General features: G+C 46.7%; 1 protein-coding gene across 1 annotated transcript; it reads left to right on the forward strand.

The window, feature by feature from the left end:
• Nucleotides 1-31,635: 31,635 nt before the first annotated feature.
• Nucleotides 31,636-113,119, forward strand: chrnb3a (cholinergic receptor nicotinic beta 3 subunit a). The gene is made up of 5 exons (XM_067982284.1): nucleotides 31,636-31,779; nucleotides 39,180-39,224; nucleotides 44,950-45,059; nucleotides 56,087-56,972; nucleotides 112,961-113,119. Exons 1-5 carry the CDS (start codon nucleotides 31,639-31,641, stop codon nucleotides 113,117-113,119), a joined length of 1,341 nt encoding a protein of 446 aa, XP_067838385.1. The 5' UTR covers nucleotides 31,636-31,638.
• Nucleotides 113,120-144,179: the final 31,060 nt, after the last annotated feature.

A 144,179-nucleotide genomic window follows, 5' to 3' on the forward strand; every position in this document is an offset into this window, starting at 1 on the left:
TGAGTGCACTCAACTCCACAAACCACAAATTCCATTCCCTAGCCATCGACTCCATCCCTCTCCCTGGCCACTGTCTGAGACTGAACCAGACCGTTTGCAACCTTGGCATCCTATTTGACCCTGAGATGAGCTTCCGACCACATATCTGTTCCATCACCAAGACCACCTACTTCCACCTCTGTAACATTGCCCGTCTCTGCCCCTGCCTCGGCTCATCTGCTGCTGAAACCCTCATCCATGCCTTCACTATTTCAATGGTCTCCTAGCCAGCCTCCCTTCTTCTACCCTCCATAAACTTGAGCTCATCCAAAGCTCTGTTGCCTGTATCCTAACTCGCACCAATTCCTGTTCTCCCATCACCCATGTACTCACTGACCTACATTGGCTGCCGGTCTGATTTTAAAATTCCCATCCTTGTTTTGAAATCCCTCCATGGTCTCACCCCTCCCTACCTCTGAAACCTCCTTCAGCCCTAAACCCTCCGAGATCTCTGCGCTCCTCCAATTCTTGCCTTTTGCGCATTCCCGATTTTAATCGCTTCACTATTGGCGTCCGTTCCTTCAGCCATCTAGGCCCTAAACTTTGGAATTCCCTCCTTAAACCTCTCCTCCTCTATACCTCTCTCTCTTCCTTTAAGACGCTCCTTAAAATCTACCTCTTTGACCAAGCTTATGGTCACTTGTCCTAATATCTCCTTACGTGGCTCGGTGTAAAATTTTGCTTGATAATCGCTACTGAGATGCATCTTGGGACGTTTTACTACATTAATGGCACAATATAAATGCAAGTTGTTGTTGTTTTTGCACTCGGACGCAGTTCACTTGGCTGTTTTTCAGCCAGCTGACAGAAGAAGCAATTATCTTATCAGTTTGGGTTACATTCAACACAAGGTAGCAGAGATAAGAGGGCAGTGTTTTGACTCAGTGCAACACTCAGCCTGATCTCTCTTGTTTCTTTTGGAACACATACCATCCGCGGTATGCTTTAATTCACCAAGTTCATTACATTTTTGTAATTAAACCAGTATGTGATTACTTCCCACCATCCAATTTTTGCAAATGTGTTAATGATCAGCAGTCTGTTTTGCTCTGGAGGCAGCCTGGATTTTATTCCCCACCTGCAGCCAGTTGTAACTCACTGCAGTAAGTTTTATCAGTGCAGGAAATATATCGAACAGCATACACACATCAATCCCTTTTCAATGTGACTCCTTAGACTATACCATAATAATGTATTACTCAATGTAACAATTTCAGATCATAGTTTCCTATTCACTCAGCACTTTCTTTCGACTCATTCAAGCTTACACATACGTGAACGCCTGGTTAAGCAGACTGAGAGATATCTGACTGAACTCACTGGCACCACATATAATTGCAATGAAATGACTGTAAGTTCTGCTCTGGTACAGCAAAGGTCAGTAAACATGTATCAATCAAGCTGACTTAAAAAGCAGTTTATTACAAAACTTGCCAGCTCGTTTGCTAACAGCTATAGGTAGCTGCGAGTTCACGGCATAAAATCCGTTCACCGTAAATCACAAATTGTCTTTAAACTGTCGATCTTGCTCTGTTAACCACAGGGGTGGCTAATGTGGGGAGTGAAAATGTCACACTGGAGAGAGAGAGCCCTTCGGAGCTTGGGATTAAGGAAAATTGTTGATGCAATGGCGTAAGTTTTACATAATACAAACTCAATCAGCAGCATGGAGCATCATTATGATGGGTGCGGATTGCAAAAAGTAGGCAGCCATTGAGCACACAGTTCATGGTGCATGGAGTTTCGCAATGCACAATTTTACAGGACCAAAAAAGACAGCACTGCTGGCATTTATATTGTCTAAATTGCTGGTGGCCTCCATTGTTTTAAGCAGTGAGCACATATCTACGATTATACCTAACATCTTGCGCAGTTTTTTTTTGGCCTGTGCATTCCTGCATTTTTGCTAAAGCCTTCAGTTTGCTAGGCAACCCTTTCCTGTAGAGTTTGCAATTGCAGGTTGCAGCTAAAAATGTGGGGAGGATGAGAATCCTTTTGGGTGTTTGTGTTGTGGTGCACGAATTAGATGAGTGAACAAAAATCTCCAGGTTCAACAAAGTCTTAGGTTGTTCACTCCCATTAATACCCAAGGACCAGTATTGATAGATCACAACATCCTTACTTGGGTATGACGGAGGACACCTGTCTTTGCAACCTCTGCTTCACTACAGGCACAGTGCTCAAGCTATGCCACAAGGTGACTTACAGCCAACTTCAAGGACCAAGTCCATTCTACCCATAGCTGTGAGGGTCCCAATGGAATAAGCTTCTATGCAACAGGATACTTGGAGGCTGTAAAAAGTCGAATAGCCAGGTGGTGAAGGATAGAATACTAGAGCCTGGTCTTCAATTGCTTCCAAACCTTTATTCACAGAGATCCCATTACACACTGTGCACCCCCTAGATAAGCTCCCTCCTGCAAATGGATACAAGAGAGTCCCCAATTGATACCCACTACCTGAATACAATTAACACTAATTGATATAAATCACTTAGATACAATTAACTCAGGCCACTGCAGGAGATATCTACCAAAGAACCAAGTCTGCAGTTCATACTTCTGTAAAGCAAGTAATTGATGACAAGCTTGTTAGGAAACAACTTCATTGTTTTTCCAATGGAAGGAAGGGACCAACTGGAAAGGGCACAGAACTTTTATTGGGATGGCAGGCTTACCAGGAGTCCAGGACATTATGAATGGAACCCATCAGGACTCCACATGTCAACCTGAATGCATATGTGAGCAGAACGAGATACCAGTCTATAAATATTGAGGTGGTTTCTAACCAGAGAAATGTTGCTCTGCCCATTAACACCTATTATCCAAGGAATACCCATGATGTACTTATGATGCAACAGTCCATGCTGCCTACATTATTTGATGGTCTGAAGAGAAACAACTGATAACAGTTGTGATACCAGGGCTATTCTTTGCATTCATGGCTCATGAACCCAATTAGAAACCCCCACAGAGTAACAAAGCCCAAATATAATAAGGACCATGCCACCATCTGAGGTGCTCTCCGCATGTGCTGCTGGGTCCATCAGACCTGGGAGATTGCACTGACTCGCCCTGCAACCTCCACTCATGCAGCTTGGACATCTGATTCAATTGGAGGATGGCCTTTGACTGCACCTTTTGCAGCAGAACCTCCAATGTCTGGTCTGAAAAGGAGGGAATCTTCCCCGCTTCCCTCCTGACAAGATGCACACCTCCTCACAGCAATCAAACCAATCCTGCAGCTAAAAAAGCTGTCCACTCCCTTTAAATGGCAAGTGCAGCTCTTGAAAAATGTTGCTTCTTTGCAAAATTTTGCACCTCCCCATAAAATTGCAGCACCAGCCTATCCATTTTCTGCATGCTTTCTTTCAGCAAAGAGCAAATGGAAATTAAAGCAAGGAGCCTGCCATACCAATTTGACAATCAGTACCACCACCCAGCCAAATCATAAAAGGAATGAGCCCACACCACCTGCAAGCATGGCTCTGATTTTGCTGGACTTGCAAAATTGAGGCTAATGAGGCTAAAAAATAATTTTGTATGCCAACGAACTTCCAATGTGGTTCATTGTGTATTACATTGTGCTAACTTTCTTCTCAACACCCCAGGATAAAGTTTAACAAACAATGTGTGTCAGCAATGGCTCAGTTGGTAGCACTCTTACTTCAAATTAAGATAGTCGTGGGTTCAAGTCCCACTCAAGAAACTTGAGCTGTGTGCAAATTATCTGCTGTGTTTTCTATGTTACAACACTAACTTCACTTCTAAAAGTACTACATTGACTATAAAGTGTTTTAGGATGTTGTGAAAGGTGCTATATATTTCTTTCTTCAACAGGGCTATAAATATCATACTGTAACAGGAAATAAGTCTTTAAACTCCTATAAAAGATAAATCTTCATAAATGCAGATGTTTTGACCCCCAAACTTCAGAGCTATGATGGATAAATCAACCAGAAAGGTGCATTCTCAGTGATGCAGACGAAAATTTAATTTTGCAGGAGATACTGACCAGGAGGAAGCTATATTGCTGCTCTCTACCACAGCTATGTGTAAGAGAGCAAGCCTGGGGATATATCATCAACTGGGTCAATGCCTTGTCCAACACCTGTGGAAGATGGCAGGAGATCAGGAAATGTTTCCAAGATATCAAGTAGGAGCTAGCTTTTAATCACATGGTACAAAAGGTTATGGTGGTGGCTTACAGGAGATGGAAGTGTTGACACCACCAATGAAGCTGTTGTGGAATTGTTCAGACTAGAAAGTCTGGAACGGTGAAAAAAGCAGAAATGGGTACATCAGGTAAGTATTTACACATCAACACGTGTAATGTTTCCCTTGGAAGTTAGGTTTTTTGATGGGTGAGTATTTATTGCTTGGTATCAGCCAGGCCTCCACTGTAGAAAGTTGCTGGTAAAACAGGAAAATTTAAAATAAGACTTCAAATTCAGGCATTATGATGAAAGAAACCTTATGTGACCATTGATACACTGTAGCCCTCAGAAGCTGTCAACATTTCTCTATTATGGCCTAAAGGCGAAACAGCAGTTTTCACTATTTACCAATTAGCACTGAGGGGCTGTAACTTAATTAGTGACTTCACACAATAATGTAAGATGATTTCTCACTGACACCGCAAAACAAAGACTATTGTCCACTCTTCATTATAGATAAAACATGTTCTTAGTGATAAGGTATAATAATAGCAATACTCATTAAACTTCAGAGATTATAAATGGTAAAATATTATTCCCTAAATGTAACAATTTTGGCATGGGCCAGTAGACAATAAGGCACCGTTAGTCATGTCTGTATCTCTTGGGCAATATTTTACCTCCACAGCCCTTAAATGCAGCAAGAAATACTTGTATATTACATTATCGTTCCCTCATGGTTTACATTATGGGAGCAGATGGTACTCAGTGTCATCGTGCCAACTCCATGTGAACTTTTACCAACCCAATGAGAAAGGGTGGTTTATACCTTATGCAGAAGTTGTTTGTGGAATATTCTGCCGGCAAGTCAGCTGTCAGTTCTTTTCTGATCAATTTGCTTAGTTCAAAAAAATAATTAGCCCTCAACTTGCCGCAGACTAACCAACCTGGATCTTCTCCCATTGACAGTTAGCGGCAAAATTCACCAACGTGAAACCACCATTAACGCAGTGCAATTTCCTTCCTGATCCTCATTGGCCATGTACGGTGGTTTGCAAACTCGAAAAATGCCCTTCATTGGCTTACCACTGCTGAGAACAGAGCTGAGTAAAAGAAGCAGTAAAAATCCTGACTCAAATCCCAAAGTAATAAAACTATCACTATGGAGATAAAGAAACACCTACTTTCAATAATAGTACACAAAATGGTCTCCTCCATGTGGTATTTGCCAAAGGAATACCCTGTAGCACACCTTCCACGATATACTCAAATAATTACTACCATCTGCTTCTCTCACGTCACGTATCTTTGGGCTGTAACCTAAAATCTGATTATCTTACCCTGTACTTTACCACACTTTATACAGTGACAGTAATTATTTGAGGCAGGTTTGGTGCAATAATAGATGGGAATGGGTGGGAGAGCTAGCTGTGCCCATTTGGCCCCATTTAAAAGTGGCATAACAAGCTTGTGGAAGACCTTAAAGGGAATCAGCAATTTTTTTGGGAGGAGGAATCGAGTGCAGTTTTTTTGTTGTGGATTTGTGGCGATAGCCTTTAAGGATGCATTTTACCGCCCGAAACCTCCCCCAAAATGGTTGGTAATTCAGAGTATCTAGCCCATTATCTCATCTAGGTGTGATCATACTGCCCATTCTGTAGTACGGTAGCATAGTGGTTATGTTACTGGACTAGTAATCCAGAGACCTGGACTAAAATCCAGAGTCATGAGTTCAAATCCCGCCACGGCAGCTGGCGAATTTAAATTCAATTAATTAAATAAAAATCTGGAATTAAAATACTAGTATCAGTAATGATGGCCATGAAACTACCGGATTGTCGTAAAAACCCATCTGGTTCACTAATGTCCTTTAGGGAAGGAAACCTGCCGTCCTTGCCCGGTCTGGCCTATATGTGACTCCAGACCCACAGCAATGTGGTTGATTCTTAATTGCCCTCTGAAATGGCCTAGCAAGCCACTCAGTTGTAAAATCTCGCTACGAAAAGTCATAATAAGAATAAAACCAGACGGACCACTAGGCACCGGACACGACAACGGCAAAACACCAAGCCCAGTCGACCCTGCAAGGTCCTCCTTACTAACATCTGGGGACTTGTGCCAAAATTGGGAGAGCTGTCCCACAGACTAGTCAAGCAACAGCCTGACATAGCCATACTTACAGAATCATACCTTTCAGCCAACGTCCCAGACTCTTCCATCACCATCCCTGGGTATGTCCTGTCCCACCGGCAGGACAGACCCACCAGTGGTGGCGGTACAGTGATATACAGTCAGGAGGGAATGGGCCTGGGAGTCCTCAACATTGACTCTGGACCCTGTGAAATCTCATGGCATCAGGTCAAACATGGGCAAGGAAACCTCCTGCTGATTACCACCTACCGTCCTCCCTCAGCTGATGAATCAGTCCTCCTCCATGTTGAGCACCACTTGGAGGAAGCAGTGAGGGTAGCAAGGGCACAAAATGCACTCTGGGTGGGGGACTTCAATGTCCATCATCAAGAGTGGCTCGGTAGCACCACTACTGACCGAGCTGGCCGAGTCCTGAAGGACATAGCTGATCGACTGGGCCTGCGGCAGGTGGTGAGCGAACCAACACGAGGGAAAAACTTACTTGACCTCGTCCTCACCAATCGACCTGTCGCAAATGCATCTGTCCATGACAGTATTGGTAGGAGTGACCACCGCACAGTCCTCGTGGAGATGAAGTCCCGTCTTCGCACTGAGGACACCATCCAACGTGTTGTGTGGCACTACCACCGTGCTAAATGGGATAGATTCAGAACAGATCGAGCAGCTCAAAACTGGGCATCCATGAGGCGCTGTGGGCCATCAGCAGCAGCAGAATTGTATTCCAGCACAATCTGTAACCTCATGGCCCGGCATATTCCTCACTCTACCATTACCAACAAGTCAGGGGATCAACCCTGGTTCAATGAGGAGTGTGGAAGAGCATGCCAGGAGCAGCACCAGGCGTACCTAAAAATGAGGTGCCAACCTGGTGAAGCTACAACTCAGGACTACATGCATGCTAAACAGCGGAAGCAACATGCTATAGACAGAGCTAAGCGATTCCACAACCAACGGATCAGATCAAAGCTCTGCAGTCCTGCCACATCCAGTCGTGAATGGTGGTGGACAATTAAACAACTAACGGGAGGAGGAGGCTCTGCAAACATCCCCATCCTCAATGATGGCGGAGTCCAGCACGTGAGTGCAAAAGACAAGGCTGAAGCATTTGCAACCATCTTCAGCCAGAAGTGCGGAGTGGATGATCCATCTCGGCCTCCTCCCGATATCCCCACCATCACGGAAGCCAGTCTTCGGCCAATTCGATTCACTCCACGTGATATCAAGAAACGGCTGAGTGCACTGGATACAGCAAAGGCTATGGGCCCCGACAACATCCCAGCTGTCGTGCTGAAGACTTGTGCTCCAGAACTAGCTGCGCCTCTAGCCAAGCTGTTCCAGTACAGCTACAACACTGGCATCTACCCGACAATGTGGAAAATTGCCCAGGTATGTCCTGTCCACAAAAAGCAGGACAAATCCAATCCGGCCAATTACCGCCCCATCAGTCTATTCTCAATCATCAGCAAAGTGATGGAAGGTGTCGTCGACAGTGCTATCAAGCGGCACTTACTCACCAATAACCTGCTCACCGATGCTCAGTTTGGGTTCCGCCAGGACCACTCGGCTCCAGACCTCATTACAGCCCTGGTCCAAACATGGACAAAAGAGCTGAATTCCAGAGGTGAGGTGAGAGTGACTGCCCTTGACATCAAGGCAGCATTTGACCAAGTGTGGCACCAAGGAGCCGTAGTAAAATTGAAGTCAATGGGAATCAGGGGGAAAACTCTCCAGTGGCTGGAGTCATACCTAGCACAAAGGAAGATGGTAGTGGTTGTTGGAGGCCAATCATCTCAGCCCCAGGACATTGCTGCAGGAGTTCCTCAGGGCAGTGTCCTAGGCCCAACCATCTTCAGCTGCTTCATCAATGACCTTCCCTCCATCATAAGGTCAGAAATGGGGATGTTCGCTGATGATTGCACAGTGTTCAGTTCCATTCGCAACCCCTCAAATAATGAAGCAGTCCGAGCCCGCATGCAGCAAGACCTGGACAACATCCAGGCTTGGGCTGATAAGTGGCAAGTAACATTCGCGCCAGGTAAGTGCCAGGCAATGACCATCTCCAACAAGAGAGAGTCTAACCACCTCCCCTTGACATTCAACAGCATTACCATCGCCGAATCCCCCACCATCAACATCCTGGGGGTCACCATTGACCAGAAACTTAACTGGACCAGCCATATAAATACTGTGGCTACGAGAGCAGGTCAGAGGCTGGGTATTCTGCGGTGAGTGACTCACCTCCTGACTCCCCAAAGCCTTTCCACCATCTACAAGGCACAAGTCAGGAGTGTGATGGAATACTCTCCACTTGCCTGGATGAGTGCAGCTCCAACAACACTCAAGAAGCTCGACACCATCCAAGATAAAGCAGCCCGCTTGATTGGCACCCCATCCACCACCCTAAACATTCACTCCCTTCACCACCGGCGCACTGTGGCTGCAGTGTGCACCATCCACAGAATGCACTGCAGCAACTCGCCAAGGCTTCTTCGACAGCACCTCCCAAACCCGCGACCTCTACCACCTAGAAGGACAAGAGCAGCAGGCACATGGGAACAACACCACCTGCACGTTCCCCTCCAAGTCACACACCATCCCGACTTGGAAATATATCGCCGTTCCTTCATTGTCGCTGGGTCAAAATCCTGGAACTCCCTTCCTAACAGCACTGTGGGAGAACCGTCACCACACGGACTGCAGCGGTTCAAGAAGGCGGCTCACCACCACCTTCTCGAGGGCAATTAGGGATGGGCAATAAATGCCGGCCTCGCCAGCGACGCCCACATCCCGTGAACGAATAAAAAAAAAAGTGGGCTCCTGACACAAGGAATTAACATCAAAGATTGCCAAAGCCTTTCCATTTTCCAAAGCTGCCAACAGACCAATGGGTTTCTTGCACTAGGACACTACTTAATTTGTGTTAAATTCCTTTGTGCATATTTTAGCACAATCATTAACCCGCTTATTTTAAACAAGTTAACAACTGCATTTAAATAACATTCAAAGGTATTTTATACAAAGACATTAAACAGTATGCTACCAGAAAAAAATAAAACTTTAAGGGGGTAATTTTGACTTTGTGCGACAGTGTAAAACAGGGTGACAGCGAATCGGCAGCCTGTTTTACATCTCTTCCCATTTTTATTTCCATTGAAGTCAATGCTAAAAACACGTTGAATGTAGAGATTTAATGTTCCATGAATCCTATTGAAACTCAAAGCTTTTTCTCCTCTACACCTCCCGCCTGTCAACAATTTTGTAGCACATCCAACTGGAACACCACAGCAGCTTGAAGTACTCTTCTTTAAAAATGCAAGTCATTCCCTGCAGGAATAGCAAAATATCGCCAAAAAGTTTTGTTCGACAGATGTTCGAAGCAAAAGAAAACATCTCATCTACATATTTAATGAATGTAACTCTTGAGCATCACAGACACGTACGTGGATATGTAAAACCAAAATTATATTTTAATGTATTAATGATGCAGATGATAAAGGTGTCCCACAGTTCCTGAACACCTCGAAAGCTGCAGGTACAGTTTGAGAGTGTACAAATTGACGGTGCTGAATTATACTGCTGGCTCTGCATCACTCCATAGTCAAGAGAAATCAAGACTCTGTGTCTGCATATGTGCACAGAATTCTGTCAACCGGCATCCAAATGCTGGTGAAATTTCTAATGTCAGAAAAAAGAATTCTACTGTTGGAAATGCAAATGTGAGCCAGAGGACCCCAGCTGGAAGATTCTTTTTTAAGTTTAATCTTAAAAAATTGCATTTTCACCAATTGTGATATATGAAGATGAACAAATATGCATAGATGAATCTCAAAAACGTGCCAGTTTGGTTTCAGTGATGCAAAATATGTAGAAATTCTGCCCCATAATTCGATCTGCAATACTCCATGTAAAATGTCACATTATAGAATACGCGTGTAGAAAGTTAAATGTTGTATTTATATTCGGTATTGCTACTTGTCAATTTTTTGAACCAAGTTTAACAAAATGATTAACAAAATTAGATAATAAAAGCACACACCCATTGTGAGGCTCAAGATGTGTGCCATAAGTGATTCAACACTGTCAGAATTGTGCCAGCAGTTCATTTAGGATGTAGCTAGAATTTTCTGAAATTGCCTTCCCCTTCATTTCCTTAGAGCTGTGTCCTAGAACGAAGGCTTTGGAGTGAAGTCTTTGGGGTAAATGGTGGTCTAAAGCGCTGCAGGATCGATTGGCAGATTAACATTGCGTTTAGCTGAAAACTGCTGTGGGATGTGGTTAGGATGTTAGGCTCAATGAAGCATTTGCACACATCAAATTATCTCTCTCTTCAGAGAATACTCAGAAAACATGCCATGTCCAGATGGAAGCTACCAGTTTCTTTCTATTCCCTGGAAACTCTGCAATTGACTCAAGTTTGCTGTATATTCAGACCTGTGCTTCCTAATCTGCCTTCAAAGTAAATTGTATTAAGATAGAAAGGTGGATAGACATTTACAAACACTGTTAAGAAGGAAAAATTCTCAAATGAAATGTTGAGAGCCAGATAAATATTCAATTGTATTTTTTAATCAAACCTTTGTTGCATAACCATGCCCTCTGATAATATAAGGCCAAATAAAGAAACTGGTTTAAAGCACTTGCAGATGTTAGCATGCACCTGCTGCCCTTGTCCTTCTAGGTGGTGGAGGTCTCAGGTTTGGGAGAGGCTGCTGAAGAATCCTTGGCAAGTTGCTACAGTGCATCCTGTAGATAGTAGACATTTGCTGCTTCTTCCTGTCATCATGCACACTATGTTAAGCTGTCTAATACATGTGAAAAATCCTTAAACAAAGCACGTATTAACCCACTTCCACTTATCTTGCAGGAAAAGCTAGCACACAACAGGAGGAAGACTACCAGAACAGGAGGACATCCTGCCAATCTACAGACACTAGCACCAATGGAAGAGGCCGCAACTGACATTATTGGCAGGCGAAGGGCACACAGCATTGGAGATGGCCAAACTGGATGCCAGGCACAGCAGGGTGTTTGGGCAGCTTCCTTTCCTTTTCTCTTTCTACTTAACTCTCTCAGTCATACACTCAACACAGTCAGCATGACAATCTGGTGGTGCAATGTGCTACCACTCCTTTGCTCATCTGCTACACCTACTCTTGTCACTACATGTTAACCCTTGTCCTTGCCTCTTTTTCTAAGCCCATAAAATGACTTGGGTGTTCCAGTCAAACACACTGAGGAGGATAACCCTTCAGAAGATGTACCATCACTTGCTCTTACCCATCCGAGCACCAGTTCAGAAATCGGCATCCCACATGTCATGGATAGTGAGTTAGAGAAGTCTACACTGGGTGATTCACCGAACACAACTGACCAGGAGCAGGTGGAGTGACAAAGAAAGCACAGGAAAGAGTGAACCAGAAGAACAACTCACATCCATCCTAGTTCTACTGAAGAGGACAAAGATGCAGACTTTAGGCACTCAACCTTTAAAAGAAAGATGTCGGGATAGAAATTGGAATGTGTTGCACCCGCTTCTCAGGCATAAAACAGGTGCAAAACATACCAATTTATCAATGGGACAGCCTACGGCCAATCTGAGCAGGCATTTGTCTCACTGTTAAATTTATGTGGCACCATTTTTAGGTGGCTGCTCGGGATGCCTAAAACAGGCATTAGGCCCCCTGGGTATGTAAATTAGGAACCTAACGTCTGTTGCAGGACCCCATCCAGAAATTGGTCGGCGTTGAGCAGATTGGGCGTTGGGTCTGCCCCACTCAGGATTCTTTAGCGATCCCTCTGGCTGCTAATAAAAGGTAAGTTACAAACTTTTATCTTAAAAAAACCATTCCCATGGAGCCAGGAGAACATAAGAACATAAGAACATAAGAAATAGGAGCAGGAGTAGGCCAATCGGCCCCTCGAGCCTGCTCCGCCATTCAATAAGATCATGGCTGATCTGATCCTAACCTCAAATCTAAATTCATGTCCAATTTCCTGCCCGCTCCCCGTAACCCCTAATTCCCTTTACTTCAAGGAAACTGTCTATTTCTGTTTTAAATTTATTTAATGATGTAGCTTCCACAGCTTCCTGGGGCAGCAAATTCCACAGACCTACTACCCTCTGAGTGAAGAAGTTTCTCCTCATCTCAGTTTTGGAAGAGCAGCCCCTTATTCTAAGATTATACCCCCTAGTTCTAGTTTCACCCATCCTTGGGAACATCCTTACCGCAACCACCCGATCAAGCCCCTTCACAATCTTATATGTTTCAATAAGATCGCCTCTCATTCTTCTGAACTCCAATGAGTAGAGTCCCAATCTACTCGACCTCTCCTCATATGTCCACCCTTTCGTCCCCGGGATTAACCGAGTGAACCTTCTTTGTACTGCCTCGAGAGCAAGTATATCTTTTCTTAAGTATGGAGACCAAAATTGTATGCAGTATTCCAGGTGCGGTCTCACCAATACCTTATATAACTGCAGCAATACCTCCCTGTTTTTATATTCTATCCCCTGGAGGAACATGACTGCTCCCCAGATTCTACAGGAATGGTGATGCTCCTCCCCCTTCCCCCTTAATCCAGTCCAAACCCCCCTCCTGGAATTTACCTGAGGCCCATTACTGGCGAGGCAGGTGGCTTGACATTGATTTATTTGCTTGGCCGAGATGCCTATGGAGGTGAGACCAGCACTGTCAGCTCACTCCAAGTATGCTTGCCTCTTGGTTTATGCTGCAGTAGTCGGGTCAAGACCAAAATCTACCGTAATTTTTGTGCACAAGTAATTGCTGAATGCATTGGACTACCTACCAGGGAGCTTCCAGAACACGTCGGATAATGTGGTGGAGACCATTACCAACCTGTGTGGGGTTCTGGCACATGGCATTGACACTCTGCAGTCAAGCGTCTGGTCACCTCAATGGAAGCTGCACTGGGCCTTCCCTGCAGGAGTCTGTGGCAACAGAAATACCATCTTTCAGGGATGGCAGGTCTGTCATATGAGGAGAGATTGGGTCGACTAGGCCTTTATTCACTAGAGTTTAGAAGAATGAGAAGGGATCTCATTGAAATGTATAAAATTCTGACAGGGCTAGACAGACTGGATGCAGGGAGGATGTTTCTCCTGGCTGGGGGGAATCTAGAACAAGGGGTCACAGTCTCAGGATACGGGGTAGGACATTTAGGACCAAAATGAGGAGAAATTTCTTCACTCAGAGGATGGTGAACCTGTGGAATTCTCTACCACAGAAGGCTGTGGAGGCCAAATCACTGAATATATTTAAGAAGGATAGATTTTTAGGCACAGAAGGCATCAAAGAGTATGGGGAGAGAGCGGGAATATGGTATTGAGATAGAGGATCATATTGAATGGCTGAGCAGGCTCGAAGGGCCGACTGGCCTACTCCTGCTCCTATTTTCTATGTTTCTATGCTGATGAGGCCTGAGGGCCAATTTCCATCAATCCTCATACGGTGGAGACCATTACCAATCTATGTGGGGTTCTGGCACATGGCATCGACACTCTGCAGTCAAGCGCGTTGTCACCTCAATGGAAGCTGCAACTGGGCCCTCCCTGCAGGAGTCTGTGGCAACAGAAATACCATCTTTCAGGGATGCTCATACTGGGTCCATGCAGACTCTGGGCTCAACCATCTCCTCTGCCTTACACCGGTTGGGAGACTGAACCAAAAGGAGCTTCAGTCAGAATTGAGAATGGGAGGACTGGGAGACATGCTGGACATGACTGCTAATGCAGAATACCAGGGACTGTTCAGCTGAAGCACTTTTCAATGAGCTGCTGCTAAAGAGCTCTGACTGCAGGCAACTGTTGTTAATTGTATGATTTATATCAATTAGTGTTAATTGTACTCAGGTGGTGGGTATCAATTGGGGACTCCCATATCCTTTTTATAGGAGAGCTTATCTAGGGTGTGTGTGTGTGTGTGTGTGTGTGTGTGTGTGTGTGTGTGTATGTATGTATGTATGTATGTATGTATGTATATATACATACACACACACACACACACACACACACACAGGAATCTCTGTGAATAAAGATTGGAAGCAACTAAAGACCAGGCTCTAGTATTCCATCCTTCACCACATGGCTATCCAATTTTAACAACTGTTGGCCCCTTCCCGCTTCCTCACCATCCTGCATTTCATCGGTGTCATCGCCTCCTTCATGCTGAAGGTCCTCCTCCAGTGGCTCCATGTGTCTTCCCTGTTACAACAACAACTTGCATTTATATAGTGCCTTTAATGTAGTAAATTGTCCCATGGCATTTCACAGCAGCGTTATCAAACAAAATTTGACACCGAGCCACATAGGAGATATTAGGATAGGTGACCAAAAGCTTGGTCAAAGAGATAAGTTTTAAGGAGCATCTTAAAGGAGGTGAGAGAGGTGGAGAGGTTTGGGGATCTTAGGGCCTAGGCAGTTGAAGGCACAGCTGCCAATGGTGGAGCGATGAAAATCGGGGATGCGTAGGAGGCCAGAATTGGAGGAGCGCAGAGATCTCGGAGTATTGTAGGGCTGGAGGAGGTTACAGAGATAGGGAGGGGCGAAGCCATGGAGGAATTTGAAAACAAGGATCAGGATTTTAAAACGCACTAACCAATCCCCAAATCTTTAGAAATATTGTATTCGATTTTCAACTTGTAGACAATATTTCTAAAGGTTTAGGGGATTGGTTAGTGGGTCTTCCAATATTCTCACTGATTTATTTTTTTCCCTGTGGTAAATAGTTCTGCAGTATTAATCCTTGTAATTGATAGCAACACAATGTACCATATTGAAATGCAAAGTGCAATTGTCCGTGTATAATAGAGATCTATTTTTGAAAAGCAAGAAAGAAAATAATAGTTTGTATCAGTAACCTATGATAGAAATGAAAAGCATTAAAATCAATACTTTGGAGCAGAGCTGAGATTTCTGCTGTAATTTAATTCAACAATATTTAATTGGCAGGATTGCCAAGTAGAAATACAGGGTGTTAGTCTCTATAATTTGTAGGGCCCTATGGTGGAATTGCAGAATAAGAACCTTTGTGATATGCAATAGCGCAGGGAACGCTTATAATATTGAGGATTCAAATCTGTGTAATATAATGGTGTGTGTATCTGAAGTATCAATACTGGGTAGAATTGCAAGACATTAGTGTATGTGATGTGTTAAGAGATAAAGGCTATTAATTGAATTATGTTATAATGCAGTTAAATCTAGCAAAAATGTATTGTATTATTATTAGTAATAGGGAATATTGCTGAAATAGCTAGTACAAATTGAGAATATTAGTTTTGGTAATTTATTAATCATACAGTGAACTAAGAAATCGAGACTATTGATCACAATAATGTGTAATGTTTCATAACTCACTAACGTATAATAGTGCATGGACCACCGTGAAAGGATAGGTTATCAGTCATATTAATGGGCAATAATGCATAAATCTCAAGCTGAAATGCGGAATATTAATGTAAGTAATGTGGACAAGTGAATTTCTAGCACAAATGACATACTTTCATTTCACTAATGCAGTGTTTGTAACAGAAATATAGGGCAGTAACTTAGTAATGTGTGGTAGCACAGCAATATCTTGTGATAGTGATAAGCTTTAAAACATAATAGTGCAGGACCTCTAAAAATGATTATGATAGTAGAGTTGGGCTCATAAGCAAAACTATGGTGATGTACAATAGAACAAAAATGATGAGGTGCATTAATTGTAGTTAAGTTCAATAGCATAGGATTCCCAAGTAGTAATATGGGGTATGAACCACTATATATTGTACTAATACTAGCCGCAGTAATTAAAAAAAAATTCAGGTATTACCCTTGTCTTGGATAACAATAGAAGAATTGATGGTAGAAGGTGAAGTAATTAATCACAGTAGCATATAGTAGGGCATGTCTCTCATACAGATGGAGGATATTAATCTCTATTACACAGTAGAAGTACAACCAACTGATCTCAGTAACTTTAGAAGGGCAGCAATTACCATACAGTATACAAGGACAACTTGCATCTATATAGTGCTCCTCGCGTGCAGAAGGCATCTCAGAGTACTTTACAATAAGAAGGGCAAAGGATACGGTGGATGCTGAGCATGGGGAAAATTGAAAGAAATGAAGAGGCCAGGATGGAGAATGGAAGGCACAGTCAAAGAGGAGGCCTTGAGGAGGTTTTTGAAAGCAGGAAGGTGGCAAGATGGAGAAAATTGAGCAAAGAATTCCAGAAAGCAGGAGCCTAGTGCCTGAATGAGTGGGTACTGTTTAAATGAAATTTGGTAGAAATAGAAATTGTTAATCCCAATGATTTATTGTAGTATTGGACCCACTGGTAGATATACAGGTTCTTAATCTTAGTCATTGTAATGCAAGACTCTACAGTAGAAACATAGGATATTAATTCTATCAATGGGTATTAGTGCATAGCTCTGGGTTGCTATTTTGTTCATGGTCCTGATCTTTGTAGAACTTCACCGGCCTAACCTCCAAATGAGTAAGATTCTATGGCTCTTTGTTAGAAATATAGGGTGCTAATATGAGGAATGTACACTAATGCTGGACTCCTGGCTAGAATGTCATGTTAAAAATCCTGTTCATTTTAATACTATAGGACTCTATTAGACCTGCCGATAATAAATCACAGTAATCTATAGTGCTACAGGGCACAGTATTACAGATGCAGGTTATAAATCTAAATAATTTGTAATATTGTGCTAACAAAGGACGTTATCAATCCCAATAATTTGCAAAACTTCTGAGCCATCTGTTAGAAAAGTATGGTATTAATCACAGCACCGTATTGTTTATTAGCCCAGGTGCCTCAATGTAACCAAAATGGAGTGTCTACTAAAATACAGGAATTAAACAGAAGATGCTAATTAAGTAAGTTTTAAAGTGAATAATTCTCCTGTACAAATTAATAATATTTATCTCAGCAATTTATAATTAAGGCTTATAATAGAAATAATGCTTTCTATTGGAAATGCAAGGTACTAATTACTAAGTTTTGTTAGTTCAGGACTTGGATGGAATTTTTTCAATAATAATTACCAAAACCGATTTGAAAGGTAAGGTATTAAGATTTTGTGATAGTATCAGAGTTTGGAGGGCATTAACCTCAGTAAGGTGTGATTGTACAAGGCTATCTGGTAGGTGAAGTTGTAATCTCAGAGGCGCACCAATGATTGTCAATCCATCAAAAACGTGAAACATCAAGAAAGAGTGAAGAACTTGCATTTATGTCACATTAGCCCAAGTAATAGTGCACAGTGCTGAAGTATTGTACTGATCTTAGTAGACGTGCTCTGCATTCAATTCTGGGGTTTGAACGAACATAAAGCTAGCTCTCTGATAGGAGTCATGAGCGGGAGGAGTGAGAGATTTCCTGTGTGTGGTGACTATTAGATTTCGCTGCACTTGGTGCAGAGGGAGTTCTCCCCCCCGCCCCATAAATCATTCTTATTAATAAATTACAATATTATAAGTCTCTATCTAAACTCTAGGTATTGATTCAAGAAATTTGTTTGGCTTTCTAGAAGAGGCAATTATTGTCAGTAGCATATCGGACTATTAATCTGACTATTAATTATGTTATAACAGTAAACGAAGCAGATGGTATTATTTTCAGTAATAGGGATCTCCAGTAAAAATGCAGGGCTATTATCAGTTATACATAATAGTCCAGGACTAGTGTTTATTTCAGCGCAATTTGGTCAGGAACGTCTACAGATCCGGGGACCTTTAAAATAGCCTCCCAGAATCGTTAAATATTTTTGTCCCCACTTTTTAACGATTCCTCGAATCAAGCGGACGCGAAAATATTTACAAGACAGGCTAAGGGATATTCTGACAATCTCAGCGTTGGGTTGAGAGGGATATATGTGCTCATTTGACAATAAACCTCGGAAGAAAAATGTTTTTTCCAATAACTTTGCAGTCAAAATGATTGTTGTTAAATAGAGGGCAGAGTTAATTGCAGCGAAGGGGGGAAAGCAGATCAGAGATCCGTTTAGAAATCTGGCCCCAGGTCTTCCAACGCAGCGGAAGAGGCAGGAAACTAACTCTGATCTGGAGGAGTGCGTTTGTTGGGGATTAAGTCTGAACTAATATGTTGTCTACAATCCAGTCTTCAACAGAGCGCATTAGGGTTTCAATCTGGATTGTTGTACGGTTCACTGATCTCATTTGCTGAGGTTAACTCTGAGCGACTGCCAGTGAATGGGCTAAATCTGAACACTTGCGCTGTCCACGGTGCTGATCTCAGTGGCTGAGATCAAATCGGAATTGCAGTGGTGTGCAGGCTCCAAATTTCAGACGGGTGAGGGCATCTGATCTCACGAGTAGTGCAGAGATAACAGTGGTCACTTGTATCTCAACCACGGGTTGTAGCTAAATTCATCACCTTGCCCAGCAGAGCAGAAACCAAGTTAAGTTTGCAGGCCAAGGGGTGCTTAAGGGTGGATTTGATAGAGACCTTCAAAATCATGAAGGGTTTTGAAAGAGTAAATAAGACGAAACTGTTTCCAGTGGCAGAAGGGTCAGTAACCAGAGGACACAGATTTAAGGTGATTGGTAAAAGAACCAGAGGGAACATGGAAGAAAAACAATTTAGCAGCCAGTTGTTATGATCTGGAATGTACTGCCTGAAAGGGTGGTGGAAACAGATTCAATAGTAACTTTCAAAAGGGAATTGGATAAATACTTGAAGGGGAACATCTGTAGGGCTACAGGGAAAAAGCAGGGGAGTGGAACTAATTGGATAGCTCTTTCAAAGAGCCAGCACATGCATGATGGGCCAAATGGCCTCCCTCTGTGCTGTGTTATTCTATAGGCCAGGGAGACTGCTTAACACCAACCTCGCTAATGGGAAGCTAGATAATTTCCTGAGGAAGAAAGGAACAGAAGGACAAGTCGATTGGGTGAGATTAAATAAATAGAGTGGGAGGAGGCTCCAGTGGAGCATAAACACCGGCATAGACTCATTGTGCAGAATGGTCCGTTTCTGTGCTGTAAACTTTATGTAATTATATGTAACCTGTTGTATGAAGACGTTACATGTGGCTGGGATCTGGACCCCCATGTTGACCTGCTTTTTCCTTCTATCAGGCTCCTTGGCTGCTGGAATCTGTTGCTCTTTGCCAATCACCACCCCCCCCCCTCCCACTTTCCATTTGTACCTGCCTTACCCCCACACCCTTTGCTTGTTACATGATGTCTCTTTAAATGTCCCTCTATTCTTGCTATTACCCCATGTCAATACAATTTCAGCCATTTATCATCTTCTGTTTTCCATGTAAGCACCTTAAAAGTCGTAATACTTCCCCTCCCGTGTGTGTCTTCCCCCCTGTCCATCCCTTTGCTCTGTTCCTTTTTAAATGTTGTTCATCTGTAATATTTCTAATTCTGATGAAGGATGCACACCTGAAACGTTGTCTGCTCTCTCCACAGACACTGACTTGCTGGGTGTTTTTTTCCCCAGCATTTTCTGTTTCTGTTTTACACATTTGCTACACACAGTAACTATTACTACTTCCATTCACACTATTATGTAAAAAAAATCCTTACTAATTATTGTAACACCTCCCCCACATACAGAAACATGCACACACGGTGTTCAATTTTATGACATTAAGGCGTTTATTCTTATATTAACAAGCGCTTATGTGGCATAATTAATTACACATAAATTCTAAGTAAAATGCAGTTCATTGACTAAAGACGATTCGAGCTCGGTAGATGAATGATGCCTTGCAGTGTGCACGGGGGAACCATGAAACATCTTCAGCTTTGAAGTTAAATTTCCATGATCAGAGCACGACGGCAATTAGGACCCAGGGTGTTCCCCTTGTCGTTCAGCGCAGGGGAAAATCGATGAAGTTCAATTTCTCTCTCTCTGAGACTGGAGGATTCTTCAAAAAAAAAGCAAACTGTGCAGTCCGGTCGTGCTAACGCGATCAGTCATTGCACATAACCCCCATGGGGTGCTTTTCGATCTATTTGTTTTCGCTTGTTATTATGATCTGCCTCCTTACCCACATGGGGCTCAGGGAAATTGGAGTCCAGTCACGGGCTGAGGAATGATTCAGTGATTGTATCGCAAGGCTGAGAGTTTGTAGTCGCAGCCCTTGAAGAGGTGACATGCAGCTGCTACTAGCCCAGATTATATGTGTTCTGACCCTGCCTGGTATCACAGGTAAGTGTCTGTATCCCTGCTATTAAATGTCCAGACTGGAATCTGGAATTTGAAATTAAATAAGATTGAAAAAAAATAGGATTTTTATAAGGTGACTTTTAGTCCATGTAATCGCTCGCAGGTTTGTTAACAGTTAAAAGATGAGCTGATTGAATTAGATTCGGACGGGTGGCATATAGATGAGTATATGAGACAGACTTGCCATGTCGGACTGAGCAGGAACCAGCCATAAAAAGATGGAGAATGCTGTCAAAGGTTGTTTGGGAAATATTTACTTGACTCCACAGTCCCAATGACTCCACTCACACAAAGACTGACTTTACTCGCCTATCTTTACTTTGGTGTCCTGTTTACCCCCATCTTTTAACTGCCGGGGTTGAGATTAATATTTAGAATACATGCAGCATCATTTGGAGTTAATGTCCTGCGAGATGTCCCTGGAGAACGCCAGATTCCCGAGGTGGGCGAGTGTAAAGGACATCCTAAAGTGAAATATTATTAATAGGGAACTCTTCACTTCGTTCCAGATGAAGGGAACGCAGTGCATAGGTTATAGAAAAGGATGAATATCAACGAGAAAGAGCTGGTGTTTTTTTTTTAATCAATTGGATTATAAAACGAAACTAGATATTGTCTCAAGGGACAGTGGAGAAACATTGCTTTAACTGACTCCGTGCTCCACCATCTGGACGAGTCTTAATCTGATGACGTATGAATCATATTCGCCAAGAACAACGACTTGCTTTATATGTTTGTATTCAGAGTTATGCCATAAATAATAAATATTTGATGTAGTATATAGCACACAGGCTAGAAAGATAGTGTTGTACCAGCCAAAGCATTATGGAAATATCCAGTACACTAACATTTAAACATCTCAATTAATGAGCAGTAATTGATAGAAATCCTTTACTTGAGGTTGTCAATGGTAACTGAAATAAATAGCAGCACATAATGTTATTTGTAGTGTCTGATATGATTTCTACTCTATATCACAAGACTGATGTTTTTTCAGTTTTGAGATATATTGAAGGGTCCTGACTTGGAGGCAGTGGTGGTGATCTGTACTTAACTCCACTTTGTATTACACAGATCAGATAGTTTTCAAACGGAACTGATATAATAAATGAACTAACACTGCCTAGTAATTAAATAAAATGTTTATTTAAAAATACAATGGAATCCATTGTATATGTAGATCTGATGTAAACAGTTGTTGGAAGATTCATGATGTAAACAATTCAATTAATTTAACAATTTGTCAACACAATTTGTTATTATGGTTATAACCAAACAAGATACTTTTTATTTAGCTCTCTTCATTTAATGCTTGTAACAAATTTCTATCATACAGATATTGTATATTTGTACAGTAATTTGACATGTGCTCAGATGTGGAGGTCTATATGAAATACACTTAATATGAAGACCAAAACAGTTTAAAAAAATTATTTCCTATTCCCCTTTTTCTCTTTGAACTCTCACCACTCATGCAACTTCCTTAGTTTATAGAATGGGCTGAAGCCTTGTTCCTAAACCTTTACCAATGCTACAGGGATGTGGCATCATTCTTCCCAATCTTTTATTACTTCATTGTCAATTAAACCTTGTCCTATCTCGTGCTATTCCCCCACTGGTAGCTCATACATTATTTGGTGCTGCGTGGCTTCACTGGTTCAGCATTTTTCACCGTCTGACTGCACCATCCCTACCAAAGCCAGTGATGGATACATAAAAATATCCAGTCATAATGTACTACTACAAAAGTGTTAATGAAATTTGAAATAGAGCATATGCGATCTGGCATAACATTTTTTTAAAGTGTCAATAAATATTTTGGGATTACTTCTTTGTTTTGAATGTTGCAGTTCCTTTTTGTCCTGAAATTGAAATAACCCTTTTCTTACATAGAATTTACAGCACAGAAACAGGCCATTTGGCCCAACTGGTCTATGCCAGTGTTTATGCTCCACAGAAGGCTCCTCCCACCCTACTTCATCTCACCCTATCAGCATATCCTATTCTTTTCTCCCTCATGTACTTATCTAGCTTCCCCTTAAATGCATCTTTGCTATTCACCTCAACTATTCCTTGTGGTAGCGAGTTTTTCCTAATGCAGACATTGTAATATAATAATGGTAATATATGCTGCTTGATCTGAATTCAGGAAATGTCATGTAATCTCCTCTGGTGTAATCTAATATGAGGTTTTTATTAAGTACGTCAGGCAAGAAACTTAAATGAAGTTAGTATGTTATTAATGGAACCCTAAAATCATGGGTAAAATAACAAATTCTAATTCACCAGCTAACTCTCCGGATGTTTCAGGTCTTTAATACAGTTATGAGGCACTGGCTTTGCAACAGACTGTCAGCAGTTATTCCAACACTATAAACTTTGAAGTTTCTGATCCATAATTGTCAGTAAAACTGAGAATTTATGGAGCAATATGCTGTTCTTTTCTGAGGAAGGACTTTTATGATAATTGCTATGTAGTTGTAATGTTGGTTTGTTAGCTCATCAGAAAGATTAATTGATATTAAGGGTAAAAGTAAACACATGACATTTTTAACAATCTACCAAGCAAGAACAGCTTTATGTAGATTGCAATTATGCAAATCATAGGAAGTCACAAGGTTTCTATTCACTCTTGACATCTCATAAACAGTAATCCTCATTACCACATCTATATCTATGTCTAGGGATGGCGCAAGCACTGTGCCAGAGTTACATTTAAACTTTGCAGGTCTGAAAGCTAAGGCTATTGTACACTGGCTTTCATCATCTATTAAGATGACCTTGGACAGATGTCACTTCAAGAATACTAGATGGAAATAGAAGCATTTCACTTGCTGACCAAATATTTTGATGCTGACTACAGACTACAGTGTTTATGATACTAAATGCTGACTATCATTTCAACACTCTTATGATCCACATCTATATCCCTAGAGTAACTGTTTTGCACTATTACCATAAAAATTGTACATAGTGTTTATTTTATTGGATAAAAACATTTTTCACATCAGAAAGCAATATATCATTTCTACTAAGCTTAGATGCATCTCACTGATGATTATTGATATATTAGTAAGTGATAGTCAAAACATTTTCTGTTAATGTAATATATGTTGTTTTAGGCAATTAAACCTGGATAATTACTGAATAAACTAGCACTACTGTGCCACAGTCCTTAATACTTTAACTAGGACATGCATCAAAAGCATCCTTGGTGTTGATATCCATCATAATAACTGCCATTTCATTAGCGTAATAATATATATTATTAAAAAACAAATACATTGAATGACTGAAATCTGCCTTAGGGTTCAGATGATGATTACAGATTGCTGCCATTTTTCATTTATGTTGATAATTTATGATGTCATCGGAGATTACTGCCTATAGTCATTTAAGCAGCTAAGTTCAAGATATTAGCCAAAAAATTTAACTCCCTGATGATTCTGCTTTAAATCCACGCTGTGATTCCTGTATTGCACACTCTTGTCAATCATATGATTGTGTCAATCTGTATTCATGACATCACAATAGAAGACGGCGACAATAGAAGGTTCAAGAAGGCGGCTCACCACCACCTTCTCAAGGGCACTTAGGGATGGGCAATAAATGCCGCCCTCGCCAGCGACGCCCACATCCCATGAACAAATAAAAAGAAAACCTGTCACAGTCTTTGATCATCGTCACTTCAACTTTGCTTCTCTCATGAGCACTATGGAAAGAATTACAAAAAATTGTAGTTAGCAAAGAGTGATTATAAACCTGCAATTTAATCACTAGGTCAGAAGGTATTTATTAATTAAACAATATTTATTTCTAACATAGTACCCACTTTTGAAAAAAGGTGATAGAACAGACTCAGGCCAATTATATCCCCATTAGTCTTGCATCAAATCAGGTAAAATTATGGAATTGATCATCATGAGTAAACTTGAGGATTACCTCTGTTAATGTCCCAGTAAATAACAGCCAACATGGCTTCAAAAGGGGGAAATCCTGGCTAATGAATCTGATTGACATCCCAAGTAGACTGTTGAAAGTCTTACAATGTGTTGTAGACTGGTGTACCCAGACTTCTAGAAATCCTTTGACAAAGTTCAAGCAGTACCATGCCTATTTTTCCACAGCCAAATCCTCCTATTACTGCAGGGTTATTGTGAAGGAGAAGGACAATCCCACCCTTCTCATCTTTATAATAAACTGTCTCACGAACCCCTTTCCTTCAATTTAACACTAAGTGGGAAGAATTTACAGACTTTTTCATCTCAGAGGCTGAGACTATTAACACATTTGCTTCAGTCATCACCTCTTCTCTCCCTCCAATCCTCACTCCTCACTCCATGATTAATTCCTTAGCAGTTTTGTCACCATCTTCCTCCCTCACTATCACCAGGCTCATCTCCTCCATTGGACCCATTTCCTGCTTCCTTGCTCCTCCTCCCCATCTAACTCCTGACTACACAATTACCTTTCCTTGCCCTGAAGCTCACTAACATCTTAAACGTCTTATATGCTCAGGAACCATTTTCCTCCAATTCAAAAATGCCACCATTACCACCCTCCACAAAATGTGCACCCTAAACCCTCTCCAAGGTTCATACTCATTTCTCCCATGGTTCCTTATTCAAATCTCTTCAATCCAGTTTTTGCCCTGTCCATAATACTGATACTCCATTGGTCAAAATCACCAGTCAATCATTTGTGACTATGACAGTGGTATGGTAAACTTCCTGGTCTTCCTTAACCTCTGCACGGCATTAACATGACTGACCACTCCATCCTCCTCTACCAGATTTCCTCATTGGTCCAGTTTCATGGCTGGATCCACAACTGCCTGTTCTAATGCAGGTCAACAATCTTTAGAAATGGCTTCTCTTCCTGCCCCTGCACAGTCACCTCTAGAGTACCCTAAGGTTTCATTCTTGACTGTCTCTTTTACCTCATTTGCATGTTGTCCCTCATTTACATTATCCATAGTCATGGGATCAGTTTCCATATGTATGCCAACGACACCCAGCTTTATCTCTCGTCCACTACATTCAACTATATGCCACCGTTACCACCTCTGCAAAATGTGCACCCTAACCTCTCTCCAAGGTTCATACTCATTTCTCCCATGGTTCCTTATTCAAATCTCTTCAATCTAGTTTTTGCCTTGTCCAAAATACAACTATGTTGCCAAAGTACATGTCTGACATCATCTTGCAAATTAGCCGGATCTGCCTCCAAGTGAACATTGAGAAGACTCTTACTCAACTCCTGCTAAGAATTAGATACCTTTACAAAACCCATCCTCCTCCCCAGCTGCCTGTCTAACTGAACCAGACAGCAGAGAACCGTGGTATTTTATTCAACTCTGAGCTGAGCTTCAAACCTCATATCCTATCGATAATCAAGACAATTTACATCCATCTCTGCAACATCACCCACCTCCGCTCCTAACTCATCCCCACTGCTTTGCTACCTCTAGATGTGTCTTCTCCAGCATCCTTCTTGCCATCCTCCTGAGCCCCTTTTTGGCAAACTACAACTCATCCAAATCTCTATTGCCCACATCCAGCCCCGCACCAAGTCCCACTCACCTATGACCTCCATCATTGCTGACGTCCACTGGCTCCCTGTCCCCCATTGTGTCAAACTCAAAATGTTTATCCCCATTTAACAAATCCCTACATGGCCTCATCCAATCCTATCTCAGCATCTTCCTCCAGTCCTAGGTCCCAGCCTTATGCCCTTTGGCCTCTGACTCTGCTCTCCTGTGTGTCCCCTCTTCCCTCCACTATCAGTAACAGAGCTTTGAATTGTCTCAACTACTGTCTGGAATTCTCTCCCTAAATCCATCTGCCTTGCCAGTTCTCTCCCCAACTTTAAAAGCTTCCCCAAAATCTATCTTTTGAACCATGCATTCTGTCATCTCTCCTAACACCCCACCACTGATCAGGATCAGTGAAGTGTGTGGAGCCATTTCTATAAATATAAATTCCAATTATTGTAAAAGTGGTGGAAATTCAAGGAGAAACTTCAGAATAAGTAAGAAATTTGCTGAAGAGGTGGGAGCAGCAGGTAGGGAAATTATATCACACAGAGGGAAGAAAAGTAGTGAATAGAATGTCTTAAAGGGTATCAGTGCCCCCGTACTGTTTCAAATTTACATTAATAACTTGGATTCAGAAGCAAATTGACCTGTTTTACAGATGATGCCAAGCTGAGGGAGGGGAAGGGATGTTGGATCTGAAGACGTATCTAAGGACTTACAAAATGAGTTAGATAACATTTTTAAGTGGCTGATGAAAATCAAAATGGCTAAATGTAAAGTATTATAATAGTGGAAGAAAAAATAGGGAACATGCAAAATTCATGAATCAACAACCTAAGATGACACTCCAGTGTGGCATTGTCATCCTTCAAATCAAATGTTAAACTGTGGCCCTGTCTGCCTTTTCTGGGGGTCCAAGTAGACATCAGAGACCTGATAGCAATGTTTGAAGAAAAGCAGGGAGTCCTCCCATTGTTCAGGCCAACAGTCTGCCATCAGCCAACATCGCCAAGAGCAGATTAACTGGTCATTCATCTCATTGCCATTTGTGGGATCATGCCAAAAATAGCTGTGGTGCTTGCCTACACAATAATAGTCATTGCATTTCAAAAAATGTGTGTGAAGCACTTTACGAAGTTTCTTAGAAATCAGATAAAATGCTAGATGAATGCAAGTTCTTTTTTATGAATAAGGATGAAGTTGAAAGAGATCTAGAAGTTTTCGAGACTTTGTCCCCAAAATTCCTCGAGGACTCCAACAGGAGACCAATGGAACCCCCATCACAAAGTTCAACTATTTCTTAAATGATTCTGGGGATTTTTACCTCTATTACTCTATCTGGGAGCCCATTCCATGTGTTCTTCATTTTTTATGTGAGAAACCTTCATAACCTTGGTGCTAAAAATGCCTTTTGCCAGTTTGAACCTAGCTGTCATGGTTCAACTTTAAGTAATGTGCCAGATTTACCCTTTCTATATCATTTATTATTTTTTACAGCGCTTGGAGATCCCCTTTTAGTTCTTTTTTTACAATGCTGAAAAGTGCAAATTTCTTTTGTCTTTCTCAATGTGGGTCATCTCCGCACTGCCTCCGGGGTTTGAATCTCTCTCTTGTATTGATTGCTTAAGACTATTAAATTAGGTTGTTCTAAAATCCAGGTAAACTCTCATCCAAGTGAGCAAAAATCTGCTCTTTGAGTTCCTCCTCCAACAACAACTTGCATTTATGTATCGCCTTCAATGTAGAAAAACGTTCCAAGGTGCTTCGTAGAGGTGCAATCAAAAAAAAAATTCATTGTCGTCACTGCCCTATTTCTTTGGTCCTCATTGCCTTTACTGGTGCACTTCACAATGGCGTAATCATTTTGCCATCATTGTCTTCACAGAAGTATAATCCAAAAAACTCCTTTGGTCCTCATTACCTAAAGGCTACTAACTCTTGAGGTGTACTGCCCATCATTGTAATATCTGCTCTGTTTCATTATACTTAGGAGTTTCTAGTCTCACAATGTAAAAACCCTGACAACGTTGTATCTTTAAAAGAATGTATTAGCATTTCTTTTACTGTATGGAGTTCAGTTTAAATCATCAATGAGTCTGATTTTCAATCAGATTAAATAACAACATCTAATGAGGCAGATTGAATACATTTGCACTGATTTTGAACTGCTCGATCAACGTGATCAAGTCATTATTTGGCCCAAGTGTTGAAAAGCCATTTATATCATCAGCCCCTGAGATCATGGGTTCAATTTTGAAATGGTGATGGGTTGGCAGCAGGGGTCGGGGGGAGGGTAAAGGTGCACGTGGCAAACCCAAGGAAACAAATCTTACTATTTCCGACGCGATTGCATCGTAATTGATGGTGATTAATGTGCTCTCCGGGTTTCGCGCCCGGCATGCCGTCAGGAGCTGCAACGCGAGGGCGGGGGAGGGGGGGAGAGAAAGAGAGAGCAAGACGTCATCCCGCGCTGGGGGGAGAGGGGAAGATCATGGGGGAGAGGGGAAGATCAGGGGGGGAGAGTGGAAAATCGTGGGGGAGAGTGGAAGATGGTGGGGGAGAGGGGAAGATCAGGGGGGAGAGTGGAAGATCGTGGGGGAGAGTGGAAGATCGTGGGGGAGAGGGGAAGATCAGGGGGGAGAGTAGAAGATCGTGGGGGAGAGGGGAAGATCAGGGGGGGAGAGGGGAAGATCGTGGGGGAGAGTGGAAGATCGTGGGGGAGAGGGGAAGATCAGGGGGGAGAGTGGAAGATCATGGGGGAGAGTGGAAGATCAGGGGGGAGAGTGGAAGATCAGGGGGGAGAGGGGAAGATCAGGGGGGGAGAGGGGAAGATCAGGGGGGGAGAGGGGAAGATCAGCGGGGAGAGTGGAAGATCGGGGGGAGAGGGAAAGATCAGAGGGGGAGAGGGAAAGATCAGGGGGTGGAGAAGAGGAGATGGGGGAAGATTGGGGGGTAAAGAAGGAGACATCGGGGGGGGTGAAGAAGGGGAGATCGGAGAGGGAGACATCGGACATCGGAGCAGGGTGGAAAGGTAGGTTGATTTTGTGTTTTAACTTTGTGCAATGGTTTTTTATGTAATTTATTTCATTTCTTTTTGCCTGATCCGGCCCTTCATGCCTGGTTTTACCAGGCGTGAATCAGAAGCTGTGGGAAAGCCGCCCAGTTAAGTTAAAAATCGTTCTAACCACACAGGTGCGTCCGTGGGGAACGCGGACGTCGGCAGGTTGGAGCAAGACCCTCAGCCCGAACAGGATTTCCCCGATTTTCGGAGCCTCCCGCCCCCAACGCACCCACAATTTCCCGGGAAAATCGAGCCCCATGTCACCAGTGAAACTCCATCCATTATTAACAGTTCTACCAAATCATGTGTGAGACTTGTCGATGGAAGAATAGAAAACCAGGCAGCAATTTGCTGTCAGAACTCAAACAGCCAGAGAGATTGATGAATGTGGCACAGACTGAAAACAGAGGCTAGGATTTTCCAATTCTGTACTTGCCAGTCCATAATTTCCTGCTATTCACTTTAATGGGAAGAAACTCGTGGGTTGGTGAACACAGAAGTGAAAAACTCCGACAAGATTACGGAGTGTCTAAGATGAAATGCACTAGTGTCAGGCCTCATTATGGCATTTTTCACTGCATTTCATCTATTCTGTTCCCCAAATTTTCTCTCCTCCTTTCCCGAACGTGCTGATAGGGTTAGATGAAGTAAGGTGGGAGGAGGCTCGTGTGGAGCATTAGCACCAGCGTAGACCAGTTGGGCCAAATGGCCTGATTCTGTGCAGTAAATTCTGTGCAATTCAATTAATTATTGATGGACCTTTCCATTCAGCTCATTTCACTTTCTTCCTTTCTCTGTCGCTCTTTCTCCCCTTTGCAATGCAAAAATGATTTGATTTCTTTATTTTCTTTTACTTTGTATCGCTTGACGCAAGGCCAATAAGCCATAAGGCTTGGATCAGTTCACCAACATAGACCTACGCACATTGTTGCCAATATCATGATGTCATAACAGTTTACTGTTCCCACTGCTGTTTAACTATTAAGCATAAATAAGCCGTGTTGTTTTAGTCCTAGAAAAACTGAGGTACTTCAGTTATGTGGAGATGAGAGAAGCTGGGAATTTTCTCCTTAGAATAGAGAAGATTAAAGGGAGATTTAATAGAGGTGTTCAAAATTCTGAAGGGTTTTGATAGAGTAAGTAAGGAAAAATTGTTTCCACTGCCAGGAGGTTCGGTAACCAGAGGACACAGACTTAAGGTAATTGGCAAAGAACCAGAAGGGAAACGAGGAGAACTTTTTTTTACGTAGCGAGTGGTTATGATCTGGAATGCACTGCCTGAAAGGGAGGTGGAAGCAAATTCAATAATAACCTTCAAAAAGGAATAGGAAATATACTCGAAAAGGAAAAAATTGCAGGGCTGTGGGGAAAGGGCGGGGGAGCGGGATTAATTGGTGGCTTTTTCAAAGAGCCCACATAAGCACGATGGGCCGAATGGCCTCCTTCTGCGCTGTATGATTCTATGAGAAATAACTTCAATTTTGGTTTCATCTCATCATATCAAAGTTTGGTCTTATTTCAGTTATATAAGGGGTAATTGTACCAAATCTCTGGCAGCAAGGAGCCTTGCCCGCTGGGAACACAATTTAATAAAATTATCTATATGGTCTTTATAAATGTAGTCCTAATTTTAAGTCTAGTATTTTGTTCCCAACCATTTGTAATATTTTAGATTAAATTTTAGGGAAAAAATGAGTCATGCTTTCTAGGTTTCAGTTTTAGTCTTCATAGGAATCGTTCAAATTTTAAGGTTACATTTCAGAAATTGTTATAACTTCTCACACAAGTTGCAAGGCAAGAGGAAATGTTGAGAAATAATTGACGTTTGAGTGACACTGAAGGCTAGAAGTTACGTTTAGCAGTAATAGTGGAAAAACCATTAACATGTTACTGTCTCCTATTTCAATAAAGACATAGGGTGTGAAATTCGTCTTGGCGAATCGGCAGCCCGTCTTACACTCTGCTGAATTTTCTTTTGCATTGAATGGTACCAGGAGTGCGTTATGGAAAATAGTAGTGTTTCGAGAGCAACAGCCGAAATGCCCCAAGGCCCTAAGATCATCCTTAGGGAATTAGGAAGGGGGGGGGGTGTTGAAACATTGCACGGTGTTTAATCATCAGGCTGACCCCACGATCCCCACAGACTGGTCCCGACAATAGCCTCAATGCCTGGTTTCTTTGGGCACCGCTGTGCTTGGTCATTTTTGAAGGCCCAGGCCCTGCTCCACCTCACCCTTTCCCCAGAAACCCGGGTACAGTGCAAAGGGGACAGAGACCCAGTAAAACTTGTCTCCACCCCCTTTTTCCTGACCTTTGCACCTGTTTCCATGGGGCACAAGTCACGAAAATTGGCCCATTTTCTTTTTGCAGAGTGCCCCATTTCTGCAGTGATGTTGTTTCCACCGATTATTGCTTTGCCATATGATCATCGTGATTGACGTCATTCTCTAACATGCACTGTTTTAGCAGCCAGAACAATGAAGCTGCTCGCAGAGATAGAGGACACCCTGCTAAGAAACTTGTTTCGAGGATACCAGAAATGGGTGAGACCAGTTAGAAATTGCAACGACACAATAAAAGTAAAGTTTGGACTCGAAATCTCCCAGCTAGTGGATGTGGTAAGTCTTTGGTATTTTCAGAAAATGATGTATTCTCATTTTAACTGACATTGAAAGATATTTTTAAAACATACTTCCATTAGTTGACTTAAGTTGGCAAATTAAGGGCTAGTCCAAATGTGACTTACAAGTTGTAATGGTTCTGAATTTGCAAAATGATCAACGTTAATTGAAATCTACACATTGATACATGAGTCTATCAGTGTAAAACATTTGTTATCATTTGTTAGAGAATATAAATTATATGATACAGAACATATACACTAGCCCCAATTTGGCGATCCAGGAAAAATTGAGGTTGTGCACACCTGTGATGCAGGTGCATTCGCGTCAGAGTGTGGGCTGCGCCAGTTATTTGCAATCTCCGTTTGCCCAGGCTCCCTACACATGGACAACATGCACAGGGAGTCAGGCCTACAAGCTGACTGGCTGCTAGTAACAGACTCCAGCCATTTTAAGGGGTAAGGAACACTCTCATTCTGTCAGGATCAACTGCAGCTGTGAGAAAGTATAGCTGCAAGGTGAAAGCAGGCATTGCAGCAAAGGAGGATGGTTCTTTTTAGGGCATAAAGCCATCCCCCTGCAACGACGGCCAGCTAAATCTGCATGTAAGGAGAAGGCAGAGCAGGTCAACATGGTCTTGAAGGTCTGGAGTTCCCAAGAACAGATATAGAAGATGTTTTCAGGCATCCACTGAAGTGCAAAGGTGAGTGGACTCTACTTTACACACTTGCTGCTCCCTTCTTCATGGAAAATGTGTCAAACAAGATTTTGGTGCGGTTATGAGTTCCCCTAATGTTCTTCACTGTCCTACTACCTAAGGGCCAACAAGAGAAGGCCACAGCAGACAATGGCCCTGCTACCAGGAGCTCACTCCACGTGGAGAAATGGCCCGCAATTTGTTCCTGAAAGAAACGGTGGAAGACACTGGTGAGGTTGAGTTTGGAGATGTGGCGCCACAATCCAGTAATTATCCTCCGTTTTTTGACATCTTTCCCATATTTCCTGCCTTCGTCTTCCTTTTCCCCGGCTAAGCAGCTGTAACACATACAAAATGCCTTATGTTCTTAGCTGTCTTTAAGGCATTGACTTGGAGATACGTTGTAACCGTCTGTCCTTTTCTCTTCCTGTAGGTTCTTCTCAATTTAAGGGCCTAGTCACATCATGGTCTCTGGCACATCACAGCATGTTGCATCAAGCATTCCCCTTGTCCCACCAACAGCCTAGATACTACACCCTGGAGCAGGCAATTAGTGAGTTTGCTAGCATACTTATATTACGGCCAGATTGGAAAGAACAGGAGAACATTTTGGAAAGAGCGGAGATGGCGGGCTTCACTGACACTGGAGACAACCAGCAACTGCTCACTGTGCGCCAAGTTAAAATCGGCTCCGGTATGTCCACAGTGACTTAAGTGGTGATATGGGCCTTACTGCATCTACACTCCACTGCTGTTAGGGAGTTTCCAGCTGGGATCATGAACCATGGTTGCAAAGGCTAGCCCAGTCTCCCAATAGCCATCCAGTCATTGTCTTGGCACCTTCAAGCTGCAGAATAAAATCATCATGGTTGCTTCCTAGATAATGCAGGACATTTGTGTGGTTGGAAACCACCTGCACGTTAATGGAGTGGTATCCCTTCCTGTTCATTTATGTACTGGGGTCATCATGAGGAGCCCTAATGGCTACGTGGGTTCCATTTATAAGTTTCTACATTCTTCAAAGCCTGCCGTTGGTAAAAGATCTGTGCTCTATCCTCCGATTGGTGTCTCCTTCCCACTGAGTAAACGATAAAGGCATTTCCCCTGAAAAACATGGCATCGGTAACTTGCTTTATACAGGAATGAACTTCAGATTGGATTTAATAGTTGTCCCTGATAATGTACCTTGGCCAATGAAAACCAATGAAAGAATATTAAAATATCTTAAAAGATATTTTGAGGAATATATGTTTTATTGATGCCTGCAGTCTAATAATACCTTTGTCTCCATTTCAACAGTTAATTTTTTTTTCGAGGAAAATCTCTGCCCCCATCTGCAGATGTGATACAGGAAAAAATGGCTTTATTTCTGCAAGCTAAGATAAAATCTGTTTGGAAAATTCAAACTGGTGCATGAAAAAAATGAACATCCCAATAAAAGCATATGCAGCAATGTAGCTACATTTTAACAGGCCAAAAGAAATAAGGGATATGTTATACAGCGGGTATCAGGTCGAGAATTGTGCCTGCACAAAGTGATCTCAGCAGACCTGAGCTATACTGCCAAATCCACACTACTGTCTGGTCAGGGAAAAAAAGTTCTACAAGTGCACATTTGTGCGCATGCTCCATTTAACTCCAGGGAATTTTATAAATGTATCAGTTTTTTTCAGCCATCTTACTCTCATAATATTAAAAATTAGCTGGGTGAAGAATGAAGCTTTGTGCACGTGCAGTGTTGCTTTGCCACTGTTCTCAGTGTGACACACAGCGAGATGCCCAGGCCATATTTATTTTTATATTCACTCTTGGGATATGAGCATCACTGGCAAGGCTGGCATTTATTGCCCATCCCTAGTTGCCTTTGAGAAGGTGGTGGTGGGCCTTCTTCTTGAACCGCTGCAGTCCACGTGGTAAAGGTTCTCCCACATTGCTGTTAGGTAGGGAGTTCCAGGATTTTGGCCCAGCGATGATGTCCAAGTCAGGATGGTGCGTGGCTTGGAGGGGAACTTGGAGGGGATGGTGTTCCCGTGCACCTGCTGCCTTTGTCCTTCTAGGTGGTGGAGGTTGTGGGTTTGGGAGGTGCTGTCAAAGAATTCAGGCCTGTCAAGGGAGCATTCTACAGATGCCGATCTGAGATTATTTCTAGAGTATAACTATAGCCTCGCTGTTCAGCTGCTCACCCACCAATTGCTCATCAAAAGGATGGTGGCTGATTTTGAAAGGCAACTGGCTGCAGCTACAGGGGTGGAAGCAGCAACGACAGCAGCATCAGCATCCATAGCAGTACAATAGCAGATGGGGCAGTTAATGCGTACTATACAAAGAGGTCTGCAAGAGCCGCAGCTGGCAAGTAGGCTGTACAACGAATGCCCCTGTTCTGGGATTGCAAGTGAAGAATGGGCACTGGGATAAGGTCGGAGTGGCCCCCTGTATAACTCTATCTCAGCAAGATTCAGCATCTTCAGCAGAGGAGAGGAGAAACATTTCTTTCAAAAATGTAAAATCTGCATTAATAAAAATCTTTTTATTAAAAAACTTTATGGATGTGCAAATGCAGGACTGCAATGTTGTAGAGTCCCTTCAGCCAGATTAGAGAAACAGAGATTACAACCCCATCAGCTAATCGCATCCTAGAATTTTGAGGAATCAGATCCCAGAACACTTTCTGTGTCGCTCTAAGTAGCCTTGAAATCACTCTTTTAATAGATAACTAAAACATTCCACTATTATTTCAATAGAGGAGTTAGCCCATTTTACTTCAAACAGGCTAATGCTTCAGTTGCAATAGCGGATAATGGATTGTAAATGAACATGTTAAATGTTCATGTGATAATTTTGCAAACATTAATCTCATGGCTTCGGTCTTGCTATTTGTCCTCCACATTATCTGACACACTGTAAATAATGATCACCATAGTGCTGCTGCTGTCTAAATGTAACACTGGATCACTCATCACTGTCACACGGCAATTTCACCAAAGCAAAGTATCACTTGACTAAATCTATTCAACACCTTACTGATACTAAAAGATACAAGAGCCTCAAAATTATGTTTGTAATATTATTGACCTACCACTTTACAAAACTTGCTTACGATGCAAATAACGTTGTTCTTCACATTCTCAAGTCTCAGTTTCGATATAAAATGTTTTTCTTTTTGCTTTACCTCCCATATTAGATTTGCAGTATTTATTATTGCAGCGCCACAACAGCAGGTGAAGAATTCTGTTTCCCACAGTGCATTTCCCTCGTGCACGCCAAGGGGTAGATTTTAAACGTGTCGACCAATCATAAAACTGCCGTTATGGATCGATGGCCAAGTACAGATTCTGCCCAATCTTCAATCAAAATGAAAACCGGGCGGTTTCTATAACGGGTGGTCTATCCACAATGTCAGTTTAACGCCCGGGCAGCAAATTGAAAATCTACCCCCAAATTTGTTAATATGAGCTGGAATTCCTCAGCACCCAGGCCGGGGCTCTGGCACTAAGCCAGAAATCAAGCCCCAGGCCCAGGGGGAGGGGGCAGGCCTGTGCAGGGAAACTTTTTAAAAGTAACTGATTTTATTAATGGCCCGGAAATTGCTCAAGAAATAACGGTGAGTCTAACAGCGCACACCGCTATTTCAGGGCAAATGAAAGAGCAAGTTCCGCACACGCGTAGTCAAAGGTGGAAATCCGGAACTTGTTCTTCCTGATTCCCTGCTGATCTGACAGCTTTGTGTTAAAGAGATATCGCAGGCTGGAATTAATGGACCAGTGTGAACTTGCTCTTCTGCCCAGCTGGAAACTCGCCAGAAAAAAAATATATCAGGTCTAATCTAACTTTTAACAGTGTGGTAAGTATTAATGACTGCCAGACAATCTCTGTGGCACTGAAAATTAACTTTTAAAAACTGGAGTCTAGTTACTCCTGATTTTAATAGTTTATGGACATTTTAAAAAAATAAAACATTAAAACATTATTTTTAATATTTTTTTAACTTTGTCTTTCTGTCTCTTTCATCTCAGTCTTTTAATCATACCCTCTCTTTATTTTGCTTTCTCTATCTGATTTTATAGTACATTTACTAATCTTATCTGACGCTTCCTAGTTCTTATGAGTTTCACTTCCTGGTTCTCACAGCTGAATGATGGAGGGGACAGAGTGATCCTTTCCCCACTCTCACAGCTCAGAGAAGCCCGGGATCGACCTCTGCCCTTCTTGCAGCTCTCAATTAAAGCAAGTTAGCGCCCAGAAGCCCGCTAAAAGTTTGTGGGTGAGTTAGTTACTTATGAGCGACGGACGACGTCTGTTCACCACTCAGTGCAATTTCCGTCCCAATAGTTTTGGTGTTTTTTTCAGAAATATGTTTTTAATGTGTTTGTTATGTTATAAATGTTATTTTAACTGTATATACTGACCTGAGTGAAGAGGAAAAATGACAAACCAAAGTAGTTTGAAGAATTTACTTGAGTATTTTGATTGGTCGGTTTTGTGACAGTTGCTTCCTCATTCCTGATTGCAATTATAGCAATTGGATAGTTGAGCAAATCAGAATGATTAACTGAATAGATCCTGGTTATTTAAACCAATCATTGAATTGCGACCGACAGATTTAAAGAATGACGCGCAGCCAATCATTAAATTGTGGTGTGTGATATATGCAAGACTTTGAATTAAACAGATACAGCACACAGCAACAATGTTATTAACAATTAACACAGCCAAAACTACACCCCCTGTCCCCTCCCAACCCAGCTACCAATGTCTGCTTCCCCGCACCCCCCCCCAATCCAGGTTGGTCTCTGGCATCCCTTGTCCAAGATAATACCCCAGCCCCTCCATCTCGCAGAGAGAGATGAGATATACTCTGCAACTGCCAGAGGTTGGGAGCTCCAAATCTTGCTCCAGGTCTTTACATACGTGCAAGATAAAGGAGAAAGTACGAGATATAGGGAAAAAAAAAAGACCGACATATAGAAAGAGTGAAGGCATATGAGAGGCATGCCGAATAAAAGGAAGACAGAACATTTTTGAAAGTAGATGATATGCAGAAGGGAGGCTACAGAAACTAAGTGAGAATTACACAGAAATGGTGAGAAAAACTCAGACAAACTCAGAGATAGAGAAATGATAATGAGAGAAAATGTGTGAGTGGCATAGAGAGAAACAGGGCTCAGTACTAGGTCCCTTACTTTTTGTGGTATATGTTAATGATTTACACTTAAATGTAGGGGGCCATGATCAAGAAGTTTGCAGATGATACAAAAATTGGCTGTGTGGTTGATAGTGAGGAGGAAAGCTGTAGACTGCAGGAAGATATCAATGGACTGGTCAGGTGGGCAGAAAAATGGCAAATGGAATTCAATCCGGAGAAGTGTGAGGTAATGCATTTGGGAAGGGCAAACAAGGCAAGGGAATACACAATAAATGGGAGGATACTGAATGGTGTAGAGGAAGTGAGGGACCTTGGAGTGCATGTCCACAGATCCCTGAAGGTAGCAGGACAGGTAGATAAGGTGGCTAAGAAGGCATATGGAATACTTTCCTTTATTAGCCAAGGCATAGAATATAAAAGCGGGGAAGTTATGCTGGAACTGTATAAAACACTCGTTAGTCCATAGCTTGAGTACTGTGTACAGTTCTGGTCACCACATTACAGGAAGGATGTAATTGCACTAGAGAGGGTACAGAGGAGATTTACGAGGATGTTGCCAGGACTGGAGAATTTTAGCTATGAGGAAAGATTGTTTTCTTTGAAACAGAGGAGGCTGAGGGGGATTTAATTGAGGTGTACAAAATTATGAGGGGCCTAGATAGAGTGGATAGGGAGGACCTATTTCCCTTAGCAGAGAGGTCAATAACCAGAGGGCATAGATTTAAAGTAATTGGTAGAAGGATTAGAGGGGAGCTGAGGAAAAAATCTTTCACCCAGAAGGGGTCTGGAACTCACTGCCTGAAAGGGTGGTGGAGGCAGAAACCCTCAACTCATTTAAAAAGTACCTTGATATGCACCTGAAATGCCATCACCTGCAGGGTTACGGACCAAGTGCTGGAAAGTGGGATTAGGTTGGGTGGCTCATTTCTATGATTCTATGATAGAGAGACAACAAGTGTGTCACAGGAGAGAGAGACAGAGAGAGAGACTGAAAGAGTATCACAGGATAAGTGAGACTGAAAGAGTGTGACAGGATGAGAGAGACCAAAAGTGTGTCACAATATGAGAGATTGAGAGTATCTCACAAAGATAGAGACCAACAGTCACAGGAAGAGAGACTGAAAGAGATTAACAGGAAGATATAGACTGACCGTGTCACAGAAAGAGAGACTGAAAGTGTACCAAAGAAAGCGTTACACTCTTTCAGTCTCTCACCTTGTGACACTCTTTCAGTCTCTCACCTTGTGACACTCTTTCAGTCTCTTTTCCTGTGACTTTTAAAATAAAATGTGTCCATGAGCAACACTACAGGAGACAAATTATTTAAGTTTAAAACGTCCTGATGAACTGTTTAATACATTTTATACTTTGATTCTTTTATTCTGAGACTACCTCCTCACATCCAAATTGTGTTACATAAATTGCATTAAAACAAAGCCAAAAGAGATAATACTCAACTTTAAAGCTTTTACTCAAGTTACATTATACCATTTTAAAAATAGTTTTGGAAAGTGTCAGGTCTGTGCTGCATCAACCAGTGACTCTCTCTTGTTACAGGATGAAAAGAATCAATTGATGACTACGAATGTTTGGTTAAAGCAGGTAAGGATACCCTTTCCTGGCCTCTATAAGCATCATGTTAATACAGACACTAATGGTCAATTAGTTATGATTCAATGACACAGTTCCTATTGTCAAGCTGGAGAAGTAGGAACTTCCATTACATTGCAGTCAATAACATGCAAATCAAATAATCTAGCTTCTGTTCTCAATGCTGTGAAGCAGTGGAAGTAATAATCCTGCCCTGTGGCCACTCACCTGTGGTCTTTGGTGGATTTACTGCACTGCGTGTCTCCGGACCTCCACTTCCAGGCTGCTTGGCTATGAGATGTTGCCAATGTCGGGATTTAATGTTGTCCGTTCCCTTTCTGTTCCTATCCAGTGAAAGAAAGTAAGGATGTGTGATTAGGAGTCAGAGCTATCACGACATCCATAATGCATATGAAAAGTCTTTATTATAACCAAAAGACCTAGGGGGTTATATTGGTTAACCCCTGAAAAAGGGCGCTGGAATCGTGGTGTGCGATTAACCCATGCCCAGTCATAGCGATGCAGGCAGCACATAACGTTCGTGCTGCCTGATGATTTAAGTGATTGCTGCGTGCAGCCAGCGCTATCTGTGCTGTTGATTGGCCCCACGCATCAGCAGGGGGCCCCATTATCGTGAGTGGCTAGCACTACTTAAAGGCAACCTGCACCTCTTAAAGGGGAAGTGCACTGTGGCTGCAAGAAGTGCTGGAAGTCCACTGGGAAATAAATTTGTGCTGGAATTTTGCGAAGAATGACTGGCCCCGCAAGGGAGTGTGCACCAATGTTCTTGGATGATGCACTAGAGGCCTTGGTGCAAGAGGTGGACAGAAGGAGGGGCATCCTATATCCGCAGGAAGCCCTCCAGGCACATGCTGAAGAGGCAGTGGGAGGAAGTAATGCACGAGGTCAATGCCAGGTGCATAGCACCACGAATGTGGATGCAGTGCAGGAAGAAGTTCAATGATTTGACACGAGTGATCAAGGTGAGTTCAACTGTCAAGTGGCATCTCCTACCAACTGCACCACTAGCTGCATCCACTGCTCCACGCACAACACCCCCCATCACCCACCTACCAACAAACTCTTTCAATCAGAATGCAGTCCTTCATCCTCACACATTACCACTGTTGCAAGCTGCACACCCACAACTCACAAACACTGGCAGCTATTCAACCGTGACAGCCACATCACCCAAACTTCTTGCAGGACACTCACCGACACATTTCCCTCTTTCTTGCAGGAGAAGATGGTGCACAACAGTAGGCAGCAGGAAAGAACTGAAGGAGGACAGGCCATGCCTACACGTCCTCACCCCCATGGAGGAAACAGTGCTGTCCATCATTGGAAGGGCCATCGCTGAAGCCGTGGCCACTGGTGGTGCTGGAGGTATCAATGAGGAGGGTCTCTGCATATTGAATCCTCCTTCTTGCTTCTCATGTCTCCCTCATCCCACAATCTTTTCTGAATCACGTGCTGCAGATGTTGTAAGCACGCACATCTTCATTTCTCCTCTCCCCACAGGACAACTCAACCCTTGTCCCTTTGTTATTTCAGATACCCAAGAACTGGAACCTGCACCATCAGAGGAGGCAGACGAAGATGACAGGGATGATGAAGGGACACCGTCACTCGATCTTACACTCGCAGCCACCAGCTCAGAGACTGACATTGCGCATAGTTCAGAGGCTAGGTTAGAGGAGGGATCTGCACGTGGTGAGAGACCGGGCACAAGTACGCAGGAGCCGGGGAGGGGGATTGGATATCGCAGGTGCCAGCTCACCGGAGGCCAAGGTCGTTCACTTGTTCTGCTGCAGAGGAGTCAGATGGTGACTTTGATGGGCCAGGCTACAGAAGACGGCTGATGAGCGTACAACAATCAAATGCTTGGTGCACTGGAAAGCCTGCCAGAAAGCCTGCACACAATGTCAAGGAACACGGAGGAGTCCAGCTCCAACTTGGCGCAGGGCTTTGCACAGAGCTTGAAGCCCATCCTTTCCCACGTGGAACGGGTGGTCACCTCTATCAGCACACCTGTGGAACCTACCGTGATGCAGCATCTGATGACCGATGTCACAGCTTCCATTGCAGCACAAACCAATGTCATCAAAGGTCTGACTGTTGCATTTGGAGCTCACACTGCTACTTTGGAAGTTCAGACTGCTGCTATCGTGGCTCTGGGTACCAGTGTTGAAAGGGGCTTCCAGAGCGTCACAGCAATCCGTTCTACAGCAGATCACCAGGATTGCTGAGGCGCCGCCCAGGAGATTGGCAATGGTGCCGTGGATGACGAACCTGCTGTCCTCTCTCAGGATGACAGCCTTCCTGCTTCCACCCCTGCCACTCCGCCAGTGCCCTGGTTGTTGCCTATCAGCCAGCCAGGCCAGACTGCTGCAGCCCAGGCCGAGATGGTGCAGTCTGAAGCCAGGCGCTCCCGGCCCAGAGCTGCTCGAGGATGTCCTCCACGGCCATCTACACGCTCCTCCATTGAAGGTCAGCAGCCTCCCACCATCCATGCTCCAGCCACTGGAGAAGCACCTCATAGGAGCACTAGGATAGGTAAAGGCACACGAACGACAGGCACTAAGGGAATGCTCAAGGGTGCGGTAGCATAATGGATATGTTATACGGGTACGGTAGCATAGTGGTTATGTTACTGGACAGTAATCCAGGGGCCTGGATTAATAATCCAGAGTCATGAGCTCAAATCCCGCCACAGCAGCTGGGGAATTTAAATTCAATTTAAAAAAAAATCGGGAATTAAAAAAAAACTAGTATCAGTAATGGTGACCATGAAACTACCGGATTGTCGTTAAAAACCCATCTGGTTCACTAATGCCCTTTAGGCAAGGAAATCTGCTGTCCTGACCCGGTCTGGCCATTAAGTGACTCCAGACCCACAGCAACGTGGTTGATTCTTAATTGCCCTCTGAAATGGCCTAGCAAGCCACTCAGTTGTACAATCTCGCTACAAAAAGTCATAATAAGAATAAAACCGGATGGACCACCCGGCATCGGACCACTAGGCACCGGACACAACAAAGGCAAACCAAGCCCAGTCGACCCTGCAAAGTCCTCCTCAATTACATTGTGCCAAAACTGGGAGAGCTGTCCCAAGCAATAGCCTGACATAACCATACTCACAGAATCATACCTTTCAGCCAACGTCCCAGACTCTTCCATCACCATCCCTGGGTATGTCCTGTCCGAGTATGGCACCAAGGAGCCCTAGTAAAATTGAAGTCAATGAGAATCAGGGAGAAAACTCTCCAGTGGCTGGAATCATACCGAGCACAAAAGAAGATGGTAGTGGTTGTTGGAGGCCAATGATCCCAGCCCCAGGACATTGGTGCAGGAGTTCCTCATGGCAGTGCCCTAGGTCTAACAGTCAAAATCCTGGAACTCCCTTCCAATCAGCACAGTGGGAGAACTTTCACCACACAGACTGTAGCAGTTCAAGAAGGCGGCTCACCACCATCTCATCAAGGGCAATTAGGGATGGGCAATAAATGCTGGCCTTGCCAGCGACACCCACATCCTCTCTCTTGTTGGAGATGGTCATTGCCTGGCACTTGTCTGGCGCAAATGCTACTTGCCACTTATCAGCCCAAGCCTGGATGTTGTCCAGGTCTTGCTGCATGTGGGCTCGGACAAGCCTTCATTATCTGAGGGGTTGCGAATGGAACTGAACACTGTGCAATCATCAGCGAACATCCCCATTTCTGACCTTATGATGGAGGGAAGGTCATTGATGAAGCAGTTGAAGATGGTTGGGCCTAGAACACTGTCCTGAGGAATTCCTGCAGCAATGTCATGCAGGAGTTGTGTCCTGTGGCAGCATGGCTCTCATTGTACGCCTGCTGTGCATATGTGCATGAGTTCCTGACCAGAGTTATGAGCCTCTTCATGAGGGGATAACCCTTGTCGCCCAGTAGCCAGCCTTTGACTTGCAGTGCTGGTTGAAATATAGGTGGCACGTTGGACTGCCATAAAATGAAGATAGCGGGCATTGACCTGCATGTGGGGGCACACCAGCTGCTCATTGAGGGAGTGAATCCCTTTCTGTTCATGAATATGGCCAAGTTCTGATGTGGAGCTGCATGGCAATACGTGCGCAGTCAATGGCACCCTGCACCATGGGGAAGCCTGCAATGTGAGCAAACCCTTGTGCTCACTTCTGCTGCTTGTCTCTGGTAAGAGGGAATGAGATGAATCGGTTTCAGAGTGCCCACAGTGCCCTCCCTTAAACAGCAGTGCACTGCAAACTATGTGATGTTGTTTATATCTCCAGCAGCAGTCTGAAAGGAGCCAGAGCCATAAAAAGTAAGCGCCACGGTTACCTTGACAGCCACAGGCAATGCTGTCCTTGCCCTGCTCTGAGGCTGCAGTTGTGACCGCAGCAGTTGATAAATTTCAGTCATGACCTCTTTAGTGACCCGTAGACGTCTGATGCACTGGTCGTCGTCGAAGTTTTGGTATGAGAATTGGTCCCTGAAGACCCTCATTGGATATGGCCTCTTGCTGTGTGCCCTGTGCCTCCTCCTCCTCCCTCTTCTGGCAGCTTGTCCTGCTCTGCGTGGCTCTCTTCATGCTCCCAATCATGTTCAATTCCCAGAGGAAGCCCTAGCAGGCCACCTGTGTCTGGAAGCAACTTTGTTCAGCACACTATTTATATGCCACTAACAGTACTGCTTAACCAGCCAGACCCACTCTCTATAGAATATTGCAACTTTATGCAAGTATAGGGAACATCCAAAAACATGTACAATTGTACCAGCAGCCAGAATAACTATTCCAGCAACTAACCTGTAACTGCAATAGCGCTGGTGGGGGTTCCTAATGCTGTTTACGTCCTGTTCAGCTGTGCAAGGTTAAGACAGTGCGTTGGCTGGAGCGTGGAGGTCCAAAATGTCGCCGGCTGCTTCAAATCAGCGTTGCCGGCTGATTCATGTCGTAATCTCCCTACCCCACATGCTGCTGGCGTTCGTTAGGTGTGCGTGCGCCAACGCCTTTACCAAGTTAGCATCCTGCGCACTTCACATCGGAAGTGTGCGCACGCATCACAGACGCTATTTTCGGGGCTTAGGTGTCCGCTTAGCGCCTACACGTCAGGCGCTACACGGCCCAGTTTTGCCCCCCTATAGTTTTAATAGAATTATTAGCCCTGTAGCCTTTCCCCATTCCTGTGGGAAAATGCCTGGCCCCTACTTAGCAACCACCACTGGCACATTTGAAATTATAACCCAAAATAAAGTTTAATTTTGTGATTAACATATTCATGTACAATTCCCTTCTGAATTATTTGAAGACAGTCACTGCCCTTTTCAAGTAATAAAGGTTAACAATTATATTAAAATAGCTCATAAAAGGATTTTATGCAAGCGCATTAATCAAGGCATCAAGCAGAATAAATGCTATATGAAAAATCACAGGCGCAGATTCATGTCCAATCATTCTGTGGTGCAATATGTTGGAGCTTCCCTGAGACTAGTCTTTGGGCAAGACACTGCTCAGTATTATTGCCTTTAACAAAAAATGAGTGAATTACACTGCTCTGTCTGCTGATACACTGTAATTCAGTATCTTTGTATATCATCTGGTGTACTGAATGTGTCATTATGTATCTTTCAACATTAATTTGTCATTGTTAATTTCTGACACTCAACGTGTTTAAATTGTTCTGTCCCTATTCTTATATTACTCTGTAATGTAGTAACACGAATTCTCTTTTACATTGTAGGAGTGGAACGACTACAAGCTGAGTTGGAATCCAGACGATTACGGTGGCATTAACACAATCAGAGTTCCATCTGAGTCCATCTGGCTCCCTGATATTGTATTATATGAAAAGTAGGTGTTCATGGTTCTACATTTCCCTATCTGCCAAGAAAAGAAAATATTGATAAATCTATTCCGATATGCTGATAGGGTTAGATGAAGAGGGGCGGAGGAGGCTTGTGTGCAGCATAAACATCGGCATAGACCAGTTGGGCCGAATGGCCTGTTTCTGTGTTGTGAATTCTATGTGATTCTATGTAATTCTATATCACTCTCTTGTGTGGTATATCTCCATAGTTTAGACATCATAGGAAGTGGACATTTTATATCTTCCCATTCCATGTACTGCTTATTTGCTATTAATTTCTCCCTAAATTGTCAATCTCACTTACAGGCAACAAGAATGCGGCTTTAAGATGTGAAAATATCACAGCAGCACGGTCAGGGAGTGAGAGTAGAAGGAGCATTAGTCCATATCTGGCAATGCTAAACCCAATCTGGTAGTGATTGATGGTGACACTGCATGCCTGAAGTGGGAAGTGTTCCAGTCCCCAGCACTAAACCCTCACCTTAATGAGCATAAAACTGAATGCCATTAAAAAAAAAATGAATCCATCAAAGACAGCCACAAACTCATATATAATCTAATAATCAGTTAAGAGATGTGTATTTTGCCAGTTTTAACACACCAGAATTTACTTGAGCACTTGACTTTCCCTTATTCCAAAACAATCCCTGCTACACTAAATAATGATAAATGTTCACTCCTACAGAAAAAATAATATAGGGTGCAGAATAATAATGATTCAAGTGATAACATATTGCATCATTTTGGTAGCATTATTTCTCTCCATCCATCTCTATAAATATTTCTGTAGGAATTTCCCCATGCTTTGCACCGTGGCCCATCTCAGACCTTTCTAGTCCATGTCATTATGAGCTTTTAAACCCTCTGGGCTATTTGTTCTCAAAGTCTATCAGCTTTTCTCTCTTTGCACATCACTTTAGATTCTGTTCAAACAGTGCCTAGATTCATCTGTGCCTTCTTCAATTCAAGTGACACAACCAGTTTCTCTAGTGGAAAAGCCTAAATGTGCCCCAATTACAGACCCAGGTCAAGAAGCATCAGTACACTGTATTTTAAGTATCATTGTTCCTTTAACTCTTCCCTTTCCCCCCAACATGTACACGTGCACACATACGTGCGCATACACACACTATGGAAATTCTGTTCTTTTGTTGAAAACACTTCAACCATACTTCAATATATCAATATCAGCCATATATTGAAGTTTGCTGATGCAGTGGCATGGTAAATAGTGTAGATGAGAGCAGAAAGTTGCAAAGGAACATTGATAGGTTAAGTGAGTGGGCGAAACTGTAGCAGATGGAGTTCAATGTGGGGAAAAGTGAGATTATCCACTTTGGACCCAAGAAAGATAGATCAGAGTATTTTCTAAATGGTGAGAAGATAGGATCTGTGGAGAAGCAGAGAAATTTAGGGGTTCAAATGCAGAAATCATTATAAGTTAGTGGACAGGTCCAAAAAAAAAATTAAAAAGGCTAATGGAATGTTGGCCTTTATCTCAAGAGGGCTGGAATACAAAGATGTGGAAGTTATGTTAGTCTCCATTCAGAGTGTTGCATTCAGTTCTGGGCACCGAACCTTAGGATAGATATATTGGCCTTGGAGGGAGTGCAGCGCAGATTCATCAGACTGATACCGGGGCTAAAAGGGTTAAATTATGAGGATGGGTTGCATAGACTTGGCTTGTATTTTCTTGAGTGTGTAAGATTAAAGGATGATCTAACTGAGGTGTTTAAGATAATTAAAGGAGTTGATAGGCCAAATGGAGAGAAACTATTTCCTCTGTGGGGGAGTCCAGAACAAAGGGGCATAAACTTGAAATTAGAGCTAGGCCATTCAGGGGTGATGTCAGGAAGCACTTCTTCACACAAAGGCTAGTGGAACTCTCTCCTCAAAAAAACTGTTGAGGCTGGGGGTCAATTGAAAATTTCAAAACTGAGATTGATAGATTTTTGTTAATCAAGGGTATTAAGGGTTATGGAACCAAGACGGGTAGATGGAGTTAAGGCCAACCATGATCTAACTGAATGGCAGAACAGGCTTGAGGGGCTGAATGGCCTACTCCTGTTCCTATATAACATTTTAAATTATTATTACATTTTTGGAACATTCCAAACACATAATTAACCATTTGGCAAATTACTGATCCTGACTATCTCTAACATGTAGCGATAATGATAATCTCTGGTTCAAAGCTATATCTTTCTTTGCTTTATCTAATTTTAACATAAGTAGGACATAGTAGACCAGCAGTATTCAAAACATTGCTGTTTATTTTTCAATGAATTTATTATATATATTATATTTCAGTGCATGCCCTGGCTTTAGATGAGGCATGTACAAAGTTAGGACATTTACAGTAGTAACAATAATGCCATAACACTGTCAATATTGGCCACTGGATGGATCAACGTGGCTTTCTGCTGAGTATTTATGTGCGCTGGTCTTTGGAAAATTCTCGGTCATTCTGGCGAAATTACTGTTAATTTGTCAGCATATCCTTCCTAATTTGTCTTCGGACCAGATGGCAACTTGCACGCAGAAGGAAAATTACAATTGACAATGAATCTGTCTGCAGGGCTGCCTTCTCCGCATGAAAACAGATCACCAGCTGAAGGAGACAAGGATTTTCTTTGCTCGCTACTTGCAGCAAAATCATAAATGTATCTTTTACTTACATGTTACAATTTTACTTTAAATGGTGAACGGAAAAAATTCTCACCAGAAAGTCAGGTTTGATCATCCCATCCAGCCTCTGCCTTCGATTTTCCAGCACCGCTACCTTAGGGCCCCAGTCCCTCTGATTCACCCATCCTGACTCTCTCATGCTCTTCAAAGTCCTGATTTATTCTGGACACAAATGTGAACAGACAACTAAAGATGTTTGGTTTCATAGGTACTGCTGTATTATATTGTAAGATTTAAGATTTGGTGCATGTTTATTTAAACGTTTGTAATTACAGTGTCAGCCGTGGCTCAGTGGTAGCACTCTTACCTATGAGTCAGAAGGTTGTGGGTTCAAGTCCCATTTCCATGGATTTGAGCATATAATTTAATCTGACACTTCAGTGCAGTACTGAGGGAGTGCTTCACCTTTGGAGGTGCTGTCTTTTGGATAAGACATTAAGCTGAGGTACCGTCTGCCCTCTCAAGTGGATGTAAAAGATCCCATGGCACTATTCAAAAAAGAGCAGGAGAGTTCTCCCTGGAGTCCTGGCCAATATTTATTTCTCAAATAACTTGCGAATAGATTATCTCATTGCTGTTTTTGGGACCTTGTTCTGCTCAAATTGGCTGCTGCGTTTCCCACATTACAACAGTGACTGCACTCCAAAAAGACTTATTTAGCTGTCAGGCATCTTGTACGTCCTGAGGTCATGAAAGGAGCTATAGAAATGCAAATTTTTTCTTTAATATTTTGGGCCGTTGAAATCACTCTGCGTGATATTAGTAATGAATGCATTAAGCATCTACATGAAAATCCTTTGACTGCTGTTCAAAGAAGGCTATTTAAATGGTTTATTGATTTTATTAAAACAATGGACAGAGGAATTTTATACAAACATGTTAATGTGCTTGTTACTAATATCACACACTGCAGCTTCAACCCATATATTTTTCTCCAGTATAAATACATTTAATATCCAGCATTGTGTTAGCACAACTAAAGGTCATTGATGCAACCTGGTATTTATTAAATATTGGGCAAGATTCTGTGTAACTAGTAGATCTCCTGTGGTGTTGCTCATGAAGAGTCAGGTGATTCGCTGCTTTATAACAACCAGGATGACCTTGTAGATATATGGGATAAAATCAGTAGCTAAGGCAGTCTAAAGAAGGGTTTTATTTTCATTATCCTGAGCACATTACAAAGTTACCTAGATATTGGGACAAGTGTAAACACTTTGAAGGATATAGGCAATGTGGGCTCACCTTCATGATAGTCTGAAACACAGCTGGTGAAAATATATCTTGAGCAAAAATGGTAAAAAGACTCAAAATGTTGTCAACTGGTTTCCCATTTTCAAACTTGCAAGGGTGCACCTGTTTTATGCAAGTACACAGCATTTTATTTAATGCCTGGTGCCCTCTTGTATTGCATTGAGAAAAGGTTGAGGTCCTTAAGTAGCGGTAGTTACACAAATGCCAATCCAAATTTAGAGAATGGGGAGACATCAGCTTATTCAGCCACCTTGATAGTTGAGTTTTTGCTTTAAAATCTCCAGTAGTTTGAAATCTCTTCAATGAACGAGCATTACAGTTATCTTGCTGGCTGAGCGCAGGAGCAGAGATAATGGGAGCAGGGTGCAATGCCAGCCCAGTGTGGGCTTGTTGGTGAGCCTATATCAGTAGCTGCTACCTTATTAATAGAAATCCTATCAAGGTGCCACCTAAAGGTATGACAGAATGGTGTTGATCAAATAAGGAGTGTAAGAGATACCAGGCAAATTTAATATATTGGCCCAGATTTTGCTGGAGCGGAGCATCTCATGACTTGCCCCCATTAGTTAGACGTTTTCCCTCACCCTTCAATTCAAAAATTTTTTGTGCCGCAAATTGCTGGAAGTGCGAGCTGATAATGGCAGGCGAGGGCAAAGGGGCAACTGGGACCTTGGTGAACAATGGGACCAACAGTCTGTCTCCTTAACCAAAGAGGTTTAAGGTTTGAGAAAGAAACAGAGGAACAACGGAGAAGGAAATAGGGTGGATTAGAGTCAAATCAGGTACAGGAAGAGAAATAAAGAGAGGGTAAGAAAGATTGGATTAAGAGAATGAGAAAAAAAGAGACAGATAGGAAAAGTAAGAAAAAAGTTCTTAAATTTTGAATTTAAAAAAATCTCTAACAATAATTAAATACCTGCAGAAATGAGACTCCACAGTTTCAATTGTTCCCTTTCTGATCCAGAGAGATTGAGTGACATTGCAAGAACATAAATCTCATCCTTAAAAGGGTCCTTACACTGTTAAATACCAGCCCTAACTTTCTGCAGCGAGTTTAATTGGCAATTAATGCGCAATGCAGCAATTTCTTGAAACTCATGGGTAGGTTGAGGGTGAGTTGCCGTTTTTGCAAGGCTAACGAAGGAATGGCGCAAATCATCCAGCAACTTGTGGTGATTCGCAAATCACAGGGTATCTCTTCCTCACAACTAGTGGTTGGACAATTTACACATTAATTACTGCATACGCATTAAACTCGCCGTTATTTTGCCAGAAATTTCTGACCCATAATAGATAGGTAATATCACAACGAAACATGTTTGCCCTATAATTAATGGGGTGACCAGAATTGAAATATGTGATTTTTGGTTGCATTCTGCCGTTCTCTTCCAATTTGCCATGGTCCTACCACTATGGTGCGTAACTAAGGAGGCAGTAAAAATGTAATGTCTCAGGCTCAACAAATTTCTGGCACTTTCCAGGTTATGCACTTCCCATGCTATAGAAAGACAAAGTGCTCCTCAGGAGATGTTGAGTAAAAGTGGTGCAATGCAATAGACTTTTATCCGTTGCTATAAATATTTAATTAACAAACGTACGTGTTCTGTTCGATTACATGTTCCAAATAAAGTATTGCTGCTCCGCCACGCTGTTTGGCAAACTACACTTGGAGTACTGTGCTCAGGTCTGGTCTCTATATTACAAAAAGGATATAGAGGCACTAGAGCAGATGCAAAAAAGGTTTACAAGGATGATACCAGAACTGAGAGATTATAAATATCAGGAACAACTGAACAGGCTGGGGTTCTTTTCTCCAGAAAAAGACGGAGGGGTGACCCAATAGAGGTCTTTAAAATTATGAAAGGATTTGATAGGGTAAACATAGAGAAGATGTTTCCACTTGTGGGGGACTCCAAAACTAGGGGCCATAAATATAAGTTAGTCACCAGTAAATCCAATAGGGAATTCAGGAGAAACTTTTTTATCCAGAGAGTGGTGAGAATGTGGAACTTGCTACCACAAGGAGTAGTTGAGGCGAATAGCGTAGATGCATCTCAGGGGAAGCTACATAAGTACATGAGGAAGAAAGAAATAGAAGGATATGCTGATAGAATTAAATGATGAGGGGTGGGAGGAGGATCAAAACACCAGCATGGAACAATTGGGCCAAATGGCCTGTTTCTGTGCTGTAGATTTTATGTAATTCTATGTAAAATTACTTTTCTTAGATATAACATGCCATGTCCACCCCTAATGCCCCAGTGAAAGTCAATCATGAAACTGCAACTTATTATACAATTATAGTTGATATTCATGTTGTGTATATGGGTCTTCAAAAGGTGTTTGATAAAGTACCACATAATAGACTTGTTAGCAAACTGGAAGCCCATGGGATTAAAGGGGCTTTAAAATGGAAGCCCATGGATACAAAATTGGCCAAGGAACAGAAAGCAGAAATTAGTGGTGAACAGTTGTTTTTCAGACTGGAAGGAAGTATACAGTAGCGTTCCCCAGGGGTCGGTATTAGGACCACTGCACTTTCTGATATAAAGTAATGACCTGGACTTAGGTATAAAGGGCATAATTTCAAAGTTTGCAGATGATGAAACTCCGAAATTCGGAAATGTAGTAAACAGTGAGGAGGTTAGTAGCTGACTTCAGGAGGACATAGACAGACCGGTGAAATGGGCAGACGCATGGCAGATAAAATTTAATGGGGGTTTACGTACACAAATCTTTGAAGGTGATAGAACAAGTTGATATGGCTGTTAGAAAAGCATACGGGTTACTTGGCTTTATAAATAGAGGCATAGGGGGTGATTTTAAATCCCAAGAATGGGTTGGGGGCGGGTGAGAGTTGAAAATAGTTGTTTTATGGATCACGACCACAACCCAGCTTTATTTCCGGTTTTAACGTCAGAGCGTAAAAGTAAGGCTTCCCACTGGGAATGCAAAGTCCGAAAATTTTGCAGTTGCGACCCAAAAAAACAACTATTTTCAACTTCCACCCACCCCCAACCCACCCATTCTTGGGGTTTAAAATCACTCCCATAGAGTACAAAAACAAGGGAATTATGCTAAACCTTTATAAATCACTGGTTAGGCCTCAGCTGGAGTATTGTATCCAATTCTGGGCACCACACTTTACGAAAGATGTCAAGGCCTTGGAGAGGAGATTTACCATGGATGAGGGACTTCAGTTATGTGGGGAGACTTGAGAAACTGGGATTGTTCTCCTTAGAGTAGAGAAGGTTAAGGGGAGATTTAATGGAGGTTTTCAAAAATATGAGAGGTTTTGTTAGAGTAAATAGGAAGAAACTGTTTCCACTGGCAGGAGGGTCGTTAACCAGAGGACAGAGATTTAAGGGAACTGGCAAAAGAACCTGAGGGGAGATGAGGAGAATTTATTTTTACGCAGCGAGTTATGATCTGGAATGCACGGCCTGAAAGGACGGTGGAAGCAGATTCAGTAGTAACTTTCAAAAAGGAATTGGATAAATTCTTGAAGGGAAAAAAATTGCAGGGCTATTGGGTAAGAGTAAGGGAGTGAGACTAATTGGATAGCTCTTTTAAAGAGCTGGCACTGACACGATGGGCCAAACAGCCTCCTTCTATGATGTATAATTCTGTGATATAATTAATAGCTACCAATCTATGCAAAAAGTGCTTTGTTGAACGTAAATGATCAGGTTCAGAATATTTGGTGAATGTGTTATTGGCCTAGCAGCTGACTCAATAACAGCATGTGTATACAGACCTTGGAGCTGGTCACGTGTCCATTCTCTGCTTGGTAGTGGGGGGACCGAAGGTGGAGAAGGAGAGGAAAAACAATTTTAAAATGAGGCAAAAGAAAAAAAATTAAAATGAGAATGTTTCTGAATCCTGACTGGAAGTAACATGTCTGGTGAACAGCCAAGAAATCTCAATGTCTTACAGTAGATTTCCTTTCAGTGTTAAGATGTTCCACTCAACACCTTTAGATTTGGACTAAAATATGAAAACTGCAGTAGATTAATTGCATTTTTAAAATCATTTCCCCACTCTGCCATTTTCCTCATAAGTTCTGGCATGGTATTGAAGCTGTTAAGTTCTTACCCTAGTGGTGACAATGGAATATCCAGCAACAGCTTAGAAAGATAGAGATTGACAGAATCAGGAAACTTATTAATCTCTATAAGCAGCAATGACATGACTGATGCTGGAGATGAGAGGGTGAGCTGAATGCTACAACATACATTCAGATTGCTCAGCAGACGACCAAGTGGGGTGACATCACTCAGTGGATATTTGACAGCAGAATATGTTTTTCTGATATATGTTATCACTTTGCTCATACTGAGATGTAACTCCCAGACAGTATCCTAAACAGATAGTGTTAGACTTGGAACGCAACAGAAGAATGAGAGCAGCAGCAGGGCCAACTTGTTATTAGAAATGTAAGGAGTCGCACACCACCAGGTTATAGTCCAACAGCTTTATTTGAAATCACAAGCTTTCGGAGCTTTGCTCCTTCATCAGGTGCAGTTCCTTACATTTGTCCACCCCAGTCCATCACCGGCATCTCCACATCATGTTATTAGAAAAGCTACTAAGCGCAGAACGAGTATATGAAAATGACGGGCAGGGAAAGTCCACCTGGTCCATCAAACCTGCCCCACACAGACATGATGACTGAAGCATCATGATTGGAAATCCCCTACCCACCAGCAGCCACTCCAGTAATCTCCTAGGAGAGGCAAAAGCCAGATAAAAACCCAAGGCCAATTAGGGAAATTCCTCTCCCCCTTAATGGAACGAAAACTAGTCCAGAAGAGCACATTGAGGATGCTTATATTACATGGTATTTCATCCACCTTTTATAAGACGTGATCTCTCCGCCCACACCTCCCGAACCAGCCAGGAACTGGTTCAGCTCTTTTGAAGGTTTGCAGAGAATCAGCACTCACCATATATTTGTTTGAGGCTGGTACCTGCCTAAAGCAGGATGGGACCAGTAGATGTTAGTTACATTGCTGGCTCCACATTACCTTCTGGCTAGAGAGAACAGAGCATCTAATTGCAGGTTAAATTTCAATCTTAACAAAGAGCTGATGGGATAGTTGACTCTTTACTAACATTAAAAAGATGAACAATTGAACTGCCTGGGAATGTTTTAAACTTTGTTTCATATCAGTTACACTTATAGTGCAGCTGGTGAAAATTTGATGTGATACGAACCTACCTCCACAACGTGCTGTCGTACCAGTTGTCTAATTTATTTGTCTGACTCGAAACCCAAGTTACATCGTACTGTAAGCATTGATATGAAGCTAAAACTCCTTTGCATCAGTGATAAATATGTAGTGCAACTATAAGTCAGCCCACTTCAGTCTTCGGTCTATGTCAAATTATTATTTCAGGTAATTGTTAAATCTCACATTACAATTAAATAGACTCAAGGCAATAGACAACCAGCTCACAGAGGCAAATATCAGGTGTACAATAAGGCTCTAACTGTCCATTTTTCTTCTCAAATAATGAAACACCTGAAAAATCCAGTATGCACTCACCTCAAACTGTGCACAATTATATATATATACATATATATATATATATAGTTAAAAATAATGGTAACCTCCTTCATTGTGAACACTACAAGACTGGGCCATTGTTCACAATCAGGAATTTCTGTCCTCCCAAGCGATACTCCTGATGACAGTGCACCTGTAGTCTGTTACATTACCAGAATGTTAAAATCATCAAGAGTTCCTGACCATTAACCAAGGGCCTCTGCTGGAAAGTGTGTAGGAGTGGATGTCAGGTGAGGACAAGAACGGGTTCAGCTGTAATGCCCTCCACAGTTGAATGGCTTGCCAGCATTAATTGTCTAGGTTCGGATGTGAAGGAAAAGCTACCATTGAGAATCAATTGGAAACTACATTCCTGGGCTTCCACTCCACCAGTATGCAACTGATCAGTGATCAGGGACATCACAGCACACAGGGCAATATCATTTCCTGTGCAGCAGTCACAATTATTTAATTTCATAGCCAGGTAATGAAAGCAAAATTCCAGAACATATATCTCAGCAAAAAGCTAGCTTTATACATCGTTCACCTAGGTCAATTGTTTTTCTTGGAATGACAGTTCCATTGTTTCACAATTTAGAAACCAATATATTTTACACAGTATTTAATCATCCCTCTATATACTCATTCTTATAATCCTTAATTCTGTTTCTAACAAGATGTGCATCCTGATCTCTCATGATGTTATCCTCAAGAATGGGGGCAATGGGTTGTGTGCATCTCTCCAACTTTGTAATATCACAGGAATAGAACTTAAAAATTCCCAGCAAGGGAATTTTAGACAAAACCTTTGCTCAGTGGCAGCTTCTAGTCAGCAGTTTTAAAACATCTGTACACACAGATCATTTAACAAAGATGCTGTAAATGTAGTGTTCATTAACGAACAAGGCAACCCATCTCATGTAGCTGCACCTCCACTTACCTCACCATAACACAAGGGGTTCAGTTCCTCATCACTACGTCAACTTCTGGCATTGAATCTACCATTGCTAAGAATCTTCACAGTGGGAAAAGGCATCCAACATAACACGTTAATCCAAGGCTCCATATTCCCTCTCAGATAGGTATAAAAAGATCCCACAGCACCCAGTGAAGAAGAGCAGGGAATTCTCCTGATGTCCTGGCCAACATTTAACCCTCAACCAAAATCATCACAATAGATTATCTGCTCGTTTATCTCACTGGTGTCCGAGGGACCTTCCTGTGTGCAGATTAGCTGCCGCGTTTCCCTACATTACAACAGTGACTACACTTCAAAAGTACTTCATTGGCTGTGATGAACTTCGGGAGGTCTTGAGGTCAGGAAAGGTGCTACATTAATGTTTTTCAAGCCCTTCCTTTAATGCATTTCATAGTACAAACTGGATGATGATGAAAACTGTTCATCCAGACCCAGATAATTTGTATCAGCTGGAGATAGTTTCAGAATTAAGTGGCTAGCAGTATACAAGTTTCTTTTTAACTTTTTGCCCTCTATTCTGTGCCTTTTTTGTTGCTTTCAGTGCAGATGGACGTTTTGAAGGCTCCCTGATGACCAAGGCTATTGTGAAGTATAATGGTACTGTGAGATGGTCACCTCCTGCCAGCTACAAAAGCTCCTGTACAATAGATGTCACATTCTTCCCGTTCGACAAACAAAACTGTTCAATGAAATTCGGATCCTGGACCTATGACGGTGGCCTGGTCGACCTCATTCTGGTGGATGAAGATGTGGACCGAAAGGATTTCTTTGACAACGGGGAGTGGGAAATTTTAAATGCCACGGGAATGAAAGGGACGAGAAGAGATGGCTATTATTCATATCCATTTATCACCTATTCCTTTGTGCTGAGACGTTTGCCTCTTTTCTACACGTTGTTCCTGATTGTCCCCTGCTTTGGTCTATCTTTTCTAACTGTTCTGGTATTCTACTCACCATCAGACGAAGGGGAGAAGCTCTCACTGTCCACCTCAGTTCTGGTTTCCCTGACTGTGTTCCTTCTGCTCATTGAAGAAATAATCCCTTCCTCCTCAAAAGTCATCCCTTTGATTGGCGAGTATTTGCTGTTTATTATGATCTTTGTCACCCTCTCGATCATTGTCACTGTCTTTGTGATAAACATCCATCACCGATCCTCAACCACCTACCACCCCATGGCCCCTTGGGTCAAAAAGCTGTTCCTTCAAACACTCCCCAAACTTCTGTGCATGAGGGGCCACACAGATCGCTACCACTGTGCGGAAAATGCGACAGACAGTCCGAAGGTAAAGCAAAAAACATTCGAGAAACGTCGGCACAATTCGGCAAAGAATGATGAAAATGCGGCTATGGTGGCTATCTTAGAAAGGGCTGCTGAATCGGTGAAATACATCTCCAGCCACATAAAGAAAGAGCATTCCATTCGAGAGGTAAGGCCATTAGGACAGGTACAAGGCTGCAAAGCGCACGTGGGTAGTTCTCAAAACACAATACCGTAAAGATGTATAAGTTGCAGCTTCATTGGTGTTTCTAATGGCTTTGAATACCAGGATGTAACTTACAACCATAACAAGAAAGGAGCATTTAGAAACTGTAAACATTTTTTTTCTACCTAGAATAGTCCTCCTGAATTTCATCTTCATTCCATCATTTTAAAAGAATTCCTCTCTCTTTTCATAGAATCATACAAAGGTTACAGCACCATTTGCCCCATCGAGTCTGTGCTGGCTCTATGCAAGAGCAATCCCAGCTAGTCCCACTCCCCTGCCCTATCCCCATAGCCCTGCAATTTTTTTCCTTTCAAGTACTTATCCAGTTCCCTTTTGAAGGCCATGATTGAATCTGCCTCCACCACCGCCCCTCCCCCCCAAAAAAAAACCCCTCCCCGGCCCCCTGGCAATACATTCCAGATCCTAAGCATTCACTGTGTAAAAAAGTTTTTTTCTCATGTCAGCTTTGGTTCTTTTGCCAATCACCTTAAATCTATATTCTCTGATTCTTGACCCTTCCGCCAATGGGAGCAGTTTCTCTCTATCCACTCTGTCTAGACCCATCATGATTTTGAATACCTCTATCAAATCTGCTCTCAACCTTCTCTGTTCCAAAGAGAACAACCCCAGCTTCTCCAGTCTATCCACGTAACTAAAGTCCCTCATCCCTGGAATCATTCTAGTAAATCTCTTCTGCACCCTCTCTAAGGCCTTCACATCTTTCCTAAAGTGCAAAGCCCAGAACTGGACACAATACTCCAGTTGTGGTCGAACCAGTGTTTTATAAAGGGTCATCATGACTTTCTTGCTTTTGTACTCTATGCCTCTATTTATAAAGCCCAGGATCCCGTATGCTTTCTTAACCTCTTTCTCAACCTGCCCTGCCACCTTCAACAATTTGTGCACATATACCCACAGATCTCTCTGTTCCTGTACCTCTTTTAGAATTGTGCCCTCTAGTTTGTATTGTCCCTCCTCGTTCTTCCTACCAAAATGTATCACTTTGCATTTTTTTGCGTTAAATTTCATCTGCTATGTGTCCACCTATTCCACCAGCATGTCTATATCCTCTTGAAGTCTATCACTAACCTCCTCACTGTTCACTACACTTCCAAGTTTTGTGTCATCTGCAAAATTAGAAATTGTGCCCTGTACACCCAAGTCCAAGTCATTAATATATATCAAAAAAAGCAGTCGTCCCAGTACCGACCCCTGGGGAACACCACTGGACACCTCCCTCCAGTCCAAAAAACAACCGTTCACCACTACTCTCTTTCGTGTTACTTAGCCAATTCTGTATCCATATTGCCACTGCCCCTTTTATTCCATGGGCTTCAATCTTGATGACAAGCCTATTATGCGGCACTTTATCAAACGCCTTTTGAAAGTCCATATACACCACATCAACCGCATTGCCCTCATCTACCCTCTCTGTTTCCTCCTCAAAAAACTCTATCAAGTTAGTTAAACACGATTTGCCTTTAACAAATCCATGCTGGCTTTCCCTAATCAATCCACACTTGTCCAAGTTACTGCTAATTCTGTCCTGGACTATCGTTTCTAAAAGTTGCCCCACCACCAAGGTTAATCTGACTGACCAGCGGTTGCTGGGTTTATCCTTACGCCCTTTTTTGAACAAGAATGTAACATTCGCAATTCTCCAGTCCTCTGGCACCACCCCCATATCTAAGGATGTTTGGAAGTTTATCCAGTACCTCTGCAATTTCCACCCTTCCCTCAGCATCCCATCCGGACCGGGTGACTTATCTACTTTAAGTACAGCTAGCCTTTCCAGTCCCTCCTCTTTATCAATTTTTAGCCCATCCAGTATCTCAACTACATCTTCCTTTTCTGAGACTCTGGCAGCATCTTCTTCCTTGGTAAAGACAAATGCAAAGTATTCATTTAGTACCTCGGCCATGCCCTCTGCCTCCATGAGTAGATCTCCTTTTTGGTCTCTGATCGGCCCCACCTCTCCTCTTACTACCCGTTTACTGTTTACATGCCTAGAGAAGACTTTTGGATTCCCATTTATGTTGGCTGCCAGTCTATTCTCATACTCTCTCTTTGCCCCTCTTATTTCCTTTTTCACTTCTCCTCTGAACTTTCTATATTCAGCCTGGTTCTCACTTGTGTTATCAACCTGACATTTGTCATATGCTCCTTTTTTCTGCTTCATTTTACTCTCTATCTCCTTTGTCATCCAGGCAGCTCTGGCTTTAATTGCCCTCCCTTTCTCCCTCGTGGGAATGTACCTAGACTGTACCTGAACCATCTCCTCCTTAAAGCCCGCCCATTGTTCAATTACAGTTTTGCCTGCCAGTCTTTGATTCCAATTTACCTGGGCCAGATCAGTTCTCATCCCACTCAAATTGACCCTCCTCCAATTGAATATTTTTACTTTAGAGTGGTCCATGTCCTTTTCCATAGCTATTCAAAAACTTATGTTACGATAATCGCTGCTCCCTAAAAGTTCCCCCATTGACACTTGCTCCACTTGGCCCACCTCATTTCCCAGAAACACACTTCAAAAATTCCTCACCCTCTTTGCCCCTCACATAATTACTATCCCAGTCTATATTAGGATAGTTGAAGTCCCCCGTTATCACAACTCTATGGCTTTTGCACCTCTTTAATTTCCCTGAAAATTTGCTCCTCGATCTCCTTCCCACTAGTTGCTGGCCGACAGAATACACCAGAGGTACTGTAATGGCACCTCTATTGTTTCTTATCTCTAACCAAATAGATTCTGTCCTTGACCCCTCCAGGACATCCTCTCTCTCCAGCACTGCAATATTCTCCTTAATAAATACTGCCACCCACCCACCCTCCTTTCTTCCCTTCCCTATCTTTCCTGAACACCTTGTATCCAGGAATATTTAGTACCAATCCTGCCCTTTTTTGAGCTAGTTCTCCATTATTGCCACAACATCGTATTCCCATGTGACTAATTGTGCATGCAGCTCTCCAACCTTGTTTACCACGCTTTGTGCATTTACACACATGCACTGTAAACCTACTTTAGACTTTGTTGTACTCTCTCTTAGTCTGGTCCCTTCTACTACCGTACTATTTCTTACTCTAGTGCTATCTTTCTCTCCCAATCTTTTGTGCACCTTGTTTCTCCTTTCCATTGCTACATCCTGGTGTCCATCCCCCTGCCAAATTAGTTTAACCCCCCCACCAACAGTACGACGAACCTTCCCGCGAGGACATTGGTCGCAGCTCAGTTGAGGTGCAACCCGTCCGGCTTGTACAGGTCCCACCTCCCCCAGAACTGGTCCCAATGCCCCAGGAATCTACAGCCCTCCCTCCTGCACCGTCTCTCCAGCCACGCGGTCATCTGCCCTATTCTCCTATTTCTATACTCACCAGCGCGTGGCACCGGGAGTAATCCGGAGATTACTACTTTGAGGTCCTGCTTCTTAATCTCTTTCCTAACTCCTAAAAATCTGCCTGCAGGATCTCATCCCCCTTTCTACCGATGTCATTAGTACCGATATGAACCACGACCGCTGGCTGTTCACCCTCCCCCTCCAGAATGTTGTGCAGCCGCTCCGTGACATCCTTGACCCTGGCACCAGGGAGGCAACATACCATCCTGGACTCACGTCTGTGGCCGCAGAATCATCTGTCTGTTCCTCTTACTTAGAATCCCCTGTCACTATTGCTCTCCTGACCTTTCTCCTTCCCCCCTGTACAGCTGAGCCACCCATGGTGCTACGGTCTTGGCTTTAGCTGCACTCCCCAGAGGAAGCCTCTCCTTCACCAGTATTCAGATCTGAAAACTGGATCGAGAGTGAGAAGCCCTCAGTGGTCTCCGAAACCTGGAGCTCGAGCTCCTCCAGCTGACGATGCTTCCTGCTCTCGGGACCTCCTCTTACACTGCACTCACCTCTCAGACTCCCATCCCATTCTCGGACTCTCCTCTTACACTGCACTCACCTCTCGGACTCCCATCCCACTCTCGGACTCTCCTTTTACACTGCGCTCAACTCTCAGACTCTTCTGCTCTCAGACTCTCCTGAAACACTGCGCTCACCTCTCAGACTCTCCGCCTGCTCTCAGACTCTCCTTTTACACTGCGCTCACCTCTCAGACTCTTCTGCTCTCAGACTCTCCTTAAACACTGCGCTCACCTCTCAGACTCTCCGCCTGCTCTCAGACTCTCCTTTTACACTGCGCTCACCTCTCGGACTCTCCTTTTACACTGCGCTCACCTCTCGGACTCTCCTCCCACTCTCGGACTCTCCTTTCACACTGCGCTCACCTCTCGGACTCTCCTTTTACACTGCGCTCACCTCTCGGACTCTCCTCCCGCTCTCGGACTCTCCTTTTACACTGTGCTCACCTCTCAGACTCTCCTTTTACACTGCGCTCACCTCTCGGACTCTCCTTTTACACTGCGCTCACCTCTCGGACTCTCCTTTTAGACTGCGCTCACCTCTCGGACTCTCCTTTTACACTGCGCTCACCTCTCTGACTCTCCTTTTACACTGCGCTCACCTCTCGGACTCTCCTTTTACACTGCGCTCACCTCTCGGACTCTCCTTTTACACTGCGCTCACCTCTCGGACTCTCCTCCCACTCTCGGACTCTCCTTTCACACTGCGCTCACCTCTCGGACTCTCCTTTTACACTGCGCTCACCTCTCGGACTCTCCTCCCGCTCTCGGACTCTCCTTTTACACTGTGCTCACCTCTCAGACTCTCCTTTTACACTGCGCTCACCTCTCGGACTCTCCTTTTACACTGCGCTCACCTCTCGGACTCTCCTTTTAGACTGCGCTCACCTCTCGGACTCTCCTTTTACACTGCGCTCACCTCTCGGACTCTCCTTTTACACTGCGCTCACCTCTCTGACTCTCCTTTTACACTGCGCTCACCTCTCGGACTCTCCTTTTACACTGCGCTCACCTCTCGGACTCTCCTTTTACACTGCGCTCACCTCTCTGACTCTCCTTTTACACTGCGCTCACCTCTCGGACTCTCCTTTTACACTGCGCTCACCTCTCGGACTCTCCTTTTACACTGCGCTCACCTCTCGGACTCTCCTTTTACACTGCGCTCACCTCTCGGACTCTCCTTTTACACTGCGCTCACCTCTCGGACTCTCCTTTTACACTGCGCTCACCTCTCGGACTCTCCTTTTACACTGCGCTCACCTCTCTGACTCTCCTTTTACACTGCGCTCACCTCTCGGAATCTCCTTTTACACTACGCTCACCTCTCGGACTCTCCTTTTACACTGCGCTCACCTCTCGGACTCTCCTTTTACACTGCGCTCACCTCTCGGACTCTCCTTTTACACTGCGCTCACCTCTCGGACTCTCCTTTTACACCGCGCTCACCTCTCGGACTCTCCTTTTACACTGCGCTCACCTCTCGGACTCTCCTTTTGCACTGCGCTCACCTCTCGGACTCTCCTTTTAGACTGCGCTCACCTCTCGGACTCTCCTTTTGCACTGCGCTCACCTCTCAGACTCTCCTTTTACACTGCGCTCACCTCTCGGACTCTCCTTTTACACTGCGCTCACCTCTCGGACTCTCCTTTTATACTGCGCTCACCTCTCGGACTCTCCTTTTACACTGCGCTCACCTCTCGGACTCTCCTTTTAGACTGCACTCACCTCTCGGACTCTCCTTTTACATTGCGCTCACCTCTCAGACTCTCCTTTTACACTGCGCTCACCTCTCGTACTCTCCTTTTACACCGCGCTCACCTCTCGGACTCTCCTTTTAGACTGCGCTCACCTCTCGGACTCTCCTTTTACACTGCGCTCACCTCTCAGACTCGTTTCCCGCTCTCGGACTCTCCTTTTACACTGCGCTCACCTCTCAGACTCACCTTTTACACTGCGCTCACCTCTCGGACTCTCCTTTTACACTGCGCTCACCTCTCGGACTCTCCATTTACACTGCGCTCACCTCTCGGACTCTCCGTTTACACTGTGTTCATCTCTCAGACTCTCCTTTTAGACTGCGCTCACCTCTCAGACTCTCGTTTTACACCGCGCTCACCTCTCGGACTCTCCTCCCGCTCTCGGACTCTCCTTTTACACTGCGCTCACCTCTCAGACTCTCCTTTTACACTGCGCTCACCTCTCGGACTCTCCTCCCGCTCTCAGACTCTCCTTTTACACTGCGCTCACCTCTCGGACTCTCCTCCCGCTCTCGGACTCTCCTTTGATAACGTGCTCACCCCTCGGACTCTCCTTTTACACTCCGCTCACCTCTCGGACTCTCCTTTTACACTGCGCTCACCTCTCGGACTCTCCTTTTACACTGCGCTCACACTTCGGACTCTCCTTTTACACTGCGCTCACCTCTCTGACTCTCCTTTTACACCGTGCTCACCTCTCGGACTCTCCTTTTACACCGCACTCACCTCTCGGACTCTCCTCCCGCTCTCGGACTCTCCTTTTACACTGCGCTCACCTCTCAGACTCTCCTTTACACTGCGCTCACCTCTCGGACTCTTCGCTCACCTCCTGGACTCTCCTTTTACACTGTGCTCACCTCTCGGACTCTCCTTGACACTGCGCTCACCTCTCGGACTCTCCTTTTAAACTGCGCTCACCTCTCGGACTCTCCTTTTACACTGTGCTCACCTCTTGGACTCTCCTTTTACACTGCGCCCACCTCTCGGACTCTCCTCCCGCTCTCGGACTCTCCTTTTACACTGCGCTCACCTCTCGGACTCTCCTTTTACACGGCGCTCACCTCTCGTTCTCTCCTTTTACACTGCGCTCAACTCTCGGACTCTCCTTTTACACTGCGCTCACCTCTCGGACTCTCCGTTTACACTGTGTTCATCTCTCAGACTCTCCTTTTAGACTGCGCTCACCTCTCGGACTCTCCTTTTACACTGCGCTCACCTCTCGGACTCTCCTCCCGCTCTCGGACTCTCCTTTTACACTGTGCTCACCTCTCAGACTCTCCTTTTACACTGCGCTCACCTCTCGGACTCTCCTTTTACACTGCGCTCACCTCTCGGACTCTCCTTTTAGACTGCGCTCACCTCTCGGACTCTCCTTTTACACTGCGCTCACCTCTCGGACTCTCCTTTTACACTGCGCTCACCTCTCTGACTCTCCTTTTACACTGCGCTCACCTCTCGGACTCTCCTTTTACACTGCGCTCACCTCTCGGACTCTCCTTTTACACTGCGCTCACCTCTCTGACTCTCCTTTTACACTGCGCTCACCTCTCGGACTCTCCTTTTACACTGCGCTCACCTCTCGGACTCTCCTTTTACACTGCGCTCACCTCTCGGACTCTCCTTTTACACTGCGCTCACCTCTCGGACTCTCCTTTTACACTGCGCTCACCTCTCGGACTCTCCTTTTACACTGCGCTCACCTCTCGGACTCTCCTTTTACACTGCGCTCACCTCTCTGACTCTCCTTTTACACTGCGCTCACCTCTCGGAATCTCCTTTTACACTACGCTGACCTCTCGGACTCTCCTTTTACACTGCGCTCACCTCTCGGACTCTCCTTTTACACTGCGCTCACCTCTCGGACTCTCCTTTTACACCGCGCTCACCTCTCGGACTCTCCTTTTACACCGCGCTCACCTCTCAGACTCTCCTTTTACACTGCGCTCACCTCTCGGACTCTCATTTTGCACTGCGCTCACCTCTCGGACTCTCCTTTTAGACTGCGCTCACCTCTCGGACTCTCCTTTTGCACTGCGCTCACCTCTCAGACTCTCCTTTTACACTGCGCTCACCTCTCGGACTCTCCTTTTACACTGCGCTCACCTCTCGGACTCTCCTTTTATACTGCGCTCACCTCTCGGACTCTCCTTTTACACTGCGCTCACCTCTCGGACTCTCCTTTTAGACTGCACTCACCTCTCGGACTCTCCTTTTACATTGCGCTCACCTCTCAGACTCTCCTTTTACACTGCGCTCACCTCTCGTACTCTCCTTTTACACCGCGCTCACCTCTCGGACTCTCCTTTTAGACTGCGCTCACCTCTCGGACTCTCCTTTTACACTGCGCTCACCTCTCAGACTCGTTTCCCGCTCTCGGACTCTCCTTTTACACTGCGCTCACCTCTCAGACTCACCTTTTACACTGCGCTCACCTCTCGGACTCTCCTTTTACACTGCGCTCACCTCTCGGACTCTCCATTTACACTGCGCTCACCTCTCGGACTCTCCGTTTACACTGTGTTCATCTCTCAGACTCTCCTTTTAGACTGCGCTCACCTCTCAGACTCTCGTTTTACACCGCGCTCACCTCTCGGACTCTCCTCCCGCTCTCGGACTCTCCTTTTACACTGCGCTCACCTCTCAGACTCTCCTTTTACACTGCGCTCACCTCTCGGACTCTCCTCCCGCTCTCAGACTCTCCTTTTACATTGCGCTCACCTCTCGGACTCTCCTCCCGCTCTCGGACTCTCCTTTGATAACGTGCTCACCCCTCGGACTCTCCTTTTACACTCCGCTCACCTCTCGGACTCTCCTTTTACACTGCGCTCACCTCTCGGACTCTCCGCCCGCTCTCGGACTCTCCTTTTACACTGCGCTCACCTCTCGGACTCTCCTTTTACACTGCGCTCACCTCTCAGACTCTCCTTTTACACTGCGCTCACCTCTCGGACTCTCCTTTTACACTGCGCTCACCTCTCGGACTCTCCTTTTACACTGCGCTCACACTTCGGACTCACCTTTTACACTGCGCTCACCTCTCTGACTCTCCTTTTACACCGTGCTCACCTCTCGGACTCTCCTTTTACACTGCGCTCACCTCTCAGACTCTCCTTTACACTGCGCTCACCTCTCGGACTCTCCTTTTACACTGCGCTCACCTCCTGGACTCTCCTTTTACACTGTGCTCACCTCTCGGACTCTCCTTGACACTGCGCTCACCTCTCGGACTCTCCTTTTAAACTGCGCTCACCTCTCGGACTCTCCTTTTACACTGTGTTCATCTCTCAGACTCTCCTTTTACACTGCGCTCACCTCTCGGACTCTCCTTTTAAACTGCACTCACCTCTCGGACTCTCCTTTTACACTGTGTTCATCTCTCAGACTCTCCTTTTACACTGCGCTCACCTCTCGGACTCTCCTTTTACACTGCACTCACCTCTCGGACTCTCCTTTTACACTGTGTTAATCTCTCAGACTCTCCTTTTACACTGCGCTCACCTCTCGGACTCTCCTTTTAGACTGCGCTCACCTCTCAGACTCTCGTTTTACACTGCGTTCACTTCTCGGACTCTCCTCCCGCTCTCGGACTCTCCTTTTACACTGTGCTCACCTCTCGGACTCTCCTTTTACACTGCGCTCACCTCTCGGACTCTCCTCCCGCTCTCGGACTCTCCTTTTACACTGTGCTCACCTCTCGGACTCTCCTTTTACACCGCGCTCACCTCTCGGACTCTCCTTTTACACTGCGCTCACCTCTCGGACTCTCCTTTTACACTGTGTTCATCTCTCAGACTCTCCTTTTACACTGTGCTCACCTCTCGGACTCTCCTTTTACACCGCGCTCACATCTCGGACTCTCCTTTTACACCGCGCTCACCTCTCGGACTCTCCTTTTACACTGCATTCACCTCTCGGACTCTCCTTTTACACTGCGCTCACCTCTCGGACTCTCGTTTTACACTGCGCTCACCTCTCGGACTCTCCTTTTACACTGCGCTCACCTCTCGGACTCTCCTTTTACACTGCGCTCACCTCTCGGACTCTCCTTTTAGACTGCGCTCACCTCTCAGACTCTCCTTTTACACTGCGCTCACCTCTCAGACTCTCCTTTTACACTGCGCTCACCTCTCGGACTCTCCTTTTACACTGCGCTCACCTCTCAGACTCTCCTTTTACACTGCGCTCACTTCTCGGACTCTCCTTTTACACTGCGCTCACCTCTCGGACTCTCCTTTTAGACTGCACTCACCTCTCGGACTCTCCTTTTACACTGCGCTCACCTCTCGTACTCTCCTTTTACACCGCGCTCACCTCTCGGACTCTCCTTTTAGACTGCGCTCACCTCTCGTACTCTCCTTTTACACCGCGCTCACCTCTCGTACTCTCCTTTTACACTGCGCTCACCTCTCGGACTCTCCTTTTACACTGCGCTCACCTCTCAGACTCGCTTCCCGCTCTCGGACTCTCCTTTTACACTGCGCTCACCTCTCAGACTCTCCTTTTACACTGCGCTCACCTCTCGGACTCTCCTTTTACACTGCGCTCACCTCTCGGACTCTCCTTTTACACTGCGCTCACATCTCGGACTCTCCGTTTACACTGTGTTCATCTCTCAGACTCTCCTTTTAGACTGCGCTCACCTCTCAGACTCTCGTTTTACACCGCGCTCACCTCTCGGACTCTCCTCCCGCTCTCGGACTCTCCTTTTACACCGCGCTCACCTCTCAGACTCTCCTTTTACACTGCGCTCACCTCTCGGACTCTCCTCCCGCTCTCAGACTCTCCTTTTACACTGCGCTCACCTCTCGGACTCTCCTCCCGCTCTCGGACTCTCCTTTTATAACGTGCTCACCTCTCGGACTCTCCTTTTACACTGCGCTCACCTCTCGGACTCTCCGCCCGCTCTCGGACTCTCCTTTTACACTGCGCTCACCTCTCGGACTCTCCTTTTACACTGCGCTCACCTCTCAGACTCTCCTTTTACACTGCGCTCACCTCTCGGACTCTCCTTTTACACTGCGCTCACCTCTCGGACTCTCCTTTTACACTGCGCTCACACTTCGGACTCTCCTTTTACACTGCGCTCACCTCTCTGACTCTCCTTTTACACCGTGCTCACCTCTCGGACTCTCCTTTTACACTGCGCTCACCTCTCAGACTCTCCTTTACACTGCGCTCACCTCTCGGACTCTCCTTTTACACTGCGCTCACCTCCTGGACTCTCCTTTTACACTGTGCTCACCTCTCGGACTCTCCTTTACACTGCGCTCACCTCTCGGACTCTCCTTTTAAACTGCGCTCACCTCTCGGACTCTCCTTTTACACTGTGTTCATCTCTCAGACTCTCCTTTTACACTGCGCTCACCTCTCGGACTCTCCTTTTAAACTGCGCTCACCTCTCGGACTCTCCTTTTACACTGTGTTCATCTCTCAGACTCTCCTTTTACACTGCGCTCACCTCTCGGACTCTCCTTTTAGACTGCGCTCACCTCTCAGACTCTCGTTTTACACTGCGTTCACTTCTCGGACTCTCCTCCCGCTCTCGGACTCTCCTTTTACACTGTGCTCACCTCTCGGACTCTCCTTTTACACTGCGCTCACCTCTCGGACTCTCCTCCCGCTCTCGGACTCTCCTTTTACACTGTGCTCACCTCTCGGACTCTCCTTTTACACTGCGCTCACCTCTCAGACTCTCCGTTTACACTGCGCTCACCTCTCGTACTCTCCTTTTACACAGCGCTCACCTCTCGGACTCTCCTTTTACACTGCGCTCACCTCTCGGACTCTCCTTTTACACTGTGTTCATCTCTCAGACTCTCCTTTTACACTGCGCTCACCTCTCGGACTCTCCTTTTACACTGCGCTCACCTCTCGGACTCTCCTTTTACACTGCGCTCACCTCTCGGACTCTCCTTTTACACTGCATTCACCTCTCGGACTCTCCTTTTACACCGCGCTCACCTCTCGGACTCTCGTTTTACACTGCGCTCACCTCTCGGACTCTACTTTTACACTGCGCTCACCTCTCGGACTCTCCTTTTACACTGCGCTCACCTCTCAGACTCTCCTTTTACACTGCGCTCACCTCTCGGACTCCCCTTTTACACTGTGCTCACCTGTTGGACTCTCCTTTTACACTGCATTCACCTCTCGGACTCTCCTTTTACACTGCGCTCACCTCTCGGACTCTCCTTTTACACTGCGCTCACCTCTCGGACTCTCCTTTTACACTGCGCTCACCTCTCAGACTCTCCTTTTACACTGCGCTCACCTCTCGGACTCCCCTTTTACACTGTGCTCACCTGTTGGACTCTCCTTTTACACTGCATTCACCTCTCGGACTCTCCTTTTACACTGCGCTCACCTCTCGGACTCTCCTTTTACACTGCGTTCACCTCTCAGACTCTCGTTTTACACTGCGCTCACCTCTCGGACTCTCCTTTCACACTGCGCTCACCTCTCGGATTCTCCTTTTACACTGCGCTCACCTCTCGGACTCTCCTTTTGCACTGCGTTCACCTCTCGGACTCTCGTTTTACACTGCGCTCACCTCTTGGACTCTCCTTTTACACTGCGCTCACCTCTCGGACTCTCCTTTCACACTGCGCTCACCTCTCGGACTCTCCTTTTACACTGCGCTCACCTCTCGGACTCTCCTTTTACACTGCACTCACCTCTTGGACTCTCCTTTTACACTGCGTTCACCTCTTGGACTCTCCTTTTACACTGCGCTCACCTCTCGGACTCTCCTTTCTCACTGCGCTCACCTCTCGGACTCTCCTTTTACACTGCGCTCACCTCTCGGACTCTCCTTTTACACTGCACTCACCTCTTGGACTCTCCTTTTACACTGCGCTCACCTCTCGGACTCTCCTTTTACACTGCGCTCACCTCTCCGACTCTCCTTTTACACTGCGCTCACCTCTCGGTCTCTCCTTTTGCACTGCGCTCACCTCTCTGACTCTCCTTTTACACTGCGTTCACCTCTCTGTCTCTCCTTTTGCACTGCGCTCACCTCTCGGACTCTCCTTTTACACTGCGCTCACCTCTCGGTCTCTCCTTTTACACTGCGCTCACCTCTCGGACTCTCCTTTTACACTGCGCTCACCTCTCGGACTCTCCTTTTACACTGCGCTCACCTCTCGGACTCTCCTTTTACACTGTGTTCATCTCTCAGACTCTCCTTTTACACTGCGCTCACCTCTCGGACTCTCCTTTTAAACTGCGCTCACCTCTCGGACTCTCCTTTTACACTGTGTTCATCTCTCAGACTCTCCTTTTACACTGCGCTCACCTCTCGGACTCTCCTTTTAGACTGCGCTCACCTCTCAGACTCTCGTTTTACACTGCGTTCACTTCTCGGACTCTCCTCCCGCTCTCGGACTCTCCTTTTACACTGTGCTCACCTCTCGGACTCTCCTTTTACACTGCGCTCACCTCTCGGACTCTCCTCCCGCTCTCGGACTCTCCTTTTACACTGTGCTCACCTCTCGGACTCTCCTTTTACACTGCGCTCACCTCTCAGACTCTCCGTTTACACTGCGCTCACCTCTCGTACTCTCCTTTTACACAGCGCTCACCTCTCGGACTCTCCTTTTACACTGCGCTCACCTCTCGGACTCTCCTTTTACACTGTGTTCATCTCTCAGACTCTCCTTTTACACTGCGCTCACCTCTCGGACTCTCCTTTTACACTGCGCTCACCTCTCGGACTCTCCTTTTACACTGCGCTCACCTCTCGGACTCTCCTTTTACACTGCATTCACCTCTCGGACTCTCCTTTTACACCGCGCTCACCTCTCGGACTCTCGTTTTACACTGCGCTCACCTCTCGGACTCTACTTTTACACTGCGCTCACCTCTCGGACTCTCCTTTTACACTGCGCTCACCTCTCAGACTCTCCTTTTACACTGCGCTCACCTCTCGGACTCCCCTTTTACACTGTGCTCACCTGTTGGACTCTCCTTTTACACTGCATTCACCTCTCGGACTCTCCTTTTACACTGCGCTCACCTCTCGGACTCTCCTTTTACACTGCGCTCACCTCTCGGACTCTCCTTTTACACTGCGCTCACCTCTCAGACTCTCCTTTTACACTGCGCTCACCTCTCGGACTCCCCTTTTACACTGTGCTCACCTGTTGGACTCTCCTTTTACACTGCATTCACCTCTCGGACTCTCCTTTTACACTGCGCTCACCTCTCGGACTCTCCTTTTACACTGCGTTCACCTCTCAGACTCTCGTTTTACACTGCGCTCACCTCTCGGACTCTCCTTTCACACTGCGCTCACCTCTCGGATTCTCCTTTTACACTGCGCTCACCTCTCGGACTCTCCTTTTGCACTGCGTTCACCTCTCGGACTCTCGTTTTACACTGCGCTCACCTCTTGGACTCTCCTTTTACACTGCGCTCACCTCTCGGACTCTCCTTTCACACTGCGCTCACCTCTCGGACTCTCCTTTTACACTGCGCTCACCTCTCGGACTCTCCTTTTACACTGCACTCACCTCTTGGACTCTCCTTTTACACTGCGTTCACCTCTTGGACTCTCCTTTTACACTGCGCTCACCTCTCGGACTCTCCTTTCTCACTGCGCTCACCTCTCGGACTCTCCTTTTACACTGCGCTCACCTCTCGGACTCTCCTTTTACACTGCACTCACCTCTTGGACTCTCCTTTTACACTGCGCTCACCTCTCGGACTCTCCTTTTACACTGCGCTCACCTCTCCGACTCTCCTTTTACACTGCGCTCACCTCTCGGTCTCTCCTTTTGCACTGCGCTCACCTCTCTGACTCTCCTTTTACACTGCGTTCACCTCTCTGTCTCTCCTTTTGCACTGCGCTCACCTCTCGGACTCTCCTTTTACACTGCGCTCACCTCTCGGTCTCTCCTTTTACACTGCGCTCACCTCTCGGACTCTCCTTTTACACTGCGCTCACCTCTCGGACTCTCCTTTTACACTGCGCTCACCTCTCGGACTCTCCTTTTACACTGTGTTCATCTCTCAGACTCTCCTTTTACACTGCGCTCACCTCTCGGACTCTCCTTTTAAACTGCGCTCACCTCTCGGACTCTCCTTTTACACTGTGTTCATCTCTCAGACTCTCCTTTTACACTGCGCTCACCTCTCGGACTCTCCTTTTAGACTGCGCTCACCTCTCAGACTCTCGTTTTACACTGCGTTCACTTCTCGGACTCTCCTCCCGCTCTCGGACTCTCCTTTTACACTGTGCTCACCTCTCGGACTCTCCTTTTACACTGCGCTCACCTCTCGGACTCTCCTCCCGCTCTCGGACTCTCCTTTTACACTGTGCTCACCTCTCGGACTCTCCTTTTACACTGCGCTCACCTCTCAGACTCTCCGTTTACACTGCGCTCACCTCTCGTACTCTCCTTTTACACAGCGCTCACCTCTCGGACTCTCCTTTTACACTGCGCTCACCTCTCGGACTCTCCTTTTACACTGTGTTCATCTCTCAGACTCTCCTTTTACACTGCGCTCACCTCTCGGACTCTCCTTTTACACTGCGCTCACCTCTCGGACTCTCCTTTTACACTGCGCTCACCTCTCGGACTCTCCTTTTACACTGCATTCACCTCTCGGACTCTCCTTTTACACCGCGCTCACCTCTCGGACTCTCGTTTTACACTGCGCTCACCTCTCGGACTCTACTTTTACACTGCGCTCACCTCTCGGACTCTCCTTTTACACTGCGCTCACCTCTCAGACTCTCCTTTTACACTGCGCTCACCTCTCGGACTCCCCTTTTACACTGTGCTCACCTGTTGGACTCTCCTTTTACACTGCATTCACCTCTCGGACTCTCCTTTTACACTGCGCTCACCTCTCGGACTCTCCTTTTACACTGCGCTCACCTCTCGGACTCTCCTTTTACACTGCGCTCACCTCTCAGACTCTCCTTTTACACTGCGCTCACCTCTCGGACTCCCCTTTTACACTGTGCTCACCTGTTGGACTCTCCTTTTACACTGCATTCACCTCTCGGACTCTCCTTTTACACTGCGCTCACCTCTCGGACTCTCCTTTTACACTGCGTTCACCTCTCAGACTCTCGTTTTACACTGCGCTCACCTCTCGGACTCTCCTTTCACACTGCGCTCACCTCTCGGATTCTCCTTTTACACTGCGCTCACCTCTCGGACTCTCCTTTTGCACTGCGTTCACCTCTCGGACTCTCGTTTTACACTGCGCTCACCTCTTGGACTCTCCTTTTACACTGCGCTCACCTCTCGGACTCTCCTTTCACACTGCGCTCACCTCTCGGACTCTCCTTTTACACTGCGCTCACCTCTCGGACTCTCCTTTTACACTGCACTCACCTCTTGGACTCTCCTTTTACACTGCGTTCACCTCTTGGACTCTCCTTTTACACTGCGCTCACCTCTCGGACTCTCCTTTCACACTGCGCTCACCTCTCGGACTCTCCTTTTACACTGCGCTCACCTCTCGGACTCTCCTTTTACACTGCACTCACCTCTTGGACTCTCCTTTTACACTGCGCTCACCTCTCGGACTCTCCTTTTACACTGCGCTCACCTCTCCGACTCTCCTTTTACACTGCGCTCACCTCTCGGTCTCTCCTTTTGCACTGCGCTCACCTCTCTGACTCTCCTTTTACACTGCGTTCACCTCTCTGTCTCTCCTTTTGCACTGCGCTCACCTCTCGGACTCTCCTTTTACACTGCGCTCACCTCTCGGTCTCTCCTTTTACACTGCGCTCACCTCTCGGACTCTCCTTTTACACTGCGCTCACCTCTCGGACTCTCCTTTTACACTGCGCTCACCTCTCGGTCTCTCCTTTTGCACTGCGCTCACCTCTCGGACTCTCCTTTTACACTGCGCTCACATCTCGGACTCTCCTCCCGCTCTCGGACTCTCCTTTTACACGGCGCTCACCTCTCGTACTCTCCGCCCGCTCTCGGACTCTCCTTTTACACTGCGCTCACCTCTCGGACTCTCCTTTTACACTGCGCTCACCTCTCGGACTCTCCTTTTACACTGCGCTCACCTCTCGGACTCTCCTTTTACACTGCGCTCACCTCTCGGAGTCTCCTTTTACACTGCGCTCACCTCTCGGACTCTCCTTTTAGACTGCGCTCACCTCTCGGACTCTCCTTTTACACTGCGCTCACCTCTCGGATTCTCCTTTTACACTGCGCTCACGTCTCGGACTCTCCTTTTACACTGCGTTCACCTCTCGGACTCTCGTTTTACACTGCGCTCACCTCTTGGACTCTCCTTTTACACTGCGCTCACCTCTCGGACTCTCCTTTCACACTGCGCTCACCTCTCGGACTCTCCTTTTACACTGCGCTCACCTCTCGGACTCTCCTTTTACACTGCACTCACCTCTTGGACTCTCCTTTTACACTGCGTTCACCTCTTGGACTCTCCTTTCACACTGCGCTCACCTCTCTGACTCTCCTTTTACACTGCGCTCACCTCTCGGTCTCTCCTTTTACACTGCACTCACCTCTCGGACTCTCCTTTTACACTGCGCTCACCTCTCGGACTCTCCTTTTACACTGCGCTCACCTCTCTGACTCTCCTTTTACACTGCGCTCACCTCTCGGACTCTCCTTTTACACTGCGCTCACCACTCGGTCTCTCCTTTTACACTGCGCTCACCTCTCGGACTCTCCTTTTACACTGCGCTCACCTCTCGGACTCTCCTTTTACACTGCGCTCACCTCTCGGACTCTCCTTTTACACTGCGCTCACCTCTCGGACTCTCCTTTTACACTGCGCTCACCTCTCTGACTCTCCTTTTACACTGCGCTCACCTCTCGGACTCTCCTTTTACACTGCGCTCACCTCTCGGACTCTCCTTTTGCACTGCGCTCACCTCTCTGACTCTCCTTTTACACTGCGCTCACCACTCGGTCTCTCCTTTTACACTGCGCTCACCTCTCGGACTCTCCTTTTACACTGCGCTCACCTCTCGGACTCTCCTTTTGCACTGCGCTCACCTCTCGGACTCTCCTTTTACACCGCGCTCACATCTCGGACTCTCCTTTTACACTGCGCTCACCTCTCGGACTCTCCTTTTACACTGCGCTCACCTCTCGCACTCTCCTTTTACACTGCGCTCACCTCTCGGACTCTCCTTTTACACTGCGCTCAACTCTCGCACTCTCCTTTTACACTGCGCTCACCTCTCGGTCTCTCCCTTTACACTGCGCTCACCTCTCGGTCTCTCCTTTTACACTGCATTCACCTCTCGGACTCTCCTTTTACACTGCGCTCAACTCTCGGACTCTCCTTTTACACCGCGCTCACCTCTCGGACTCTCGTTTTACACTGCGCTCACCTCTCGGACTCTTCTTTTACACTGCGCTCACCTCTCGGACTCTCCTTTTACACTGCGCTCACCTCTCAGACTCTCCTTTTACACTGCGCTCACCTCTCGGACTCCCCTTTTACACTGTGCTCACCTGTTGGACTCTCCTTTTACACTGCATTCACCTCTCGGACTCTCCTTTTACACTGCGCTCACCTCTCGGACTCTCCTTTTACACTGCGTTCACCTCTCGGACTCTCGTTTTACACTGCGCTCACCTCTTGGACTCTCCTTTTACACTGCGCTCACCTCTCGGACTCTCCTTTCACACTGCGCTCACCTCTCGGACTCTCCTTTTACACTGCGCTCACCTCTCGGACTCTCCTTTTACACTGCACTCACCTCTTGGACTCTCCTTTTACACTGCGTTCACCTCTTGGACTCTCCTTTCACACTGCGCTCACCTCCAGGACTATCCTTTTACACTGCGCTCACCTCTCTGACTCTCCTTTTACACTGCGCTAACCTCTCGGTCTCTCCTTTTACACTGCACTCACCTCTCGGACTCTCCTTTTACACTGCGCTCACCTCTCGGACTCTCCTTTTACACTGCGCTCACCTCTCTGACTCTCCTTTTACACTGCGCTCACCTCTCGGACTCTCCTTTTACACTGCGCTCACCACTCGGTCTCTCCTTTTACACTGCGCTCACCTCTCGGACTCTCCTTTTACACTGCGCTCACCTCTCGGACTCTCCTTTTACACTGCGCTCACCTCTCGGACTCTCCTTTTACACTGCGCTCACCTCTCGGACTCTCCTTTTACACTGCGCTCACCTCTCTGACTCTCCTTTTACACTGCGCTCACCTCTCGGACTCTCCTTTTACACTGCGCTCACCTCTCGGACTCTCCTTTTGCACTGCGCTCACCTCTCTGACTCTCCTTTTACACTGCGCTCACCACTCGGTCTCTCCTTTTACACTGCGCTCACCTCTCGGACTCTCCTTTTACACTGCGCTCACCTCTCGGACTCTCCTTTTGCACTGCGCTCACCTCTCGGACTCTCCTTTTACACCGCGCTCACATCTCGGACTCTCCTTTTACACTGCGCTCACCTCTCGGACTCTCCTTTTACACTGCGCTCACCTCTCGCACTCTCCTTTTACACTGCGCTCACCTCTCGGACTCTCCTTTTACACTGCGCTCAACTCTCGCACTCTCCTTTTACACTGCGCTCACCTCTCGGTCTCTCCTTTTACACTGCGCTCACCTCTCGGTCTCTCCCTTTACACTGCGCTCACCTCTCGGTCTCTCCTTTTACACTGCATTCACCTCTCGGACTCTCCTTTTACACTGCGCTCAACTCTCGGACTCTCCTTTTACACCGCGCTCACCTCTCGGACTCTCGTTTTACACTGCGCTCACCTCTCGGACTCTTCTTTTACACTGCGCTCACCTCTCGGACTCTCCTTTTACACTGCGCTCACCTCTCAGACTCTCCTTTTACACTGCGCTCACCTCTCGGACTCCCCTTTTACACTGTGCTCACCTGTTGGACTCTCCTTTTACACTGCATTCACCTCTCGGACTCTCCTTTTACACTGCGCTCACCTCTCGGACTCTCCTTTTACACTGCGCTCACCTCTCGGACTCTCCTTTTAAACTGCGCTCACCTCTCGGACTCTCCGTTTACACTGTGTTCATCTCTCAGACTCTCCTTTTAGACTGCGCTCACCTCTCGGACTCTCCTCCCGCTCTCGGACTCTCCTTTTACACTGCGCTCACCTCTCGGAATCTCCTTTTACACTGCGCTCACCTCTCAGACTCTCCTTTTACACTGCGCTCACCTCTCGGACTCTCCTCCCGCTCTCGGACTCTCCTTTTATAACGTGCTCACCTCTCGGACTCTCCTTTTACACTCCGCTCACCTCTCGGACTCTCCTTTTACACTGCGCTCACCTCTCGGACTCTCCGCCCGCTCTCGGACTCTCCTTTTACACTGCGCTCACCTCTCGGACTCTCCTTTTACACTGCGCTCACCTCTCGGACTCTCCTTTTACACTGCGCTCACCTCTCGGACTCTCCTTTTACACTGCGCTCACCTCTCGGACTCTCCTTTTACACTGCGCTCACCTCTCGGACTCTCCTTTTAGACTGCGCTCACCTCTCGGACTCTCCTTTTACACTGCGCTCACCTCTCGGATTCTCCTTTTACACTGCGCTCACGTCTCGGACTCTCCTTTTACACTGCGTTCACCTCTCGGACTCTCGTTTTACACTGCGCTCACCTCTTGGACTCTCCTTTTACACTGCGCTCACCTCTCGGACTCTCCTTTCACACTGCGCTCACCTCTCGGACTCTCCTTTTACACTGCGCTCACCTCTCGGACTCTCCTTTTACACTGCACTCACCTCTTGGACTCTCCTTTTACACTGCGTTCACCTCTTGGACTCTCCTTTCACACTGCGCTCACCTCCAGGACTATCCTTTTACACTGCGCTCACCTCTCTGACTCTCCTTTTACACTGCGCTCACCTCTCGGTCTCTCCTTTTACACTGCACTCACCTCTCGGACTCTCCTTTTACACTGCGCTCACCTCTCGGACTCTCCTTTTACACTGCGCTCACCTCTCTGACTCTCCTTTTACACTGCGCTCACCTCTCGGACTCTCCTTTTACACTGCGCTCACCACTCGGTCTCTCCTTTTACACTGCGCTCACCTCTCGGACTCTCCTTTTACACTGCGCTCACCTCTCGGACTCTCCTTTTACACTGCGCTCACCTCTCGGACTCTCCTTTTACACTGCGCTCACCTCTCGGACTCTCCTTTTACACTGCGCTCACCTCTCTGACTCTCCTTTTACACTGCGCTCACCTCTCGGACTCTCCTTTTACACTGCGCTCACCTCTCGGACTCTCCTTTTGCACTGCGCTCACCTCTCTGACTCTCCTTTTACACTGCGCTCACCACTCGGTCTCTCCTTTTACACTGCGCTCACCTCTCGGACTCTCCTTTTACACTGCGCTCACCTCTCGGACTCTCCTTTTGCACTGCGCTCACCTCTCGGACTCTCCTTTTACACCGCGCTCACATCTCGGACTCTCCTTTTACACTGCGCTCACCTCTCGGACTCTCCTTTTACACTGCGCTCACCTCTCGCACTCTCCTTTTACACTGCGCTCACCTCTCGGACTCTCCTTTTACACTGCGCTCAACTCTCGCACTCTCCTTTTACACTGCGCTCACCTCTCGGTCTCTCCTTTTACACTGCGCTCACCTCTCGGTCTCTCCCTTTACACTGCGCTCACCTCTCGGTCTCTCCTTTTACACTGCATTCACCTCTCGGACTCTCCTTTTACACTGCGCTCAACTCTCGGACTCTCCTTTTACACCGCGCTCACCTCTCGGACTCTCGTTTTACACTGCGCTCACCTCTCGGACTCTTCTTTTACACTGCGCTCACCTCTCGGACTCTCCTTTTACACTGCGCTCACCTCTCAGACTCTCCTTTTACACTGCGCTCACCTCTCGGACTCCCCTTTTACACTGTGCTCACCTGTTGGACTCTCCTTTTACACTGCATTCACCTCTCGGACTCTCCTTTTACACTGCGCTCACCTCTCGGACTCTCCTTTTACACTGCGTTCACCTCTCGGACTCTCGTTTTACACTGCGCTCACCTCTTGGACTCTCCTTTTACACTGCGCTCACCTCTCGGACTCTCCTTTCACTCTGCGCTCACCTCTCGGACTCTCCTTTTACACTGCGCTCACCTCTCGGACTCTCCTTTTACACTGCGCTCACCTCTTGGACTCTCCTTTTACACTGCGTCCACCTCTTGGACTCTCCTTTCACACTGCGCTCACCTCCAGGACTATCCTTTTACACTGCGCTCACCTCTCTGACTCTCCTTTTACACTGCGCTCACCTCTCGGTCTCTCCTTTTACATTGCACTCACCTCTCGGACTCTCCTTTTACACTGCGCTCACCTCTCGGACTCTCCTTTTACACTGCGCTCACCTCTCTGACTCTCCTTTTACACTGCGCTCACCTCTCGGACTCTCCTTTTACACTGCGCTCACCACTCGGTCTCTCCTTTTACACTGCGTTCACCTCTCGGACTCTCCTTTTACACTGCGCTCACCTCTCGGACTCTCCTTTTACACTGCGCTCACCTCTCGGACTCTCCTTTTACACTGCGCTCACCTCTCGGACTCTCCTTTTACACTGCGCTCACCTCTCTGACTCTCCTTTTACACTGCGCTCACCTCTCGGACTCTCCTTTTACACTGCGCTCACCTCTCGGACTCTCCTTTTGCACTGCGCTCACCTCTCTGACTCTCCTTTTACACTGCGCTCACCACTCGGTCTCTCCTTTTACACTGCGCTCACCTCTCGGACTCTCCTTTTATACTGCGCTCACCTCTCGGACTCTCCTTTTGCACTGCGCTCACCTCTCGGACTCTCCTTTTACACCGCGCTCACATCTCGGACTCTCCTTTTACACTGCGCTCACCTCTCGGACTCTCCTTTTACACTGCGCTCACCTCTCGCACTCTCCTTTTACACTGCGCTCACCTCTCGGACTCTCCTTTTACACTGCGCTCAACTCTCGCACTCTCCTTTTACACTGCGCTCACCTCTCGGTCTCTCCTTTTACACTGCGCTCACCTCTCGGTCTCTCCCTTTACACTGCGCTCACCTCTCGGTCTCTCCTTTTACACTGCATTCACCTCTCGGACTCTCCTTTTACACTGCGCTCAACTCTCGGACTCTCCTTTTACACCGCGCTCACCTCTCGGACTCTCGTTTTACACTGCGCTCACCTCTCGGACTCTTCTTTTACACTGCGCTCACCTCTCGGACTCTCCTTTTACACTGCGCTCACCTCTCAGACTCTCCTTTTACACTGCGCTCACCTCTCGGACTCCCCTTTTACACTGTGCTCACCTGTTGGACTCTCCTTTTACACTGCATTCACCTCTCGGACTCTCCTTTTACACTGCGCTCACCTCTCGGACTCTCCTTTTACACTGCGCTCACCTCTCGGACTCTCCTTTTACACTGTGCTCACCTCTTGGACTCTCCTTTTACACTGCGTTCACCTCTCAGACTCTCGTTTTACACTGCGCTCACCTCTCGGACTCTCCTTTTACACTGAGCTCACCTCTCGGACTCTCCTTTTACACTGCGCTCACCTCTCGGACTCTCCTTTTAAACTGCGCTCACCTCTCGGACTCTCCTTTTACACTGCGCTCACCTCTCAGACTCTCCTTTTACACTGCGCTCACCTCTCGGACTCTCGTTTTACACTGCGCTCACCTCTCGGACTCTCCTTTTACACTGCGTTCACCTCTCAGACTCTCGTTTTACACTGCGCTCACCTCTCGGACTCTCCTTTTACACTGCGCTCACCTCTCGGACTCTCCTTTTACACTGCGCTCACCTCTCAGACTCTCCTTTTACACTGCGCTCACCTCTCGGACTCCCCTTTTACACTGTGCTCACCTGTTGGACTCTCCTTTTACACTGCATTCACCTCTCGGACCCTCCTTTTACACTGCGCTCACCTCTCGGACTCTCCTTTTACACTGCGCTCACCTCTCGGACTCTCCTTTTACACTGCGTTCACCTCTCGGACTCTCGTTTTACACTGCGCTCACCTCTTGTACTCTCCTTTTACACTGCGCTCACCTCTCGGTCTCTCCTTTTGCACTGCGCTCACCTCTCGGACTCTCCTTTTACACTGAGCTCACCTCTCGGTCTCTCCTTTTACACTGCGCTCACCTCTCGGACTCTCCTTTTACACTGCGCCCACCTCTCGGACTCTCCTCCCGCTCTCGGACTCTCCTTTTACACTGCGCTCACCTCTCGGACTCTCCTTTTACACGGCGCTCACCTCTCGTACTCTCCTTTTGCACTGCGCTCAACTCTCGGACTCTCCTTTTACACTGCGCTCACCTCTCGGACTCTCCGTTTACACTGTGTTCATCTCTCAGACTCTCCTTTTAGACTGCGCTCACCTCTCAGACTCTCGTTTTACACCGAGCTCACCTCTCGGACTCTCCTCCCGCTCTCGGACTCTCCTTTTACACTGCGCTCACCTCTCGGAATCTCCTTTTACACTGCGCTCACCTCTCAGACTCTCCTTTTACACTGCGCTCACCTCTCGGACTCTCCTCCCGCTCTCAGACTCTCCTTTTACACTGCGCTCACCTCTCGGACTCTCCTTTTACACTGCGCTCACCTCTCAGACTCTCCTTTTACACTGCGCTCACCTCTCGGACTCTCCTCCCGCTCTCGGACTCTCCTTTTATAACGTGCTCACCTCTCGGACTCTCCTTTTACACTCCGCTCACCTCTCGGACTCTCCTTTTACACTGCGCTCACCTCTCGGACTCTCCGCCCGCTCTCGGACTCTCCTTTTACACTGCGCTCACCTCTCGGACTCTCCTTTTACACTGCGCTCACCTCTCGGACTCTCCTTTTACACTGCGCTCACCTCTCGGACTCTCCTTTTACACTGCGCTCACCTCTCGGACTCTCATTTTACACTGCGCTCACCTCTCGGACTCTCCTTTTACACTGCGCTCACCTCTCGGACTCTCCTTTTACACTGCGCTCACCTCTCGGACTCTCCTTTTACACTGCGCTCACCTCTCGGACTCTCCTTTTACACTGCGCTCACCTCTCGGACTCTCCTTTTACACTGCGCTCACCTGTCGGATTCTCCTTTTACACTGCGCTCACGTCTCGGACTCTCCTTTTACACTGCGTTCACCTCTCGGACTCTCGTTTTACACTGCGCTCACCTCTTGGACTCTCCTTTTACACTGCGCTCACCTCTCGGACTCTCCTTTTACACTGCGCTCACCTCTCAGACTCTCCTTTTACACTGCGCTCACCTCTCGGACTCTCCTTTTACACTGCGCTCACCTCTCGGACTCTCCTTTTACACTGCGCTCACCTCTTGGACTCTCCTTTTACACTGCGTTCACCTCTTGGACTCTCCTTTCACACTGCGCTCACCTCCAGGACTATCCTTTTACACTGCGCTCACCTCTCTGACTCACCTTTTACACTGCGCTCACCTCTCGGTCTCTCCTTTTGCACTGCGCTCACCTCTCTGACTCTCCTTTTACACTGCGTTCACCTCTCGGTCTCTCCTTTTGCACTGCGCTCACCTCTCGGACTCTCCTTTTACACTGCGCTCACCTCTCGGACTCTCCTTTTACACTGCGCTCACCTCTCGGACTCTCCTTTTACACTGCGCTCACCTCTCGGTCTCTCCTTTTGCACTGCGCTCACCTCTCGGACTCTCCTTTTACACTGCGCTCACATCTCGGACTCTCCTTTTACACTGCGCTCACCTCTCGGACTCTCCTTTTACACTGCGCTCACCTCTCGGTCTCTCCTTTTACACTGCGCTCACCTCTCGGTCTCTCCTTTTACACTGCGCTCACCTCTCGGTCTCTCCTTTTACACTGCGCTCACATCTCTGACTCTCCTTTTACACTGCGCTCACCTCTCTGACTCTCCTTTTACACTGCGCTCACCTCTCGGACTCTCCTTTTACACCGCGCTCACCTCTCGGACTCTCCTCCCGCTCTCGGACTCTCCTTTTACACTGCGCTCACCTCTCGGACTCTCCTTTTACACTGCGCTCACCTCTCGGACTCTCCTTTTACACTGTGTTCATCTCTCAGACTCTCCTTTTACACCACGCTCACCTCTCGGACTCTCCTTTTGCACTGCGCTCACCTGTCGGACTCTCCTTTTACACTGTGTTCATCTCTCAGACTCTCCTTTTACACCACGCTCACCTCTCGGACTCTCCTTTTACACTGCGCTCACCTCTCAGACTCTCCTTTTACACTGCGCTCACCTCTCGGACTTTCCTCCCGCTCTCGGACTCTCCTTTTACACCGCGCTCACCTCTGAGACTCTCCGTTTACACTGCGCTCACCTCTCGTACTCTCCTTTTACACTGCGCTCACCTCTCGGACTCTCCTTTTAGACTGCACTCAACTCTCGGACTCTCCTTTTACACTGCGCTCACCTCTCGGACTCTCCTTTTACACCGTGTTCATCTCTCAGACTCTCCTTTTACACCACGCTCACCTCTCGGACTCTCCTTTTACACTGCGCTCACCTCTCAGACTCTCCTTTTACACTGTGCTCACCTCTCAGACTCTCCGTTTACACTGCGCTCACCTCTCGTACTCTCCTTTTACACCGCGCTCACCTCTCGGACTCTCCTTTTACACTGCGCTCACCTCTCGGACTCTCCTTTTACACTGCGCTCACCTCTCGGACTCTCCTTTTACACTGCGCTCACCTCTCCGACTCTTCTTTTACACTGCGCTCACCTCTCGGACTCTCCTTTTACACCGCGCTCACCTCTCGGACTCTCCTTTTACACCACGCTCACCTCTCGGACTCTCCTTTTACACTGCGCTCACTTCTCGGACTCTCCTTTTACACTGCGTTCACCACTCGGACTCTCCTTTTACACTGCGCTCACCTCTCGGACTCTCCTTTTACACTGCGTTCACCTCTCGGACTCCCCTTTTCGAGTCATAGAGTCATTGAGTTATACAGCACGGATTGAGGCCCTTCGGCCCATCGTGTCCACGCCGGCCATCAGCCCTGTCTGCTCTCATCCCATCTTCCAGCATTTGGTCCGTAGCCTTGTATGCTATGGCATTTCAAGTGCTCATCCAAATGCTTCTTGAATGTTGTGAGGGTTCCTGCCTCCACAACCCTTTCAGACAGTGAGTTCCAGACTCCAACCACCCTCTGGGTGAAAAAGTTCTTTCTCAAATCCCCTCTAAACCTCCCGCCTTTTACCTTGAATTTATGTCCCCTTGTGAGAGAACCCTCAACGAAGGGAAAAAGCTCCTTAGTATCCATCCTATCTGTGCCCCTCATAATTTTGTACACCTCAATTATGTCCCCCCTCAGCCTCCTCTGCTCCAAGGTAAACAAACCCAATCTTCCCAGTCTCTCTTCATAGCTGAAGCGCTCCAGCCCTGGTAACATCCTGGTGAATCTCCTCTGCACCCTCTCCAAAGCGATCACATCCTTCCTGTAGTGTGGCGACCAGAACTGCACACAGTACTCCAGCTGTGGCCTAACCAGTGTTTTATACAGCTCCAGCATAACGTCCTTGCTCTTATATTCTATGCCTCGGCTAATAAAGGCAAGTATCCCATATGCCTTCTTTACCACCTTATCAACCTGTTCCGCCGCCTTCAGGGATCTGTGAACTTGCACACCAAGATCCCTCTGACCCTCTGTCTTGCCTAGGGTCCTCCCATTCATTGTGTATTCCCTTGCCTTGTTAGTCCCTCCAAAGTGCATCACCTCGCAATTTTCCGGGTTAAATTCCATTTGCCACTGTTCCGCCCATCTGACCAACCCACTGCGCTCACCTCTCGGACTCTCCTTTTACACTGCGCTCACCTCTCGGAATCTCCTTTTACACTGCGCTCACCTCTCGGACTCTCCTTTTACACTGCGCTCACCTCTCAGACTCTCGTTTTACACTGCGCTCACCTCTCGGACTCTCCTTTTACACTGCGCTCATCTCCCGGACTCTCCTTTTACACCGCTCTCACCTCTCGGACTCTCCTTTTACACTGCGTTCACCTCTCGGACTCTCGTTTTACACTGCGCTCACCTCTCGGACTCTCCTTTTACACTGCGCTCACCTCTCAGACTCTCCTTTTACACTGCGCTCACCTCTCAGACTCTCCTTTTACACTGCTTTCACCTCTCGGACTCTCGTTTTACACTGCGCTCACTTCTTGGACTCTCCTTTTACACTGCGTTCACCTCTTGGACTCTCCTTTTACACTGCGTTCACCTCTCGGACTCTCGTTTTACACTGCGCTCACTTCTTGGACTCTCCTTTTACACTGCGTTCACCTCTCGGACTCTCGTTTACACTGCGCTCACATCTCGGACTCTCCTTTTACACTGCGCTCACCTCTCGGACTCTACTCCCGCTCTCGGACTCTCGTTTTACACTGCGCTAACCTTTTGGACTCTCCTTTTACACTGTGCTCACTTCTCGGAATCCGCTTATAAACTACACTCACCTTTCGGACTCTCCTTTCACACTGCGCTCACCTCCCGGACTCTCCTTTTACTCTGCGCTCACCTCCCGGACTCTCCTTTTATTCTGCGCTCACCTCCCGGACTCTCCTTTTATTCTGCGCTCACCTCTCGGACTCTCCTTTTATTCTGCGCTCACCTCTCGGACTCCCCTTTTACACTGTGCTCACCTCTCGGACTCTCCTTTCACACCGCGCTCACCTCTCGGTCTCTCCTTTTACAGGGCGCTCACCTCTCGGACTCTCCTTTTACAGGGCGCTAACCTTTTGGACTCTCCTTTTACACTGTGCTCACCTCTCGGACTCCGATTATAAACTACACTCACCTCTCGGACTCTCATTTCACACTGCGCTCACATCTCGGACTCTCCTTTTACAGGGCGCTCACCTCTCAGACTCTCCTTTTACACTGCGCTCACCTCTTGGACTCTCCTTTTACACTGCATTCACCTCTCGGACTCTCCTTTTACACTGCGCTCACCTCTTGGACTCTCCTTTTACACTGCGCTCACCTCTCGGACTCTCCTTTCACACTGCGCTCACCTCTCGGATTCTCCTTTTACACTGTGCTCACCTCTTGGACTCTCCTTTTACACTGCGCTCACCTCTCGGACTCTCCTTTTACACTGCGCTCACCTCTCAGACTCTCCTTTTACACTGCGCTCACCTCTTGGACTCTCCTTTTACACTGCGCTCACCTCTCGGACTCTCCTTTCACACTGCGCTCAACTCTCGGATTCTCCTTTTACACTGCGCTCACCTCTCGGACTCTCCTTTTATACTGCGCTCACATCTTGGACTCTCTTTTACAGTGCGCTCACCTCTCTGACTCTCCTTTTACACTGTGCTCACCTCTCGGTCTCTCCTTTTGCACTGCGCTCACCTCTCTGACTCTCCTTTTACACTGCGCTCACCTCTCGGACTCTCCTTTTACACTGCGCTCACCTCTCGGACTCTCCTTTTACACTGCGCTCACCTCTCGGTCTCTCCTTTTGCACTGCGCTCACCTCTCTGACTCTCCTTTTACACTGCGCTCACCCCTCGGACTCTCCTTTTACACTGCGCTCACCTCTCTGACTCTCCTTTTACACTGTGCTCACCTCTCGGACTCTCCTTTTGCACTGCACACACCTCTCTGACTCTCCTTTTACACTGCGCTCACCTCTCGGACTCTCCTTTTACACTGCGCTCACCTCTTGGACTCTCCTTTTACACTGCGCTCACCTCTCTGACTCTCCTTTTACACTGTGCTCACCTCTCCGACTCTCCTTTTGCACTGCGCTCACCTCTCAGACTCTCGTTTTACACTGCGCTCACCTCTCGGACTCTCCTTTTACACTGCGCTCACCTCTCGGACTCTCCTTTTACACTGCGCTCACCTCTCAGACTCTCCTTTTACACTGCGCTCACCTCTCAGACTCTCCTTTTACACTGAGCTCACCTCTCGGACTCTCGTTTTACACTGCGCTCACTTCTTGGACTCTCCTTTTACACTGCGTTCACCTCTTGGACTCTCCTTTTACACTGCGTTCACCTCTTGTACTCTCGTTTTACACTACGGTCACTTCTTGGACTCTCCTTTTACACTGCGTTCACCTCTCGGACTCTCGTTTACACTGCGCTCACATCTCGGACTCTCCTTTTACACTGCGCTCACCTCTCGGACTCTACTCCCGCTCTCGGACTCTCGTTTTACACTGCGCTAACCTTTTGGACTCTCCTTTTACACTGTGCTCACTTCTCGGAATCCGCTTATAAACTACACTCGCCTTTCGGACTCTCCTTTCACACTGCGCTCACCTCCCGGACTCTCCTTTTACTCTGCGCTCACCTCCCGGACTCCTTTTATTCTGCGCTCACCTCCCGGACTCTCCTTTTAAACTGCCCTCACCTCCCGGACTCTCCTTTTATTCTGCGCTCACCTCTCGGACTCTCCTTTTATTCTGCGCTCACCTCTCGGACTCTCCTTTTACACTGTGCTCACCTCTCGGACTCTCCCTTCACAGGGCGCTCACCTCTCGGACTCTCCTTTTACAGGGCGCGAACCTTTTGGACTCTCCTTTTACACTGTGCTCACCTCTCGGACTCCGCTTATAAACTACACTCACCTCTCGGACTCTCATTTCACACTGCGCTCACATCTCGGACTCTCCTTTTACAGGGCGCTCACCTCTCGGACTCTCCTTTTACACTGCGTTCACCTCCCGGACTCTCCTTTTACACTGCGCTCACCTCTTGGACTCTCCTTTTACTCTGCATTCACCTCTCGGACTCTCCTTTTACACTGCGCTCACCTCTCGGACTCTCCTTTTACACTGCGCTCACCTCTCAGACTCTCCTTTTACACTGCGCTCACCTCTTGGACTCTCCTTTTACACTGCGCTCACCTCTCGGACTCTCCTTTCACACTGCGCTCACCTCTCGGATTCTCCTTTTACACTGTGCTCACCTCTTGGACTCTCCTTTTACACTGCATTCACCTCTCGGACTCTCCTTTTACACTGCGCTCACCTCTCGGACTCTCCTTTTACACTGCGCTCATCTCTCAGACTCTCCTTTTACACTGCGCTCACCTCTTGGACTCTCCTTTTACACTGCGCTCACCTCTCGGACTCTCCTTTCACACTGCGCTCACCTCTCGGATTCTCCTTTTACACTGCGCTCACCTCTCGGACTCTCCTTTTATACTGCGCTCACATCTTGGACTCTCCTTTTACACTGCGCTCACCTCTCTGACTCTCCTTTTACACTGCGCTCACCTCTCGGTCTCTCCTTTTGCACTGCGCTCACCTCTCTGAGTCTCCTTTTACACTGCGCTCACCTCTCGGACTCTCCTTTTACACTGCGCTCACCTCTCGGACTCTCCTTTTACACTGCGCTCACCTCTCGGTCTCTCCTTTTGCACTGCGCTCACCTCTCTGACTCCTTTTACACTGCGCTCACCCCTCGGACTCTCCTTTTACACTGCGCTCACCTCTCTGACTCTCCTTTTACACTGAGCTCACCTCTCGGACTCTCCTTTTGCACTGCACTCACCTCTCTGACTCTCCTTTTACACTGCGCTCACCTCTCGGACTCTCCTTTTACACTGTGCTCACGTCTCGGACTCTCCTTTTGCACTGCACTCACCTCTCTGACTCTCCTTTTACACTGCGCTCACCTCTCTGACTCTCCTTTTACACTGCGCTCACCTCTCTGACTCTCCTTTTACACTGCGCTCACCTCTCTGACTCTACTTTTACACTGTGCTCACCTCTCGGACTCCGCTTATAAACTACACTCACCTCTCGGACTCTCCTTTCACACTGCGCTCATATCCCGGACTCTCCTTTTGCTCTGCGCTCACCTCCCGGACTCTGCTTTTACACTGCGCTCACCTCCCGGACTCTCCTTTTACTCTGCGCTCACCTCCCGGACTCTCCTTTTATTCTGCGCTCACCTCTCGGACTTTCCTTTTACACTGCGCTCACCTCCCGGACTTTCCTTTTACACTGCGCTCACCTCCCGGACTCTCCTTTTACAGGGCGCTCACCTCTCGGACTCTCCTTTTACACTGCGCTCACCTCTCGGACTCCCCTTTTACACTGTGCTCACCTCCCGGACTCTCCTTTTACAGGGCGCTCACCTCTCGGACTCTCCTTTTACACTGCGCTCACCTCTCGGACTCTCCTTTTACACTGCGCTCACCTCTCCGACTCTCCTTTTACACTGCGCTCACCTCTCGGACTCTCCTTTTACACTGCGCTCACCTCTCGGACTCTCCTTTTACACTGCGCTCACCTCTCAGACTCTCCTTTTACAGGGCGCTCACCTCTCGGACTCCCCTTTTACACTGTGCTCACCTCTTGGACTCTCCTTTTACACTGCATTCACCTCTCGGACTCTCCTTTTACACTGCGCTCACCTCTCGGACTCTCCTTTTACACTGCGCTCACCTCTCGGACTCCCCTTTTACACTGTGCTCACCTCTTGGTCTCTCCTTTTACACTGCATTCACCTCTCGGACTCTCCTTTTACACTGCGCTCACCTCTCGGACTCTCCTTTTACACTGCGCTCACCTCTCGGTCTCTCCTTTTACACTGCGCTCACCTCTCGGTCTCTCCTTTTACACTGCGCTCACCTCTCGGACTCTCCTTTTGCACTGCACTCACCTCTCTGACTCTCCTTTTACACTGCGCTCACCTCTCGGACTCTCCTTTTACACTGCGCTCACCTCTCAGACTCTCGTTTTACACTGCGTTCACCTCTCGGACTCTCCTTTTACACTGCGCTCACCTCTCGGACTCTCCTTTTACACTGCGCTCACCTCTCGGACTCTCGTTTTACACTGCGCTCGCCTCTCTGACTCTCCTTTTACACTGCGCTCACCTCTCGGACTCTCCTTTTGCACTGCACTCACCTCTCTGACTCTCCTTTTACACTGCGCTCACCTCTCGGACTCTCCTTTTACACTGCGCTCACCTCTCGGACTCTCCTTTTACACTGCGCTCACCTCTCAGACTCTCCTTTTACACTGCGCTCACGTCTCGGACTCTCCTTTTACACTGCGCTCACCTCTCGGAATCTCCTTTTACACTGCGCTCACCTCTCGGACTCTCCTTTTGCACTGCACTCACCTCTCTGACTCTCCTTTTACACTGCGCTCACCTCTCGGACTCTCCTTTTACACTGCGCTCACCTCTCGGACTCTCCTTTTACACTGCGCTCACCTCTCAGACTCTCCTTTTACACTGCGCTCACGTCTCGGACTCTCCTTTTACACTGCGCTCACCTCTCGGAATCTCCTTTTACACTGCGCTCACCTCTCGGACTCTCCTTTTGCACTGCACTCACCTCTCTGACTCTCCTTTTACACTGCGCTCACCTCTCGGACTCTCCTTTTACACTCCGCTCACCTCTCTGACTCTCCTTTTACACTGCGCTCACCTCTCGGACTCTCCTTTTACACTGCGCTCACCTCTCGGACTCTCCTTTTACACTGCGCTCACCTCCCGGACTCTCCTTTTACACTGCGCTCACCTCTCAGACTCTCCTTTTACACTGCGTTCAACACTTGTACTCTTCTTTTACACTGCGTTCACCTCTCAGACTCTCCTTTTACACTGCGTTCACCTCTCGGACTCTCGTTTTACACTGCGCTCACCTCTCGGACTCTCCTTTTACACTGCGCTCACCTCTCGGACTCTCCTTTTACACTGCGTTCAACACTTGTACTCTCCTTTTACACTGCGTTCACCTCTCAGACTCTCCTTTTACACTGCGCTCACCTCTCGGACTCTCCTTTTACACTGCGCTCACCTCTCGGACTCTCGTTTTACAATGCCTTCACCTCTCGGACTCTCGTTTTACACTGCGCTCACCTCTCGGACTCTCCTTTTACACTGCGCTCACCTCACATACTCTCCTTTTACACTGCGTTCACCTCTCGGACTCTCCCTTTCCACTGCTCTCACCTCTCGGTCTCTCCTTTTACACTGCGTTCACCACTCGGTCTCTCCTTTTCCACTGCTCTCACCTCACGGACTCTCCTTTTACACTGCGCTCACCTCTCAAACTCTCCTTTTACACTGCGCTCACCTCTCGGTCTCTCCTTTTGCACTGCGCTCACCTCTCTGACTCTCCTTTTGCACTGCGCTCACCTCTCTGACTCTCCTTTTACACTGCGCTCACCTCTCAGACTCTCCTTTTACACTGCGCTCACCTCTCGGACTCTCCTTTTACACTGCGCTCACCTCTCGGACTCTCCTTTTACACTGCGTTCACCTCTCGGACTCTCCTTTTACACTGCGCTCACCTCCCGGACTCTCCTTTTACAATGCGTTCACCTCTCGGACTCTCGTTTTACACTGCGCTCACTTCTTGGACTCTCCTTTCACACTGCGCTCACCTCTCTTACTCTCCTTTCACACTGCGCTCACCTCCCTGACTCTCCTTTTACACTGCGCTCACCTCCCAGACTCTCCTTTTACACTGCGTTCACCTCTCGGACTCTCGTTTTACACTGCGCTCACCTCTCGGACTCTCCTTTTACACTGCGCTCACCTCACATACTCTCCTTTTACACTGCGCTCACCTCTCGGTCTCTCCTTTTGCACTGCGCTCACCTCTCTGACTCTCCTTTTGCACTGCGCTCACCTCTCTGACTCTCCTTTTACACTGCGCTCACCTCTCAGACTCTCCTTTTACACTGCGCTCACCTCTCGGACTCTCCTTTTACACTGCGCTCACCTCTCGGACTCTCCTTTTACACTGCGCTCACCTCTCGGACTCTCCTTTTACACTGCGTTCACCTCTCGGACTCTCCTTTTACACTGCGCTCACCTCCCGGACTCTCCTTTTACACTGCGTTCACCTCTCGGACTCTCGTTTTACACTGCGCTCACCTCTCGGACTCACCTTTTACACTGCGCTCACCTCTCAGACTCTCCTTTTACACTGCGTTCACCTCTCGGACTCTCGTTTTACACTGCGCTCACCTCTCAGACTCTCCTTTTACACTTCGTTCACCTCCCGGACTCTCGTTTTACACTGCGCTCACTTCTTGGACTCCCCTTTTACACTGCGCTCACCTCTCGGACTCTCGTTTTACACTGCGCTCACCTCTCGGACTCTCCTTTTACACTGCGCTCACCTCTCAGACTCTCCTTTTACACTGCGTTCACCTCCCGGACTCTCCTATTACAGGGCGCTCACCTCTCGGACTCTCCTTTTACACTGTGCTCACCTCTTGGATTCTCCTTTTACACTGCATTCACCTCTCGGACTCTCCTTTTACACTGCGCTCACCTCTCGGACTCTCCTTTTACACTGCGCTCACCTCTCGGACTCTCCTTTTACACTGCGCTCACCTCTCAGACTCTCCTTTTACACTGCGTTCACCTCCCGGACTCTCCTATTACAGGGCGCTCACCTCTCGGACTCTCCTTTTACACTGTGCTCACCTCTTGGACTCTCCTTTTACACTGCATTCACCTCTCGGACTCTCCTTTCATACTGCGCTCACCTCTCGGATTCTCCTTTTACACTGCGCTCACTTCTCGGACTCTCCTTTTACACTGCGCTCACCTCTCGGACTCTCCTTTTACACTGCGCTCACCTCTCGGTCTCTCCTTTTGCAATGCGCTCATCTCTCTGACTCTCCTTTTACACTGCGCTCACCTCTCGGACTCTCCTTTTACACTGCGCTCACCTCTCGGACTCTACTTTTACACTGCGCTCACCTCTCGGACTCTCCTTTTACACTGCGCTCACCTCTCGGACTCTCCTTTTACACTGCGCTCACCTCTCAGACTCTCGTTTTACACTGCGCTCACCTCTCGGACTCTCCTTTTACACTGCGCTCACCTCTCTGACTCTCCTTTTACACTGCGCTCACCTCCCGGACTCTCCTTTTACACTGCGCTCACATCTCATACTCTCCTTTTACAACGCGCTCACCTCTCGGACTCTCCTTTTACACCGCGCTCCCCTCTCGGACTCTCCTTTTACACTGCGCTCACATCTCGGACTCTCCTTTCACACTGCGCTCACATCTCGGACTCTCCTTTTACACCGCGCTCACCTCTCGGACTCTCCTTTTACACTGCGCTCACCTCTCCGACTCTCCTTTTACACTGCGCTCACCTCTCGGACTCTCCTTTTACACTGCGCTCACCTCTCGGACTCTCCTTTTACACTGCGCTCACCTCTCGGACTCTCCTTTTACACTGCGTTCACCTCTCGGACTCTCGTTTTACACTGCGCTCACCTCTCGGACTCTCCTTTTACACTGCGCTCACCTCACATACTCTCCTTTTACACTGCGTTCACCTCTCGGACTCTCCCTTTCCACTGCTCTCACCTCTCGGTCTCTCCTTTTACACTGCGTTCACCACTCGGTCTCTCCTTTTCCACTGCTCTCACCTCACGGACTCTCCTTTTACACTGCGCTCACCTCTCAAACTCTCCTTTTACACTGCGCTCACCTCTCGGTCTCTCCTTTTGCACTGCGCTCACCTCTCTGACTCTCCTTTTGCACTGCGCTCACCTCTCTGACTCTCCTTTTACACTGCGCTCACCTCTCAGACTCTCCTTTTACACTGCGCTCACCTCTCGGACTCTCCTTTTACACTGCGCTCACCTCTCGGACTCTCCTTTTACACTGCGTTCACCTCTCGGACTCTCCTTTTACACTGCGCTCACCTCCCGGACTCTCCTTTTACACTGCGTTCACCTCTCGGACTCTCGTTTTACACTGCGCTCACCTCTCGGACTCACCTTTTACACTGCGCTCACCTCTCAGACTCTCCTTTTACACTGCGTTCACCTCTCGGACTCTCGTTTTACACTGCGCTCACCTCTCAGACTCTCCTTTTACACTTCGTTCACCTCCCGGACTCTCGTTTTACACTGCGCTCACTTCTTGGACTCCCCTTTTACACTGCGCTCACCTCTCGGACTCTCCTTTTACACTGCGCTCACCTCTCGGACTCTCCTTTTACACTGCGCTCACCTCTCAGACTCTCCTTTTACACTGCGTTCACCTCCCGGACTCTCCTATTACAGGGCGCTCACCTCTCGGACTCTCCTTTTACACTGTGCTCACCTCTTGGACTCTCCTTTTACACTGCATTCACCTCTCGGACTCTCCTTTTACACTGCGCTCACCTCTCGGACTCTCCTTTTACACTGCGCTCACCTCTCAGACTCTCCTTTTACACTGCATTCACCTCTCGGACTCTCCTTTTACACTGCGCTCACCTCTCGGACTCTCCTTTTACACTGTGCTCACCTCTTGGACTCTCCTTTTACACTGCATTCACCTCTCGGACTCTCCTTTTACACTGCGCTCACCTCTCGGACTCTCCTTTTACACTGCGCTCACCTCTCAGACTCTCCTTTTACACTGCGCTCACCTCTCTGACTCTCCTTTCACACTGCGCTCACCTCTCGGATTCTCCTTTTACACTGCGCTCACCTCTCGGACTCTCCTTTTACACTGCGCTCACCTCTCGGACTCTCCTTTTACACTGCGCTCACCTCTCGGTCTCTCCTTTTGCAATGCGCTCATCTCTCTGACTCTCCTTTTACACTGCGCTCACCTCTCGGACTCTCCTTTTACACTGCGCTCACCTCTCGGACTCTCCTTTTACACTGCGCTCACCTCTCGGACTCTCCTTTTACACTGCGCTCACCTCTCGGACTCTCCTTTTACACTGCGCTCACCTCTCGGACTATCCTTTTACACTGCGCTCACATCTCGTACTCTCCTTTTACACTGCGCTCACATCTCGGACTCTCCTTTTACACTGCGCTCACCTCTCGGACTCTCCTTTTACACTGCGCTCACATCTCGGACTCTCCTTTTACACTGCGCTCACATCTCGGACTCTCCTTTTACACTGCGCTCACATCTCGGACTCTCCTTTTACACTGCGCTCACCTCTCGGACTCTCCTTTTACACTGCGCTCACCTCTCGGACTCTCCTTTTACAATGCGCTCACCTCTCCGACTCTCCTTTTACACTCCGCTCACCTCTCGGACTCTCCTTTTACACTGCGCTCACCTCTCGGACTCTCCTTTTACACTGCGCTCACATCTCGGACTCTCCTTTTAAACTGCGCTCACCTCTCAGAATCTCCTTTCACACTGCGCTCACCTCTCAGACTCTCCTTTTACACTGCGTTCAACTCTTGGACTCTCCTTTTACACTGCGTTCACCTCTCAGACTCTCCTTTTACACTGGTTCACCTCTCGGACTCTCGTTTTACACTGCGCTCACCTCTCGGACTCTCCTTTTACACTGCGCTCACCTCTTGGACTCTCATTTTACACTGCGTTCACCTCTTGGACTCTCCTTTTACACTGCGTTCACCTCTCGGACTCTCGTTTTACAATGCGCTCACTTCTTGGACTCTCCTTTCACACTGCGCTCACCTCTCTGACTCTCCTTTTACACTGCGCTCACCTCTCGGACTCTCCTTTCACACTGCGCTCACCTCTCGGACTCTCCTTTTACACTGCGCTCACCTCTCAGACTCTCCTTTCACACTGCGCTCACCTCTCGGACTCTCCTTTTACACTGCGCTCACCTCTCAGACTCTCCTTTTACACTGCGTTCACCTCTCGGACTCTCCTTTTACACTGCTCCCACCTCTCGGACTCTCCTTTTACACTGCGTTCACCTCTCGGTCTCTCCTTTTCCACTGCTCTCACCTCTCGGACTCTCCTTTTACACTGCGCTCACCTCTCGGATTCTCCTTTTACACTGCGCTCACCTCTCGAACTCTCCTTTTACACTGCGCTCACCTCTCGGTCTCTCCTTTTGCACTGCGCTCACCTCTCTGACTCTCCTTTTGCACTGCGCTCACCTCTCTGACTCTCCTTTTACACTGCGTTCACCTCTCGGACTCTCCTTTTGCACTGCACTCACCTCTCTGACTCTCCTTTTACACTGCGCTCACCTCTCAGACTCTCCTTTTACACTGCGCTCACCTCTCGGACTCTCCTTTTACACTGCGCTCACCTCTCGGACTCTCGTTTTACACTGCGCTCACCTCTCGGACTCTCCTTTTACACTGCGCTCACCTCTCGGACTCTCCATTCACACTGCGCTCACCTCTCGGACTCTCCTTTTGCACTGCGCTCACCTCTCGGACTCTCCATTTACACTGCGCTCACCTCTCTGACTCTCCTTTTACACTGCGCTCACCTCTCTGACTCTCCTTTTACACTGCGCTCACCTCTCTGACTCTCCTTTTACACTGCGCTCACCTCTCGGACTCTCCTTTCACACTGCGATCACCTCTCATACTCTCCTTTTACACCGCGCTCCCCTCTCGGACTCTCCTTTTACACTGCGTTCACCTCCCGGACTCTCCTTTCACACTGCGCTCACCTCTCTGACTCTCCTTTTACACTGCGCTCACCTCTCGGACTCTCCTTTCACACTGCGATCACCTCTCATACTCTCCTTTTACACCGGGCTCCCCTCTCGGACTCTCCTTTTACACTGCGTTCACCTCCCGGACTCTCCTTTTGCACTGCGCTCACCTCTCGGACTCTCCTCCCGCTCTCGGACTCTCCTTTTACACTGCGCTCACCTCTCAGACTCTCCTTTTACACTGCGCTCACCTCCCGGACTCTCCTTTTACACTGCGTTCACCTCTCGGACTCTCCTTTTACACTGCGCTCACATCTCGGACTCTCCTTTTACACTGCGCTCACCTCTCGGACTCTCCTTTTACACCGCGCTCCCCTCTCGGACTCTCCTTTTGCACTGCGCTCACCTCTCTGACTCTCCTTTTACACTGCGCTCACCTCTCTGACTCTCCTTTTGCACTGCACTCACCTCTCTGACTCTCCTTTTACACTGCGCTCACCTCTCAGACTCTCCTTTTACACTGCGCTCACCTCTCGGACTCTCCTTTTACACTGCGCTCACCTCTCTGACTCTCCTTTTACACTGCGTTCACCTCTCGGACTCTCGTTTTACACTGCGCTCACCTCTCTGACTCTCCTTTTACACTGCGCTCACCTCTCGGACTCTCCATTCACACTGCGCTCACCTCTCGGACTCTCCTTTTACACTGCGCTCACCTCTCTGACTCTCCTTTTACACTGCGTTCACCTCTCGGACTCTCGTTTTACACTGCGCTCACCTCTCTGACTCTCCTTTTACACTGCGCTCACCTCTCGGACTCTCCTTTCACACTGCGATCACCTCTCATACTCTCCTTTTACACCGCGCTCCCCTCTCGGACTCTCCTTTTACACTGTGTTCACCTCCCGGACTCTCCTTTCACACTGCGCTCACCTCTCTGACTCTCCTTTTACACTGCGCTCACCTCTCGGACTCTCCTTTTACACTGCGTTCACCTCCCGGACTCTCCTTTTGCACTGCGCTCACCTCTCGGACTCTCCTCCCGCTCTCGGACTCTCCTTTTACACTGCGCTCACCTCTCAGACTCTCCTTTTACACTGCGCTCACCTCCCGGACTCTCCTTTTACACTGCGTTCACCTCTCGGACTCTCCTTTTACACTGCGCTCACCTCTCTGACTCTCCTTTCACACTGCGCTCACCTCTCTGACTCTCCTTTTACACTGCGCTCACCTCTCGGACTCTCCTTTCACACTGCGCTCACCTCTCGGACTCTCCTTTTACACTGCGCTCACCTCTCAGACTCTCCTTTCACACTGCGCTCACCTCTCGGACTCTCCTTTTACACTGCGCTCACCTCTCAGACTCTCCTTTTACACTGCGTTCACCTCTCGGACTCTCCTTTTACACTGCTCCCACCTCTCGGACTCTCCTTTTACACTGCGTTCACCTCTCGGTCTCTCCTTTTCCACTGCTCTCACCTCTCGGACTCTCCTTTTACACTGCGCTCACCTCTCGGATTCTCCTTTTACACTGCGCTCACCTCTCGAACTCTCCTTTTACACTGCGATCACCTCTCGGTCTCTCCTTTTGCACTGCGCTCACCTCTCTGACTCTCCTTTTGCACTGCGCTCACCTCTCTGACTCTCCTTTTACACTGCGTTCACCTCTCGGACTCTCCTTTTGCACTGCACTCACCTCTCTGACTCTCCTTTTACACTGCGCTCACCTCTCAGACTCTCCTTTTACACTGCGCTCACCTCTCGGACTCTCCTTTTACACTGCGCTCACCTCTCTGACTCTCCTTTTACACTGCGCTCACCTCTCGGACTCTCGTTTTACACTGCGCTCACCTCTCGGACTCTCCTTTTACACTGCGCTCACCTCTCGGACTCTCCATTCACACTGCGCTCACCTCTCGGACTCTCCTTTTACACTGCGCTCACCTCTCGGACTCTCCATTTACACTGCGCTCACCTCTCTGACTCTCCTTTTACACTGCGCTCACCTCTCTGACTCTCCTTTTACACTGCGCTCACCTCTCTGACTCTCCTTTTACACTGCGCTCACCTCTCGGACTCTCCTTTCACACTGCGATCACCTCTCATACTCTCCTTTTACACCGCGCTCCCCTCTCGGACTCTCCTTTTACACTGCGTTCACCTCCCGGACTCTCCTTTCACACTGCGCTCACCTCTCTGACTCTCCTTTTACACTGCGCTCACCTCTCGGACTCTCCTTTCACACTGCGATCACCTCTCATACTCTCCTTTTACACCGGGCTCCCCTCTCGGACTCTCCTTTTACACTGCGTTCACCTCCCGGACTCTCCTTTTGCACTGCGCTCACCTCTCGGACTCTCCTCCCGCTCTCGGACTCTCCTTTTACACTGCGCTCACCTCTCAGACTCTCCTTTTACACTGCGCTCACCTCCCGGACTCTCCTTTTACACTGCGTTCACCTCTCGGACTCTCCTTTTACACTGCGCTCACATCTCGGACTCTCCTTTTACACCGCGCTCCCCTCTCGGACTCTCCTTTTGCACTGCGCTCACCTCTCTGACTCTCCTTTGACACTGCGCTCACCTCTCTGACTCTCCTTTTACACTGCGCTCACCTCTCATACTCTCCTTTTACACCGGGCTCCCCTCTCGGACTCTCCTTTTACACTGCGTTCACCTCCCGGACTCTCCTTTTGCACTGCGCTCACCTCTCGGACTCTCCTCCCGCTCTCGGACTCTCCTTTTACACTGCGCTCACCTCTCAGACTCTCCTTTTACACTGCGCTCACCTCCCGGACTCTCCTTTTACACTGCGTTCACCTCTCGGACTCTCCTTTTACACTGCGCTCACCTCTCTGACTCTCCTTTCACACTGCGCTCACCTCTCGGACTCTCCTTTTACACTGCGTTCACCTCCCGGACTCTCCTTTCACACTGCGCTCACCTCTCTGACTCTCCTTTTACACTGCGCTCACCTCTCGGACTCTCCTTTTACACTGCGCTCACATCTCGGACTCTCCTTTTACACCGCGCTCCCCTCTCGGACTCTCCTTTTGCACTGCGCTCACCTCTCTGACTCTCCTTTGACACTGCGCTCACCTCTCTGACTCTCCTTTTACACTGCGCTCACCTCTCGGACTCTCCTTTCACACTGCGATCACCTCTCATACTCTCCTTTTACACCGGGCTCCCCTCTCGGACTCTCCTTTTACACTGCGTTCACCTCCCGGACTCTCCTTTTGCACTGCGCTCACCTCTCGGACTCTCCTCCCGCTCTCGGACTCTCCTTTTACACTGCGCTCACCTCTCAGACTCTCCTTTTACACTGCGCTCACCTCCCGGACTCTCCTTTTACACTGCGTTCACCTCTCGGACTCTCCTTTTACACTGCGCTCACATCTCGGACTCTCCTTTTACACTGCGCTCACCTCTCGGACTCTCCTTTTACACCGCGCTCCCCTCTCGGACTCTCCTTTTGCACTGCGCTCACCTCTCTGACTCTCCTTTTACACTGCGCTCACCTCTCTGACTCTCCATTTGCACTGCACTCACCTCTCTGACTCTCCTTTTACACTGCGCTCACCTCTCAGACTCTCCTTTTACACTGCGCTCACCTCTCGGACTCTCCTTTTACACTGCGCTCACCTCTCTGACTCTCCTTTTACACTGCGTTCACCTCTCGGACTCTCGTTTTACACTGCGCTCACCTCTCTGACTCTCCTTTTACACTGCGCTCACCTCTCGGACTCTCCATTCACACTGCGCTCACCTCTCGGACTCTCCTTTTACACTGCGCTCACCTCTCTGACTCTCCTTTTACACTGCGTTCACCTCTCGGACTCTCGTTTTACACTGCGCTCACCTCTCTGACTCTCCTTTTACACTGCGCTCACCTCTCGGACTCTCCTTTCACACTGCGATCACCTCTCATACTCTCCTTTTACACCGCGCTCCCCTCTCGGACTCTCCTTTTACACTGCGTTCACCTCCCGGACTCTCCTTTTGCACTGCGCTCACCTCTCTGACTCTCCTTTGACACTGCGCTCACCTCTCTGACTCTCCTTTTACACTGCGCTCACCTCTCATACTCTCCTTTTACACCGGGCTCCCCTCTCGGACTCTCCTTTTACACTGCGTTCACCTCCCGGACTCTCCTTTTGCACTGCGCTCACCTCTCGGACTCTCCTCCCGCTCTCGGACTCTCCTTTTACACTGCGCTCACCTCTCAGACTCTCCTTTTACACTGCGCTCACCTCCCGGACTCTCCTTTTACACTGCGTTCACCTCTCGGACTCTCCTTTTACACTGCGCTCACCTCTCTGACTCTCCTTTCACACTGCGCTCACCTCTCGGACTCTCCTTTTACACTGCGTTCACCTCCCGGACTCTCCTTTCACACTGCGCTCACCTCTCGGACTCTCCTTTTACACTGCGCTCACATCTCGGACTCTCCTTTTACACCGCGCTCCCCTCTCGGACTCTCCTTTTGCACTGCGCTCACCTCTCTGACTCTCCTTTGACACTGCGCTCACCTCTCTGACTCTCCTTTTACACTGCGCTCACCTCTCGGACTCTCCTTTCACACTGCGATCACCTCTCATACTCTCCTTTTACACCGGGCTCCCCTCTCGGACTCTCCTTTTACACTGCGTTCACCTCCCGGACTCTCCTTTTGCACTGCGCTCACCTCTCGGACTCTCCTCCCGCTCTCGGACTCTCCTTTTACACTGCGCTCACCTCTCAGACTCTCCTTTTACACTGCGCTCACCTCCCGGACTCTCCTTTTACACTGCGTTCACCTCTCGGACTCTCCTTTTACACTGCGCTCACATCTCGGACTCTCCTTTTACACTGCGCTCACCTCTCGGACTCTCCTTTTACACCGCGCTCCCCTCTCGGACTCTCCTTTTGCACTGCGCTCACCTCTCTGACTCTCCTTTTACACTGCGCTCACCTCTCTGACTCTCCATTTGCACTGCACTCACCTCTCTGACTCTCCTTTTACACTGCGCTCACCTCTCAGACTCTCCTTTTACACTGCGCTCACCTCTCGGACTCTCCTTTTACACTGCGCTCACCTCTCTGACTCTCCTTTTACACTGCGTTCACCTCTCGGACTCTCGTTTTACACTGCGCTCACCTCTCTGACTCTCCTTTTACACTGCGCTCACCTCTCGGACTCTCCATTCACACTGCGCTCACCTCTCGGACTCTCCTTTTACACTGCGCTCACCTCTCTGACTCTCCTTTTACACTGCGTTCACCTCTCGGACTCTCGTTTTACACTGCGCTCACCTCTCTGACTCTCCTTTTACACTGCGCTCACCTCTCGGACTCTCCTTTCACACTGCGATCACCTCTCATACTCTCCTTTTACACCGCGCTCCCCTCTCGGACTCTCCTTTTACACTGCGTTCACCTCCCGGACTCTCCTTTCACACTGCGCTCACCTCTCTGACTCTCCTTTTGCACTGCGCTCACCTCTCGGACTCTCCTTTCACACTGCGATCACCTCTCATACTCACCTTTTACACCGGGCTCCCCTCTCGGACTCTCCTTTTACACTGCGTTCACCTCCCGGACTCTCCTTTTGCACTGCGCTCACCTCTCGGACTCTCCTCCCGCTCTCGGACTCTCCTTTTACACTGCGCTCACCTCTCAGACTCTCCTTTTACACTGCGCTCACCTCCCGGACTCTCCTTTTACACTGCGTTCACCTCTCGGACTCTCCTTTTACACTTCGTTCACCTCTCGGTCTCTCCTTTTCCACTGCTCTCACCTCTCGGCCTCTCCTTTTACACTGCGCTCATCTCTCAGACTCTCCTTTTACACTGCGCTCACCTCTCAGACTCTCCTTTTACACTGCGTTCACCTCTCGGACTCTCCTTTCACACTGCTCTCACCTCTCGGTCTCTCCTTTTACACTGCGTTCACCTCTCGGTCTCTCCTTTTCCACTGCTCTCACCTCTCGGACTCTCCTTTTACACTGCGCTCACCTCTCGGATTCTCCTTTTGCACTGCGCTCACCTCTCGAACTCTCCTTTTACACTGCGCTCACCTCTCGGTCTCTCCTTTTGCACTGCGCTCACCTCTCTGACTCTCCTTTTGCACTGCGCTCACCTCTCTGACTCTCCTTTTACACTGCGTTCACCTCTCGGACTCTCCTTTTGCACTGCACTCACCTCTCTGACTCTCCTTTTACACTGCGCTCACCTCTCAGACTCTCCTTTTACACTGCGCTCACCTCTCGGACTCTCCATTCACACTGCGCTCACCTCTCGGACTCTCCTTTTACACTGCGCTCACCTCTCTGACTCTCCTTTTACACTGCGTTCACCTCTCGGACTCTCGTTTTACACTGCGCTCACCTCTCTGACTCTCCTTTTACACTGCGCTCACCTCTCGGACTCTCCTTTCACACTGCGATCACCTCTCATACTCTCCTTTTACACCGCGCTCCCCTCTCGGACTCTCCTTTTACACTGCGTTCACCTCCCGGACTCTCCTTTCACACTGCGCTCACCTCTCTGACTCTCCTTTTACACTGCGCTCACCTCTCGGACTCTCCTTTCACACTGCGCTCACCTCTCTGACTCTCCTTTTACACTGCGCTCACCTCTCGGACTCTCCTTTCACACTGCGCTCACCTCTCTGACTCTCCGTTTACACTGTGTTCATCTCTCAGACTCTCCTTTTACACTGCGCTCACCTCTCTGACTCTCCTTTTACACCGGGCTCCCCTCTCGGACTCTCCTTTTACACTGCGTTCACCTCCCGGACTCTCCTTTTGCACTGCGCTCACCTCTCGGACTCTCCTCCCGCTCTCGGACTCTCCTTTTACACTGCGCTCACCTCTCAGACTCTCCTTTTACACTGCGCTCACCTCCCGGACTCTCCTTTTACACTGCGTTCACCTCTCGGACTCTCCTTTTACACTGCGCTCACCTCTCTGACTCTCCTTTTACACTTCGTTCACCTCTCGGTCTCTCCTTTTCCACTGCTCTCACCTCTCGGCCTCTCCTTTTACACTGCGCTCATCTCTCAGACTCTCCTTTTACACTGCGCTCACCTCTCAGACTCTCCTTTTACACTGCGTTCACCTCTCGGACTCTCCTTTCACACTGCTCTCACCTCTCGGTCTCTCCTTTTACACTGCGTTCACCTCTCGGTCTCTCCTTTTCCACTGCTCTCACCTCTCGGACTCTCCTTTTACACTGCGCTCACCTCTCGGATTCTCCTTTTGCACTGCGCTCACCTCTCGAACTCTCCTTTTACACTGCGCTCACCTCTCGGTCTCTCCTTTTGCACTGCGCTCACCTCTCTGACTCTCCTTTTGCACTGCGCTCACCTCTCTGACTCTCCTTTTACACTGCGTTCACCTCTCGGACTCTCCTTTTGCACTGCACTCACCTCTCTGACTCTCCTTTTACACTGCGCTCACCTCTCAGACTCTCCTTTTACACTGCGCTCACCTCTCGGACTCTCCTTTTACACTGCGCTCAACTCTCTGACTCTCCTTTTACACTGCGCTCACCTCCCGGACTCTCCTTTTACACTGCGTTCACCTCTCGGACTCTCGTTTTACACTGCGCTCACATCTCGGACTCTCCTTTTACACTGCGCTCACCTCTCGGACTCTCCATTCACACTGCGCTCACCTCTCGGACTCTCCTTTTACACTGCGCTCACCTCTCAGACTCTCCTTTTACACTCCGTTCACCTCTCGGACTCTCCTTTTACACTGCGTTCACCTCTCGGACTCTCGTTTTACACTGCGCTCACTTCTTGGACTCTCCTTTCACACTGCGCTCACCTCTCTGACTCTCCTTTCACACTGCGCTCACCTCTCTGACTCTCCTTTTACACTGCGCTCACCTCTCGGACTCTCCTTTCACACTGCGATCACCTCTCATACTCTCCTTTTACACCGCGCTCCCCTCTCGGACTCTCCTTTTGCACCGCGCTCCCCTCTCGGACTCTCCTTTTACACTGCACTCACCTCTCGGACTCTCCTCCCGCTCTCGGACTCTCCTTTTACACTGCGCTCACGTCTCTGACTCTCCTTTTACACTGCGCTCACCTCTCCGACTCTCCTTTTGCACTGCACTCACCTCTCTGACTCTCCTTTTGCACTGCGCTCACCTCTCGGACTCTCCTTTTACACTGCGCTCACCTCTCAGACTCTCGTTTTACACTGCGCTCACCTCTCGGACTCTCCTTTTACACTGCGCTCACCTCTCTGACTCTCCTTTTACACTGCGCTCACCTCCCGGACTCTCTTTTTACACTGCGTTCACCTCTCGGACTCTCCTTTTACACTGCGCTCACCTCTCTGACTCTCCTTTTACACTGCGCTCACCTCTCTGACTCTCCTTTCACACTGCGCTCACCTCTCTGACTCTCCTTTCACACTGCGCTCACCTCTCTGACTCTCCTTTTACACTGCGCTCACCTCTCGGACTCTCCTTTCACACTGCGATCACCTCTCATACTCTCCTTTTACACCGCGCTCCCCTCTCGGACTCTCCTTTTGCACCGCGCTCCCCTCTCGGACTCTCCTTTTACACTGCACTCACCTCTCGGACTCTCCTCCCGCTCTCGGATTCTCCTTTTACACTGCGCTCACGTCTCTGACTCTCCTTTTACACTGCGCTCACCTCTCCGACTCTCCTTTTGCACTGCACTCACCTCTCTGACTCTCCTTTTGCACTGCGCTCACCTCTCGGACTCTCCTTTTACACTGCGCTCACCTCTCAGACTCTCGTTTTACACTGCGCTCACCTCTCGGACTCTCCTTTTACACTGCGCTCACCTCTCTGACTCTCCTTTTACACTGCGCTCACCTCCCGGACTCTCCTTTTACACTGCGTTCACCTCTCGGACTCTCCTTTTACACTGCGCTCACCTCTCTGACTCTCCTTTTACACTGCGCTCACATCTCGGACTCTCCTTTTACACTGCGCTCACCTCTCGGACTCTCCTTTCACACTGCGCTCACCTATCGGACTCTCCTTTTACACTGCGCTCACCTCTCAGACTCTCCTTTCACACTGCGCTCACCTCTCGGACTCTCCTTTCACACTGCTCTCACCTCTCGGTCTCTCCTTTTACACTGCGTTCACCTCTCGGTCTCTCCTTTTCCACTGCTCTCACCTCTCGGACTCTCCTTTTACACTGCGCTCACCTCTCGGATTCTCCTTTTGCACTGCGCTCACCTCTCGAACTCTCCTTTTACACTGCGCTCACCTCTCGGTCTCTCCTTTTGCACTGCGCTCACCTCTCTGACTCTCCTTTTGCACTGCGCTCACCTCTCTGACTCTCCTTTTACACTGCGTTCACCTCTCGGACTCTCCTTTTGCACTGCACTCACCTCTCTGACTCTCCTTTTACACTGCGCTCACCTCTCAGACTCTCCTTTTACACTGCGCTCACCTCTCGGACTCTCCTTTTACACTGCGCTCAACTCTCTGACTCTCCTTTTACACTGCGCTCACCTCCCGGACTCTCCTTTTACACTGCGTTCACCTCTCGGACTCTCGTTTTACACTGCGCTCACATCTCGGACTCTCCTTTTACACTGCGCTCACCTCTCGGACTCTCCATTCACACTGCGCTCACCTCTCGGACTCTCCTTTTACACTGCGCTCACCTCTCAGACTCTCCTTTTACACTGCGTTCACCTCTCGGACTCTCCTTTTACACTGCGTTCACCTCTCGGACTCTCGTTTTACACTGCGCTCACTTCTTGGACTCTCCTTTCACACTGCGCTCACCTCTCTGACTCTCCTTTCACACTGCGCTCACCTCTCTGACTCTCCTTTTACACTGCGCTCACCTCTCGGACTCTCCTTTCACACTGCGATCACCTCTCATACTCTCCTTTTACACCGCGCTCCCCTCTCGGACTCTCCTTTTGCACCGCGCTCCCCTCTCGGACTCTCCTTTTACACTGCACTCACCTCTCGGACTCTCCTCCCGCTGTCGGACTCTCCTTTTACACTGCGCTCACGTCTCTGACTCTCCTTTTACACTGCGCTCACCTCTCCGACTCTCCTTTTGCACTGCACTCACCTCTCTGACTCTCCTTTTGCACTGCGCTCACCTCTCGGACTCTCCTTTTACACTGCGCTCACCTCTCAGACTCTCGTTTTACACTGCGCTCACCTCTCGGACTCTCCTTTTACACTGCGCTCACCTCTCTGACTCTCCTTTTACACTGCGCTCACCTCCCGGACTCTCCTTTTACACTGCGTTCACCTCTCGGACTCTCCTTTTACACTGCGCTCACCTCTCTGACTCTCCTTTTACACTGCGCTCACATCTCGGACTCTCCTTTTACACTGCGCTCACCTCTCGGACTCTCCTTTTACACCGCGCTCCCCTCTCGGACTCTTCTTTTACACTGCGCTCACATCTCGGACTCTCCTTTTACACTGCGCTCACCTCTCTGACTCTCCTTTTACACTGCACTCACCTCTTGGACTCTGCTTTTACACTGCGCTCACCTCTCTGACTCTCCTTTTACACTGCGCTCACCTCCCGGACTCTCCTTTTACACTGCGCTCACCTCTCTGACTCTCCTTTTACACTGCGCTCACATCTCGGACTCTCCTTTTACACTGCGCTCACCTCTCTGACTCTCCTTTTACACTGCGCTCACATCTCGGACTCTCCTTTTACACTGCGCTCACCTCTCGGACTCTCCTTTTACACTGCGCTCACCTCCCGGACTCTCCTTTTACACTGCTTTCACCTCTCGGACTCTCCTTTTACACTGCGCTCACCTCTCTGACTCTCCTTTTACACTGCGCTCACATCTCGGACTCTCCTTTTACACCGCGCTCCCCTCTCGGACTCTTCTTTTACACTGCGCTCACATCTCGGACTCTCCTTTTACACTGCGCTCACCTCTCTGACTCTCCTTTTACACTGCGCTCACATCTCGGACTCTCCTTTTACACTGCGCTCACCTCTCTGACTCTCCTTTTACACTGCGCTCACATCTCGGACTCTCCTTTTACACTGCGCTCACATCTCGGACTCTCCTTTTACACCGCGCTCACATCTCGGACTCTCCTTTTACACTGCGCTCACCTCTCGGACTCTCCTTTTACACTGCGCTCACCTCTCGGACTCTCCTTTTAAACTGCGCTCACATCTCGGACTCTCCTTTTACACTGCGCTCACCTCTCGGACTCTCCTTTTACACTGCGCTCACCTCTCCGACTCTCCTTTTACACCGCGCTCACCTCTCGGACTCTCCTTTTACACTGCGCTCACCTCTCGGACTCTCCTTTTACACTGCGCTCACCTCTCGGACTCTCCTTTTACACTGCGCTCACCTCTCAGACTCTCCTTTTACACTGCGCTCACCTCTCGGACTCTCGTTTTACACTGCGCTCACCTCTCGGACTCTCCTTTTACACTGCGCTCATCTCTCAGACTCTCCTTTTACACTGCGCTCACCTCTCGGACTCTCGTTTTACACTGCGCTCACCTCTCGGACTCTCCTTTCACACTGCGTTCACCTCTCGGACTCTCGTTTTACACTGCGCTCACCTCTCAGTTTCTCCTTTTACACTGCGTTCAACTCTTGGACTCTTCTTTTACACTGCGTTCACCTCTCAGACTCTCCTTTTACACTGCGTTCACCTCTCGGACTCTCCTTTTACACTGCGCTCACCTCTCGGACTCTCCATTCACACTGCGCTCACCTCTCGGACTCTCCTTTTACACCGCGTTCACCTCTCAGACTCTCCTTTTACACTGCGTTCACCTCTCGGACTCTCGTTTTACACTGCGCTCACCTCTCGGACTCTCCTTTTACACTGCGTTCACCTCTCGGACTCTCGTTTTACACTGCGCTCACCTCTCGGACTCTCCATTCACACTGCGCTCACCTCTTGGACTCTCCTTTTACACTGCGCTCACCTCTCGGACTCTCCATTCACACTGCGCTCACCTCTCGGACTCTCCTTTTTCACTGCGTTCACCTCTTGGACTCTCCTTTTACACTGCGTTCACCTCTCGGACTCTCGTTTTACACTGCGCTCACTTCTTGGACTCTCCTTTCACACTGCGCTAACCTCTCTTACTCTCCTTTCACACTGCGCTAACCTCTCTTACTCTCCTTTTACACTGCGTTCACCTCTCGGACTCTCCTTTTACACTGCGCTCACCTCTCGGATTCTCCTTTTACACTGCGCTCACCTCTCGGACTCTCCATTCACACTGCGTTCACCTCTCGGACTCTCCTTTTGCACTGCGCTCACCTCTCTGACTCTCCTTTTACACTGCGCTCACCTCTCCGACTCTCCTTTTGCACTGCACTCACCTCTCGGACTCTCCTTTTGCACTGCGCTCACCTCTCGGACTCTCGTTTTACACTGCGCTCACCTCTCAGACTCTCGTTTTACACTGCGCTCACCTCTCGGACTCTCCTTTTACACTGCGCTCACCTCTCTGGCTCTCCTTTTCCACTGCGCTCACCTCCCGGACTCTCCTTTTACACTGCGTTCACCTCTCGGACTCTCCTTTTACACTGCGCTCACATCTCGGACTCTCCTTTTACACCGCGCTCCCCTCTCGGACTCTCCTTTTACACTGCGCTCACATCTCGGACTCTCCTTTTACACTGCGCTCACCTCTCGGACTCTCCTTTTACACTGCGCTCACCTCCCGGACTCTCCTTTCACACTGCGCTCACCTCTCAGACTCTCCTTTTACACTGCGCTCACCTCTCGGACTCTCCTTTTACACTGCGCTCACCTCTCAGACTCTCCTAATACACTGCGTTCACCTCTCGGACTCTCCTTTTACATTGCTCTCACCTCTCGGTCTCTCCTTTTCCACTGCGTTCACCTCTCAGACTCTCCATTTCCACTGCTCTCACCTCTCGGACTCTCCTTTTACACTGCGCTCACCTCTCAGACTCTCCTTTTACACTGCGCTCACCTCTCAGACTCTCCTTTTACACTGCGTTCACCTCTCGGACTCTCCTTTTACACTGCTCCCACCTCTCGGACTCTCCTTTTACACTGCGCTCATCTCTCAGACTCTCCTTTTACACTGCGCTCACCTCTCAGACTCTCCTTTTACACTGCGTTCACCTCTCGGACTCTCCTTTTACACTGCTCTCACCTCTCGGTCTCTCCTTTTACACTGCGTTCACCTCTCGGTCTCTCCTTTTCCACTGCTCTCACCTCTCGGACTCTCCTTTTACACTGCGCTCACCTCTCGGATTCTCCTTTTACACTGCGCTCACCTCTCGAACTCTCCTTTTACACTGCGCTCACCTCTCGGTCTCTCCTTTTGCACTGCGCTCACCTCTCTGACTCTTCTTTTGCACTGCGCTCACCTCTCTGACTCTCCTTTTACACTGCATTCACCTCTCGGACTCTCCTTTTGCACTGCACTCACCTCTCTGACTCTCCTTTTACACTGCACTCACCTCTCGGACTCTCCTTTTACACTGCGCTCACCTCTCTGACTCTCCTTTTACACTGCGCTCACCTCCCGGACTCTCCTTTTACACTGCGTTCACCTCTCGGACTCTCGTTTTACACTGCGCTCACCTCTCGGAACTCTCCTTTTACACTGCGCTCACCTCTCGGACTCTCCATTCACACTGCGCTCACCTCTCGGACTCTCCTTTTACACTGCGCTCACCTCTCAGACCCTCCTTTTACACTGCGTTCACCTCTCGGACTCTCGTTTTACACTGCGCTCACCTCTCGGACTCTCCTTTTACACCGCGTTCACCTCTCAGACTCTCCTTTTACACTGCGCTCACCTCTCGGACTCTCGTTTTACACTGCGCTCACCTCTCGGACTCTCCTTTCACACTGCGATCACCTCTCGGACTCTCCTTTTACACTGCGCTCACCTCTCGGACTCTCCTTTTACACCGCGCTCACCTCTTGGACTCTCCTTTTACACTGCGCTCACCTCTCGGACTCTCCTTTCACACTGCGCTCACCTCTCTGACTCTCCTTTTACACTGCGCTCACCTCTCTGACTCTCCTTTCACACTGCGATCACCTCTCATACTCTCCTTTTACACCGGGCTCCCCTCTCGGACTCTCCTTTTACACTGCGTTCACCTCCCGGACTCTCCTTTTGCACTGCGCTCACCTCTCGGACTCTCCTCCCGCTCTCGGACTCTCCTTTTACACTGCGCTCACCTCTCAGACTCTCCTTTTACACTGCGCTCACCTCCCGGACTCTCCTTTTACACTGCGTTCACCTCTCGGACTCTCCTTTTACACTGCGCTCACCTCTCGGACTCTCCTTTTACACTGCGCTCACCTCTCGGACTCTCCTTTTGCACTGCGCTCACCTCTCTGACTCTCCTTTTACACTGCGCTCACCTCTCTGACTCTCCTTTTGCACTGCACTCACCTCTCTGACTCTCCTTTTGCACTGCGCTCACCTCTCAGACTCTCCTTTTACACTGCCCTCACCTCTCGGACTCTCCTTTTACACTGCGCTCACCTCTCTGACTCTCCTTTTACACTGCGTTCACCTCTCGGACTCTCCTTTTACACTGCTCTCACCTCTCGGCCTCTCCTTTTACACTGCGCTCATCTCTCAGACTCTCCTTTTACACTGCGCTCACCTCTCAGACTCTCCTTTTACACTGCGTTCACCTCTCGGACTCTCCTTTTACACTGCTCTCACCTCTCGGTCTCTCCTTTTACACTGCGTTCACCTTTCGGTCTCTCCTTTTCCACTGCTCTCACCTCTCGGACTCTCCTTTTACACTGCGCTCACCTCTCGGATTCTCCTTTTGCACTGCGCTCACCTCTCGAACTCTCCTTTTACACTGCGCTCACCTCTCGGTCTCTCCTTTTGCACTGCGCTCACCTCTCTGACTCTCCTTTTGCACTGCGCTCACCTCTCTGACTCTCCTTTTACACTGCGTTCACCTCTCGGACTCTCCTTTTGCACTGCACTCACCTCTCTGACTCTCCTTTTACACTGCGCTCACCTCTCAGACTCTCCTTTTACACTGCGCTCACCTCTCGGACTCTCCTTTTACACTGCGCTCACCTCTCTGACTCTCCTTTTACACTGCGCTCACCTCCCGGACTCTCCTTTTACACTGCGTTCACCTCTCGGACTCTCGTTTTACACTGCGCTCACCTCTCGGACTCTCCTTTTACACTGCGCTCACCTCTCGGACTCTCCATTCACACTGCGCTCACCTCTCGGACTCTCCTTTTACACTGCGCTCACCTCTCAGACTCTCCTTTTACACTGCGTTCACCTCTTGGACTCTCCTTTTACACTGCGTTCACCTCTCGGACTCTCGTTTTACACTGCGCTCACTTCTTGGACTCTCCTTTTACACTGCGTTCACCTCTCGGACTCTCGTTTTACACTGCGCTCACCTCTCGGACTCTCCTTTTACACTGCGCTCACCTCTCGGACTCTCCATTCACACTGCGCTCACCTCTCGGACTCTCCTTTTACACTGCGCTCACCTCTCAGACTCTCCTTTTACACTGCGTTCACCTCTTGGACTCTCCTTTTACACTGCGTTCACCTCTCGGACTCTCGTTTTACACTGCGCTCACTTCTTGGACTCTCCTTTCACACTGCGCTCACCTCTCTGACTCTCCTTTCACACTGCGCTCACCTCTCTGACTCTCCTTTTACACTGCGCTCACCTCTCGGACTCTCCTTTCACACTGCGATCACCTCTCATACTCTCCTTTTACACCGCGCTCCCCTCTCGGACTCTCCTTTTACACTGCGCTCACCTCCCGGACTCTCCTTTTACACTGCGCTCACCTCTCGGACTCTCCTCCCGCTCTCGGACTCTCCTTTTACACTGCGCTCACCTCTCAGACTCTCCTTTTACACTGCGCTCACCTCTCGGACTCTCCTCCCGCTCTCGGACTCCCCTTTTACACTGCGCTCACCCCACGGATTCTACTCCCGCTGTCGGACTCCCCTTTTATACTGTACTCACCTCTCCATTTTGTATGTCACAAATACCGCTTTTTAGTGAGAGGGAAACAATGTAATCCACTGACACTCCTCTAACAGTGTTGGTCTTCAAATGACAGGTTGGGGGTGTGCTTGAATGGCTTCGGGTGCATTTCTCTCTGTCTTTGCATTGTCACTCCTCACCACTTCAACCATCTCCATTTGACCCTGCACTTTTAACCTATTTGTCTCTGTATCTCCTTTTCTGTATTTTATTTGTGTACCATGCATCTGTATGCCTTCTACTTTAACTTTCTCTTGGTTTAATTTTCTCTTTCAGCTAATTTATTTTAGCAACTGCTTCATATTCTAAATCTAAGGGTATCAAACTCAACTGAAGGTGGCCTAGTAATTCAGGGCCTCTGCGCTGAATCTCCCTCCCATGTTCTGAGTTTGAGTCCCGAGATATGTGTCATTTGAACTTAGCTCAGTGATTGTCAGCTTTCCTGCTAACTGGAATACTTTGTGGATGCGGCCTGCACCACTTTGGGAAGTGGGTTGATGGTAATTTATGTTGGATGCCTTTTCCCTGTTTAAAAAAAACATTAACTGACTAATGCTAGAGATACATTGAAGGTATCTGTGCAGAATTCAGTGATCTAGGCCACCTTGGCAGCAAGATGCTGCATGGCAGGGATTAGCCCCAATAGTGAATACAAAGAGAAACCATCAGGATTTTTAAAAGTGGTCTTTAGTGTGTGCATTGTCCAGGAGTCCATCGATGTATCCTTTACACTCATTCAACAATAGTTCCATTCATACATCTACCTTCCAAACTACCATCCTTTGATACACTCATCCATCATCTGCCAACCTGTCTGTCCCATATGCATCAGGCTTTCTCTACTTCCATCCGTTTATCTCACCTTCTCTTTATCCATCCAATTTTCTTTTCATTAATCCATCAATAAATCTCAGTTTTTCCTTAGGTAAATGAATAATATTCAGAAATGCATTTTAAAACATTCTTTCTCTCTATTCAGGTTGTGGAAGACTGGAAATTTGTAGCTCAAGTTCTGGATCGGATTTTCTTATGGCTGTTTTTGCTGGTGGCCATTCTAGGATCGGTATTGATATTTGCTCCAGCACTTCGAATGTGGGGAAGCATTGTGATAATGCCCAGTGTAAACTATCATAATTAATCTGAGTGGCACATTGATATTTTGGATGTGATTTGCTAATATGTCACTTGCTATTAGATTTAACTATATTTTATAGAAGGAAAATGATTTGATAAGTAATCATTTTGGAGCCTTGGCAAAACACTTAATTTCATACATATTTTATTTATTACACAATAAAATCTCAATATAAATATTTTAATTGAATAACAGAATGTAGGTATGTGCTGGATTTCACCTCCTAACAGCATTACGTGTTCCGGGTCATGCCAGTTTATCAGTTGTGATCACAATGAATTTTATTGCTTTATTTTACGATAATGAAAGGAAAATTCTCTAACATGAAAATGGAGGTTCCATAAGTCATTGATAACTGGAGAACTGCTTAGATATTCAGAATTTGAGACACATATGAATCTTATGAATACATTTTTGGTTTAAAGGAGCAAGACAATTTTGAAGGTTTTGTCACACAAAAAGTTGTATTTAAAATGTCATTCAGACACTATGAATGACCACAGAACTTGCCTGCTATGTAGTGGATTGACTGAGGAACCGTTATGCCTCAATTTTTTTAACAATTAGGTACTGATAATGATCACTTTGTCAAAAAGAATCATCATCCTAGTGATGTCTCAATCATATCTTGGCTATTTTATTACCCTGTTCAATAGATGGTGAAGCTGATGTAGCTCGTGAAAATCACATCATTATTCTTTACATGTTTCTGTACCATTCAGAGAATAACAATATGAAGAACTTCAGGCCTATTGCCATTGACTCTTGATTAGCTTCACTACTCCTATATTAAAAAACAAAGTGCCACATTGATCCAGCTACAAGCTGTTAGTCTGAGTTGCAGTCAAGATTTCAGTGTCTTGACATGCAGGTAGGAATTACGCTATGTTTGAGTCCTGGCTTTATCCCTCATAGCTGTATTCACCTATGAACACCTTCCCAAACTTCAAACACCGCTAATTTGTATATCAGTGTGCTTCTGTAAAATAAAGTGTTTTCTTGTTATGAACATACTCTGTTTCCTGTTTCCTCCACACACAGTGACAATGAAATTTAACATTATTTGTGCCATAACCGGGATCCTTAGTAGTTATTGCCTAAGTTTGATTTTACTTGCTCTTCCTGTGCTGGTACAGGCACAATGGGTCAAATGGCCTCCTTCTGTGCTGTAAGATTCTATGATTCCATCTCCTCCCATACAGTCCTACTGTATTGAAAGAAACACTCATCACACCGTCTCCTACTGAAACGCCTTCTTTTACAGGAGCTCAAAACGTTGGATCTCCTTACCACTCTCAGTCTTCCCTTCCACCTACACTGTGGGTCATGGCTCTTAAATCTACCTCTCACTCTCAATCTAAAAATGCCATTTTATACACCATGTGGTGGTACAAAAACACAAATAATTTTCATTTATGCAACAATTCTACAATAGTTTTTACATGGAAAAAAAATATAATAAGTACCATTGCTTGCTCACGTGTAATATTGCACAATAATCTCACAATATTGTTAGCTAGATTGTGATGGAGGTTATAGGTGTACTGTTTTTGTCCCACATTCCTTATCTTATATTTTTGTTATTTCTAATATCTAAACTTAGAATTTTTTTTAAAAACCTTACAGGAATATTCAAGCTGTTGTCTATTTTACTGCTGGGATTTTATGCCCAGCTTATCCCCTCACCAACACACATATATTGAAAAGTCATATCTAACAGAACAAAACACAATTAAGCAGCCTAGCTGACATTCTCGAAAGAAGAAGACTATAAAATCGCCATCAATATCGGGTTTTGCTTAAGAACTGAAAATTTGCTGCATTTAATTTCAATAAAATATTTTACTTTGAATCAAAATACCATAGTGCGAAAGCATTCTGAATGTTAATCTGTTTATTTAAGTATCTTATCACATTCTATAAGTAATGATTATTGACTAGAGAATCTCCCACAGCATTACACATGTATGGGGTGGAATTTCCTGTATATTTGCACCCAGACACACATATAATTGGAGCATAAAGCAAATACCCAGCGTAAAAGATCGAGGAAACTCGGTCCAAAGTGAGTTACTCTCGTAATTATGCTGCACCCGAATTTCCTTGCTATTTTACACCCGTCTACCAATCCTTTCCCCAAAATGCATCTCGGCTCATTATAATGGTTCCGCCCCCAGGCTAAAGAGCCATACACATGAATTTCCTGCTATGATGATGGTTCAAAACGGGTGTATAATTAAGCCCAGAATTTTAGGGGCAGCAAGAGACAAGGTCAATTGTCTGGTGTTTTATTGCTATTTCTTGAGCATTTTTAAATTCATCCTCACTGAGACCTGCTCTGCATTTTCCATTTTGTTGATTGCATTTTTGGTATCAGTAGAAGTCACCTTAAAAATTGAAAAGCTTTCACGATTGTATTTTCTTAAACGTGCTATGCCCAATGTGCATGAATGATAGTTAAATGGCTTGAAACTTTAATTTTCATACTTGAAGAAAGAATATATGGGGCTCGATTTTAGGGTCGGGTTTCCGGCGGGTTACCAGCGGGGTGGCCCCGAAAATCCCGATCTCCGGTCATGTGACCGGATCGCGACGAAATCCCGGCCACTTCTGGGTACCGCGCTGACGTGCGGGGCTGCGCGCGCAAGCCCCGCTGGTGGGAATCCCGCAGGCAATTAAAGCCAGCGGGGTTCCACTTGAGAGCACTTAACTTGCTCGTTGTGGTCAGTTAATGAGCTGAAGCAGCTGTCAAAAGAGGAAGTGTGGGATTTTAGGTGCAAGGCAGTGAGCTTCCCACACTGGGGGAAACAGACTCCCTCCAACCAGGCGTGTTGCAGCCAGCAGCCTGAGGCAGGTGCCAAGGTGCGCTCCACGGGAGAGAGCCCTCACCCACGCAGGAGGCCACCGCGTCACATAGGGCAACCCCTGCCCTCCACCACCCCCCGCCAAGCCAGAGGACAGACCGACACGAAACCGCAGCCCCAGTCCGAGGACCCACACACCTACCCTGCACAACCCCTCAGACCAACACCTGCCAGTTGGGTGGTGTGTGGACACCCTCGGAGGACGAAGAGCATGACCAGCACCAGCAGCCTCGCAGTCCACGCCGTCCGCCGCAGAGACGTGGATCCCCCCAACACGGTGTTGTTGCACGGCCACCTGCACAGCAGGAGGGAGGGCTACCGCAGAGAGAGACGCGTCGCAGAGGGCACTACCCTCGCCACAGGGTCCACAGACAGAGGCGCAGCTCCCCGGACCTCTCCGAGCAGCAGTGCACAGGGAGGCGCAGATTCGCTCGACATGTAGTCGTGGAGATCTGCAGCCTCTTTCATGCCGAGCTGCCTCTGGCTGGCCCCAGCACCAACTGCTTACCTGTCGCTGGCAAAGTCACCACTGCCCTCCACACCTTCTCCTCCGCATCCTTCCAGGGTCCAGCCGGCTACACCGCCGATGTCTCTCAGTCGTCTGCGCGGACGAGCCCTGCAAATACACCTGCACCTACTCTGCAGTAACACGATGGGTGGCATCAGTGGTGGGTCCTCATAGTGATACCCAGGAGCGGGCATTATTGGACACAACGGACAAGATTCGCGGAGACATGGCAGTGGTGGTGTCAATATAATGTGTGCTGTTTGTTGCTCTGAAATTCAATATGGGTCACACCCGTGACAAACCCTCAGACACCCTTGTGCACCCCCTTCATGCTGACGAGACGTTTGCCTTACGCTGCCTACTGCACATATGTGATGCATGCCCTGTGGCTGCAGCACAGGTGGTGGCAGGTTGAGTGAGGCTGGCCGTGAGGGAGATGCACGAGAGGGTGAGTATGGGATGGAGCCATGAGATTGTATGAGGATTGGGTCGCGTGTTAGTGGCAGGATGAGTACTGGCGAGGTGAGTAGGTGGAGGTAAGATGAGGATGGGGTGTGAGTGGGTATGAAGGGTGATGTGACAGAATAGTGTTGGCGGTGCCGAAGGAGATTTGGGGTGGGGGCAGTGTTGTGGCAGACGGAGTGTAGGGGAAAGACTTCGTGTTCTCACTGTGGCTGACCTACTGCGGTCATTGCAGCGCCTCCTGCACTGTATGCAGGTGGGCGATATGTTGGTGGCGCTGGTGACCCCCTCTGCCACCTCGAGCCAGGCCTTCTTGGTGGCAGAGGCAGGCCGCTTCCTCCCGCCCGCCAGGGGGAAGATCTGTGTCCTCCCCCTCCTCCTCACCCCATCTGATGATACCTGGGGTGAGGCATCATTAAACTGGGAGCAGCCTTCCCCCTGGGCTGCTCCATGCTGCAATTTGTTCTATTGGTTGCAGCATCTGTCAGTGGAGGACTGCCCCTTTAACTAGAGAGCCTCCAGCTGACAGATCGTACTGCGCATGCGCAGCCCGACCGACGCGCAGGCCAGCGCCGTGGACCCCGGAGGAGCAGGTAATTGATTCCTATTAGTGTGTTGCCTGCTACGATCGCGTGGGCAACCCACTAATTTCGCCGTTCGCGTTTTTGACGCTCCCGGAGGACCACCCGCTGGGAACCCGCAGGCCTGCTAAATTCGAGCCCATGGTGTTGGTTTATCGCTCTCCTCTGGCCCCAATTGTTTATGCTGATTTCTGCTTGTTTACGCACATTTTTACATTATGACGCACGTTAATGAGATTGGCAGGAAATTTGGGTGTAAATAGACATTGGCAAAATGGGCGCATGAATGGGCGTAATTTCAGGTGTAACTTCCCGATTACGCCCCCACAGGAAATTCCACCCCAATGTTTTTGGTAATGTGCTGATTTATAAGGACAGGAGCGTTATCTCATGTAATACACACCATGGTTCATTTACTCATATGGACCTATGTCCATTAAAGCCACAAAGTCCAATTACTGTTAAGTAAACACAAGTTGACGTCAATCAGAGTTTAATTACAAATTGGAATCTGCTTGTCAATTTCAAGCTTCATGTGAATGGTTTTCTTTTTAAAAAGATTATTTTGCATCGGTAACTATGAGTAAAAATTTTAAGTGTGATGTCTGTGTTTGAAGTTAGGTGCACAATGTCTGCTGTGGGTTTTTTTTATTCGTTCATGGGATGTGGGCGTCGCTGGCAAGGCCAGCATTTATTGCCCATCCCTAATTGCCCTTGAGAAGGTGGTGAAGAGCCGTCTTCTTGAACCGCTGCAGTCCGTGTGGTGAAGGTTCTCCCACAGTGCTGTTAGGAAGGGAGTTCCAGGATTTTGACCCAGCGACGATGAAGGAACGGCGATATATTTCCATATATCCAGGATGGTGTGTGACTTGGAGGGGAACGTGCAGGTTGTGTTCTTCCCATGTGCCTGCTGCCCTTGTCCTTCTAGGTGTTAGAGGTCGTGGGTTTGGGAGGTGTTGTCGAAGAAGCCTTGGCGAGTTGCTGCAGTGCATCCTGTAGATGGTACACACTGCAGCCACTCTACGCCGGTGGTGAAGGGAGTGAATGTTTAGTGTGGTGGATGGGGTGCCAATCAAGTGGGCTGCTTGGTCCTGGATGGTGTCGAGCTTCTTGAGTGTTGTTGGAGTTGCACTCATCCAGGCAAGTGGAGAGTATTCCATCACATTCCTGACTTGTGCCTTGTGGATGGTGGAAAGGCTTTGGGGAGTCAGGAGGTGAGTCATTCACCACAGAATATCCAGCCTCAGACCTGCTCTTGTAGCCACAGTATTTATGTGGCTGGTCCGGTTAAGTTGTCCAGACTGTGATGGACATTTGTAAAATCCAATACTTTTACACACATATAGATTAGCAGATCACCGATAGCGCAGCTCATGGTGAGTCAGAGATTATACCGTTGCAAGCCGGGATGCTGGAGTGTTCCAGAGGGTTGTATATCTCCACTGAAATAATTTGGAAAGACATTTTTAAGAGCTCTCCCCAGAGATAGTGAAGTAAGTGTTTTTCATTTGTCCCTGGAAAATAATACTTTCTACAGCAAGTGTAATGCTCCACACTTCTGTAATAAAAATGTTGCATGTAAAATGGGATAGCAGCTTTTTGCCTTTACCTGACTGTCTACCTGATTGAGATGGGAAGTTTTATAATAAACGGCAAAAAAATCTATTAAATTATACAAAAGATTAATAAATGCCATCTTTCCTTCTTTTGACAAATATCTCTCCAGTAGTACTTAGTACTCTCAAAGTAAACATAAATATTTAAATTCGGAAGTTTTATTCAGAATCTCTCTCCAAACTTGAATAATTGTACAATCCTTCCATTGTTTGCTATTATTTATACTCAAAACTCTAAAACCATTGTTTTTCATACAAAGAAAAAGAAAAGAAATGTGGCTGCTGTACCCATTTAGAGTACATTACAAAATAAAAAGACCTGCCCTGAGCCCTTTCTCGCTCACTGACTTTCTCTTCTTACTCTTTCTACATTTGACTATCTTACAATACTTGTGAAATATAGTTACAGGCACCAGTTTGTATGTGATTTATACATTTTTGCATTTAAAACGACCTCCGAAAAGATTGAAGAATTTGCGTTTTACTGTGGTCTGACATTTTGTACAAAAAGATCAATTCTGGTTACTTCTTAAAATGATGCCTTGGGGGGAGGGGTGTTTGTTCTCAGCAATATTCCAGTTGGGGGAGTGGGGCTTGAAAACAGCAAGTCCTGGCATGCTCTGTGAATGATCAGTCTTGCTGCCAATCATAAAAAAGCAAGTTTTTTTTTCTTTTACCTACTTTCTTTGCATTTGATTCATTTATTCTCCTGCTCTTCAGTTGTAATTTGTTTAAGACATTTGAAAATATCAACTGCCATTTAGGACCGAGATGAAGAAAAATTTCTTCACTGAGAGTTGTGAATCTTTGGAATTCTTTACCCCAGAGGGCTGCGGATGCTCAGTCGTTGAGTATATTCAAGATTGAGATCACTAGATTTTTGGACACTAAGGGAATCAAGGGATATGGGGATAGGGCAGGAAAGTGGAGTTGAGGTCGAAGATCAACCATGATCTTATTGAATGGCCTACTCCTGCTCCTATTTTTTATGTTCTTCTGTTCTTATACGTAAACACAGACACACTGGGAATAAAATGGTCCCAAATTTTCTGGATTGCACTTATGTAGAAATTACACTGAAATTTATGCCGGTATCTACGCTGACCTTGCCACCTGGAACTAATGCCAAAAGTTCCTGGGAAGCTCATTTGCCTACGTAAAAACCAGCATAAAACAAGCACAAATGCGACGCCACCAATAGGGGTACCAATAGCGAGTGGGCTGTTGTCTGTCCTCTGCCATGGTGCCTCTCGGAGCCTCTTGCCTCAGCTGTTCCTCTTCCTCTTCCATTATTATGCAGAACAGGGATATGGCCACTGGGAAGGCCATTCCAACTGCTTAGCCCTTCAGAACGTGTGAGGGAGGCTGGGGGGTCCGTAAAATTTCGGGTGCAATTTGGTTCAATATAAATTGCGAAGAAAATCTCTATCGAAGTCCAGAATTCTCAGTTACCAAGATCAGGTGACTTCAGGCCTTGCTGTGACTACGTTTTTGGGCGTAGGTCCAGAGCAGTGCAATACTTGCGTAAATCCAGGAAACACGCATGAGCTGTTCTTTTGCATTAGGGGGCGGAGCGATGTAAATGAACGACAAAGGGTTTCGACGGACATATCTCGAAAGCAGCGCAAATGATCGAGGAAACTAGTCTCAGTGTAGAACCGGCGTAAATCAGTGTCCTAAAAAAACGGCGCAATGCCGCTCTTACATCAAAGCTGTCCAGGAAATTCTGGGGCAATATGTGCTTGGCACAATATATACCAGCAGATTTCCCATGGGATTGCTCACTAATGTACTGTTTTATACAGACAGTAGTACAGTGTTTAGCACACAATGCATCATTATGGTGCTAAAGTGGAGCTGTTATTAAGTGCTCCTACCGATGTAAGGCTTGAAAGTCTAGTTGCTGTAAGTAAATAATAACCGAGGTCAAAGTTTAATTTCTGTTTAATTGCTGTTTAGTGAGGGAAGTTTACAGATTGTAAATTTCCTGTTCTTGCAGTTGATTGTTTCTAATTTCATGTTCCACATCATTAAAAAAAGAATCCCTGAGAAAATTTGCCCTCCACAATATTTATTTAATGTTGCTCCAATGCCTTCATCATCTACAGCTAGATTTCATCTTCATCCCTGAGCAGTTCCACTCTCTGACTAATTATTCTTTTCTTGCACTATCTTGTCAAAGCCCTCTGCTTTTCCTTTTTAAATTATCTGCTGTCCTTTTTACATATTTCTTTTTGGCCCTTCTAATCCCCCTTCTCACTTTCCCACTACGCTTTCTATACTGATGATTATCTTTAATATTGTTAGCTCTGGCCTTATCAGATGCCTCACTTTTAAGTTTCAGTTTAGCTTTAATTTCTCTATTAATCCATGGAGATCCATCCTCTCATGCACTTCCTTGTTCCCTTATATCTATCATAAGAATGTTTCTATCTTGTACTCTATCCATCTCATCTTTGCACATTCTCCTTATCTGACCTATCGTTTTGTTTTCTAACTTTTCTGCCCAGTTCATTTGGGCCAGATCCATAGAGATCCATAGAAGTCACAACACGGAAACAGGCCATTTAGCCCAAAATCGAAGATGGCAGCTCAAACCAACTTCACAGAATATTTGGAGCGAATTGAATGGTTTGACTTCTCCTTTCTTATATGGCAAGCTGTTGCCCTCTTCTGATTTATAGTTTTTTGAACTACGTGGTCGATGGTTTTCATCCCTGTGTACTAATTGTTGTTTGGTACCTTGACTACTTTTCAGTTGTGATTTGTTGCTGTTATATGAATCGGATATTTGAGTTAATCAGCTGTAAGAGTGATACAAAATTGTCATTTAGAAAAGTGTAGCACTGAAGTGTGATGAACAAAGCAGTCACAAATGTAACATTTTTATATAGATGGACAGAAGTTTACACACACATCTACACATGTTCACAAATGATTAATATTCAGCTACTTACATAAGAACATAAGAAATAGGAGCAGGAGTAGGCCAATCGGCCCCTCGAGCCTGCTCCGCCATTCAATAAGATCATGGCTGATCTGATCCTAACCTCAAATCTAAAGAACACAAGAAGTAGGAGCAGGACCCGGCCACTCAGCCCCTGGGCCCGCTCCGCCACCCACAGGGCCTTGACCGATCCGAACTCAGCTTCATGTCCAATTTCCTGCCCAAAGCATCCACAATCCCTACTGCCACTTCCCTCAAGACCCTAGGATGTAAGCCATCAGGTCTAGGGGATTTATCCGCCTTGAGTCCCATTATTTTATTGAGTACCAATTCCTTAGTGATTTTAATCGTATTTAGCTCCTCCCCCCCAGAGCCTACAGATAACATCTGTAGAAACTGTGTAAAGATTGGTGCTACATTGACAATGTCGTGTTCACGTTACATTCCTTCGTGTGCTATTTTAATGTAGTAAAACATCCCAAGAATTTGAAATCTGGGACTATAACTCAGGCCTGTGAGGTCAGACACCACTATATTGCTGTTGTGATTACCAATCTTCCAGGTCCACAGCCTTTAACCCTTTCTCAAGTTATATCCGAGGACAGAGAAATTCCTTGCAAGCCACTTGTGTACACTGCTGTTTATTTGTTTCTCAACACTACTTTTGTTGGCTGTGTCACTGATAATTTTACAATTTTCTATTACCAGCGTACATAATGCAATTGAATTGTAGCTGCTTTCTGTGCAATTCACTCATCACACAGTGCAATATAGGCGTGGAATCAGACTAACTGCATAAAAGAAACCAGAATGCAGAGAGAAGTATAGTACCCCCTCCTGGGGTAAGATTCTGAATTGCACCTACAATCATTAGACTGTACTTGTCACCCTCTTTACACCTTATCCAGGAATAAAGCATCGACGTTAGGCACTGCAGTTTTTTTCATTATTTAGTCTCAGGGTGTGGATGATACTGGTAAGACCACATTTCTAACACATCTCTAGTGAAATAATGGAAGCCACTGAATATTCTGAGAGGTTCAGCTAAACTGACCAAAACTGGCTATTGGGCATTTGTTTCAATATTTTTTTTTTATTGAGTAAGTGTTGATTCTGTACAATGAGAAAAGTGCACCTTGATAATCTGTGTCACATGGCAACCAGGCAGAAAATTTATAAATAAATGTATGGGACGAGCGGTTGAATAAAGACATCACAAATTTAAAAAAAGAAAGACTTGCATTTATATAGCAACTTTCACAACCTCAGGACGTTCCAAAGTGCTTTACAGCCAATGAAGTACTTTTGAAGTAAAAACAGAAAATGTTGGAAACACTCAGCAAGTCAGGCAGCTTCTGTGGAGAGAGAAACAGAGTTAACATTTCAGGTCGATGATCTTTCATCAGTACTTTTGAAGTGTGGTCACTGTTGTAATATAGGATTTCAACATTATTTTGCTCCATGCTTTAAACAATTTAAGCCATTAAATAACATTTTATGAATTACGGTGATGTTTGGGATGAGATTTTATTTGAGTCACTGAGGGGAACTGCAAGGTTTAAAGGGGGAAGTTTAAGGTACTTTAATGCCGAGCTCGAACATTGCAGCCTGGGGCAGTCAGGCCTGAATGACTACCTGTTCGAGGTGTTGGTTGAAGATGGGAAAAATCTCCCCTGGTGCAGCACTATATCAATGACAGCATCAGCAACAGGTACAAGTCCACCATGGGAAGTAAGGAGCAGAAAAGCTATATTTTATATTCATGCAATTATTTCTTATATATTCATTGTCAGGATGTGTGTGTCGCTGGCAAGGCTGGCATTTATTGCCCATCCTTTGTTGCCTTGAGAAGATGGTGGCGGGCCTTCCTCTTGACCCACTGTAGTCCATGTGGTAAAGGTGCTGCTATTCTTTGTAGCTGTTTGATACAACTGAGTGGCTTGCTAGGCCACTTCAGAGGGCAGTTATGAGTCAATTGCGTGATGTGGGATTGGAATCACATATAGGCCAGACCAGGTAAGGAGGGCAGGTTTCCTTCCCTAAAAGTCTTTAGTGAACCAGTTGGGTTTTTAGGACAATCTGACAGCTTCGTGGTCATTTTTACTGATACTAAATTTTTTTTTAATTTCCAGATTTTTAAAAATGAATTTAAATTCTCATGGTAGGATTTGAACTCTCATTCTCTGAGTTTATTGGTCCAGGCCTATTGGGTTACTCATCCAATGGCATAACCACTGCATTACCACTAGACCCGTGCCAGTCTAAGTGCAGAAGAGAAGGAAGATTTTGAGAGGGTGGAGGGAAGAATGATGATGAACAGTAAACCAATAAAAAAGATAATGGCCCAGATTTTCCTGTCAAAATTCCAGTGAGGCTAATGGCCCTCACCGTTATTTATGCACAAATGGTACAGCAACTTCAGGTGAGGGGCAGATGCACAGTTAAAGTCAAAAATCCAAAAGTTACTGTCCGAGTCGTGCCACTCCGCCGTTAGCTTTGCGAAAATGACATCTCACTGCCTGCCTCACCGTTGAAATGCATTGAACGGCATGAAGTTGCTGTATTTGCACGGTAGATGTGAACTAAACTCGCCAAAGAAAGTTAAGTCTTGTCCATTCCAATTTAAGTACCCTTTTAACGATGCGATAAATGTTAATTACTGCCAATCAAAATCTCTGGCACTGAAAATTAACTATTACAAGTGTGGAGTCTCATTCCTTCAGTTTTTATTGTTGTTGGGGGTATTAAAAATGTTTTCTTTTACTTTTCCTTTCTCTTTTTTCTCTCTCTCTTAATCCAATCCTTCTTTCCCTCTCTTTATTTCTCTTTCTGTACCTCATTTGACATTGAATTCACCCACTCTAATTTGCACTTCCTTCTCAATCCTTGCATTGTTAATTTCACAATCCTTCAATCTGATTGGTTAAGGAGATACCCAGTTGCTTGCCCCGTTCACCCAGGTCCCAGATGCCCTGTTTCCCTCGCTGTGACGTCACCATCACACCATTAGATGGCCTACTACAGCAAATAATGGCCCAATGTGAATAATGTTATGATGTAAGTTACAAGGGAATAAGCTAACTTACATAATTGAAATGATGTGCTTCAACTAAAGGAAATGATAAGTGCATCAACAATAGATGAAGGGACCCGAAGGTAACATCTGATATCGTGCAGCAGAGATTTTTTTATGTTCATACAATGCGCACTAACAAGTATGTGTACACCATCAGATACAGATTCCTTAGGGAGAGGCTTATTTTTATATTCCATTTCCAAATTTCCAAGCTTTTTGCGGCTGAAAGTTTCTACTAAAGATCCAGTCCCAAGCCTCCACTAATGTTACGCTATAGCTGGTGGAGGGGTGTATGATATTAGTCAATGTGGCAGGCCACCCACTTTCCCCTCACTCTTTCTGGATGATTGTCTTGTCCAATCTCATCACCTCCCTACATCAATATAGTAGAGATCAGGATCTCAACACTAAGGAGGCCAGTTTTGCTTTGAATTCACATGGCGGAAAAGTGTTGCAGCTCTCTCTTCAACCTGCACTCCCTTTGAGCATGACTTTCCACTGGGAGCACGGAGAAGGACTAATTCGCCCTATATAGTTAACTCAGTGATGATTAATTTCTTCAAAAAAGAAAAGGAATGGTACCTAGTTAGGAATGGAATTCAAGTCGGAACAATCACAGACTTAGACAGAATTGTAGAATGTTACAGCAGAGAGACAGAATATTCAGCACATCAGGTTTGTACTGATAGTTTTCTCCATTTGAGCAACCAAGTCTAATTCCACTCTCCTGCTTTCTCCACATACCCTATAATTTTCCTTTTTTCAAGCAACTATCTAATTCCACTTTGAAAGAATTCATACTTTAATAAGGTTGTGTTCAAACACTATCCAATCAGATTTCCGCCCTGCCACAGCACTGAAATGGCCCTTATCAAAATCACAAATGACATCCAATGTGACTGTGACCATGTGCACTATCCCTCCTCATCCTTCTTGACCTGTCTGCAGCCTTTGACATGGCTGACTGCACCATCCTCATGCAATGCCTTTCCTCCGTTTTTCCAGCTGAGTGGGACTGCCCTCGCCTGGTTCCATGTTTATCTATCCAGTCCTAGCCAGAGAATCTCCTGCAATGTCTTCTCTTCCCACTCTCGCACAATTACCTCTGGAGTCCCCCAGAGATCTATCATTGGTCCCCTCCTATTTCTCATCTACATTCTGTCCCTCGGTGATGTCATCTGAAAGCACAATGTCAGATTCCACATGTACACTGATGACATCCAGCTCTACCTCACCACCAACTCTCTTGACCCCTCCACTGCCTATGATTTATCACGTTGGTTGTCTGACATCCAGTATTGGATGAGCAGAAATTAAATATTGGGAAGAGCTAAGCCATTATCTTTGGCCCCCGCCACAAAAAAACTCTGTTCTCTAGTCATCGATTCCATCCTCATCCCTGGCCAGTGTCTGAGATTGAACCAGACTGTGTGCCACCATGATGACTATTTGACCCTGAGGTGAGTGTCCGACCCGATATGCACTCCATCACCAGGACCGCCTATTTCCACCTCCATAATATGGCATGTCTCTGCCCCTGCCTCAGCCCATCTGCTGCTGAAACTTTCATCCATGCTTTTGTTACCTCCAGACTTGACTATTGCAATGCTCTCCTTGCCTGCCTCCCTCCCATCCTCCACAGTCCATAAACTTGAGCTCATCCAAAACTCGCACCAAGTCCCATTGACCCATCACCCCTGTACTGCATTGGCTCCTGGTCCAGCAACGCCTTGAATTTAAAATTCACAGCATCGTGATCAAATGGCCTCACCCCTCTTTATCTCTGTGACCTCCTCCAGCCCTACAACCACCAAGAACTCTGCATTCCTCCAATTCTGGCCTCTTGTGCAACCCCAATTTCCTTTGCTCCACCATTGGTGGCCGTGCCTTCAGCTGCCTACGCACTAAGTTCTGGAATTCCCTCCCTAAACCTCTCCACCTCTCTCTCCTCCTTTAAGATGCTCCTCAAAAGATCCCTCTTTGACCAAGCTTTTGGTCACCTGTCCTAATATCTCCTTAGGCGGCTCGATGTCAAATATTTTCTGATAACATTCCTGTGAAGTGCTTTGGGACATTTTACCATGTTAAAGGCACTATATAAGTGGAAGTTGTTGTTATTGTGGCAGAGAGTTCTGCATTCTAACCAACCTCTCTGTAAAGTATTTTTTTCCAACCCTCCCGTTAATTCTTTTTGTGATTATTTTACATTTATGCCCTTTTGTTACCATCCTGCCAACCACAATTTTGAAGAACTCTATAAAGTCACATGTTAACATTCTCAGTTCAATACAAACCTTAACTTCTCAAGTCTTATTTCATAATTATAACCTTTCATTCTTGGTAATATCTTGGTAATATCTTTTGTTCAATTAAGGATTCTGAATCTCAACTGCTTTAAATATTATTCACCTCTTTATTTCCTGTTTATGTAGAAATTTGTTCAAATGGATTGCTGTTAAGAACTGCTCTCTCAATAGCTCAGCAGGATAAATAAAGTATAAACTGAATTATCTTTCTTGGGCTGTAAGATTGATTTATTTCACAGCAAAGAAGTTAGCACTATCAGGCTATACAATGAGACAATCTGTCATACAAGCCTTTGTCTGGTAAATAATTGAGCAGACAGATAATGGGAGTTCTGCTATGGATGAAAATGAGCTCATTAGTGAACTTGTAGTGTGTCATTCAGCAAACTCTGCAAAGAAACAAGAATAGCCTGTTAATGACGAAGGAAAATTAATGTAGCTTTAGAGAAAGACGCTGCACTATTAACTAAAAATTAGTACGTTAAATTAAAGGAATAAAAGCAGCTCATGTAGAAAATAGTAAATCCATAATTTTTCACCTTCATCGGTTTTACAATTTAGTTCAGTTCAGTAATATAACAAAATGTAACTGAAGTCTTTGTTTAAAAAGAAATGAAATGAAATCCCAGAAAAATGTAATGATTGTAACAGTCTTACGAGATGAGGTGAGAACACTTTAACAGGCTTTCTGTCATGAAAAATGATGCAGGGAGTCTTGTTACCAGTATGATTGGTTGGGCGACTAAAAATCCAGCAAAGCTATGGCTATTAAAGGTTGCTGCTTACCATTAAAGCAGTGATGTATTTTTGATGCGCTTGTCTCTAAAATAACTAGTGATTGCTGGTTTCAGAATATGAGACAAATATAAGAGCTACTTTGTGGTGGCAGATATATTCCTGGAGTTATCTAATAATTCATGATTGCAAAATCCCACAGGTTATTATAATGTATTCTTTTTGTACAAAGTATTAGAAATGTATCAGGTGGAGCTAATTGTTAGTCTGTGGCACTCTAACCCATTTAAGTCATGCATAATGGAGTTGATCCTTAGGAAATGCTACTTGTGGAAATTGCTTTATCAGCTTGGCTTAACACTCTTGCCTCTGTATCAGAGGGTTGTGTGTTCAAGTCCCACTCCAGGACTTAAACGCATAATCTAGACGTTCACTTCAGTGGAGTACTGATGTGATGCCATTTTTCAAATGAAATGTTCAACTGATACCCCTATTAGCCTATCAAGGTGGATGTCAACAATTTAACAGCATTATTCAAATTTTAGCAGGCAATTCTCCCAGTGTCCTCACCAATATTCCTCCCTCAGCAACAGTTCTTTTTAAATTTGCTTTAGCATTTCCACAAGCCATAAATATGAGCAAAGCAACATCCATCTTTTCTCAAAGTATGAATTTCACGGTCATTTTCATAGCCCCTACCTGGGAGATTTTGCAGTTGTGGAAATAATTTATATTGTCGATCAAAGTGGTTACTTTTTATCACTATCCAATTGTACACTCCAGTTAATGTTATTATCTGATTGATATAGGAACATAGGACTTGCTAAACAAAAAAAGACCAAGGTCCATCTAGTTTGCCCGCTACCATCCTGGGAGTTGCATGATACAACGATAATGGAGTTGTTGACTAATCATAGCAATCAATCTCTATCAATTAGTCTGCAAGAGACCCAGACATGACTTGAGGATAACCCCAATGCTGAAGAGCTTTGGGAACCACGGGTCCAAAGTCACCTGTTCCACCAATCTCATTGAAGGGATTACACAACAACTGAAACATTTGAACCTAGTTGTGGTCAGTATGATAGTTTTCTCATGCCAGAAATCTTTCAACACAGGGATGTCATTATAGAAACTCTGATAGATGCAAAGAGCAGCTTCCCCCATGACTCAGTGGGCCCGATTTTAGCAGGCCTGCGGGTTCTCGGCGGATGGGCTAGCGGGCGCGTGGGTAACGCGCCCGGTGAAATTAGTGGGTTTCCCGCGCGATTGTAGCAGGCAAACCACTAATTGGATCCACTTACCTGCTCCTCCGGGTTCCCCGCTGCTGATCTGTGCGTCGGGCGGGCTGCACATGCGCAGTAAGATCTGTCAGCTGGAGGCGCTCTATTTAAAGGGGCAGTCCTCCACTGACAGATGCTGCAACCAATAGCAAAGATGACTGCATGGAGCAGCCCAGGGGGAAGGCTGCTCCCAGTTTAATGATGCCTCACCCCAGGTATCAATACATGGGGTGAGGAGGAGGGGGAGGACAGAGATCTTCCACCCAGCGGGCGGGAGGAAGCGGCCCGCCTCCGCCACCAGGAAGGCCTGGCTCGAGGTGGCAGAGGGGGTCACCTGCGCCACCAACATATCGCCCACCTGCACACAGTGCAGGAGGCGGTCCAATGACCTAAGTAGGTCAGCCACAGTGAGTACACGTAGTCATTCCCCTACACTCCGTCTGCCACATCACTGCCCCCACCCCACATCTCCTTCGGCACTGCCAACACTACTCTGTCACATCACCCCTCATACCCACTCAAACCCCATCCTCATCTTACCTGCACCTACTCACCTCGCCAGTACTCACCCCGCCACTACCACGCAACCCAATCCTCATACAATCTCATGGCTCTATCCCATACTCACCCTCTCGTGCATCTCTCTCACGGCCAGCCTCACTCAACCTGTCACCACCTGTGCTACAGCCACAGGGCATGCATCACATATGTGCAGTAGGCAGCGTAAGGCAAACGTGTCGTGAGCATGAAGGGGATGCACAAGGGTGTTTGAGGGTTTGTCATGGTTGTTACTTATAATGAATTTCAGAACAACTCACATCACACATTATATTGGCACCACTACTGCCATGTCTTCGCGAATCCTGTCCGGTTTGTGCAATAATGCCTGCTCCTGGGTATCACTATGAGGACCCACTACTGATGCCACCCATTGTGTCACTTCAGAGTGGATGTAGGTGTATTTGCAGGGCTCTTCTGCGCAGACGACTGAGAGACATCGGCGATGTCCCCGGTTGCACCCTGGAAGGCTGCGGAGGAGAAGTTCGGGAGGGCAGTGGTGACTTTGACAGCGACAGGTAGGAAGATGGTGCACGGGCCAGCCAGGAGCAGCTCGGCATGAAAGAGGCTGCAGATGTCCACAGCTACATGGCGAGTGACTCTGAGCCTCCGTGTGCACTGCTGCTCAGAGAGGTCCAGGAGGCTGAGCCTCGGTCTGTGGACCCTGTGGCGAGGGTAGTGCCCTCTGCGACGCATCTCTCTCTGCGGTAGCCCTCCCTCCTGCTGTACAGGTGGATGTGTCACAGCACTCTGTTGTGGAACTCCACGTGTCAGAGGTGGACGGCGTGGCTGGCGAGGCTGGTGAGGCTGTTCGCCCTCCGAGGAGGTCATGACTGCAGCTACGGCGGCCCCCATCCGCAAGATGTACATCTGAGGGGGTTCGCAAGGTAGGTACATGTCTCCGGACCCCGGGGTAAGTGTGCAGGTTGGTGACTTTGACCGTCAGGAGGAGGGTGGTGGAGGCCAAACTTTGTCCCAAGTGACAGAGTGGCCTCCTGCAATGGGTGAGGGTCTCCCCCCCAACCTGTCAAATGGACCTTTGCAGCTGCCACAGGCTGACAGCTGCAACATGTCCATTCGAGCTGGGAGTGTTACCCCCAGTGTGGGAAACAGTCCCATGTTGTTCCAAAATCCCACATAGTCCCTTAATCAGGTCAGTTAATGACCTGAAATACCTAACTAAATATTGTCAAGTGGCATCCCGCTGGCTTTAATTGCCTGCGGGATTCCCACCAGCGGGGGCTGCGCGCGCACGCCGGCGTGTCAGCGGGGAACCCAGAAGTGGGCGGGATCGAGGCAGGATCCGGTCCCGCTCCTGGATTTCCCGATTTTCGGGGCCCCCCCGCCGAGAACGCACCCGATAGCGGGTGGTAAAATCGAGCCCAGTGAGCTTAAACATGGAGTAGCTGAGCTGTACAAATCAGGAAGAATACTCGGTTTGATCACTGACCTATGGTAATCTCAGTCAGGATCGGTGTATTACAATTGGTTTAAGCAGCCTTGGGTTATGAGGTGAAAATTAGCCAATGATCACGCTCCTTTTCAGAATCCATTGGCCAGTGCGGGAAATGCACATTATCGGCGTCAAATGAGGACAGGAGCAGGCTCGGATGTGAGGCCTCCCTGAACTCTACCCCCTCCCCGTCCCCCTCCCCCCGGATAAAATAACCCATGAAAACTCAGTGCTGCCGCAAATAATGGACAGTTATACAAGGTAGTCAAGGGTCCCTGTGTGTCAGCTGTAGCTCAGTCGGTAGCATGCTCATCTACTGAGTCAGAAGGTTGTGGGTTCAAGACTATTTCATAGACTTGAGCACATAATCTAGGCTGATACTTTAGTATCAGTACTGAGGGAGTGCTGCAGTGTCAGAGATGCCCTCTTTTGGATGAGATGTTGAACCGAGATCCCGTTTGCCCTCTCAGGTAGAGGTAAATGATCCCATCGCATTACTTCAAAGAACAGCAGGGGTGTCCTAGAAAATATTTATCCCTCAACCAACATCACTAAAACAGATTATCTGGTCATTATCACATTTCTATTTATGGGACCTTGCTGTGCACAAATTGACTGTTGCGTTTCCTACATTACAGCAGTGACTACACTTCAAAAGTACTTAATTAGCTGTAAAGCGTTTTGGGATGTCCTAATGTTGTGAAAGATGCTATATAAATGCAAGACTTCTTTTTCCTGGCACTTGTGGAGCCTTAATTTGACATGAGTCAATACCTTCAGCAGGGGAAGGGGAGAAAATTAGCGAGCAACAATTAAAAAACAAATTACAAAATGCTCAAATAAATTCACCCGCCCAGGCCAAGATGGCTAAAGGCATCCAGCCAGGATATTACTCTTTCTCACGACCCTGCTTCAACAGACCACTGCAGCCAACTCTGCTCATAAGGCTGTGTGTCATTGTGTGCACTGATGAATCAGGAACAAATGAAGACCAATTACAGAACAGGTCCTGGAGCCTATCATTACAGTAACAACTGTTAATGTTAGCTTTATCCCACTAAAGGCATCTATCAATGGTAATGGTTGTAACTGAGCAGCTGTGACTAGTGAATTCCCCTCAGAGATCAGCCGACAACTGCTGCTATTTATCACATTTATTAGTAGGCCTTGACATAGACATTATCAACAGAATGTCTAATTCCGTGCATGTAAGATCCAACATAGTATCGACTTGATATAAAGAAAGAGTACAATTCAAAGAAATTAGTACTGACTTAAAGGGGCATCACCTTCATGAAAAGAGATTTGGCAAGCATTTTTTGTGTGAGGAAGGAGAAAGCCATACATCATTTTTGTTATGATAAACTGATGTCCTAACAGCATTGTGGGAACATCTTCATTATACGGACTGCAGCAGTTCAAGAAGAAGGCCCACCACAAACTTCACATGGGCACATAAGAATGGGCAATAAATGCCGGCCTTGCCAGCGACACACACATTCCGAGAATGAATAACAACACAATCTTTTTCAAAAGCAAAATGTTGCGGATGCTGGAAATCTGAAATAAAAACAGAAAATGCTGGAAATACTCAGCAGATCAGGCAGTATCTGTGGAGAGAGAAACACAGTTAACGTTTCTCTCTCCACAGATGCTGCCTGACAATCTTTTTCAGTTTGAATCCTTGCGTGCAGTGTCGGTAAACAAATGCAAAAAGATTAGACAAATACTTTTCCATTCGTTCAGGGAAATAAAAAATCTTGAAAATTCCTCTCCCATCCTTCTAGGTGATCGAAACTAGTCCATGAGTCCACAGCAAATTTATTTCAATCAACCCGTCATCCCAAAAAGTCATTTTCAGTTATATTTTACTTATTGATAAGATATCTTATCTCCCCCCACAATTCAATGAAGATCGTTCATACGTACGACACAGCAGCATCTTCACTCCAGAGAGTGTCTTTACAAGAGCGCAAGCAAAGACAGATGTTTAGCTTTATTGCGGACTTCATCATCGTCATTAAGAATTTATTTTATATCTATTCAAGGGACCATGTGAAGCTGAACATTTGTTGAAAGGATTTTCATGTTCTAATGACAAATGTCTTAGATATCCTTGGAACATCATTGTCTTTTGAATGTCATGCTGAAACGGCCAGGATATATGCATATTGCTTTCATGCAGAATATTATTGAAATCAAATGGGCTTAATAGAAATTAAGGAGGTGGCTGTTATTAAAGTGATGTTATTCTGTAACCTTGGTTTCGCACCCACATACTTTTGCTCTTTTAGTTAGGTGACTGAGTAATGCGTGACATTTCAAATGTCCGACAATTGAAATTTTATAGCCCTGATTTCACAAGACTGGCCAACTCTGTGCTGGGAATTACTAACTGCCTGGCCCAAGCCAGCCCACAGTGCACTGAGATAACTGAAATTTTGCAGGGCTGAGCTCATTTCAACAATATAAAAACTGATAGTAAAAGCTTCTACAAGTATATAAAAATTAAGAGAGTAGCTAAAATAAACATTGGTCCCTTAGAGGATGAGACTGAGGAAATAATAATGGAAAACAAGGAAATGGCAGAGGAATTGAACAGATATTTTGTATGTCTTCACAGTAGAAGACACTAATAACATACCAATAATAGTAGAAAATCAAGGGACACTATCACTAGAGAAAAAGTACTAGGTAAACTAATGGGTCTAAAGGCTGACAAGTCCCCTGGATCTGATGGCTTGCATCCGAGGGTCTTAAAGGAAGTGGCTTTAGAGATAGTGGATGCATTGGTTGTAATCTTCCAGAATTCACTAGATTCTGGAAAGGTCCCAGCGGATTGGAAAACTGCAAATATAACACCCCTATTCAAGAAGGGAGTGAGACAGAAAGCAGGTAACTATAGACCAGTTAGCCTAACATCTGTCATTGGGAAAATGCCAGAATCCATTATTAAGGAAGTAATAGCAGGACATTTGGAAACTCATAATACAATCAAGGAGAGTCAACATGGTTTTATGAAGGGGAAATCATGTCTGACAAATTTATTAAAGTTCTTTGAGGAAGTAACGGGCAGGGTGGATAAAGGGGAACCAATGGATGCAGTATATTTGGATTTCCAAAAGGCATTTGATAAGGTGCCACGTAAAAGATTACTGCACAAGATAAGAGCTCATGGTGTTGGGGGTAATATACTGGCATGGATAGAGGATTGGCTATCTAACAGAAAACAAAGAGTCGGGATAAAGGGGTCATTTTCAAAATGGCAATCTGTAACTAGTGGGGCCTCAACTATTTACAATATATATCAATGACTTGGATGAAGGAAAAGAGTGTCTTGTGGCCAAATTTGCTGATGATACAAAGATAGGTGGAAAAGCAAGTTGCGATGAGGACACAAAGTGTCTGCAAAGGGATGTTGACAGGTTAAGCGAATAGGCAAAAATTTGGCAGATGGAATATAATGTGGGAAAATGTGAAGTCATCCACTTTGTGAGGAAAAATAAAAAAGCAAAATTTTATTTGAATGGAGAAATACTACAAAATGCTGCGGTACAGAGGGATGTGGGTGTCCTCGTATATGAAACACAAAAAGTCAACATACAGGTGCAGCAGGTAATCCAGAAGGCAAATGGAATATTGGCCTTTATTTCTAGGGGGATGGAGTATAAAAGCAGGGAAGTCATGCTACAACTGTACAGGGTGCTGGTGAGACCACACCTGGAGTACTGCATACAGTTCAGGTGCCCTTATTTAAGGAAGGACATACTTGCATTGGAGGCAGTTCAGAGAAGGTTCACTAGGTTGATTCCGGGTATGGAAGGGTTGTCTTATGAAGAAAGATTGAACAGGTTGGGTCTATACTCATTGGAGTTTAGAAGAATGAGAGGAGATCTTATTGAAACATACAAGATTCTGAGGGGACTCGATAGGGTAGATGCTGAGAGGATGTTACCCCTCATGGGGGCATAGTCTCAGAATAAGGGGTCGCCCGTTTAAGACGGAAATGAGGAGGAATGTCTTCTCCCAGAGGGTCGTGAATCTTTGGAATTCTTTACCCCAAAAAGCTGTGGAGACTGTGTCATTGAATACATTCAAGGCTGTGTTAGACAAATTTTTGATCATCAAGGGAGTCAAAGGATATGGGGAAAGGGCAGGAAAGTGGAGTTGAGGTAAAAATCAGATCAGCCATGATCTCATTAAATGGCAGAGCAGGCTCCAGGGGCTGAATGGCCTACTCTTGCTCCTACCTCTTGTGGTCTTATGGTCTTATGGTCAATCAGCATAAGCTCCCAGCAGAGCTTTGGCCTTACATTGGTACCTAGTCTGATGGGACTGATGGGGCAGCAACTCAAATTCAAAGGGATGGTTACACTTAAAGATAAATGATTGTATATGGGACGAATATTGTTTCAGCCCTTACAAAGATTCAAAATAAATTTTAAATATTTCTCAGCCTTTCCCAAGGCTGGGGGCTGGAGGAGGAGGTAGGAAGAATTGTCGAGTAAAGATGAAGAGAAAGGAAACCCGGTGTGGAGGTACGAAAGAGGGACTGTGGGCAAGTGATAGAACAGAGCCTGACCCTCTTTCATGGATGGCAAAGTGGGCATGCTGCTGCATGAGGTAGGTGTGAGGAGGACTACTCTTTCTGCCACTTCAGGGTACCCTCTCCAGAGGACAGAAGCCTTGCCAAAAGGGAGTGTGAGCCATGCTTAATGATCTGCACCGAACATGGATGCCTTCTACGACGGAAGCCCTGCAACCCAGGAAGAATTCTGTACTCTGTTGAGCTGATGGCTCCTTTCCACAGGGAAAGTGATGAACATGTTGCTCTTGCAAACAAGACCTCTGTAATTTGCTCGATGCACCGGCGGACAGCAAACTGACTGGAAGGATCCGGTGGCATAAATAATGGATATGGGGTTAAGGCGGGTATCTGGAGTTAGGTCACAGATCATCCATGGTTTCATTGAATGGTGGAACAGGCTTGAGGGGCTAAATGGCCTACTCCTCTTCCTATGTTCCTAAATGCTTAATGCAATGGTGACATTCACATCCAGAGGAAGAACACTCCACGCGGTACAACAGGAGGTGTTACCGCTACATACAAAACACCGATGGGAGCACCTAGCTCCCGATGGGAGCACCTAGCTCTAAGAAGAAGGCCCACCACCACCTTCTCAAGGGCAATTTGGGATGGGCAATAAATGGCGGCCTTGCCAGCGATGGCTATTAACCGAGAATGAATATGATAAAAGGTGCTGAAGACAGGTCTCCCCAGATATGACCAGCAAGGACTGCCTGAACCATTACATGTTGGGGTAAGAATGAGTGTGCACATGGGAATGAGAGATAACTGCGTCTGACTTTCTTATTCCTTCAGAAACTGCTTTGCTTCCTCTCAATGCAGGAGCGCCAGTAGAAGCCCCAAAAGGTATTCACATCTTGCCCACTTTGGATGCTGCAAGAGAAACTCAGCAGCTGGAAACAAAACAACTATAAGAAAGAGAGTTGGAACCAAAGGTCTTGCAATGCAAAAATGTCCAGCCAAACAGCAATGACAATTCATGCATCAATAAAATTGCAGATAAAGCAATGTAATAATAATAATAAAAAATATATCTTTCCATCCAAAAGTGATATCTTTAAGAAGCCTATTTCTCTGGGCCAGGCTCCAGGTGAGACAACAGGCAGAAAGCCACAAGATCCAGTATGGGAGTCATTTTAAAAATATGTAGATAACCTACAACTTCCATCGATCACTAACATGGCCTTCAATAAGCTGACTTATTCCTTTGCTGCAAGTGGCCATTCTTCATGTGTAACTCTAGTCAGTGAGTGTCCTAGGAGGATATTTGACAATAGGGTGTGTCACAGTCAGCCTATTCTGTCTTCGCCCAGTATTAACCCTCGTGTACTTCACAGTGGGGATCATTGCATTATGATTAGGAATGGGAACCTTGGCTGATTTTCCCCCACCCGACCCACTTGACCGTAGCCCATGGAATGCACCCCAGTGTGAGTCACTGCTATCATGAGAGGAGTAGTTAGAAAAAACAAAATAGGGGAAATTGGAGAGAATGGGATTCAAAGTCCAAAAGTAATTTCCTGTTTCTGGTTTAGACGATTTTGTGTTGCCAAACAAACAATAACATAACTGACCTTTTTACGTTGCTAGGCAAATCATGTCATGAAGCTCCCGCTTGAAATTATTTTTGCTCTTTGTACAGATGATTAAAAAAACTAATTGCATGTCAAAGAATCTCTTCTTTTAACAATTGCTCTAATGTTGTAGTGATTTGTATTGATGTAGATGATATATGAGACTGCCATCAGTTACTCTTGCAGACACTTTGTGCTATACAGATAGATGGACAAGGTCAAATCTAGGGTTACCAACCCTCCAGGAATGTCCTGGAGTCTCCAGGAATTTAAGACTAATCTCCTGGACACTGCTCCGAGCAACCCATGAAAAATCATGGGGGCATTAAAAAAAGTTTTTTTTCTTTCAAAACTTTCATTTGTTAGAAATAAAAAATATTGGAGATGGGGGGAAAAAGGCAGTTTGACTGGGCGGGGAGTTTGGAGGCAGGAGATCATGAGACGTAACCTGCAGGAGTACGTCCAACTAGAGTTGGCAACGCTAAGCAGTTCAGTAGTGACTTCTTCAAATTTCGATATTTCCTTTTGGGATTTAAGCATTCACTGGTGAGTCTGAAGGCATTGTCAACAATGGAATGGGTTGATTTTAACTTTTGATGCAAAGCAGGCGTTTGGCAGGTGGAGTGAGTGAGTCCATTGCTCACCCATTGTTGCAGCCATGAGGCCCAAGCCTCATTTGCATTGACTCAGTGAGCTTTGTGCACTAAACCAGTGCTCCGATGCAGCTCGCTGATTGGGCAAGTACAAAAGGACACTGAGGTTATGAACAGTCTGGCTATGCCTGAGACAATGGCTGGAGACAGCGATTGAATCGATGGGAAATCTGCAGAATTTGTGGCGGGGGCCGAAGATGATGGTTTTGATCTTCCCAATTTTTAACTGAAGGACATTGCAGCTCATCCAGGACTGGATGTTGGACAAGCAGTCCAAAATCATAGAGGCAGTGGAGGGTCAAGAGTGGTGGTGGAGAGTTAGAGCTGGGCATATGTAGAACCTGACCCCCATGTCTTTGGATGATGTCACAAATATGTCCCAAAAGAGAAAGGGGCCAAGGATACATCCTTGGGGGACTCCAGAGGTAATAGTGCGGGGACAGAAAAAGAAGCCATTGCTGGAGATGCTCTAGTTATGATTGGATAAATAAGAACATAAGAAATAGGAGCAGGAGTAGGCCAAATGGCCCTTCGAGCCTGCTCCGCCATTCAATCAGATCATGGCTGATCTTTGACCTCAACTCCACTTTCCCGCCCGATCCCCATATCCCTTGATTCCCCTAGAGTCCAAAAATCTATCCGTCTCAGCCTTGAATATATTCAATGACTCAGCATCCACAGCCCTCTGGGGAAGAGAATTCAAAGATTCACAACACTGCGTGAAGAAATTCCTCCCCATCTCAGTGTTGAATGGCCAACTCCTTATCCTGCGACTATGCCCTCTAGTTCTAGACTCTCTAGCCAGGGGAAACAATCTCTCAGCATCTAACCTGTCAAGTCCCCTAATAATCTTATATATTTCAATGAGATCACCTTTCATTCTTCTAAACTCCAGAGAGAATAGGTCCATTCTACTCAACCTCCACTCACAGGACAACCCTCTCATCCCAGGAATTAATCTAGTGAAGCTTTGTTGTACCGCCTCCAAGGCAAGTATATCCTTCCTTAGAAAAGGAGACCAAAGCCGAATGCAGTTCTCCAGGTGAGGTCTCACTAAAGCCCTGTACAACTGTAGTAAGAGTAAAAACAAGAGTAGAACCAAGCGAGGGCAGTCCCACTAAGCTGGACAATGGAGCAGATGCTTTGGAGGAGGACAGTGTGGTTGAACACGACAAAGGCTGCAGAGAAGTTGAGGAGGGGTAGTTCAAACAAATTTTAGATTGAATTGTGTTTCAGTTAATGAAGTTAAATTGCACTACGTTGCTCCTCTCCCTGAGAATTGGTAACCACAGTGGGTTTGAAGACTGCCCTTTCACCTCTGACTAAATGAACTACTTTAGTGAAGTTTTCGTCTAGTGCTTTATAAATATAGTCCACAACTCAAAGCTGCCCTTTTATTTAGGAGTTTCACTTGGACAGGCAGTTTAGGAAATGTAGAATATATCTTGGTGCAGTAGATGGTACTCTACATAGATTACGGTTGACACATGTTGCCAGGGTAATGAGTACAGTAAGAATTCTGTAAAGCATCCCTTGTTTGGACTTGACATAGGAATGATTAATACAGGGTGGGAAAAATACTCTCAGTTCTCATGCACTGGCACCTTTTACTTTGATGAACATAAATACATTTATATTTTAACAATGTATGTACTATCAGTGATATAAATGACATACCAAATTCATTAAATTCATTATGTGAACAATATAACCGCTATCACTGAAATTAGAAGACTGACATGATAAACACTTTAACAAGATTTATTTTTCCTTTCTATTTTAAGACTTGATTTTGCAAGACAAGACGTGAGGGTAATTATTTCGCAGTTTTTCATGCAGGCAACCCATCCCCCTAAATGAAGCAGAATATCATTACTAATAATCTTGTGCTGAACAAAAATAATAGTCATGATTGCACAGATATAGCTAATATATTCTTGAGTTAATGATATGCAAGCTCTAGGCAAAACTGCATTATACATGAGGACAGTCATCCAGGGACACCTGCATAGATACCAAGAAATAATTGTTGCAAAGAAAAATTTTGATAACTAAAAACTCCTGAAACCTCAGTGTGTACCATCCACAGGATGCACTGCAGCAACTCGCCAAGGCTTCTTCGACAGCTCCTCCCAAACCCGCAACCTCTACCACCTAGAAGGACAAGAGCAGCAGGCACATGGGAACAACACCACCTGCACGTTCCCTTCCAAGTCACACACCATCCCGACTTGGAAATATATCACCGTTCCTTCATCGTCGCTGGGTCAAAATCCTGGAACTCCCTTCCTAACAGCACTGTGGGAGAACCTTCACCACACGGACTGCAGCGATTCAAGAAGGTGGCTCACCACCACCTTCTCTAGGGCAATTAGGGATGGGCAATAAATGCTGACCTTGCCAGCGATGCCCACATCCCATGAACGAAGAAAAAAAATGTTGTATATTAGATCCCCACTTACAGGTATTTGAAATAAATGGATTAATACCGCCACTAAAATGACAGACAACTAATCCCAGACAAACATGTTAATTAAGTATCCCATGGTTATTATTTCAGGCCTGTTTGTTTGAGAGACAGATTTCTAAGGCTATGAGCACGCTGCCCACCCAATGGAATTGAGGAGAGGCCTGAATCATTTTCATGGTCAGGCCCCATTTGAATAAGCTCAGGGAGCTGCCAGTGCTGAACCAACTGGAGTCGAGGTAAAACTTTTATTTACCATTTTTTGAGTGGCCTGTAGTGGTCCCTTTAAGGGCTGTTGGTTTGGCTGCTCTACCCCAAGTGCCATTGGGCGGAGTGTGCGTGCTGCATGCTCCGCCCATTTGGTACCTGAAAATTGCATTGGGGTCCTTTGTATCTGAGAGGCCCCCAATTTGCATACCTTAATGACGCCCATTTCCAGGACCAGACGGAAAATGGCAATGGGCAGATCAACAGCGGGCATGGTGAGTAGTTCACTGTAATTTCCCTGTGCTACTGCCCCGTTCCCGTGTGAAAACAGGGACAAAAACCGGACCCACGCCTGTATCTCAAAATACAAGGGACAGAAGGAATCTGTAACTTTTTTCATCTGCTCTACCATTGGGGGTAATTTAAATTTTGGGCGATGGTGTATAATGGGCGATATGGATGCCCATTATACATCCCACCAGATTTTCCTTTCCATGGAAGTCAATTCGATATCATCCATTTTACACCATCATCCAAAGTTAAAAGTACCCCATCGACTCCATACAACAGACTAAATGCACCTTATGCCATAGCTACCAGTGTGATCTGTTTTTTGATCCACGTGAATTCTAGACCACATTTTAAATTTATTAAGTTGGCTTCAGGTCAGGCCAGCCTGAAGTGGTCTCAATCACAGTGACAGGCTGACACCAGCTCACCAGCTGTGATTCTTGAGTCGGACCACAGTCATTGCCTGGCAACAATGCAGTGTCTTTAATAGAACTGCCCTGTGCAAAGCAACCATTCAGTGGAAGGGTCCTTTCTGATCTCACTAGTATCCATCAAAGGAGGTGCTAGCTTGTGTCCAGGAATATTCTCTATGGAGGAGGATTTCTTTTCTGCAATATGTACAATAAAATGATAAACCCATTTATTATAAGTGGATTTATAATTCTATTATAGATACAAAGAGGAGTCCTTCCCTTGCAGTTGGTATATGATAGATGTTCAATAATTCTATGAACCATCAGGTGACTACATATAAAGGGATTATTTAATTAAATGAAGCAAATGAAAAAGTTTTCTTCAATTCTGTTTGTTTCTCTAATTTTAAAATATTCAGCATTAGATGCAAGAACATGATTTAATCATCGTATGTGACAGAACAATGGTAGAAAGCTGCCTCCTCATCACTGAAAGATTTGATTACAATCATGTTTGGTTTGATATGTATCTATTAAATAGGAGAACACTATCGACACCCACACCACCCAGCACGGTCACAGTTGTTTCCATAATTTTGTCCTAATTATAAGTTCTGTCATCCCAATATAATGCATTTGATTGAAGTGTACCAACAGTCCAAAGCAGATTTACCTGTTAACAGCGCCAATGATCTCAAGAGTGAGACCGACCTCAATCTGCAAAAGAGCAGTAGGTGGCAGTACGGTACTAGTGAGTGTATCATAGCCATTCACCCACTGTGCAGAAGTGATAGTTAAGGTGTGCAATAGCAAGGAACATATTACAGAGATGCCACATATGGCTGCTCTGTTTGTGAAGGAGTAATTTACAATTTTATACTCGGTACGCATTCATTTATTGATGACCAGTAGAATGATCACTCCACGGATGGATACAGGGTTAGATTTTAGCTCCCTCCACTCAGCGGAAAAGCAGAGTTAAAATGGAAGTAGCTGATTTACCGCCTCGTTCCCGTTTCGCTGCCATATTTCCCGGGGCCTTCCACTGGGCGGCCAAGGCGCCCGGCCTGAATCAGGCAGGAGCCACATTAGTCTATGCAAATTGGGGTCCTATGATGTAGATAGGACCCCCGATGCTATTGTAATTGCCTACTGGGGTGGAGCCTCTGCTGTAGACACTCGTCAGTCAAACCTGGCAGAACAGCAGAAGACGCCCTACCTGGCAAGGGCCACGAGGAGTGGGAATGCTAAATGAGTGGAATAATATAGGCCACTGCCACCTCAGACTTCTCCATAAACAATAGGACCAGAGTGAATTATCGATGAATAATAATATATAAAGCAAAGAATGGGAAGATTTTTTTAACGACGTGTCCAGGACTGTTTATTTTTTTATCAGTATGGCCTAGAATTTCCATGCTGCTTTTGGTATAATTTCAGCAGCAAAATGAGGTGGAAATCATCCCCCCCCCCTTCCCCCACCCCGGCCCCCACGATTTCCCTTGTGCCTTTTAGTCCTTCCTGAAATCTGCCCACTGAGACCTGAATGAGCTTCATTTATATATATACATATTATAATGAGGGTCTGTGGCTCTGAGTTTCCTGATTTCACACTCACGAAGCACTCGGGGTTAAGTGAGGCTGAGGGTTGTAAGGCGTGGCCATGGCCAGGATCAGCTGGGACAGGCTGAAGGGAGGAGTTTGTGAACCCGAAGCGTGTGGAGAATTCAGTAGCCGTTTCTGTACCCGGGAAAAGATTTCTTGCGGGAAATTTCTTTCTGTCATTCAGCCGATACAGACCTGAACTTGGTTCTCAGCGATTGTGATGGCACAGGCAGCATCAGAGCATATCTCACCGCGGAACCCTTCAGTTCTGTGTAACGCAGTCTACCTTTTAACCCTGTGCCTTACTTCCTTCTCCACCACTTTCAAATAAAGGAACAACCCCTCAATCAAGTGCCATCCTGGAACATGACAACACATTGCCCCTACACGACTAAATAAATGCATCTTTTCCTGTGCCACTCGAACCTCCAGGAAAAACAAAGCACAACGTAAGTGCACATTCTATTTTGTTACAACAAAGTGAACACAAGCCAACATACTCATACTAACACCAGGGGGTAAATTTTAACCCCGAAGAACGGGTGGGCTTGGGGGCGTGTGGGCAGTCAAATTTCTCTGATTTCAGAGCGGGACCGCATCCTGGCTCCAATGCGCCGATTTCCAAGTTTGACGCAGGCCCGATTGGATGCGCTCGTGGTTCTGAAACCCGACAGTACCGCCGGCACTTAAAGCTGGCGGGACGATACTTAAAGGGCCAAGTGAGGTATTTAAACTACTTGTAGCTGAAAACTGTTTGTGTATTAAGTTACACAAACCATTTTAACTGCTTCTGAACATGTCTCCCGTGGCCTCTGAAGCACGCCACGGAAACAGAGACGAGTTGCAGCCGACCCTCACTTGGACCTTTAAACCAGT

The sequence above is a fragment of the Heptranchias perlo genome, chromosome 4 (assembly GCF_035084215.1).
Source record: "Heptranchias perlo isolate sHepPer1 chromosome 4, sHepPer1.hap1, whole genome shotgun sequence".
Lineage (NCBI taxonomy): Eukaryota > Metazoa > Chordata > Chondrichthyes > Hexanchiformes > Hexanchidae > Heptranchias > Heptranchias perlo.

Coding starts and splice junctions, on each gene's coding strand:
- chrnb3a (XM_067982284.1), top strand. CDS start 31,639: ATGAAGCTGCTCGCAGAGATAGAGGACACCCTGCTAAGAAACTTGTTT. Junction 39,225..44,949: donor CGAATGTTTGGTTAAAGCAG/GTAAGGATACCC, acceptor TTTACATTGTAG/GAGTGGAACGACTACAAGCT. Junction 45,060..56,086: donor GATATTGTATTATATGAAAA/GTAGGTGTTCAT, acceptor TGTTGCTTTCAG/TGCAGATGGACGTTTTGAAG.